This window comes from Mesocricetus auratus, unplaced genomic scaffold (assembly GCF_017639785.1).
Source record: "Mesocricetus auratus isolate SY011 unplaced genomic scaffold, BCM_Maur_2.0 Super-Scaffold_100029, whole genome shotgun sequence".
Lineage (NCBI taxonomy): Eukaryota > Metazoa > Chordata > Mammalia > Rodentia > Cricetidae > Mesocricetus > Mesocricetus auratus.
The window spans coordinates 11,163,375-11,307,553 of record NW_024429210.1 but is presented as its reverse complement, the minus strand read 5'-3'; the positions used below and the strand labels follow the sequence as shown (position 1 = coordinate 11,307,553).

Sequence of the window (144,179 nt, the reverse complement as noted above, 5' to 3'; positions counted from 1 at the left end):
TATCATCCATCTGTTATCTATCTGTAAATCATTTACCTATCTATATCTATTATTTATCTTCTCCCTATTATCTATCATTTATCTATCTGTCCATCTACCATCTGTCATCTAGCTAGCATCTGTCTATATCTGTTTATTATCTATCATCTGCCTGTCTATCCCTCTGTCATCTGTCTATTCATCTATCTGTCTATCTATCTATCTATCTATCTATCTATCTATCATCTATCTATCTATCTATCCATCCATCCATCCATCCACAGTTTCTCCCTTGTGTTACTATCAGAATATTAAGAGCCACCAGGTCTTGTAAGATAGTTTTTTCATTATCTTGGTTTTTGTGTTTAGGTGTGAGATCTCTCAGGCTGTTTGCGAACAGTTTATTTAGAAGAAAGGACAATTTTATTGGAGCTTAAAAGAAAAAAAAACTCAGGGCAAACAAACTGTAAATCTCAGCAGCTTCTTGGAGAAGGGAAGGTAAAAAGCTCCACTGCTTGAGTTAAGCAAGCATGGAGGCCATGCATAGGACAGACAAACAACCAGAGGGAGGGTTTTAGAAAAACAATGGCCTCTCAGAGAGGATGTGGTTGATAGATTCAGTATGGTTCTGTTGCCCAAAACAGATTGTGTGTGATCTCAGAGTCTTACTGTAAGTGATTATGTCTTGTAAGCATTCTGGTTGTCTTGTCATAGAGTCTAACTAGGACTTTCATGTGAGGTCCTGCCTTGTTTTTTTTTAAACATAAGACAAAGGGGTGTTTGTTTTTGTTGTTGTTGTTTTGTTTTTTTGTTTTTTGTTTTTTTCCAGACAGGGTTTCTCTGTATTGTTTTGGAGGCTGTCCTGGAACTCAATCTGTAGACCAGGCTGGCCTCGAACTCACAGAGATCCGCCTGCCTCTGCCTCCCGAGTGCTGGGATTAAAGGTGTGCACCACCAACGCCCGGCCTTCAGCCTGCTTTCTTATAGAACCCAGGACCAACATCCCTGGGATGACACCACCTACCATGGACTGGGACCTTCCCCTTTGATCACTAACTGAGAAAATGCCTTACAGCTCAATCTTATGGAGGCATTTCCTCAACTCAGGATCCTTCCTCTCTGATGACTCTGGCTTGTGTCAAGTTGATGTACAAAACCAACCAATACTGTCAAGTTGACACAGAAAACCAACCAGTATGCCTTGCTAGCAAGTCCATTCCCTCACTGGCATTAGTGCCTACTTTTTTGGGATTTTGACATATACTGAAGACTAGTTGAGACATCCAGCCTCACGGACTGAACACCTACTGGATTCTTAGACCTTCCATTCATAGACAGCCATTGTTGGATTAGCTGGACCACAGTCTTTAAGACATACTAATAAATTCCCTTTGTATATATGTAAAGAGATCCATTCCACAAGCTCTGTTACTCTAGAGAATTAGGGAATGGGTAACTGAAGTGGGTTTCTATTTTGGATGCTAGTGGCACTCATTAAACACTACATAGTTCTCTGGCAAAATAAAGAAACCAAGGTAACATGCAAGCTTAAAGCAGAACAGGATGGCTAGGTGACGGGAAGACTTACCTGTAGAGGCAACCAGGTGCTTGTACTCAAAGATAAACATTGGAGAAACCAAGAATGTCAATCACATGGGACTGTCTCCTCAAAGGAGGAAATAAATACCCGTCTTCCACCTAAAAATCTGGAAGAGGGTGTTGTTAATGACCTGGTGACCCTTGCTATCTGTAGAGTCAGACTTCCCTCAAATCCCTCAGAATGCTTACTCAGATTCCCCTTCCCTAGACCTTTATCTTAATAGAACCCATCCTTAGGAGGATGGAGCAGGTACTTTATAGCATGCTGACCTCTATGCTATCTTGGTCAGAGACCACACAGGATCCTAGGCCCCAAAATTATGGAACCCATCTTCATGGTCACATGCAGTTAGTTTTATTTTTATTTTTAACTCTTTAGCTCTTTTGGTCTTTGGGGGACCCACCACCCAGCTCCCAAATAATCACACACAGAGACTTAATTCTTTCTTATAAATTTCTGGCCTTAAATTAGCTTGTTTCTTGCCAACTTTTCTTAAATTATCCTATCTATCTTTCGCCTCTGGGCTTTTCCCTCTCTCTATTTCTGCAGACCTTTCTTTTCTTCTTACTCCATGTCTTTCTGTGTAGCTGGTCCCTTGAGTCTTCCTCTCCTTCTCCTTCTTGCCCCCCAATCTTTTCTTCTCAAATGTCTCCTCTTACTTATTCTCTCTGCCTGCCAGCCCCACCTGTCCCTCACCTGCCTACCTATTGGCCATTCAGATTTTTTTAGATCAATCAGGTGTTTTAGGCAGGCAAAGCCACAGGGCTTCACGGAGTTAAACAAATTATACCCATCTTTGCATCATTAAATAAATATTCCACAGCATAAACAAATATAGCACATCTTTAAATACTATTCCACATGTGCTGTGTAAAGGCATTTTGATGCAGTTATACCTAGAATTGGAATGATTGTTGTATGGAAACTTTCCCCCAAATTGTACTGTGTTTAAATGTGCTTACACTGAACAGCCTGGCATCAGACTCCAGAAGGTTGAAGCAGCACTAAGTTGGGTTGAACTGAGTTTTCCTTCTTCTTTCTTTGTGGTTTGTTTCCCTGCTGCTGTGATATTTGCAGGGACCCCCCCTTCCACTACCAATAATACTTCAGATGGATCCTGGATGAGCCTCCAAACAAGATGTCAGTGGTGGCCCAGCTGAGGACAGTTTTGTTCATTACCCTCAGCAGCCAGAGGACTCTCCTTAATCTTCTAGGGACCTCAAGTCAGGTATAGTCAGGTTAGGTACTTTATAGTGTGCTGACCTCTAAGCTGTCTTTGTCAGAGACCACACAGGATCCTAGGCCCAAAAACTATGGAACCCATAAGCTCTGTTACTCTAGAGAATCAGGGAATGGGTAACTGAAGTGGGTTTCTATTTTGGATGCAAGTGGCACTCATTAAACACTACTACAGAGAAATAAAAATTCTGGACTAGCTTATTCAAGATATTCAATATGGATTTTAAGCTTGAAAGTAAAAAGAAGTACTTCAGAGGAAAGTAAGATACACCAAGAATGTGAGTGTGGACTTCTCTAAGGCAGAGTGGCACAGGTAAGGCAAACACTGTGTGGGTATGGGCTTGCCAAGCAAGAAACAGCCACAGCAATATGCCTCGGTAGACAAATATACCATTTTGAAAGCTCTTGAATTACAATTACTCTTTAAAAGGCAGGTCTTACATAGCCCTGGCTGTCCTGGAACTCACTATGTAGGCTAGGCTGGCCTTGAACTCATAGAGATCTGCCTGCCTTTGCCTGAGTTCTGGAATTAAAAGCGTGTGCCACACACCCGGTGTTCATCACCACATTTGTCTGTCTTGATAAGTGAGGTTAAGAAGGTGGCTCTGAGGCTGCCTTTGATGGGTTATAATTTTCTAGAGTTGTATAAGGGGGTACATCCTTCAGTAAAAAGGGTTTCTGTTGAGATTCCTATAGATTTACAAGTGGGAAGTACATCAGGCTTAAAAGATCATAATTGTGTTGCAGTTGTTGGTTACCAGTTGACTCCTGGGTAGTGGATCACCTTCCTTCCCTGTGTCTCCATCATTTTCCTGTTGGGTTCCATCAGGTGGCTTCCCAGGCCACACGCAGTCTCTTTCTCTCTCATCCCTAGAGCTGACTCTTGTTCTCACTGCCACACAGAAAAGCCTTGCGCCTTTCTCTGAGTCCTCCTGCAAACTCTGCGATTCTCACGACCCCAGAGAAAGTTTACCAAGACTCTAAGCAACCAGGGCCCCTGGTGGCAGATCCTCGTGATGGACACACATCACCTGAAGGACAAGCCTTTGCTACCCAGGAATTAAAGACAACCAGCCAGTAAGTATGTACTGTGGGCTAGGCATCAACTCCATGGCACGGGACCTCCCTGCCTCTCTGAAACCTGTAAGGTGGGAGGACCCTATTTTACCTTGTGAGCCTGATGTAGTCTCAGAGCCTCTGGCAAGACGTCTTTCCTTAGTGTTAATAAGTCTCCCAATAAATCTCTTACTCAAAGACAATTTGGGGGCTGGAGTGTCGGCTCAGGGTAGAATTTGTGTTGCTGTAGTAGAAGACCAGGGTTTGGTGCCCAACACCCATCTAGTGGCTTACAAGCACCCACAACTCCAGTTCTGGGGATCCAATGTCTTCCTCCAACCTCTATAGACACCAGACACCTACATGGTGTTCACACTCACATGCAGGCAAAATGCTCATATTGATTAAATAAATGCTTTTTAAAGATACAATCTGCCTCCGTGTTGTCTTTGACTCTCACTATTGAGAGAGACACTTACACTGTCTTGCCACACTTTGAGACCTAAGTGGTCAGAATCCTAGTCATTGCGAAACTGAATCCGACTCTGTCACTGTGGGAAGGGGTGCATACGATGCCACCAAAGTCAAGTCCTAACTAAGCAAGGAAACAGGAGACGGCACAGCAGATGATGCGCTTTTCTGCAGAATCGTCCTAAGTGTTTCCCACAGCCGATCGCCCCACTCACCAATGTTTACCGGCTTAGTTTTAACCTCCGATTGCCTAGCGAGCAAGCATCGGGGCCTCCGACGCCACTTTATCTCCTGCTTCTCGACTTTGTGCCTCTGCACTTTTTAAGTAGCTGAGAAGATGTGGCAAATGCTGGATCCTTCCTGTTGAGTTCTCCAGCTACTCCTGGGTCTCTGTTGCTGTGATAAAAACACCATGACTAACAGCAACTTTCAGGGGAAAGGGTTTGTTTCATCTTAGGCTTCCAGTCACAATCTGTCACTGAGGGAGGAACCATGAAGGAAGGACACTTGGTGGCTTGCTCCTCTTTGACAGGCTTATCTTCCTTACACACCACAGGTCCACCTGTTTGGGGGGTGGTTCCTCTGCCTATGGTGGCCTGGGCCCGCCCACAGCAATCATCAGTCAAGACAATTCCCCCCAGACCTGCACATAGGCCAATTTGATGGAAGCAATTCCTCAATTAATGGTCTCTCTTCTCAGGTGACTCTAGTTTTTAATCAAGTCGACAAGAGAAAGAATACAGTATACCTTTGATATTTCAAATTACCCTCCCAACGATTTTACATGAACACACTTCCACCCACAATGGAGGGGAATGGGCGTGTCCTAAAACTACAACGGAAGTAGGTGTTGGATATGGGATTAAAGGCGTGAGCCACCACCACCTACTGTTACTTTTTTTTTTAACAGTCTAGCAGATGAAAGATGGAGACGCTTCATTGTTTTCCTTGCTTGTTTGTTTGTACGTGGGCCAGGCTGGCACTAATTGAGTAGAGCAGACTGGGCTACCTGCCTTAGCCTTCTGGGTGTGTGAGCCGCTATGTCCAGGTAGTTGTATTTTGATTTATTGCTTACTTATGTAGGCAGAACCACATTTCTCAGTGTGAGGCTGTATACACTAGTTCAAGTAAATAAAAGTGTGTTGAAAAGGGAGATGGCAGCCAGGCACCAGTGGCTTCAAACCACGTTCTGCTAACCACATGAATCAGGGCTGCTTCTGGGGGCAGGTCCAGCAATGCCAGCTTTTCAGTTCTCGGAAGGCAGGGAGAAGGTGGCTGGGGTGGACTCTCAACCATCCTTGTGGTTTCGCTTGTGACTTTGGAGTATTTGTATCCTTTACACTAACTCAAAGTCTACCCGAAGTTTTAAAATTTTTTTATTGTAAAATGACGGGGACATCAAAGACAGCAGTAAACTGCCATGCGCTTATCACATAAGCTCAAAATGATGAAGTCTGCTTTCCTTTTCATCCCTTCCCTCCCCAGTCATTTTCCTTGGGCTTTCAAAGAAAATCTCATGTGTCATGCCACTTTGCTTATTAATATTTCAGTATGTTTTTCTAATGGATAAGAAAAACTTGTTATTGGGAAATACATTAAAAACTTTGAGTCCTTGGTAACTCAAAAATTGAATGCACGAAAACCATCTGGCCAATAAATGGACAAAGGAATTAATAATTTATTTTATTTATTTTTAAGATTTATTTTTATTTTATGTGCATTGGTGTCATGTCTGATTGTGTGTCTGAGACGTCATATCACCCAGCTGAGGTTACATAGTGAGACCCTGCCTTTAAAGAAGAAAAAGTAAAGAAAAAAAGAAAGCAAACGAATAGAAGAGGGTGGTGAGATGGCCCAGTGGGTAAAGGCTCTCGTACACTACAGGGAACCTAAAGTCTCTCCTACACTACAGGGAACCTAAAGGCTTTCCTACACTACAGGGACCCTAAAGGCTCTCGTACACTACAAGAGAATCCTAAAGGCTCTCCTATACTACAGGGAACCTAAAGGCTCTCCTACACTACAAGGGACCCTAAAGGCTCTCGTAACCCTAAAGGCTCTCGTACACTACAAGGGAATCCTAAAGGCTCTTGTACACTACAGGGAACCACAAAGGCTCTTGTACACTACAAGGGAATCCTAAAGGCTCTCGTATACTACAGGGAACCCTAAAGTCTCTCCTACACTACAGGGAACCTAAAGGCTCTCATACACTACAAGGGACCCTAAAGGCTCTAGTAACCCTAAAGGCTCTCGTACACTACAAGGGAATCCTAAAGGCTCTTGTACACTACAGGGAACCCTAAAGGCTCTCGTACACTACAAGGGAATCCTAAAGGCTCTCATACACTACAAAGGGATCCTTTCAACCTGAGTGTAACCCCGTGACCCATAAAGGCATAAGGAGAGAAGGGGCTCTGCAAAGTGTCGTCCGACCCCAACACGTACTGTAGCATGTGAGTCTACACACACACACACACACACACACACACACACACACACACACACTAATAATGATGATATTTTAAAAATACAAATGAGGGGCTGGGGAGGTGGTTCAGTGGGTAAAATCCTTGCTGTATATTTGTGAGGACTGGAATTTAGATCTCTGGGCCTACATACACAAATGCTCAGTGGGCTCTGTGGGCCGCCTGTAATTACAGAGCCCAGAAAGCAGAAACAGGAACCCCAGAGCAAGCTGACTAATGAGGCCAGGCATCAGCAAGCTCTGGGTTCAATTGAGAGAGCCTGCATGCCTCAAAGAGTAAGCTAGGGAGTGATCCAGGCAGATTCTGGGGTCAGTGTGGGGCCTTTGCACACACACACAGACATACCACACACACACATACTACACACACACACACACACACACACACTGAGGAAAAAAAGAAAACAAATGCTGGCGAGGTTATGGAAATAAGGGAACCCTTTCCTACTCCTGGTGAGAATGTAAAGTAATGCACTCACTATGGAAATCAATTTGGAGCTTCCTTAAAAAAATCTACAAATGGAATCACCAGATGGTCTAGCCTTACTATTCCTGGGTATTTATCTGACAGAATCTAAGTCATCAATCATATTACAGATACCTACATATTCACATCTACTGCTGCCCTGCTCAAATGGCCATGATACATACCCTCTGCCCCCTACAAGAAATGCTTGTCAGCAGACGAATGGATAAAGACAACATGGTATATATACACAGTGGATCTCTGTTCACACAAAGATTAAACTATGTCATTTGCAGGAAAATAGCAACCCAGATAAGCCAGACTTGGACAAATATGAAAATACTATGCTTTCTTTCGTATATGGAACTTAGACTTTATATAAATATATATGCTATATTATATATAATTTTATATATGTGGTGTGAAAGTAGGATGTAAGAGTTGAGGGAAGGATACCTGGAGTGGGAAAGATAAATATTGTATGTTTTTTACTATGTATAGAACAGATATTTAATGTGTGTGAGAGACAGAGACGGAGAGAGAGGGAGAGTACTTTTCTGGGCAGCGGTGGTTATTCATATAGACTATTGGGTGTTTTCTTTTGCTCTAACATATGGAATATCTGCACACTGTGCACGTGTGTGGGGCAGGAAAGCAGAAGAGTAGTTTGTGGGGGAGAGAGGAGCGGCAGATGGGGCAGGAAAGGGGGGTAGGGGCAAATATAGGCCCAGTACAGTGACAGACACTCGGAAATGTCAAAGACCTTTTGTGTGTTTGCTAAAACTTCATCTAAAATGGCTCAGTTTTCACAAAATGAAAATACTAAGGTAGCTACCACATATCAAAATTCTCTTTGAGCCTGACATTGGGGGCGACACCTTTAGTTCCAGCACTCGGGAGGCAGAGGCAGGAAGATCTCAGAGTCTGAGGCCAGCCTGGTCTACACAGCGAATTCCAGGGACACATTTTGGGTTGATGATGTGACCAGTGACAAAGGGCTTTCCTGGCACGTGCTACCCCCTGGGTTCAATCCCTGGCACTGACAAACAGAATCTAGAGCAGTGGTGCTCAACTCTCCCAATGCCTCGAAAAGTCAAGACTTGAGTGGCAACTGATCTCAAGTTAGAACGAGGACTTAGAGAAATGAAAAATTACACAGGAGTCGAGTGTAGACTTTGAAAACAACTGAAAACGTGACCCAGACCCCAGGCTTTCCGTGACCTCTCATTCCTACCACACAGCCACATCTTCAGCTCTTGTTAATTAACACGATGTAAAACCATATTACCAGGCCGGGCGGTGGTGGCGCACGCCTTTAATCCCAGCACTCGGGAGGCAGAGGCAGGCGAATCTCTGTGAGATTGAGGCCAGGCTGGACCGACAGCCTCCAAAACAATACAGAGAAACCCTGTCTCGTAAAACCAAAAAACACAAAACAAAACAAAACTAAAAACCACGTTACCACTGGAAAAGACGTTATCCGACGCTGTGTGTAAGCAAAATTCCCTTCGAATGCTATTTAGTAGTCTGCATCACGGAGACAGCTTGCTTATACCACACTTGTTTTAATGTCTAACCTAGATTGTCGTTCTTGATAACCGATTATAAATAAGTTAGTTGTTTTGTATAATATTTGTTGGAAGTAGCCATGGGCTCCTCACTATAAAGGATAATAAATTACTGAAGGTGCTTTCTAAAAAAATGTCTATTAACCAAAATGAGCAGCTAAGAAATTAAATCTTTACCAGAAGGGTAAGTTTTTACATAATAAAAACATAGTTGAAGGCATTAAGAAAGCTGAGTGGATTATGACATTGTGTGTAAAACAAACACGGTGGAAAACCACAGAGGCAGAAAATGAGATAGAAGATGGAATTTTAAATGTTCAGTGTTACTACATAATATTTTGACCAATAAAATGTTGATGCATAGGCATGGTGGCACATGTCTGAGATCCTAACATCAAGAGGACTGAAGGCAGGAGGAGTTGGAGGTTGAGGTTAGCCTGAACTACACAATCAGACTGTGTCTCAAAAGCAAACAACTGAAAAAACTCACACACACACACACACACACACACACACACACACACACACACACACACACACAGACCCTCTGACGGCTCACTCTGTTTCTTTGCTATAGAGGATACTCTCAAAAGCCTTCCTTACCCAAGCCCTTCTTGTCCCCGGCTGCCTGTGTGACTTGTTGTACTTCCTGTCGCTGCACCTGCAAGTGGAGAATGGTGGCAGCAATCTAGAGCTGCTTTCAGAAATGAAACTAACAGTTTCCTCCAGAGGCAGCCAAATACCACACTCGGAATAAAAGTGTCAGCCATGTTATTGCCCCAAACTCAGAAAGATTAAAACCAGGCATCAGGGTGTTTAAAATATATGTTTTGGGGGGGTGGAGAGATGGCTCAGTGATTAAGAGCATTGGCTGCTCTCCCAAAGGACCTAGGTTCGATTCCCAGCACCCACGTGGCAGCTCACAGCTGTCTGTAACTCTAGTTCCAGGGGATCTTGTACCCTCACACAGACATACATGCAGGCAAAACACCAATGCTCATAAAATAAAATAAAAAATCTTAAAAGAAAAGAAAACAACAAAAACCTTTTCTTTAATTTTTGAGAATATAATTTAATCACATTTTCTCCTTCCTATTACTCCTCCAAACCCTCCCATGTACCCCTCTTGTTCTCTTTCAAATTCATGGCCTCCTTTTCATTACTTGTTATTGAATGCATATTGTTGTTTTCGTTTGTTTGGTTGGGTTTTTTGTTTGTTTTGAGACAGGATCTCTCTATATATAGTCCTAGCTATCCCAGAACTCACTCTGTAGACCAGGCTGCCCTTGAACTGACAGAGATCCACCTGCCTCTGCCTCCCAAGTGCTGGGATTAAAGGCGTGCACCACCACACCAAGCTACATACATATCCCTAAATACAGCCCTCTCGGTCTGTATCATGTTACCTGTATGTATGTTTTCAGGGCTGACCATTTGGACCATTTCCCCCACCGTAACACTTTCTTTTTAAAGCTGTCTTTTGTTTTGAAGTTGTTGGTATTTGTTCCTACTCTTTTTTTAAATATTTTATTTATTTATTATGTATACATTCTTCTGCATGTGTGCCAGCAGAAGGCACCAGATCTCATTCAAGGTGGTTATGAGCCACCATGTGGTTGCTGGGAATTGAACTCAGGACCTCTGGAAGAACAGTCAGTGCTCTTAACCTCTGAGCCATCTCTCCAGCCCCTTTGTTCCTACTCTTTAATTGTAAAGTTATTTGGAAGTTTGGTGTTTCTTTGTAAACACCACTTCATTAATATTTGAGTCTACTCAACACTGAAATCACTAAATAATTCCTCAGTTTTCCAAGTTCCTAGAACTGTTCCTAAGAGGGAAGGGGGTTGGAGTGAGAAATGACCTGGACAAGGACCCGGTGAGACACACCTGCTCTGTGTGGCAGGGGGCCAGGACGATAGCTGGTGATGGACTGACCTGGGGTGGAGATGGAGAGACGGTGAGGGGGAGGGATTCTAGAGACCACGGCGATGGATGCCAGCACCCTGTTCTGACCTCTGTAAGGACACGTTCCCTCTTTTTAAGCAACAACAAAATGCCCTGCTGCCTGTCTTTAGTCTGAGTTTGGTGCAGCAACATGGATGATCCTTTTATCAAATACCCACATAGTATCTGGCAGCCTCTGGAGGTGACTGTGTTAGTGTCTTCTCTGAAGACAGCTAGGTCTGTGTAGGACTGTAGGTGGAGAACAGGAGAAAAGCCATTCAAGTGTATTGTGTGCATACAACTGCCAGATCAAAAGACGGACCAGTGGACAGCCAATGAAAGGAGGTGGCGTTTATAGTCCTTCGTCACGAGGAAGACCGGAGGAAGATGCACAGGTTAGCAGAGAGTGAGAGATTTGGGGGAAACATGAAGAGATGCTTAGGAGAGCAGAGGAGAATTACAGTGGCCTGTGACAACCTTTGTGTAGGTGTGCATACATGTCTTGCTTCCTTTCTGACAAGAGTCAGTCTTTCCAAGTAGCTGAGACTCCATGATGGACCTACTACCCCTGAATTCCTTTTAGAAGACTGCCTTAGGGCAGATATGGAACTCCAAAGAAAGTCTTTCCCTGAATTTGCTGATTTGGAGATGATTTCACCTTAAGATCACTAACATGTCCAAACTGCATATTGGGGGGTGGCATGTTCCTAACTCCTTCGCTTTTGCTCTTCTCAACCATGCAAACTTCCTTTTTTTTGGACACCCTGACCCCAGAAAGAACACTGGCTACAAAGTATTTACATAATGAGGTAGGCACTGTGCTAGGTCCGGCCTCCGAGGGGCAGCCTGGCACTTCCGTGGGAAGTCGGCATCAGGGCTTAGAGATGCCCTTCCCCCTAGTCATCAGCCTTCAGCACCTTTCAGTCTTCTCAAAACCTTGCTGGGGCTGTGAAGAAAGAGTAAGGACACACAGAACCAGAACAGCTGAGGAAGAGAGCCGGCGAGCATTTGTCTAGATGACGATGCTCTAATGTGAGCTACACTGTAAAGCAGGGATGGGTGTTCTCGATTCGGTGTTCTGGAGATGCCGATTTCTCCTGGTACCATTCATACGGGTGCTTTTCATTTAACGCTACTCAGTGCCTCCTAGCTTGCATTCTCGTTTCCACTTCTGGCCCAGGGACTGGAAGGTGGTGAGGCTGTGCATACATTAATTTTGAAAGGAGGAAGTGGATGTTCCGGGATCTTGCTGGGAAAAGTGAATGGTAACGTGTTACAGCAGGGGGCAGCCTTTCCCCGAGAGACGGGAAGAGCGAAGACAAGGTTGGCTTCAGTTTTAATACTTTAGCTGTGTGCTTTTCCTTTGATACAAGCATCCAGACTTGAAGTGATGGATTTATAACAGGAGGAAGGGGAGCAGAGACCTGGACCCTGGCATGGTGGGTGTGGGCTTCTTCCAGTGATGGCCCCAGAGCTGCTGCTGTTTCTAAGGAGTTCGTGGCTACCATGGTAGGAGAGTCAGGTTCAGACACTACCAAGAATGCTGGGACAAGTGTCAGCGTGAGGTTCAGAATGGGACTCTGAGCAGGAGTTCACAGGACAGCACAGAATTGCCCCCGAGACACCAGTAGAACCTGAATCACTGGCTGGAGAGGCATTTGAGGAGTGACAGAACCCCCAGATCTGCAATGGCCTTTAAGCTAATCTCAAGTTACATCAGGTTACTTGGGCACAAATCTGCAAAGTTCTTAGTGGAGAGACAGACTTGGTGGGGAGTCTTGACAGCAGAAACCTATCTGCTGTTTTCCTACTGTACGAACATTTGTGACAGTTGCTGTTGTCAATGTGACAGGGTCTCTAACCCCTAGGAGAGAAACTTCTGGGCATATCTGTGCCGGACTTTCTAGTGTGGTTTACCTTGAGCGGGAAGACCCTCCAACCCTTCCCATGGCAGCACCATGACATGAGTTTATATCCAAGATGGAATAAGCAGGAGAAAGTAAGCTGATCACCAGTGGTTCTCTCTCCTGTTACCAGCTGTGGATAAAACGTGAGTAGCTGCCCTGAGACCTCTCTGCTATGATGGACTGTATCTTCAACCAAGAGCCCAAATGAACCCTCCCTCCCTCCCTCAAGCTGCTTGTGTCATGAATTTTGCTGCAACAATAGGAAAAGTAATATGTAGCTGAAAGCTTTTCTGTTATCCCGCCTGGTCCCCCAGCTGCTTATAAGATAATCACTCAGAGGCTTAATATTAATTATAATGGTTTGGCCAATGGCACAGGCTTATTATTGCCTAGTTTATAAATTTAAATTAACCTGTTTCTATTAATCTGTGTATTACCACATGGCCATGGCATTACCTCATTTTCTGCATGTCTTGCTTTCTGGCATCTCCCCTGGCTTCGCCCTTCTCCTCCCTGTATCTCTGCTTGGATTTCCTGCCTGGCTCTATTCTGCCTAGCTATTGGCCAAATCAGCTTCTTTATTAACCAATGGTAATGTTCTGTATTCACGGCATACAAAAAGGCATCTCACATCAGTAATGAGTTTTCTATTTATATATAAAAAAAGTGCCAGGCGTGGTGGTACATGCCTTTTGTCACAGCTCTCTTGAGTCAGAAGCATGGGATCTCTGTGAGATTAAGGCCAACCTGGTCTACAGAGCGAGTGCCGGGACAGCCAGGGCTACACAGAGAAACCCTGTGTCAGGAAACAAAAACAAAAGGTAATGTGGTGACTAGATTAGACAAGGAACTGAGCCGGGGGCTGGTGCAGATGAGTGAGATTCGTATGAATTAAAGGAATTAAAACTAAAACTTCAGTTCCTCAGCTATGACAGCCACCTTTCCAAAGCCCAGTAGTCACATGTGCCTGTCACACAGCATGGATGACCATTTCTGTCGTCAAAGACAGTTCTACTGAATAGCCTAGGATGGAGGACCATGAAGCGTTGCCGAGTTAGTGAAAAGACAAAGCTGTTTAGAACAGCCCTTCTGTGCAGTACTGATTATTGCAGTAAAAGTTCCCGAGCATGGCTGAAGAGTCAAACAGGGGCTCACACCACAGCAGCCCCACCACAGTAACGCTGCAGACACAGAGAAAGCCTTCTGCTCCGGGCCAGGCAGAAGCTCTACTGCCACAGCTCACTGTTACTATTTCCTCTCCATTAGTTGAAGAAACCGAGGCAGAGAAGGGCTTTGGTGATATAGCCACTGTTACTTGGTTTACAAGAACAGCTGCAACACAAACCCACATTGTTCTGGGCTACAATAGAAAGAAGGTCCAGCTTGTAGCATGGGAGAGAATTTTTGCTTTTAAGCCCCTTTCCCTAAGGCAGGCCCAGCTCTTAGGTTTTCTGACATCTGCCGCGTTTCGGCCTGGAGGCTTCTTACCAATGCTGTAGGGTAACCTCGATTTCCTCCTAGCCAGTTGGGAGCCACTTCCTGCCCCACAGCAGACTGTTCACTGCACTGCTCGGGGAAGCTGGCTTTTCAGAAGCTTAGCTTTGGAGAAACAAGTCTATCGCGGTGAAAATTCCAAAGTCAAATATTCTTAAGGGGAAAATGAAGACAAAGTATATGTGAAGAATGCCCTTTCTCTAGGAAGTAAAATTAGGAGAACTATTTTCCTGTTAGTCTTTGCTTTAAAAGTTTTGTAAGGATAAAAAAAAAATCTCAAAGTCAGACATTGTATCATCATAAAAATTGTGCATTGGCCAGGTGGTGGTGGTGCACGCCTTTAATCCCAGGACTCAGGAGGCAGAGACAGGCGGATCTCTGTGAGTTCGAGGTCGGGCTGGACCGATAGCCTCCAAAACAATACAGAGAAACCCTGTCTCGTAAAAACAAAACAAAAAAATTGTGCATTGTTTTTTATCATTGGACTTTCAACAATAGAGTAAATGCTTTAATACTAACCTCAAAAATTGCTCTGGGTACTAAATACTTTAGCCCACATAAGGAGCCACAGAATTTAGTTACAAGGTTTCAAGGGGACCTCTATGTGGGGAGCAGATGGAGGCTGAAGCGCTCACTACACAGTGTGAGGACCTAAGTTCTGATCCCCAACACCCCACAGACAACCCCCAGAGTGGGTGTGGTGGTGCACACCTAGAAGACATCCTGACATCAGTCAACACACACACACACATACACACACACACACACACACACACACACACACACACACACACACACACACACACACAGGGCAGGGCACCAAGCAACATCTAGGAACTCAGATGTGAACTCTGCTGTTCTGTGCCCATGGCTCTGTGCTATCTCATTACTTCAAAGACAAAACAGGAGAAAGTCTGTGAATCGCCCTATTATCATCGGTTAACATGGTACAGTCTCCAACATAAATAAACCTGGCATGGAGATAAAGGAGGGTGCCTTTGGAAATATGACATGCCTATTCTTTCAAGATAAGACTCCTTAGACGGATCCACTTGATGCTCTTGAGGATGCTTGCACGCTTGAATGGCATGGAGAATGCTCACACTCAGCTGCACACCTGAACGGCATGGAGAATGCTCACACTAAAATTTCCTGGTCTTTTTCTCCTAAGATTTTTCAAAATCCAAAAGTCAAAAGTCTAAGATAATCAAAAACTGGTCCTGCTTCAACCTCTAGAGTTCTGGGATTACAGGTATACACTGCCAGGCCTGGCTTTTTTGAAGTTCATAGACGTTTAAAGTTAGTTTTTTCCATAGTTAAATCTGGTGTACTTTTAAAGAATTTCTTGATATTTTTCTGGTTAAGTCCTTAGGTGACTTCACTCCTGCCAAACATCCTCAAATATTTAAGGACTCTGAGTACCATTTATAGAACCAGTCACTTTAAAGTCGTAGAAAGGGATTTTAAACACAAAAGGCAGCTCAAAGGAAGCAGCAAAGATAAGAGAACTCCCAAGAGCAGGCTCCACCCCTCACTCCCCAACCCCGCCTCTTGCCTCTTAGACTTCCTTTTAAAACCACTGCTTCCTGTTTGGAGTCCCTGAGGTGAGGCTACTACAGTCTTACAGCTGAAAAAACAACTGGCAGCCTGGAGGTGAGGAAGATCGAACTACATCGGAGCAGCACCCAGGGATACCGCTGTGAGACTGGCCAAACAGGCCTTCCGAGAAGCAAGCCAGCGGCTTTGCTCACACCCTCTGCTGCAAAAGGCCTTGCAGCCTCCAAAAGGAAGAGCCCTGTAATCAAACCGGACCCTTCTGCTTCTTGTTTGGCTGAGAGCAACTTGAAATGAGCAAATCCTAGATCAGTTCACTAAAAAAAAAAAAAAAAAAAAAAGAAACAAACCTTGAGACCATACATGCTCTGACAGGCGTTGTCTGCTGCCTTACAATACCAAGTAACACACCTGTGCCAACTAATGACTTTTGCCTATGCCTTGGAGCGACCCATTTGTCTTTTTTTTTTTTTTTTTCGAGACAGGGTTTTTTTTTAGATTAGGCTGGCCTCGAATTTACAGAGATCTGCCTGCCTCTGCCTCCCGAGTGTTGGGATTAAAGGTGTGCACCACCAACGCCCAGCCCATTTGTCTTCTGTATCTATTTTTTTTCATAATAAGTAGTATTTTAAATGACTTGTGTAAGTATTTTGACAGATAGGATGGGATGGACAGGGATAGATTCTGGCACTCGGGAGTCAAAGAATACTGAGTGTTACAGCTCAGATGGAAAGGGATTCTGGCACTCGGGCTCGGGAGCCAAGGAATACACAGGTCACAGTAAGCATGACAGCTCACAGCCCTGCTACAAGGAAAGGCTTCCCCAGTGTATCAGCTCTGCTCTAGCAAGAGAGAGTTTCCCCTGGGGAAGCTGTTACAGTGCAGCTCCATTTCCCCCAGAGAGTGTAACAACTTCAGTTCTCCAGGAGAAGACTTCCCCATCGAAAAGTATTTCAGTCCTGCAAAAGGAGGTCTCACTCAAAACCTCATTCAAGAGATTTATTGGGAGGAAAGAATCCAGGAGAGTGGCTGCCCTTGGGCAGCACTTACAGTCACAAGTTGAACAGACACAGGGTTTATACAGGGCTTCTTAGGGGGTGGAGTTTCTCCAGGGAGATTTCCAGGGTAGGGATTGGTCAGATTTCAATCCCTGAGCCTAGGATGGCTAGAGCTCCTGCTCACAGATTGGTTGGTTTTCTGTACAGGTTTAGGGTCAGATTTAGCTCTGGTTTCAGGGCCAAAGTGTGTTTCTTTCTCTGGTCCTTTTTAGCCTTTTGGCTCCAATTTTAGGGCCAGGGTGCATTTCTTTCACTGGCTCTGATTCCAGGGACAAAGTGTGTTTCTTTGGCACTGGTTTCAGGGTCAGGGTGCATTTCTTTGGTTCTGGTTGCAGGGCCAAAGTGTGTTTCTTTGACTCTGCTCAGGATATATTTCTTTATCTAGCCCTTTTTCCTTATATTCCCCCCTTTTTTGTTTCTTTAATAAAACAACTGGGGGTTGGAAAAATGGCGGTGTTATCACTTAGACTGCTTCCTGCTTAATTGGGGTCAAGGTTCATGGAACAGTCTTCATCTTCATCGTCCAGATGTGTCCAGGTATTGCAGACCTCTGGTTCCTTAGCAACTGGTTGAAAGTCTGGTCAGAAATCCTTTGAACTCAGTTGTTGAAGGAATCTAGACAAGAAGTTTATAAGGCAGGGTGCCACTAGTAGGATTAAGAAAAGAGAGAGAAGAGGGCTTCAGAAAGGTAGCATCCAGTTCTATATTGGACTATCAGTGATGTACTGGCCAGAGGCATCAAGCTGTTCCTTATGCTTTTGAAGGTCTCTCCGAGGTTGCTGAATCTTATCTTTTATTACACCTGATTGATTAACATAGAAGCAATATTCTGGATGGGCTGAAGGGTGAGGGTAGTCTGAGCTACCTTTTGGAGTCCTGGATGAATCGGGAGGAAAGCCCATGGTACATATTTAGGGAAGCAGTCAGTTCTGTTGCTCCAGTGGCTAGCCCTGCAGTTATGCCCAGGGCTGCCAGAAGGGGTATGACCTGATTACTTGTTTGTCATGCTGTGTTGCTGTAAATTCAGTGAGGAGAATTGACAAGGGCTCTTCAACATGTACTACCCCTTCTTTAGGGGAAAGGAACACCAGGACATAGGTCCCTGACCATTCAGCAAGTGGGCATGGTATACTTGTGTGCCATAGAGAATTAAAAAGTGTTGTGAATGTTCGAATATAGTGACTGTGTGGTAGTACTAAGTGTTACAGTATTATTGCAGTCTGCAGAATCCAGAGTGCCCACAAGGTATGTTCCTGAGGAGTTAAAGCAGTCTTTGATACTGAAGAGAGAGATGTGGGAGAGATAAAGGCTGGTAGTGATGTTTGGCTCAGAGCAGTTTACTAATAGCAAGGTAGGAGAGTCTAATAAGACAATGGTAAGGCTACAAATGGTGGTTGTGAGTTTGGCCCGGGGAAGGACACATAACCAGCATTTTTCAAAGCCGTTAGGCAAGGCATTATTCAATAGCTGATATGCAGAGATTAATGTTTGAAATAAGAAATGGTATGACAGGGAGGTGGAATCAGCATCATCAAAAAGGGGTGACATTAGGGAAGTAAGAACCTTTGAGGAGCTTTGGACCACTTCTCCTGCTATGTCTATACCTAGGGTTTGAGAGAGAGGGATGTGTACCCTCTGTATTTTGAGAATGCCTGATGGGCGGCTGTAATACTTGCTATAATAAAGTCTACCAATGACCCCTGTCTTCCATGGGGGTGCCATGGGTCTATAATCAGAATGTAAAAAATTCCCCATTCTGCATAAAAGGTAGAGTACATTCCTGAATATGCATTGTGTCTCTTACAGGACAGTTAAGGGCAACCTCCATAAATTTTTGGCCAGCGTTAACAATGGTCTCTAGTCCGGTCATAGAGAAAACAAGCATAGGGGACAGATGTTTCAGAAATAGATTTAGGTATAGGGATAAGTACCTCCTTTTTGCAACCAGCTAGTGGGCAGCCTCCAGTCAGTTTGGACTGCTGGGTATAGGTTTCCTGAACCTCATATCTCCATATCTAGAGTTCGCTACTGATGGGGGTGAGCAAAGGGAGTAGAAGAAAAGGCATGACCCAATAGGGTCCTTGGGTCTTGGCAGATGTATAAGGCCTAGTTCTTCTGAGACAGGAGGCAGGCTAATCAGTGTTGGTATCTTCTGAAACTTAAGAGAACAAGGTCCTGTTGGGGTTGAAATGTAAGAAGGATTGTCTTGGGCTGTTGTAAAAGGTTTGAGATGAGAAAAATGAATCCAGTGAGGGAATCCTTTGAGCTTATCAGCAGTTGGGGTGGTAAGGATTACCCTAGGAGGTCCTGTCCATTTGGAGAAAGAGGAGGGGGATATGACCTGGAGGAGAGAGGAGAACTAAGAGTCCTGTGTTGATTGGAGGGGGACAGGGATTAGGATGGGGCTGGGGCAAGTGATGGTGAGTGAAGTTCCAAAGAAGAGTGGGGGCTGGAGAGATGGCTCAGCCGTTAAAGGCTAGGCTCACAACCAAAAATATAAGAAGAGTGCGGAGACAGTGTAACAAAGGAGTAAGAAGGTGATGGGGAGAGGTGACGGCTGAGACATGAGGCCAGGAGGCATAATCGGCCGCCCATATGTGAGCTCCAAAGGGAAATAAGGAGGGGTTTCTTTGGAAGGGATCTTAGTTGCAGGAGAGCCAATGGCAGGAGTTTTATCCAATCTGTATCAAGTTCTTGGGAGAGTTTGGTAAGAATATTTTTGAGAGAACGATTACTTCATTCAATTTTGCCTGAAGACTGGAAATGGTAGGGGATATGGAAATGACTCATTAAAGTTTTCAGAATTTGAAAGGTAAGTTCAGAGTCATTATCTGATTGGAGGGAGGTTGGAACTCTGAACAAGGAGATGATCTTCCTAAAAAGCAGACCAGAAACCATCTGTGATCTTTTATTAGTGGTGAGAAAAGCTCCTACCCATCCTGAGAAGGTGTCCACTAGGAAAAAGGTATCTGAAGCGTTAAAATGTAGGCATGTGGGAGGAGTTGAGTTGAGCTGCCAGTCTGATCCAGGGAGGGATCCCCGGGCCTGAAGAATGGGGAAAGGAAGATTCCAATGCCTGGAGGTAGGCTTAGAAGTTTGACAAACTTTACAAGAAATAGTGATAGTCTTTAGATAGGCTAGATCCTCACAGGTAGACTGTAAATAGGTTTTAACAAAGTGGGACAAAGCCTGACCATTAGGGATAGGCTAAAACTTGTTGAGATATCTGGAGATGGTGATGGAGGCATGGATTATAAAATAGAGTGCCTTGTGGCATGTGATGGGGACCCAGACCCCTGAGAGTCACAGCTCTAGCTGCCTCATCAGCTCGGTTATTTCCCTCGGAAACAGGACTGTCCAGGTGAGCTGGGTAGAAATGTGTGGTCTGGGTCAGTCCAAGTAAAGGCAAGGATATTCTGTGACTGGGGGTCCAGAGGAATAGAAAAGAAGGCATCCTTGAGGTCACTGACAGAGTAAGAGAAAGGTTTCTGAGGGGATGGTGGAGAGCAGAGTTTAAGGATGAAGGACAACTAATGCTGAGTTGATAAGTCGGAGCTCCTGAACCAAGCGGTAGGCTCCATTGGTTTTTTAACTGCAAGTATTGGGATATTAAATGGGGAAGAGTTGGGGTACAGAACATTGTTTCTTAGGAAGTCAGAGCAGAGAGGTTTAAGTCCCCTGAGACGTGGGAGTGAAAATAGACATTGAACCTTGGTTATATATTTGGCGGGGTGTTGTAGTCAAATAATGAGAGGGGTTTGGGGTGTTCCATAGCTGAGGATCCACCTGACAGTTTGGGAAGGGTAGAAGTGTGTCAGATCGTGTGGTTTAGAGAAGGAAAAGAGGAACGGTTGGCAAGCCTGGGGTCAAGCAGATGGGGGGAGCAAAATAAATAAAGGCTCCCATATTGGCTATAAAGTCCCTTCCCAGCAATGGGATGGGACAGGTTGGTATCTCTAGGAATTAATGGGCCAGGGGCATTCCCTTAAAGATATAGCTAAGTGATGGGGTTTGGTGAGCCTGATAAGGCTGTCCCCCTAATCTGACAATAGAGGAACAAGGAGTGGTGTGTCCCCAGAAATTCATCAGGACTGAAAAAGTGGCTCTGATGTCCAGAAGGAAGGAGATGAGTCGCTCCGATACTGTGATAACTACCCGAGGCCCTGTCAGAGATGGTGGTGATCAGGCCTAGGGAGTCCGGGCCCCCTCACTCATTCATGGCCAGACCAAGGGCAGATGTAAAGTGATCTGAGGTTGATGTCCTTATGCCACAAGGGACATGGGGGCAATCAACACTCCAGTGTCCTTCTTGATGGCACCTTGGACCTGGTCTGGGTGGTTTATGAGGGTTCTGGCAGGCCTGGGCCCAGTGATCCTCCTGACCACATTGGAAGCAAGGACACAGAGGTTCTTGGGCTTTAGGAGACCAGGGAGCCTGGGCTTTTGCTTTAGCCACTGAGAGGCCTTAGCCATCATCAGGTATTTTTGATTTGGGGCTTTTCCATCTCTCCCATAGTATACCATAGAAGGCCACAGTTAAGACTTCTGCCTGTGGATTCAGGGGGCTCTTTTCTAGACATTTAAGTTTGGCACTAATATCAGGGAAACTTTTGGAAAAAAGTAAGTCATAAAGAGTTATTGTAAGAGAGTCTTTGTAGGGTGGTCTAGGAGTTGAGATGGGTTTTTGTACTTTTCCTGGATGACCCCTGGGACTTTTTCATAATTTATCACCTTAAGGGCAGTCTTGCAGAGACAAGCCAGGAGGCAAGTAAAAAATCGCTTCCTAGCTGGGATGCCCCCTGGGGTATTATATCCCATTCAGGGTCCTTGTCAGGGACTGCCTTAGCCCCAACTGGCAGGTGTTGTCAGTTTGGTGGAATTTATATAGCTTGCTTCCAGACTCATCTGCATTCCTCTGAGAGGAGACTGCTGGCAAGAATCATATAAACATCTGGAAGGTGAAGTTATACAGTTGGGTAACAGTGGATACCTCATTGGTATTCATAGAGCAAGGTCTTATAGGTGGTAATGGAGTATTCTGCTTTAATGTCATAGACTCAGCCCTGACTGAGTGGGAGAAAGGGAAACCAGAGAGGCTGGAGAGAAAGAGAAGGGACTGCTGGTTGAGGCTCATGGGGGGCGGGGTCCCCTAGTGTGATAGAAAATAGTGGAGGAATCGTCTGGTTTGGGCTTCATAGCTAAGAGTTGTTTCGTCCTTGGTAGGTTCATGTAAAAATGACATACCTCGTGGTTTCTTTAAGATACCTTAGCAAAAGATTTAGGGAACAAAACCAAAAGCATGTGAGATGAGTAGCAGTAGTCCCCATTGGGAACATTCTGTCCCTTTACTTTGTTTTGCTCTCCTTTCTGTCACATAGCAGGTGGCTCGCCTGATACGGGACAGAGATTTTTGGAGGAAACCTTTTAAATAAGCATGCCTGGGTCTAGAGGAGGGGGAGCCATACCAACTCCAGAGCCAGCTTTTATTTGAACTGAGACAGCATAAAACAATGGTCCAATGCCACTCATACCTAGAGGAAACCTGAATTCCAGTAAAACTGAATCCAGTAAGCTTAACAAAGAAGGCTGAAGAGAGGAATTTCTGAACCCGAGACAGAGACAGAGGACACTGCAGGAAGGAGCTGAGAGATGCAGCAGTCATGGAGGAGTGTACGCCACAGCTGGCCTGAGGAGTGTACGCCACAGCTGGCTTGAGGAGTGTACGCCACAGCTGGCCTGAGGAGTGTACGCCACAGCTGGCCTGAGGAATGTACGCCACAGCTGGCCTGAGGAATGTACGCCACAGCTGGCCTGAGGAATGTACGCCACAGCTGGCTACTCCTCTGCTTTCCTCCCCTACCAGATCCGGCTTCTAGCTCCCACTTTGCAAAAACGCTTAAAGATCCATCAATAGTTACTTGAAAGACAGGACATTTATATGGTGTGTGTGTGTGGGGGGGCAAAGACCAGAGAAAGTGACCATTGATTGTTCTGCACTCCTCTGGTACTCTCAGAGGCTCAGGTTCCCCCTGCCACAGTCCTTAAGGCTATGGTTGGTCCTCTTCACCTGACCTCATCCCACCACTCTTGGGAATTGCAATCCTGTAGTTTCATTAGGCCCAACTGGGTCACTGCGCCCCCTCCTAACCCTCTTTCCCATCTCCCCCCTGGGGCTGGCTATAATCCCAAGCTCCTCTAGGCCCCTTGTGGCCCTTTTTCCGGTCAACTTGTCTGTTTGTTTGAGGGAAATAACCAAGCTGGGCTTGCTGATGACATGAACCTGCGCGCTCCCCTCCACACATCCTTCCGGGTTCCACTGTGCTTCTACTTTGAAAATGCAGTTAGTTGCGTGTGAACTTTGGTTTACAAGGGTGCCCATTTGATCATGCATTCCCACTGCCTGGCATCCCATGGACGTGTGTTTTGCCTGTGACTCTTAATCTTAGAAGACTAGCCTTGGATGAGCCTCGTTCCCACTTGATGGGAGATGGCATTCTGTAAATCTGTCTCTCTTATTGGTTGTTGAATAAAGCACTGTTGGCCAATAGGAAAGCAAGATAGGTGGGACTAGGAGTTGAGGAGGATTCTGGGAAAGGGAGGCACAGATTGTCATGATGTAGAAAGCCAGAGGAGTAAGAGGTCCGGACCCTGTTCTCTGGTAAGCGAAGACCACATGGAAATACTATTCGCAATTATGGGTTAACAATGAAGTCAGAGCTAGCTAGTAAGAAACCAAGCAAACGGCCAACAGTTTAATAATTAATATAGCGTCCTGTGTGTTATTTGGGGGTTCAGACAGCTCAGCAGGGCCCAGGCAGCTGGCGGGTAGACTTCACGTTACACCCACTCTTACAGCTAGTTACATGGATTGCCTCAAAACGTAGCCACCACATCTCACCCAGGGGATACATAAACATCAAGAGAGGTAGGTGGGGCTAACTCTCTATCCCTCCAGCTCTTTTGGACCCTTGGGGGCAAAGACAACTTGATTCTCTTCTGGGATCACTGCACGTGACCTTCCCTGCCTGGGCCTTTCCTATCCCGTTTCACTTTATTGCCCTCTTCTATCACCAGCGTTGGTGAATGGAATGTCAATGGCTGACTCCCTTCCAGCATTCTAATGTTTCAATATGCTTAACTACAGAATGCTTCCCCGAATTTGTGTGTGTGTGTGTGTGTGTGTGTGTGTGTGTTAGGTGTGCACATAAGTATGTATATACATGTGGAGTCTGGAGGACAATTTAAGGGGGCCTTCTCCTTGTTTTGGGGACAGGATCTCTCACCTATAGACTAAACTAGCTGTTGAGTTCTGAGAACTATCTGTTTGCTACCCACCCAGTGTTGGAATTTTAAGTGTGCACCACTCTGCCCAGCTTTTAGCATGTGTTCTGGGGAATGAACTCAGGTCCTCCGTCCTGATGGTTGCATGTGGAATACTTTACTTACTAAACTATTGCCCTAGTACTCTCTCAGAGTCCATTTTTTAATGTATAATGTTTTACGAATGTAGCTATTAAAATTCGATTGTCCCTTCAATGGCTCCCATTTTATTTATTTATTTGAGATTATATTATAATGAAATTACTCTGAGGCCAGGTTGGTTTGAAACTAAGAAGTCCATGCTGACCTTGAATTTATAGTGATTTCCCCTGCCTCAGCCTCCTGAGTGTTGAGATTCTAGATGTAAGCCACCAGACCTGGCCTGGCCCTGTTTTGTGTGCGTGCGTGCGTGCGTGCGTGCTTGTGTGTGTGTGTGTGTGTGTGTGTTCGGGGTCCATGTTATGCATGGCATTAGTGAGAGACTGCTCAGAAAACTTTGCTTCAGCCTGGGTTTGATTTAGATCAGCTGACTGTCTTTGGACATTTTGTGTCGGCATGGTCCCACCAGCCCCATGCTGACCACAAACCTCCGTCTGAGATGCTGTAGCTTAGCGTGATTTCCACACACCCTATGGAGTGTCCTGGAATTTTTATAAAATTGACTCCCTGATTTTAACGTAATTTCAGTGATAATTTTTCTTCTTGTTGAGGAAGTTAAGTATCCTGTTTTTGTCCAGGTTGAGCCAGAAGATAGCAACAGAGACCCAGGGTGTAGTTCCACAGTAGACACACCCCCAGACCAATCCCATGGAGGCGATTCTGAGCCAAGGTTTCCTCATTGCAAGCATGTCAAGTTGACAACCGAGATCTGCCATTGCAGATCCTGTTTCAAACTAACTTAACAAACTGATAAAAAGTCCTTGTTGCCATCTTGTCCATCATTTAGGATTTTCAGTGTACCTGCCAGTCATTGAAGATGTTAAATGAGATACCAAGGAGAGCTCAGTTTCCTGACTTGAGAAAGCAAGAGACACCCAGAGTTGCCAGTCACTGTTAGGAAGTATCTAGACATCACTAAGTGCCCACCTCTTGTCTCTCGTCAGCTTTGCCTCCTCAGCATTGCTCAAATGAAAGAAATCAAGCAAAAACTTTCGGCACCAAGGAAGCTTAAAACCTTGTTTAGTCCACACAGAAACCACTCAGATTTTACCCTCCCAAAGAGCGTTGACAGCTACGATGGCCAATGTCTACTTGATCTGTTCTGGTTATTTTTAAAAAGATGCCTTATAGACTACTAGCTGTCTCCCAGCTAAGACTCTTTCTAGAAGGAGCACATCATCCCCACAACCCCTTTACACAAAGATTAGTGTATATGAACATAGAAATAAAACACTGTGGTGCACGCCTTTGATCCCAGTACTTGGGAGGCAGAGACAGGCAGATCTCTGTGAGTTCAAGGCTAGTGCGGTCTAAAGAACTGGTTTCGTTACACAGAGAAATCCTGCTTTGAAAAACTAAAAAATAATCAATCAATCAATCAGTCGCTGACCATTTGTCTGATGGGATTAAAAACATTGTCTTCTGGTAGAGATATTACCCGGAGGTGGAGTTTTGGCTTATACTAGCCCTGGGTTCAGTTCCCAGCACAATAGATAAGTCTTTACCTGTTGTCACCTTTCTCCACTGCTCGTAATTAGTTTCCGTCCAAAGCATCTGCTGAGTGTTTACCATGTCCCAGGCTAGGAATTCAACACGGGAAAGACGGAGCCAAGGCCCCAAGAAGTGACAGCCAACAAAAGTCTAAACAGATAAAGCAACACGGTTGCAGTAACTCAGGGTTACCGAGGAGATAGATAGCACGGGACCACACAGCAGATGGTACCTCTGGTACGGTGTGGCTGACCAGCGGCTTTGGAGTTGAGACCTGAAGACTGACAAGGATATGGCAGGGTGACAATCTGAGGACATGCTCCGTCAGTGAGGACACTGTGTGTGCAAAGGGCTTGCGGTAGAAACAAGTCCTGTGTTTGACAGGCTGCGTGCCTGGCTGCAGCAGAGGGGAAAAGCTTGGCGGGTGACAGGGAGATGAGGAATTGAGGCTGCAGGCAATGAGAGGCAGAGCCACTCCAAAGGAAGATGAGGCGGCTGGGACCGCAGGAAGAGCAGGGAAACGTCACAGTGACAGCCACGGTTTTACAGTGGGAACTGTGGTGCTCCGTAGATTGGGGGAGGTCACAGAAGTAGAAGGTCAGAGAGGCAGTCGGGGCAGAAGTCCAGGTGACAGGTAGTCTGGCCTAGGGTTGCAGCAGCAAGGTTAGCGCTGGCCCGGATGGTGGCTTTGTGAAACTAGAAAGGGCCAGTTAGCGGCACTGACAGCTAATAGGTGGACGTGAAGGCAAGCGGCACGCGGCCTGACCAGCCTGTACCAGAGTAGCTGGGTTCATCAGGCTCACATGGAGTCCACTCTGCCCTTGTAGTCAGTGTGGATCTGTCCCTGAAAACTGAGCAGCAGTTACCGTACTGATGCTGGCTTCCCCTCTGCGGGCGCTGGAAATCTGCAGATGCATGGAGATAGCATGTATGACATATTAAGCCAATGTGTTTACTTTCCCAGTAAACCTTGTCCCCATGGTTCCCGACTCACCGAGCCAGTGGTGTGTGCTGAGAAAAAAAACCAGCCAAGCGGTAAGTCATCACTTAACTGGATTTCAAACTAGGACTTTTTTTTCTTTCCTTTTTTAAATTTAGGGGAAGAAAATAGCTTGAACTCCAGTGATTTTGGTCAACAAAAACCAGGCTGTTGAAACAAAGTGGTTTTCTATGCCCCAGCAAGGCAGAGCTTGGAGGATTGTCCCTGTATCACAGGTGGGGGGGGCCATGCCAGACACCAGCTATGATGCTGGTTCCAACCCCCCACCCCCACCTCCGTTGGAAAGAGGTGAAGTTTGAGCGACAGGCAGGAAGTCAGGAGATTAAGAATGAGCAGAGTAACCCCCAGAGGAGATGCCCTTGATCAGAGGACTGTGGAGCCCCCTCCCCAGAAGAAGGGAACTGTGGAGCAACGGAAATTTGTGAGTTTGCAGCCAAGGCCCTGCATCGTGTTTCCAGGTCCTGGGGCCCTGTTCTTAGACTGCGAAGGCCCAGAGGGTGAAGCAGGGAGGCAGACAGGACACACGGGCGGGTGGAGAGTAAGCAAGGCTCACACAGAAGTCAGTAACTGCGGTGGCTGCAGCTGGAAGGAGCTGAACTCATAAAGGTCAAAAGCAAAGAGAGAACCATTTTCTCTATAAGGTCAGCGAGAGAAAGATCAGCAGATTTTTACTGAGCCTGTATGACATTTTGGAAAAGAGAAGAGGAATGCTTTCCTAAAGGAAAAATTCCCCCAGCTTCTTAAGAACCTAAGATCTTTAACTGGGCAGATCAAGCATTTCCAACTGCTTTCCAGAAGGAAGTCTTATAACAATAAGTCAGTCATCTACCTATCATCTGTCTGTCTGTCTGTCTATCATCTACCTACCTATCACTTATGTTCTTTTTTCAAAGAGATTATTTATTAATTATTTAACATATATGCTCTATCTGCATGTACACCTTAATGCCAGTAGAGGGCACCAGATCTCATTACAGATGGCTGTGAGCCACCATGTGATGGCTGGGAATTGAACTCAGGACCTCTGGAACAGCAAGCATTCAGTGCTCTTAACCTCTGAGCCATCTCTCCAGCCCCTCACCTATCTTCTATCTGTGATTTTTAGCGTGTCTATTTCAATCCTGCTGTATCAGGAAGGCCTGCATTATTGCTAGGCAAAGAGAGTTCAGCCTGAACTCCCTCTGCCTGTAGAGGGTAAGGGCAGAGGGATAGATTTTGTCAACGGGTAACTGGGGGACAGCATGGGGGACAGACTTGTCACCGTATGCCTTGTGTGTCTTCTATCCCACAGGCACGCACGAACTATCCAGGAAGCTAAAGCGGGAAAGGTGAATTTCCACAATAAATAGGCACACACGTGGAAACTGGCATCTGCCGCTTGACAAGGAACACTGCGTTCTTTCCAGCTCACCAGAATCTCTGTCACTTTTCTGCGGTGTACCATTTGGCCATTGCTTTCTCCTGTGCCGATGATCTGTACGCCGTGTCCCCCCCCCACCACCAGCTGACTGTGACCCATCTGTGCCGGGTATTCTAACACAACTCCATCCATCCTTCTCCCAGGGAAAACCGTCCTGCTGGCCCTTGCCTGCTGCAGTGGAAGGAGGTGTGGGAGGGGCTGGTCAGGTGCATGTCCGGACCCTGGTCACGCACACCCCTTTGCTATCACAGAGTAATGGGGAGCAGAGGAAAGAACTTGGGCCCGGGAGCCAAACTCAACAGGGCTTATGTCTGCCAACTGCTCACCGTAGGACCGGAGCTTCCGGTCGATTCTTCTGCACACGGAACTAATATCAGCTTCACCGAGCTATCCCAGCACAATGCTAGAGCTGTTCTGACTGCCCAGGCCCAGTCCAGAAGAACAGAGACTACTTTTTGTGAAGCGTTACGTCTGCCCGACTCAGCACACTTCTCCCTGTTTTCATCGGAGACTCATCGCCTTCTGGCACCAGTCAGACCCCTTCCTCCCACTTCCACACTTCCCTGCATGCATTTCACTCCTGTGGTTCAACTGTGCTTCTTATAGTAAATAGCTATTAAATTCAAGTCCAACTGCTTTAAATATTAAGGTGGCTTATCAGCTTAAGTAACTAACCCTTTCGTGGCAGTTTGGTATCTCATAAGGACTCCCTTGATAAAAGGGTCCAAAAACTTAACTGGGCACATGGACGTCTGTAACAAAGACTAGATTTGCTGACTCCTGTAGTAGCATCTCCTTGTCAGTGAATTTGTGTTAGTGGCCACACCCCTTTGGGTGTGGCTTCAGGTGCGGATGGAACCGGAGAGAGAGAAGAGTGTGTCGGTGGGCTCTTGCTTGATGCTCTCTCTGTCTCTGTCTCTGTCTCTCTCTGTCTGTCTCTGTCTCTCTGTCTCTCTGTCTCTGTCTCTCTCTCTCTCAGGTTGCCGAGCAGATCGGAAAGGTAGAGACTGCATCTTCTGGAGCAGGAGGGTTGTGTCAGTTCCTTACTAGTATCTGTGTGAGTTGTTCCCCAATAAAACACCCGTTTATCATTTATCTTGGGTCCAGTGAACTCATTACTACCCCGCCTTCAGACTTCCCTTGTAGCTAGCTGTGGCACAGGGCTAAGCTATGGCCAGTGGATTCTAGAACCAGCCAAACCTCTTCTCTCGACACTTCATTCTGCTTGCTAGAATGCAAACGAAATGGATGGGGCTAAAAAACCACACTGAGGTAAACCAAATCACGAACACGGTTTAAAAAACAACAAAAAGAGCTACAAAGAACTTGGATTCCTGACACCATGGAACTCTGTTCTGGCCTTATTGTCTACATAGACTTTGACAGAAGAGGGAAATTAACTTCTTTCATGTTTTTCAGGCAAAAATACCTGATGTAATAATATTAGACTAATCTACTTCCTGTTGAGGTCGAAGCACCTGATAAAATGTCAGTACCAATACCCAGTTCTCTCTCCGACCTCAGCGGCCTCGCTCCTGCCCAACAGTCTCTCACAGCCTCTCCAGTAGTGACACTGAGCTTCCCCATGTCACTAACCCATCACCCCCTTCTCTCTCAGCAGGTGGACCTCTGTTTATCCCAGAAACCCTTGGACTCCCAACTCCACATCCCCAAGATTACCTGCTGTCATCAGCTCTCTCCTCTGCAGCAGGGCTAGCGGACATAGCCTAAGGCTAATTCCTTCTCTTGCTTCTCATCCTGGGTCCTATTCAGGGGCTGTCCTGTATCCCGTTCCCAACTCCTCCTTTCAGCCTTTGCTTTTCCTTAAATAGGTCTAATCTGAAAATGCATGGCCAACATCGCCTCTACCCCCCAACCTGGTATCTGCCCCCTCCAACCTTGCACCTGCCCCCAACCTTGCACCTACCCCCAACCTTGCACCTGCCCCCAACCTTGCACCTGCCCCCAACCTTGCACCTGCCCCCAACCTTGCATCTGCCCCCAACCTTGCATCTGTCCCCAACCTTGCATCTGTCCCCAACCTTGCATCTGCCCCCAACCTTGCATCTGTCCCCAACCTTGCATCTGCCCCCAACCTTGCATCTTCCCCCAACCTTGCATCTGCCTCCCAACCTTGCATCTGCCCCCCAACCTTGCATCTGTCCCCAACCTTGCATCTGCCTCCCAACCTTGCACCTGCCCCCAACCTTGCATCTGTCCCCAACCTTGCATCTGCCCCCAACCTTGCACCTGCCCCCAACCTTGCACCTGCCCCCAACCTTGCATCTGTCCCCAACCTTGCATCTGTCTCCCAACCTTGCACCTGCCCCCAACCTTGCATCTGTCCCCAACCTTGCATCTGCCCCCAACCTTGCATCTGCCCCCAACCTTGTGTTCTCTTTCAGCTCTTTCACCCCTCTCTCTGTTTTTCCTCTATCCCCCCCTTTTCTTTTCACCACATTTCTTGTTTGCTGAGTCTGCTTTCCCTCCCTAAAGGTCTTCTCAGCACCTCTGGGAAATGTGTTCTGCTTATCATCGTCACAACTCTTCAGCTAAACCCAGTGCACATTTCTCAACCCCCACTCTGTCTGCTCCATAGTAGTGTATGGTCATAGACCACGCCCCCCACTATAGTAGTGTATGGTCGTAGACCACACCCCTCACCGTAGTAGTGTATGGTCGTAGACCACACCCCTCACTATAGTAGTGTATGGTCGTAGACCACACCCCCCACTATAGTAGTGTAAGGTTGTAGACCACACCCCCACTATAGTAGTGTAAGGTTGTAGACCACACCCCTCACTATAGTAGAGTATGGTCGTAGACCACACCCCCCACTATAGTAGAGTATGGTTGTAGACCACACCCCCCACTATAGTAGTGTATGGTCGTAGACCACACCCCTCACTATAGTAGAGTATAGTTGTAGACCACACCCCTCACTATAGTAGAGTATGGTTGTAGACCACACCCCCCACTGTCTTCTCTTGGCCCCCATGCCACTGAGCTTGCCTAGTTTTGTTTTTACCCTGATTTTTCCTTCAGTATTTATTGGGGGGCTCTTTCCCCACCCACCACCCTACAAATGCCAATGTTCTCAGTCCATTTAGAAGATGGCTGCCAGGGGCGTTTCCTTGTTTGCAGGCCCTTAGGCTGGTGAACCCTTGTCCTAGATAGTTTTAACTGTCATCTGAACACAGCCTGGAGTCACCCAGGAATTGAAGGATTGCTCAAGTCAGATGGGCCTGTGGGCATGCTTGTGGGGATTGCCTTAATTGATGCAGGAGGGCCCAGCTGCTGTGGGCAGCACCACAGCACAGGCAGGTGGTCTTGGATGTGTAAGAAACCTAGTTAAGCATGAGCTTGTGAGCCAGCCAGAAAATAGTGTTCCTTCCTGGGTTCAGTCCTCAGTTCCTGCTCTGCCCTCCCTCGAGGGTGGACTATGGAAGTCTAGCCAAATAAATCCTTTCCTCCCCTAAGTTCATTTTTGGTCAGAGTGTTTTATCGCAGCAACAGAAAGGAAACCAGAACACCCCAAATCCATATCTCTAAGGTGGGTTCTCTTTTGGGGGGACTCCAGTCTTGGGTATCAAGTACCAGGATGGTCCTGTTCACACTCTTCTCTCTTCCTGTGAAAGTCCCACCGCTGTCCACGCCAGCCGTAGCTTCTTTACCAGTCACTCACAAACCCCACCTTCAAGCTGTTAAAATGAGCTTCAGATGCCCCACCCCTCGAGCCACTCAGACCAGACTACAACCTGCCATCTCTGCCTTCAGTCTGACATAGTGATTGATTTCCCACATTGCAGCCAAAGGGAGCTTCCAAAAGCAGCAAGCTGATTGTTCTAGGGCCATTGAGACCAGACTCAGATCCCTGCACGTAGTAAGAACTGGTGCCTGGTGGGTCATAAACTCAGCCCTCAGCTCCTAACCACTTCCCTGATTGGATGAGTAAAACCTCTTTACTGGGCACGTGGGCCCTCACTGGTTCAGGAGCTATGTTCAAAAGGGCTGATTCCAGTAAGATTCACCTTCATCTCCATATGGTTCTTGCCAGAATCCCCCTTTAAGGCCCCTGACATTCTTGAGACCTTTGTTTTTGTTTGCTTGTTTTTGATTTGGCATTAAAAAATGATTTATTTTTATGTGTGCTGGTGCTTTCTTCTGCATTCATGTCTGCGTGAGGGTGTTGGATCCCATGGAACTGTAATTACAGACATCTGTGAGCTGCCATGTGGGTGCTGGGAACTGAACCCAGGTCCTCTGGAAGAACAGCCAGTGCTCTTAACCATTAGTACTGTTTTTTGAGACAGGGTGTAACTACGCAGACTAGGCTGCCCTTGAATTCATAGAGATCCACCTGTCTCTGTCTTCCAAGTGTTGGGATTACCCTGTGGCATCATCATGCCCCAATCCTTTCTCAATCTAGCTCTCTCTGCTTGCCCTTAGCACACATTTTCTTATTCTTCTGCGGATGTGAGACAATATGAGCCACTGAATTCGGAAGCCGTGGCTTAGGTGGCATTAGTAACTAGCAATGATCAGGCACCCCAGCTCCCTGAATTTAGCTCACTAAGGGCTAAGAAAGGTTCTGCCACTCTCAAGAACCCACATCCTTTAGGACAAGTCAGCATTTTGCATGTGGCTACCAAAAGCCCCATCTGACATCTTTTGCTTATATTTCTGGAATCATCTCCTGCCACGCCTTACTTTTATTCTTTGCTTAACCTCATTCGATTTGTTTCCCAAACACGCAGGGCTGTTGAGGCTCGAAGCCTCTGCAGGGCTTTGCTGGTGCTTCAGTTGGGATGCTCTCAGCTCCCTCTTGGCCACCTCTCCCTCCGGGTCCCTGACTCCTGCCACTTCTGCCAGTGTCTTCTCTGACCTCCACAGTCTGACCCAGGTATGTGCTCCCAGAGTATGTCTACTTCTGTGTGTATCTGCTAACCGACCCCTCCTATGCTGTCAGCACTATGAGGGTGTGGGCAATTCTATCTGACTAACTTTCCCATCTCCGGTGCCTTTCACTAGCTGTATGCTGTTTTTATTGAATCTGTTTCTCAGGGCTCAACATGTCTGACCAGTCAGGCAATTAGGGATGTTCAGTGAGCAGCACTTCCGGGTGGATGAAAGACAAGAGACCCTCTCTAGACACCTTAGCCTTTAAAGTCAGTAATCTCCACAGAGCACTCTAAATTGTCATACTCATGAAATGAAAATGAACTCTTGCTCCCTGGGTTAAGTTGAAAAAACAAAACAAAACAAAAATCCTCCTTGCTTGAGGTCTGCCCAAGTCAAGGAGAGAGAACAACTCCTCCCGAGTGTCCGTGGAGACATGGCTTCCTTCTTTTCTACTCTCCTCTCCTCACCTCAAGGCTGCTAGGAATTAAAACACTTCAGCACATGAAGGATGAAAGGTCCACTTCTTTTCTTTTCTGCTCAACTATTTGATGAATATTTAACTGCAGGCTAATAAGCAAGATACCCTCTTTCCATTATCCCCGTGTGTGTGTGTGTGTGTGTGTGTGTGTGTGTGTGTGTGATGCTCACGTGGAGGTCAGAGGTCATTCTTGGAGGTTGTTACTCACTTCCGCTCTTAGACAGGCCTCTGTCACTGCAGACGCTGGGCTAGCGGGCCTGCAGGCCCCTGGCAGTTTTCCTGTGTCTGCCTCCCATGGCATCCCAGGAGCATGGGTTACAGCTGACTGTCAGGGCTCTGGGGATTGAAACTCAGGTCCTCACCCTGTGTCCTAACCCCATACCCACTGATCCATCTCCCTAGACTGCATCTTATTTCCTGCAGACCTGTCCTTGAGACAGGAAACCTTTACTCTCTTGCTAAAGGCTCAGAGCTCTTCAAGAGTCATAATAAAGTCAGAACGTTTCAGCTCTAGGGATGCAGGACCCATCCCATTCCTAAGGGATTTGCTCTGAGCTGTCAAGACTGTCCACTACTGGCAGACAAGCAGCACACATTCCCACTCTCTTCCCCTTACCATGTGTCCGCGTCCCCAAACACGCCTGTGACACTGCAGGTCACAGAGAAATAGTTGGCCAAGGGACAGCATCAGGTCTTCATGTTATGATACACTGACGAAATGACTTTCAACTCTACTTGATTTATCATCTAGATGTTTAAAAAAACCCATGAGATCACATCATAGGCATCCAGGATGATGTTTGCTTGGATACAACAGCTGGGAACAAGAAGGAAAAACTGGTATTTCAGAAACGCTGTCTTAGCTAGAAATAAACCAGCCAGAGGAGCACACAATCAGGCCTTCAGGGACTAGGAGCACACAATCAGGCCTTTACAGACTGACTTGCCCTCTACAGTCAGGAGGATGCTGATGCTGCTTCGTAAAAGCCCCCAATTACATTTCTCAAAAGCTTCTATCACTAGTCCACAGAAAGAGAAGCTTTTAATTTATTTTACTTGGGGACAAGATCTCACTCTATAGTTCAGCCTGGCTTAAAAATTGTTGTTGGTTGCTTGTTTTTTGTTTTTGTTTTTTTACTCTTTTGGGGCCCACCACCCAGCTCCCAAATAAATCACACACGGAGACCTTTTCTTCCTTGTAAACGCCTGACCTTAGCTTGGCTTGTTTCTAGCCAGCTTCTCTTAAATTATCCCGTCCATCTTTTGACTGTGGGCTTTCATCTTTCTGTTTCTGTACACCTTCCTTTACCTTACTCCACGGCTTGCATTAGCTGGGTGGCTGCCCCTCCTCCCTCAATCGTTTCTTCCCAGATTCATCCACCTAGTTATTGGGTCTGCCTGCCAGTCCTGCCTATCCTTTCTCCTGCCTTGCTATTGGCTGTTCAGCGCTTATTAGACCAATCAGGTGTTTTAGATAGGCAAAGTAACACAGCTTCAGAGTTAAACAAATACAATGTAAAACAATGAGACACGTCTTTGCATCATTAAACAAATGTTCCACAGCATAAACAAATGTAACACATCTTCACTAATATTCCACAACACAGAACTCATGGCAGTCTTCCTGCCTGCTGGGATTACAGGTGTGAACCACTATAAACAGAAAAAAAATTAGAGAAACAAAATGGGTTTCTGGCTTGTTCTTGCCCTGTTGTCACTCAGAGGTGGGAACTTCTTGTCTATGTGCAAATGTTCCCTTGGAGATATTAACTAACTCAGGCTCCAGGTATTTGGGAATCCAGGTTAACCGGAGGCTTCAAATGCTGGTGATAGTGACATATGATAATGACCAAGGTCAGTTTACTAATATTCTCAAGTGCAAAAACACTCGGCATTTATATCTTATTTTACTCATGTCTCTTCCATTTCATGGTGTGTCTGCTTGGTATGTAAGCTTAACTCTCCACAACAAAGTCATTCATAGAAAGGTGAGGAACAATTTTGCTTAAGTAAAAGTACCTGCCACAAAGGCATAAGGCTCCACATAAGGGCTGAGCAGGCCGGGCAGCCATCTCAGCACTGGGAATCAGAGACGATTCTCAGGGCAAGCTGGCTGGCTACGTTAGCCAGACTATCTTTCCCTCTCCTCCCTCTCCCTCTCCTACCCCCCCTCCCCTCTCAGAGATACTCAGTGTCAATCTATGCCCCCCCTTTCTCTTTCTAGGCTGAGAAAATACTCAGCATCAGTCTCTGGTTTGCACACACACACACACACACACACACGTGTGAACACACATATACATGCATGTACATCTCACACACAAAGATGTTCAAACCGGCACAATACAAGCTACTGGGGTGGGTACTTGACTTAGGTACTGAGGGGGTGGCTGTTCTGTGCTGTCCCCCCCAAACCTTCTTGTACTCCTTCAGTACCCTTTTCCATTAACCCTTAAATGATTAAAAGGTTCAACAGAATAAGGACCCAGCTGTGATACACTTAAAAGACTCTGACTTTGCTGTATCAAAGAGATGCCTGAGCACCTGAAATAAAAGCTGTAAGGGGTTAGCTGGGGACCATCTGCTGCACAATCTAACCCTATACAAGATCAGCTCCAAAGACCTAGGAAACCACAAACAAACATCAAGGGAGGCAGGAAACCTAATGCCAGGTATCCACCAGTGGATGGCTGCCTTACCGGGCAACACTTGGTTTCCTCATCTGCAACTTGCTCGCTGGGACCTTTAGTTCATATACACTTTGAATGATCACTAATTGTACAGTGATGTAAGCTTAGGCACATCTAAAATGATACAATCTTAATTTTTCCTACAAGTATTGGCTGCTATCTGTGCGCTTCCTCATCTGGGCACCAAACATCTTAGTGACATTTCCGGTTTGTTCTCAGGTTGCTGTTGTAAAACCTTAGGTAGGAATGTGCAGTTAGTTCAGTTTACTGGTTACAGCCCACCACCGAGGGAAGCCAGGGCAGGAGAGCTCAAGGCGGGAACCTGGAGACGGGAAGTAAAGCGGAGACCCCGAGGAACACTACTCACAGACTCACTCTCCCTGGCTCGCTCATCAGCCTAGGGATGGCATCACCTGCAGCGGACTGGGTCTGCCTACATCAACTAGCAATTAAGAAAATGCTTCACAGCCATGGCCACAGGCCGACATTATCTGGTTAAATCTTCACGAGGTTCCCCTTTCCCAGGTGACTCCAGGCTTATGTGGAGTTGACCGCTGAGGCTGAGCATCCACGACACTTGGTGCGGTTTCCCCAGGCTGTAGTTCTCTTGAAGCACTCCTCATGGGTTTTCTCTACTTATCCCGCCAAACTTCAAGTCAGTGCCATGCCATGTAGGTAGCCTGTTCAGCCAAGGTAAACAGGTTTTCTGATAGACTCAATAGCTTCTGTAGCCTTCCGTGATTTTGACTATTTTTATTAGTGTTTCTTACTCATAAGTGTGTGGCGATAGCTCGAGGTATCAGTTTTCTCTGATTATTGAGATAGTTTTTGAACATTTACCTTGTGTCTTAAATGTGCTGTGGCCATAATTACTTAGTTCATCAACTTGTATCGACAAATAAAGAATCCTTCAATGTGTTCTCACTAAAATGGGGAAACACTTGCAAACTGAGAAGTTCAAGTTGTGAGTCCTTCAGTTAAACCATCTGAACCTTGGGCAAATTACATTGCTGTGATGAGTTTCCAAATAATAGTTCCTACCATGTCTGGTGGATTTGAACAGCACTAATATTTTCTCAATATTGTGCCTGTGACGATGATTGGCATGCAGCAAACACTCCGTAGTTTGCCTCGGACTCACACAGCTGGGTTTACAAACTGGCACAGGAACCTGCTTTCCCCATCACAGCGTCTAAACCCAGGTCCCATGCTGTGCTCTGTGACCGTTACTGGGAAAGCTCTTTTGATTTTACTTACTGACTTCCTGTGGACAATTACGAGAGAGACATACTTCCTTCGGGGAAGCAGGTTTTATAATCTAGATTCATGAAACAAGCTTCAGGGCTCTGCTCTTCGAATGTGTCACTTGAGCGGTTTTTTAAGCTTTATGGAAAATGAAATGATAGGAAACCGACAATTCTTGCTAACATGTAAGAGAACGGCATTTTTTAAATTTAAAAGTACATTTTACTTACTGTGTCCTTGCGTGTTGGGAGTGCGTGTGCTATGTTACATGATGTGGAGGTCAGAGGACAACTTACGGGAGTTGGTTACGTTTCTAACCTCCCACCCCAAGTATCTGGCTTTGTTCTCTTACCAACTGCTCTCCCTTTCTCATTCCCTGCAGCCATGCTGACGTCCTTTCCTTTCACAGATGACGCAGGCACACTCCCAGCCCAGGCGCGTATCTGACACCCCGCCTCTTCTCCGCTGCTTTGTCCTGTCAGGGTGGCTCGCCGTCCACACTGCTGCAACTTTTCTCGCTCACATCCGCCTCTCCTACTAGATGACAAATCCCGCCACGGTAGGGATGTGTTCCCTCGCTACACCACTCAACTAGAATAGCTTACGCTCACGGGCATTCAAGTATATGCTCTGTTAGAATGAACGATGGGAGGGGAAAGAGGCTTAGCGCATGCGCTCTCCAGTGACCCTGGAAGGGAGTGTGAGACGCAGTGATGCAGTGTGGACAGAGTCCGCCAATCTGATTTCTTACAGGGCCGATGCCTCCAGCATAAAGAAAAAGCATCAGGAAGTGACCAGTGGTCTCTAAAGTTGGCAGCACAAGATGTACCAGGGTGAAGTGACACACTTCTAAATGTCGCTTATAAATTTAAAGGGAAGTTGAACAGAATACCTACTGGTGCTGTCTGTGTCAGAAAGTCATTATCACTCATGGGTCCCAAGATATCCTAAGGGGAACACTCAAATGCTAGATATAATAATAGTAATAATAATTACTATTATTATTTAGATTTTGTTCTGTCTGCATGTATGCCTGCAGGCCAGAAGAGGGCACCAGATCTCATTACAGATGGTTGTGAGCCACCATGTGGTTGCTGGGAATTGAACTCAGGACCTTTGAAAGATCAGTCAGTGCTCTTAACCTCTTAGCCATCTATCTAGCCCTAGATATAATTACTTATTTGCATAATTATTTAGTTTTTACCCTGTTCCAAAAGATTTTTCTAAGAGCAAAGCAAGTAATTGTAGCTTCAAAAGGAGTTGGTAGGATACAGTTCTGATAGAATGCTTGCCAGGCACATGTAACCCTTAACTTCTGATCTCCAGGACCACGCAGCATGTGGGGGGCGGGGTAACCTGGAATGTAGGGGGCGGGGTAACCTGGAATGTGGAGGACAGAGTAACCTGGTATGGAGAGGATGGGGTAACCTGGTCTGGGGAGGACGGGGTAACCTGGTACTGGTAGGGTGAGGTAACCAGGAACAGGTAGTACAGGGTAACCTGGCATAGATTCTTAAACTATCTGACTGCCCTTCATGATTCAGAGCGTGTGGCATGAACAGGAATGGATCCTTCCAGACCAAGGGCCTTCTAAATATTAAGATCACTCTGATGCAAGAAGACTTACGGATTACCTTCCTTGAGAGTTCATTTAGGAAAAGTACATATAGCTGTTTTTCCCTTGCCCAAAATATGGACATTTCTTTACAGGTTTATTTATTATTATCATTACTATTATTATTATTTGAGACAGGGTTTCTCTGTGTAGCACTGGCTGTCCTGGAACTCACTTGTAGATCAGGCTGGCCTTGAACTCAGAGAACAGCATGTCTCTGACTCCTGAGTGCTGGCCAGATTTATTTTTATGTGCATGTGTCTGCACATATATAGGGCAGGCACAGAGGTCAGAAGAGGGCACTGGATTCCCTGGAGGCAGTCAAAGGCGCTATAAGCCACCTGCCTAGGTGCTGGATGAAACTCCCGCCCTCTGCAAGAGCAATAAGTGCTCTTAACCACTGAGCCACCTGAAATTCCTTTAATGCAGACGAGTAAGTATAAAACAGAACTACCTCTTAACGTGCTTACACAAAACACTTGACTAATGATTTTCATCTCTTGAATTTTAAAAACAAGTTTCATAGAGCTGATAGGAGAGAAAATTGAGGGCTTCTGGGGAAAAGATGGAACCTCTATCATCATAAGCACGATTCACGTAGCTCAGTTGCCAGCCCTCTCTCTAACCTAGAGGACCAGAGACTTTAGTGTTCCATTAAATGCAAACTCTTGTGCATTTAACACGATGACTATGTCAGCAGAGTGAGGCAGATCTGGTTAGTCTTGGGTAGAATTATCACTTCTGGCTTTCCATTCTCAATTGTGCAAAAAGGAACCCACAGAGACAAATTCAAGTATCTATTTTGAAAAGTATTTACTTAGTTTGAATAAATTAATTGCAAATAAAAATTAAGCTACAATATATAGCCTCAACAGAAATGACAGGAACAAACAACACAGGACTTGATTTCCTTGCATTAGTCACAAAGCATGTGACCAGAAAACTTCAAAATCAACTAAATCTCTTTGAAAAAAGGGTAATAACCAGCAGTTACTGATACATCACAGCTAACTTATAATACAAATTTCTTGACATGCATTTCCTGAGTGAACCCAAATGATCATTTTCAAAACAAAGAATTTGACAATCAAGTAAAATAAAATAGTTCATGGCTTCTAAGTGACTTTTTTGTTTACTTAAAAAAAAACAACAAAACACTGATGTAGTAAGATAAAGTAAAGCTATACTACCACATATAAAAATTTGACAATAGTCGATTAAGTATTATACAGTTTTTCAAACGAAAGGAAAAGAAATCAAAGACTGAAAGATGGCTGTCTAATCTAAATGTATGCTGATTTCTATAAGTGTTAAAAGGGTTTGGTGTAGTGCAACTGTTTGTATGTCTGGTGCATTTTAAAAAAGGCTAGGGTGAGAAGAAACTGTCTTGCAAAGCACATACTGGATTTAGAGAACTAAGAGACCCTGGGGTGTGTCCTCCTTTGCTGCCACGCCCCTTCATCCGCCAACCAGACATTTCCGGAGTCACACTGAGGCCACTGTCCTTAGGAGTCAAGCCCGCAGTTAAGGCTGGTCTGCTGGGTTACAAGGGAGGTACTGCTGTCGTTCAACCCTTCGTAGCTCTACATTTCTACTGCTTGGAATAACCCAATACAGAATAATTTACAAAACACTTTATTTCTTTTTCCTAAAAGCAAATCAAGTAATTTTCTTCTCTTGTTAATTTCTTGTTAATTTATGCGTTTCTCATAGGATTTTTTCTTTTTTCTTTTTCTTTTTCTTTTTTTTAGAAACAGTGAACAGATGAACCACAGTTTATATCCAAAAAAATAAACTTGCCAAATGTCGCTGGCACTAAAAACAGATCAGTTACCATGGGAGAAAAATAGATCATCTAGATTAGATTGCATATTCAAAGGAGCATATAAAATGTCTCTTAGCATTAGCTTTTGTTATAGTACTACACTTGAGAGAAACATTAAGGAAAAAAAGTTTTTTGATTAACTTCAATGTGGTTAAAAACAAACACCTTTGAGACAATGGTAATTCTGTGAATCTGGTTTTATGGAATACTCTAATCCATCAGATTCCCTACCTACACTGGCCCGGGGGAGGGAAGCTCTTGTCTTTCTCCTTAGCTTTGCAAATCCTTGAGCTATGTGCTCACTATGCTACCATTCACACCAAATGTGTGTGACACCGTCGTTACCATGCTACTCTATCACGACATTCTAAGGTATTTTCTATGATAAAGATAAATAGAAAAAATTAATATACACATTGCTATATTTTACAATGTTTGCAACAAATTGTAAACTAATGTAGTTTGAACCAAGACCCTCAGTTATACAGAAGAACTCAACACTGAGTATGGGTGGTGATTCAAAACACTAAAATGAAGGCATCAAATTAGACTATGTCTTTTTCTCCTCAAAATATATTTTCAAAACTCAGAATTCAGAAGTCTGGAACTTTCAAAAATTCCTTTGCTTGAGTTTCCCAGATTTTTCTCAGAAATCACTATTATAAATATTTAAAAAATTCTTCATCTTAATGCAAATGACCAGAGCTGAGAAACTTACTTGGACAACTGGTTGGAAAACCCAACTCGCTTAGCTTATAAACTTATAATGCAGTCCTAGAGACAGCTGTTAGTCTAGAGGTCCTTGGAAAATAAGTCTGATATAGCCTTGTTCACCAGCCAACTGATGTGCACAAAAGGGACAGGCTGCGTGGAAAGTGTGAGTACCATGAGGAAGTGGGATCTGGGACCAGTAGGCCGTTGTCTTTTCTGAACACACGTGCCCACAAGGGCTGAAGGCATGGGTGGGAGGGCCGGCGTCCACATAAAACCCAGCTTCACATCCAAGCCACAGAGGGACATAGGGACCGACAGACCTACACATAGGACATTCACGATCCTTTCCGTCCCGTTCTTCTTTGTTTCCCCAGTTATGATAACCATGAACATGGCCACAGTTTAGGTATACCCACGGTTGTTTTTCATCTACAACGTCCTTCCTCTTCATACTGGGAAAGGCTAGTGTGTTGAACCCTACGGGGCACTGAGGCCGTGCTGCGTTGATTTCCTGTCTCAAAGCTTCTAAGTGCTTCACAGTAGGAGTGTGGGAAAGGCCTTCTGCAGTACGCCATAACAAGGTTGCACCACAAAGGTCAATTAAGGAGCCATCTTGTAGCTGATTGGTTTCGATTTCCACCTGAAGGAGAAGAGAATCAAAACCACATTTACCGTTGTGTTTACACTAGGTCTTCAGTAAGTCCTAATAAGACACAGAACCTTCAGGATTACCTGCTAGACTTAAGGAAGTTTCTATTTGGGTGGAATGTGGAAACAGAAATTTTAGAAGTTATGAAAAATGCTAAATTTGAAGATGAACAATACCACATTGAACAGTAACTTCCTTCATTCAAGCTAAAAGATAGCTTATGATTTAATTATCTGGCTAATCAATAAATTTAGTTATTTTTAATTCGTTAAGTATAGTCAAAGACATGCACAAAAAATAGACGCTTAACATTTTCTAACTGAAACAAAACATCATCCTCTAGAATTAGTGTCTGGGGGTCAGGGTTTGATGGTCTTAGTTTTTGCGTGTCAAGAATAAGTCTAAAAGTTGAAAAAAACCAATCAACTCTCTCTCTCTCTGTCTCTCTCTCTCTCCCAGTTCAACTCACCTTATATTTACTTATGTTTACTGTTGTAAGAAGAGGCTACACAGAAGTACTTACCATCTTTCCTCTCTGTTGGGCTGATCTGGTTTCTCGAAGACTGAATACATTCCCACAAACTGATATTTCTCTCCATATTCCAGGCTTGGAGTCTTCTGTGAACCCATTTCGTGGATGCATCACAAGAACACCATTAGTGGTCAAGCCATCCATCTGCCCATCAGACGTCTTCCATTTGGCAGCCTTTTCCTGTAAAAAGAGTGACTTTCTACTTATGTGCAATTTGGAAATAGAAACTTCTATAAAAAATGCATTAGGAAAAAAAAAGCTTTTTACCCCAAGAAAGATGTTTTTTGATGAGTCGAACCCTGCAGCATAAATCCGAGCTGTAAAGGGGGGATTGCGCTCGCATATGATCCTACAGGCAAATCTGGAGATAGTGCTTTGTACTGACTGCGTGTCAGAGTTACTCTGACTTCCAGGAACTGTGTCAGTTACTACAAAATCAATAGGACTTTCAGTTGACCGACCAATCTAAAGGGGAAAAAAAAGAACATATGACTTCATTCAAAGACCACAGTAGAATCCATTAAGAGATACAGTAAAAGCATTAGGCATCTGCAATTTCTAAATTTCAGACTTAGCAGTACTATCCCCACCTACACCTTTGAAAGCCAATCTGTCACACTCTCCGATACAGCAGTCACTTGGAGTGCAGAACTAAGTGGGAGCACACAATGAATTCCCAAGACCCTCAGGGAATCCAATGTGGGGGAGGTTCTTAGATGGCCTTGGGGTCTAACCCTTTTAAGCATATACTATCCCACCTTATATACATGGAAGGTGAGTAAATCTTTTATGACAGCTCTAGAACATCACTGAAATAAACCTAACCTGCTGCTGTGTTCAGGAGCTGTCCACAAACCCTGCTCCTCCCACTAAAGGCCATGGATACAGCCTTGCTCAGAGTCTCTGGAACAGCTCTCCACCAGTTTGCACCAGGTTATTAAATAGCAGCTGTCAGTTTCTGCTTTGGGTTGTGCTTGTTTTTAGCAACAAAAGCTTCTCTTCCAACCTCTCACTCTGATAAGGATTGAGACATCAAATAACTAAACTTCAAAGAACAGTACTTCAAAAGGTACCTTTGTTTCAGGGTCCCCAAGGAAGCACAGAAAAAAAGAATTCTCTATGTAGCCTGTAGGATTTGTCATATACCTTGGTATTTTTCATTTCTGAGCAATAGGTTTCTAACTGGAGTCCTCGGTGAGGCAGGTGTCAGGGTAAAACTACCTTTAAAGTACTCACTAGTAAGAATGTTTTTTGCATCTTGAAAGGGGAAAAAAGGAATGAAACAGATGACAAAAGTGACTCATGTCTCGGTTTTAGTGGAAATGTTTAGAAGTCATAGGCTCTTTAACGTATTAATGATGGCACATAGAAAATACCAACTCTCTACAAACAGGATTTCTGTGTGTGTGTGTGTGTGTGTTGGGGGGGGGGGGGAGTCTAGCTCTATAGTCCAGGATGGCCTCCTTCTGCTTCAGTTTCCCAAGGAGCTGGAATCACAACTGTGTGCATCAGTGTATGGTTTTTACTTTTCCAGAGGAGACAGAAGTGAACCCAAGGGCTGCCTTAAAAAGTCAACCAATTTCATGTTACTTCTATGTACCATGCTCTAGCTGTAAGTAGAATTGTCAATTTTCTACCATATTTTATACTATTTCTCTGACATCCTTTTTTTTTTTTTTAAGAATCCCTTCTATGGTTATTATCAGAGGTCCTATTAAATCCAGTTAGAAGGTATAGATTTGTTTTGTGTTTCTCTGAGACAGGGATTCTCTGTGCAGCCTTGCTTGTTCGGGAACTGGCTCTGTAGACCAGGCTGGCCTCAAACTCACAGAGATCTGCCTGCCTCTGCCTCCAAAGTGCTGGGATTAAAGGCCTGAAAGTACAGATTTTAAAAAAGACTATGAAGTCTTTTACCTGTCCTTCCTCCCCATCAGAAGTCTGCACTTCACACTGAGACACTGGGACCCCTCCACATATAACTGAACTGGAATCTGAATTTCTACCCAATAGACTCAGCATGAATGTTCTTAGTTTGGAAGGCAGATAATTCATCCCTCAATAATGAAGTAATTTACTTGACTGGTTTCTGATTTTTCTTAAACTTTACAGTGCAGATATCTTTAATTTTCCATAGGGATGATGCACATAGAAAATTAACTTAGGAAAACAAAGAGGCAACTACAAAGGATAAGATAAACATATAAATACATGGTTACTTTTTGAAGTTAAATTTCAAATATGTGAGCAAACAGCTACCTGTCATCTTGATTTTTTAAAAAACTAATCACATTCGTTTTAAATACTGATTGTTGATAAGGATATGGAAAAACACTGTTACTATTATGTTGTATTGTGATCCAATCTTTTATCACTAAGGATGTTGTTAGTAAAAAACAAGAGAAACAAACATCTATATTCTAATAGTAACTGTAAAGATACTGTTCTTAAATAATAAACCTACATCTCATCTACAGAGCTAGATGAGAGATCAGCCTCAAACGTATTTTGCTAACGATCAAAACTAAATACATCTCTAGGTCCTTTCATTTAGCATTATAAAGAAAAATGAAAAAAACTAATTGGGACAACAATTTTAATTGACTGGTAATAGTCAATTCTAGTTAAGTTTCTTTAGAAAACCTAACAGTAAGAGAGAAAATACCAAGAATTTTATGTCTCTGGGCTTCACTGCTCTATGATCTATCAGCATATAAAAACAAGCATCAACATCAGATTGCTGCAGAGGACGGGAGCCAGAGGAAGAGATTTTTATTACGCCAGTAGCCTTGACCAGTTGAGTGCTGAAAACCAAATTCCTCTAGTTGATGTAAAGAGTTAGAAATTGCCTGTTTCTTTGTTGCTTAGAAAGGAAGCTGGGAGGTGGGCAACAAGAAGTCTAAATTATGTGCATCTGGGTTTCTTGTTTGGAACAGTAACAACTATTATTTACTATGAGCTACTCACAGCTGGCCCAGATCTGCATCTGCTCCATGCACACACCCCCTTCAGCCTCTAACCATCCTGAGGGAGAGAGAGGCTGTTCTCTGCACTTTACAGAGGAGGAGAAGGCACAGAGTAGCTAAGACATGTTTACCAGGCCAGAAGAGACACTAGATCCCCTGGAACTGGAGTTATAGGCTGTTAAGAGCCACTTTAAGGTGGTGCTACGAACCAAACCTGGGTTCTCTGCAAGAGTAGCAAGTGCTCTTAACCCTTAAACCAACTCTCTAGCTTCAGAGCCCAATTTCAAACAATACTATGATGACTTTTAGATACGGAATTTCAAAACTCAATACATATTTTAAACAGATACAACATGAAAGTATATTTAATCTGATCATAGCAGAGTCATTGACAATAGATTTTTTAACTTTTTCATTTTTAAAGAAAAATTTTATGTTATAGTACCTGAAACATATCAGTGTTGCTGTCATGAGTATACTCAACCACCACAGTCTGGGCTCGAGATAATGTGTATGATATGCTATGCTGGTCCTTGTTGCTTATTGCCTATGAATGAAAAGGTTAACAGCAAAAATTAGCAGTCAATCAAATCAGAAAAATCTCTTCAACTAAAGGAAGGTAAAATATTTGTCACATTCATGTATTTCCCTCCTGGAATTTAGGGCAGAGGCTAGAGACTCTATATAACTTCAATTGTGATTGTGGCTTCTCAGGTTCAATGGTAATAGGATACTTAATAGACAAGAACAAAAACATAAATTTTAAACTCTTAAAAAAAGCCGTGTTTCATTTAAAAGTACTTTAAATTACAAGGGGATTAAAATCAAATACCAAGTGGAAATTGAAACCAACACCTAGCATTTCTTTGAAAAATACAAAAATCTTGCAAGGAACAAAAAACTCATTTTTAAAGTGATATAAAGACATATATAGTTAAACCAGAATTATCAGCTCATTTTATAACCCTACAGATGGCAAGTGTTTATGATACACTGAACCAGACACGGAAAAATTTACAGATGATTAAACATTACAAGAAAAAATAGAGGCAATGATGACGGCCACGGCTTTTTTTTTTTTGTTTTTTTACGAGACAGGGTTTCTCTGTATTGTTTCGGAGGCTATCGGTCCAGCCCGGCCTCGAACTCACAGAGATCCGCCTGCCTCTGCCTCCCGAGTGCTGGGATTAAAGGCGTGCGCCACCACCGCCCGGCCGACGGCCACGGTTTTTACTTATCCTAAATGGAAATACACTTTTCTATTTTCAGGCTGCCTATGGCAATGAGCTGAAGATAATACTGGAAGAGAAAACGTAGTTACTGCACAAAAGGCGTAGAAACAGCTGTATAAAAGGAAAATAGGTAAGAAGACACAAGAGTAAACATAGCAAAAGGAGGGGAAATGTTTCCATTTTTAGTTTATCTGTAATAGGTAAGGCCTCCTGAAGTTTTAATATTAAAGAAATTAATTTTCAAATATCTAAAGATAATACCTAAGTACCAACTACCAGGTTTTAACAAAGCTTTAAAAAATGCTATTTTAGCTGGGCGTTGGTGGCACACGCCTTTAATCCCAGCACTTGGGAGGCAGAGGCAGGTGGATCTCTGTGAGTTCGAGGCCAGCCTGGTCTACAAGAGCTAGTTCCAGCACAGCCTCCAAAGCCACAGAGAAACCCTGTCTCGAAAAACCAAAAAAAAAAAAAAAAAAAAAAAAAAAAAGCTATTTTACCATCTCACTTGTTTGAGACAGGATCTCTGGATGTCCTGGTACTTGCTGTGTAAACCTGGCTGGCCTCTTAATTTACAGAGAACCACCTGCCTTAGCTTCCTGAGTGCTGGCATTAAAGGCATGCACTACCATACTAGGTTTCTGTGTTTTTGTTTGTTTTGAAAGAAAGAGTTGGAATATATATCTATCTCCCAGGCTGGTCTTAAACTTGAACTCCTTCTGTCTTAGTTTCTATGGAGTGCAGAGATTACAGGTACATGCTACCATACTGGCTTTATGTAGCTCAGGATAACCTAGACCTCACTATGCAATGGAGACTGGCTTTGAACTCTAGAAACTCCTTGGTTTTCCACGTGCTGGGGTTATATGGGTGTGGGCAATCAATCAGACTCTCTCTCGATCACAAACATTATCTATCTATCTATCTATCTATCTATCTATCTATCTATCTATCTATCCATCCACCCACCCATCCAATCTATCTGGCTTAGTACAAAATGCATTAGCCCACTGAGCCATCTTGGTGGCCCTCCTCTGCGTTTCTTTTAATTCTTAAAATAAACCTTGAGATATAACTGTGGCTACCCACATGCCCTTTTCTATGTTCCTCATGAATGCAGTATGGATAAATCACAAGTATGGTGCTAATTTTACTACATATTTATGTAGTCATAAATATAATTGTTCACATGTTTTAAAATCTACAGAAATTCTATATTAAGAGAATTTAAGTAATTGCTAACTTCTGGATTTTTTTTTTTTTTTAGGGGAGCAAGGGCAGGGGACAAGGCTTCAAGGTGTTGCCCATGTTGAGCTTCAACTCTCCATCCTTCTTTAGCCTCTGGAGCACCGAGATGACAGGTACGTGACACATGCCAAGGCTAAAAGTTTTGTTGCAGCTAATGTGTTGGGATCGAACACAAGGCATCACACAAGCCAGGAAATAGTCTATGACTAAGCTACATCTTTAGTTCTGAAAGTTAATAATTTCTAAAGAGTTTATGAGTACTAGGCTATAATCGTTTTTCAGCTGTTACACCTTTTCTTAAATTAGGAGTAAGAACTGTAACAGGGTATGCCTGAGTCCCACTGAAAGTCAGGGACTTTCATCCTAGATGACTGCCAGACATTTATAAAAGTTAAATTTTCTTCATGATATATCAGAAATTTTAAAAATTGACACTCATCAATTTTCAATCCCTGAGATTTTTGTTGTTTAAAAAGGAGATAACAATGAAAACAAGAAAGGCAAGATAATATAAAAAATTGAGAAAGTAGGGCTGGGAGATATCTCAGTGCTAGGGGCAGAGACAGGAGGACACCTCAAGCTCACTGGCCAGCCAGCCCATTGATTAAAGGCCTCCAGGTTCAGTGAGACACTGACTCAAAAACCAAAATGGGGAATGACTGAGGAAGCCACCAGATGTTGACCTCTGGCCTTCACAGGCACGCAGACATGTTTGCAAATTCACACATGTGTGCACATACACAAAATGAGAAAGTAGATTATATGCATTTCTCTTGACACTGGTCCCTCAACCAGAGGTATTATACAGCTAAGAGGCATCTGAAAATATTTAAATGCTTTTGGCTGTCACAATGATGTTAGTGATTAAATGACTTTCAGTGCACATGGAACCAAGGACTTAAATATCTTGTAACACGTGAACAGTCCTCAAAATGAAGAACTGGTATATTCCAAATTCTGATATACTTCCATGGGCAAGCATCACAAGGAGTAGCTCAGAACGAGCTGCCACCATCTACTCTCCACACTCCTTCTCTACAAAAGAGCAAGAGGGAAAGAACCCCGTGGGCAGACAGCCCTCCCACACATTCATCAGCTCTCACACAGTGAGCAAGGAGAGGCCAGATGAAGGAGTGATATTCAAGCTGGATATAAAACAAGGCTGAAATATAGATAACTTCAGGGACCAGACACCTAAAACAAGCAGCATATCCCAACTGTAATGCATCTCATTTATTTAACCACACTTTAAAGCACAGATTCTCTAACGCTCATGCGCACCCTAGGGCTACTTAGTTCCTGATACCTCTACAAGTCAAGGAACTCTGTAATGGTTTTTATCCGGATACCACATTACTGAATTCAGTTTGTTTTATAAACTGGAAAGAGAGGAATTCCAAGGCAAAAAGAAGACTCAAATCTTTCTCCACTTTCATCAGTCTAAAAAGGCACAAGAGTCTTAACTCTAAAACTCTTGGTGAGGAAATAAAAGGGCTGGGAGGATGAACAAGGCCTGGAGGGTGGGAACGTTAGGTCTGGCTGAGAACACGCCTTCCACTGTTTTCATTCTGTCAGTGGCTGCTTGGGTCCACTGTGAGCAAGGGCCTGGGCAGAATCTATGAAGGGCATAGGCCAAAAACCAAATCAAAACCAGAGGACCCATGGAGCTTAGACTGGAAACAGTTTCTTCTAATTTCTACCTGCCCCTGTCACAAGGGGCAGTTGGGGTGGGGGGTTCCATTCGACAGACTTTCAAATGGCATGTTTCCAAAGTCTCTTCCTCAATCTAAACAAAAGGAGAAATATGAAACAGAAATGCAAAGCACTAGAGAATACAGACCACACATAAGAATAGTTCAATTTTCCAATTAACTTCTTTAGAAATTTATCTTACCTTGGCAGCCTGAGGGGTACATGCAATATGCACAGTGCTGGGCTTCACCCCATTTGCCTTAGGTCTTTTAAACAAAGCAAACCTACTTTTCCTCCTTCCTCTATCGCCGTTTGGGAGAGACCCATTATACCTGGCAGGAAAGAAAAGCAGTTTAGTTGATCTCTTTTAAGGATTACACAACCATAAAACAAAGGTTATAGTTTGTCTTACATGTGTGTTTAATTTTCAATTAATTACCTCAAATTCCCTTCTAGCAACTGCTGATCTTCAGTCTACCTGCTTGGGTGTGAAACAAAATGAGACTCTTTCTGGCTATGTTTTGAGCCACAGAGAAGTATCATACATCACTCTGAGTTACCCATAAAAGCAAGAACTGAGTAATGGGTATCAGATTCCTTATGACTATACTTTTTAAGGTAAACATTTTACAGCATTAATTGAAACAGAAACTCTAATTGTGAACCCAACACTTTGAAAGCCGAACTTTTGCAGTAAGGAAGTGTCTTAAGTCCTAGCTACCCGAATAGAACAGTAATGTGTTGCCATCTCCTGTTCAACTGAGTTTTCCCAATTAGTGCTTAAGCCTACTTCTGCTGCTTCAATCTTCCAATCATTTCTCTATAACACATGTAAACCTCAAGAGCAAGCAAGTAAGAAACATAAATAAAACAACTTGGAAAAAATGAAAAATAAACATATCTGGGTATGTACCACAATCAGGCACTACTGAATTCATTTTAATACTATACTAAAAAACAAACAAACAAATCTGGTATATTAAACAGCCCTAAAGCAATCCATTTTCTAAAAGTCTAGCCAAAGTTGTAATGCTGTGGTTACTATAATGAAATTTATGCTGGGTGACTGGCATGTGCCAGCACATCCCACATAAGTTTGCTTTGGGTTTGGCCAGTGCAGCTGACTTGTTCTGGGCAATCTCACTAGCACTGTTGGAAGAAACAATGGACCTCCAGTCAGAAGCTATAGACAGGAGTTGTGAGGTTGTTGGGCAGTTAAGAGCACTGGTTACTTTCCCGGAGAGCCCAGGTTCAAATCACATCACTCACACAGTGCTCACAACTTTCTGTAACTCCAGTCCCAGGGAACCAAAGCTGCCTCTGTGACATCGGGCATGCGTATGGTGCACAGACACACATGCAGGCAAAGCACCTACAGATGCTAAGTTTAAAAAGTCATAGATAAACAAGAAGCTATACCAGTCTGACTCTCAAAGACAGTACAAAGTGTAGAGCACCAGATATTTAGGGAAAAAAATAAGTACCAGGTGGGCAGGAAATTTCATAATTTTCAGTTTCTCAACTTCTTAGTTAACACACTGTACTTGCATTTTGCAGTCATTCCAAGTTTAGATTAAAATAACTGAAATAATAGAATCACCTATTCTCTCTTCAGATTGCCTTTCTGGGAGATAAATGAATAAGATAACTGTGATGCAAATGGATACTTATATGCTGTGCTTGAGTTATTTGATTGCTCCCGTAGGTCTATAAACCTGGTCCTTATGCACAAGCTTACACTACCCAGAAGGCAAAAGGACAAACAAATACGTACTAAGGTACACAAATGACCTCAAGCAGGGAAGGATAGGACAGAAAATGCAAATTCCTTCTCTAGGGTAGGACAAGGTAAAGTTTACTCGGTACTTGAATGACAGATGTTATTTATTGTGTGGCAGCTTGCAGGCCAGGAGAGGGTGCTGGATCCTTTGGGTCTGTAGTCGCAGCCACCATGAGCTTCCTGGAGGGGCTGCTGGGAACTGAGCTCAGACTCACTGGGAGTTAAGAGCAGCAAGCACTGTGACCGTTAGTCTCTGAGCCATCTCCCTAGCCTCTTATTCATAACTCAACTTACAAAAGCGGCATAAACATGGGCATTAGGAATTTCTTACACTGCTATCAAACAGTATTAGCTCTATATTCTTCTGCAAGTGTTAAGGCATGAATTCTTACACACAAATTAACAACAGTTCTAACCTAGAGACCACATCATGTTGTTTTATGTCTCTTACCCTAAGACAATGAGTTCACCATATTTCACTGGGGCTTTGGAAGGATGGTTTTCTTGATCAGGAGAAAACATGAGCTTGGCTGTCTTTCTCAAATCTTTGTTCACTGGTCAGGAGCCTTGAGACACCTTTTGCATTATTTCCTAAAGAGAAATAGCTTTTGTTAATAACAAGAACAATGATTCCAGTTTAAATAAAGACATTATTTCCAGCAGTCTTTGTGAGACCATTACGCAAATCATATGAAATACACAGCATGTAATGTTTCCCCTGATAATGGTTCTCTATTTGACACAGACAGATCAAATGTACATCTGGCTGCCCACCACTTTACAGAAAGTACTTGCACATTTCCCTGTTATTTCTACAAAGTATAATTAAAGACCCTGGATATAATAACATTTAAGGGAGGGGATCGTGTGAGGCTCTGCTTAGAGGTGCTTGCCAGAAAGGCTGAAGGACCTGAGTTTGATCTGGGACCCCATATGGTGAAGGGAAAGAAGCAACTGCTGCAAAATGTCCTTTGACCTCCACACGCACACCATGGCAATGCAGGCACATGATTAAAAAAATCTACCATCTGTCTGTCTGTCTGTCTGTCATCTATCTATCTATCTATCTATCTATCTATCTATCTATCTATCTATCTATCATCTATCATCTGTCTAAGAAGATTTGAGAAGCTGAGAAAGGCAGAACAACAGGGACTTGGGGATCCAAGCAGCAATACAATAGTGAATTCCCTGTGCTCTCTTTGGGTAATCTATGCCAGATGTGGGACCGATGAAGTCAGCAGCCTGGAAATATGAACTAGTATAGACAAAACAAGTAAAAGTGTTTCCTGTTTAAAGGCACAATAAAGTGGCAGCTTAGTAAGATAGAAAGCTTTGACCATAGCTGGTCTACTGCAGCCAAACACTACTGAAACTGCCCCATTCTCACCAGCCAGTGCTCAGTGTAGAGCCTTGACAACCACTGTAACCACAGAAAGACACAGAAAGTCCTGGAGGACAGTGTTAATGCAGGCTTAGGAAGACAACACTTACTATAGTGGACAAGCACACTCTCACTCACTCCCAGCGACAGCGGTGGAGACTACATGAAGCTCAGAAGCACTCAGAAGTAAGAAGGGTCCTTCCCTCACCTGCCAACAGAGGCTGAGTAAGGAACCTAGACTATATCTGCTGTCAGTAACAGGAAGGCACCCACCACCCTGACAAAGCAGTGCCAGGAAAGGGCGGTACAAACAGAAGGTTTAGATGATATACAGTTTCAAAACACCATTTGAAAATAGCCAGGTTTCAATACATCACTCCAACATATCAAGAACCAGAAGATTTAAAAATTAGAAGAGGTTGCCAACAGATGACAAAACTGAGATGACAAACCCAAGACTTACAAGAGTTACAGGCAGCCATGATAAAATGCTCCAATAAGCAGTTACAGGCACATCTGGGACAGTGGGGATAAAGTACTAACTCTCAGCGAACAGACAGAAGGTACAAAGTGGAACTCTTTGAGCCAAGAAACACATTAAATCACAATAGAGAAGCTTATTAGGCAGGCTGGACAAGAGCAGGACAGTGCCTTCTGGGTCTGCGGACTACAGCAAAAGGTCTGACATTTGTGTCACTGGAGCTCAAGAAGAAAAAGTACAGACCTAACCCAAAACTCAAAGATGCATTCATTGTCTGAAGACACAACAGATTTGGGCCAGAAATAAAACTATGGATTCCAGATACTAAACAATCCTGTCTCAAGATAACCCACATACCCACACCAAGGTAAAAGTTCTAAAGCCTGAAGTCAAGAAAAAAACCCTTAAAACAAACAAAAAGAAACTATTTTATCTACAGTGAAGAAGCTTATTAGAATGACAGTGTGCGGGTCACCAGAAACCACACGATCCATAACAAGTGGCTTAATATATTTTAAAAAATTATTTATTTAAAGCAGCCTGTTTAGCCTATAAAATGCTGTTTGTAGGTATAGTAAGAAATATCAACAGAAAAATCTGTATCCAATAGAATCAGAGGGAAATAATCAAGACATTCTCAGTGAGAAAAACTGAAGAAGAATCTGCCAGTGCCACATCATAAAGGAATGACTAGAGGGAGTTCTTTCAACAGAAAGAACAGCTAACACAGTAGCAAAACTACAGGTAAGTTAAAAAATAAAACCACCTCTCCTTTTATATTTTCCAAGTTATGGTATTAGTAAAGCATGGCTACTCCTGAAGTCTGAAACCATTATTTGAATGCCCATATTTGACTGACATTAGTGTGTCACAGAGCTAGCAAGTGTTAGCCTGTGTTCTAGTTGCAGCTCTTTAAACAAAGCAATCTGTTTTCTCTATCTCTAAAAATGAAAGGACTAAAGTGGAATGAAGGGAATTTTGGAGCTGGAACAATTATAAGCAGCCATCTGGTCTGAGAATTTACAAGTAACGTATATGCACTATATTATTCAGGAAAAGTCTATAGCAGTGGTTCTCAACCTTCCTAATGCTGTTGTGACCTTTTAATACAGTTTCTTATGCTGTGGTGACACCCGACCATGACATTATTTTTGTTTCTACTTCATAACTGTTATGTTTGCTACTGTTATGAATTGTAATATAAACATCTGATATGCAAGGGGTCAAGATCCACAGGTTGAGAACCACTGGTCTTACAGTCTATACAGCAAATCAACACGTTTTAGCTTAGACAAGGAATTCAGGAATAAAAGCAAGTTTAGCATATGTCTCCCACTTTATATATTTTTTAGGATCATTGGACAAATTATCTGGGAAAACAAGATTATTTTCCTCAATCAGAGATATTCTTAATCTGCTTTTGACCCATTAGAAGTCCTGATTTTGAAATTTTTTTTTTTTACCAGTGACAGTAAAGCTGCAGTCACAGGAATAAGCTCAAACTCAACTTCTATTCCTATCTCTAATGTTCCAAAGCCCAAAACAATTCAGTACCATCAGCTATTTACATACTTAAATGATCCAAGATTAAGTTTTCTGAAATATAGCCAATTGACATGGCATTAGCATTATTAAGCCACAAATAAAACATGGCACTGCAGCTATTTCTCTTTCCCTGCATTCTCACATATTGAGCGATGGTTGTAATAGAAGTTGCTGTAATCTTTACATGAAGGCCATTGTCTATGTAATGGGTCAGCATTTTTTAACACAAGCCCAGTTGCTAGACAGTATTTTTGTATCCACTTCCTTCAAATATTCTCTATGTATTCTTAAACCTGAGTAAGTCCTGAGCTATATATACATTTGAGGATCTGAAATGGATACACATACAAAAATGTCTGAATGTCTCAGTTATAGGTTCTACTTGTTACCATTATGTTAGCAGAGCTGACACCATGTATGCAGTCCTATCCCAATATAATCTAGCACTAAGATTTTGAAACAGCATCATTAATTCCAAGTCAGGAAAACAATGTTAGGAATCTTGCTAAGATAATAAAGCTCTTTGCTGCTGTACTGAGCTCTGCTTAACTGTTGGAAATTATGCATGTTGCTCTCAATGTGAGGAACTAACCTTCCCGAGAAAATTACCCCACCCCCAAGCCTCATTTTCTAGCATGGTATCATTTTTTGGGTGTGGTTGGGAGAAAATGAAAATAAAGCCATAAAATATATTATAGTTTGACTGCTAAAAGTCTGTAGCCATTTGTTCTATAAAATGCAATAAAGGACATTTGCTTTCCTATTAAGTCTTCCCAAAGACAGACTTTTTTTTCCTAAAGAAGGGAAACTGGAAAAAAGATCTTTGTCCTTTAATATTACAGTTCTTTCCCCCCATTTACATTGGGTACAACCCTTTGCTTATCACCTACTAAACAGCTACAAATCCCTGTTCTGAAAGAGAAGTAGGACAAATACTAAGCCAGGAACAAAACAAGCGTGGCTGTTTTCAGTTTTTTTGATCACTTCTATTTCAGCAGGCAAATAGGTAGGCAGTAAAGTGGTGCTGAGACAAAGAAAGCTTTAAAACATGAAAACATGGCAATTCTTTATAATGAAAGATTGTGGGTTGAATATATTGCCTCTGATGGGGCAGATTTCTATTCTTCACTAGTGCTCCACTGCGTGAACCCAGCAAGATGGCTCACAAGGAACACTTAGGGAGACGTGTGGTGGAGCGTCTAAGGAAACGAGTGTAGCTGATGGAGAAAGGTGCACCTTCAATCACTGCTCTTGTGTCAGGGTCAGCAAGCAGCTTTTACACGAGAGGAAGTTGGCACCTCTGCCTTTTCAGCTTATTTTAGCAATAGAGGGAAAGAAAGTCCACAGTCCCTTCCCAAAACAAAGGGCACCACCATGCACCCTTCTAGATCAGCCAACCGACATGCTGAGACTCTTCTCATCACAAGGCTCACTTACTGCATCCTGACAGGAAAGCAACTAACATTTTAAAGATGTCATTTATTTCCTCTCAACTAGGGTTTTTCAGCCTCGGTACCACCAACACATTGATACTGTAGTTGCCAGGCCCTAGAGGTCAGTAATGAACATAATTATGATAATCAAAAAATCTGTATGATTCTGGGCATGGTGGTGAAGGGTAGAGGGATGACTAGTTGGGAGCTAGACTGGGTTGCATGAGTGCCAAAACACAGAAAACAAACACCAACCAAATCCCACATTCCACTTCATCCACATGAGGATTCCTCTCAAATCTTGAACTGGGAATAAGAGAATTTATCCTAACAAGGGAAATCTCCCTATTTTGGTGTATTATTTAGAGCACAGAAAGGTATTAGAGATACCTGCTTATTAACACAGAGATAACCACCATTCTTAAAGTTTTTATATTAAGTCTTGTGCTAACAAAGGGAATGGTTTTGAAGGTAGCTGTGTTTCGATGTTTGACTAGAGCTGATGGCTGAGTGAGAATGGGAAAATCTTTTGTCTTGACAGGAGTTAATCATCACTCCTATGCATTTAGAACATTTTGACAATGCCTCTTCAAGGGTCTGAAGCAAAGGAAGTGGAGTTCAGTGACCACAAAATGAGTTCAAGGAAAATGTTTCAGGCAGATGAGGAGGAGCGCTCTGGACTAGATTCACATTTGTAAAAATTAGAAGCAAACTCTGTTAAAAACAAGAAAATCCTTTTAAGTAAAAAGAATATCAATTTGAGTCAGCTATGAGTTAAGGTCTATCTTGCATCTGCACAGAGTACTAATGAACAAAATGCTTTCACATAACATCATTTCATTTGTGCCCTTAAAACAGCTCTCTGAAAAGAATATGAAAATCTTACTAATTTCTATTTTCTAGGAAAGAAACTGAGAAGGTCAGCAAGGCGATGGGTCATCTATGTTCAAACAGCTCTGGAAGAGACGGACTAAAATCTACACATAACTCAGGATACATCCACTTGGCTAATTTCTACCACAACTATACAAGAGCAGTCATTCCCATTTTATAAGTTGAGATGCGGGTGGGGAGTTCCCAGAGGGAAGGCTATGAGGTAAGATTGGATGAGCTAGTTCTCACCTGAGAACCAAGACACCCCATTATGGTGTCACTAGAATACACACTGTATAAAACAACGCAAACACTTACAATTCAGTGTGAACTTATGATAGACATACAACCGTACTAGTGCTTTTTGAGTCCATCTGAACCTCTGTCACTTCCTCAATGTTCAGTGTATTTGTCAACCCTATTTCCTGGTAGTGACCACCAGTAAGAACTTTAGTAAATGAAATGGGCTTTGTATTTTTTAAACAATGGAGGGAAGAAAGGAATCCAAGGGAGAAGCAGGGTATCACACAAAAGCAATTTTTTTGGTAGCATGAGAAAGAAAAAACATGTATTAGAAAACGAGTCCAGACAGCTCAAGAAGAAAGTTCAAGTCAAGAAGAAACTGCAAGACAGTCTTCCTGACTTGGGGGAGCAGGGTCTGTTTAAATGCTCACCACACTGACCCCAAACCAGTTTTCCTTGTTACTGGAATAAGTATTTTTCAAACTCGCAACTCAAATATGTTTATTGTCCTCTGTCCATTTTTAGCCTGTATTCAACAATTTTAGATTACCTAAACTGCTGAAGTGAGTTTATGTTTCTAAAAAGCAAGTTGGAAATTCCCCTAATAACTATTAAAGTAACAAAATTTTATAGAAAGCAGCAAGTTCGGTGGGACTTAGCAGCTATTCAGAACACAAGCATAGGAAAAGTACAGGGAATTCTAGCTCCTAAGTCAACATACAACACCACTAGCTCTCCACCGCCACCCTTCATAATGGCTGATAGTGGGTTCTGTCTCTGTGCCAACAACTGTTCTAAGTGTTTTACATGTATGAGATTTAGACTTCACAGTAGCTATTACGACGCTCAATTTATAGGTAAGAACAACGAGTGACTGCTCACATTTCATCACTGTCAACTGCTGAAATATGATGTACTGAAGGACACGAGGGGGTTATGCTTGGAAAGTAATTTAAGCATTAAGCCAGAAACATCCCAACTCTACACTACAAGAGCACACACAAGAGCCCATGTAACTGGTTCCATTGTCCTACCAGGCACAATCTAAAGAATAAATTTCTACAAGAAATCATCGTTTGAATTTTCTCAGTAAAGTGATCAATTGCTTAAAGTTGAGTTTTACTGTACCAGTAATAAAATTCCAACTTGGGGAAAAGGAGTAAAATGGATTTCTTCCCAACTACTTCAACCCATTATCAACTTAAGAAATTTAAAAAGCGGAATACCAAGTAATGGTCATTGCTGTACTTCTAGGAGTAAGGAATATTAATTTTAAATGGGCCATGATAGAAAGTACTACTAAATGATAATGCTGAGCAGTTAAATTACTCCTAGAAATAGAATATAGTCTTATTAAAACACTGAACAAAATTACATACATTTGCTTAGAAAAGCAACAACATCCAAATTATGTAAGTGAACAGAGAAATAAGGAAAATATTACATAGGCACAATGCAGTTTCTCTCAGTTATAATGAAGAATGAAGTGATATCATCTACAGGATAATGGATGACTCTGGAGAGCATGTTACATGAAATAAGCCTCCCTCTCTCTCATTTATGGAACCTAGATTAAAAACATACAAATGTGAAAGTAGAAGGGAGGACTAGAGAGATGGCTCAGAGGTTAAGAGCACTGTCGCTCTTCCAGAGGTCCTGAGCTTGATTCCCAGCAGCCACATGGTGGCTCACAACCATCTGTAATGAGATCTGGTGCCCTCTTCTGGGCCTGCAGGAATACATGCAGGAAGAACACTGTATGCATAATAAGTAAATCTTTACAAAAAAAGTAGAAGGGGTACTATTGGGGAAAAGATGGAGAAGAGGATATGGGAAGGCGTAGATATGAGCACAGAACATGATTATACATGTATGAAATGCCATAACAAAACCCATTGTTTTGCACAAAGATATGCTAACAATAAGAAAGTTAGGGTTGGTGAGATGACTCAGCAGATAAAGGTGCTTATGGCGCAGGCCTGGCAACCAGAGTTCAATCCCTGAAACCTACTTAAATGTATAAGGAGAGAATCGACTTACAAATTATCCTTTACAAACATGCCCCCATCATACATAAAAGAGTAGACAAATGTAAAATGCATCTTCTGTTCTAATTCCTCAATAAAAATTCCCTATGATATGCTTAATTGCTCTCCATCTTCAGCAACAGTGCTGATGAATCAATTGTCTTCTCAACTAGACTGTGAAACCTTAAAGGATACTGTGAAGTACATAAAATATTTATCAGGCACTCTCAATGTATGTATGTAAGCTGCTCAACAAAGCAAGCATGCCACATAATAAAAAAAAAAAGGCAACAGCAGAGTCAAAATGTGACATCCTTTACTAATTACACAGGGGAAAGTACTAAGTACAAGGAGGGAGAAACCAGTAGTTATTCCATGAACCAAATGACCAAGTTTGACACTGCCCATAAAAAGACATTTTGTCATCACTCATCATGATGATGCAATGAGGTATGTTGTAAAGAACCTCAATCCAACTACAAGAAACCAACAAGGAAACCCGAGCTGACAAACCTACAAAATAACCGAAAGTCACAAAACGAAAGAAAGAAGTGTCAGGGATTGGAGACTATTAAGATGCCACAAGAATATGCACCATGGGATCATGAGTTGAATCCTGTGCCAGGAGAGACGTGCTGTGGAAAGACTGGTGAAACAGTGCTGTTTAGCTGAGCAAATAGTACTGCACCAACATCAAGTTCCTGGTTTTGACACATACATCTGGTTGTAGGAGTTGCTAACATTAGAGGTTTTGGAAGGGTATACGAATGAGTCTATTATTTTCTAAACTATTTTGAAATAGAAAACAAAAAAGTAAGTTTCTTAAATACAAGGCATTTAAAAAATGAATTCAAGGGCCAGTGAAACTTTGCAGTAAGATTTCATCAACGCTTGGCCATGTGCTGGACTCACTCATCAAATACACTTTCCTCTTCTCACAAGGCAACTTTATACAGGACCTGATTCAAATTTGAGCCTCAGTAAAATTACCAATAACTAAAAGCCATAGAGTTTGGATTATCATAAAATTATTCCAACTGGAATATTATTCAGCTGTTAAGAAAAATGAAATTCACAGATAAATGGGTGGAGCTAAAAAACATTCTGATCCCAAAAGACAAATATTGCATGTTTTTTCTTATATGTAGATGTCAGCTTTTTAAATCTTAGATGTGTGGCTATAATTAGAAAAACCACAGAGGAGCCGAGAGTTGATGGTTCCTACCTTTAATCCTAGCACTGGGGAGCCAGAGGCAGGCGGATCACTGTGAATTCCAGGCCAGCCTGGTCTACAAAGCTACACAGAGAAACCCTGTCTTGAAAAAACAAAAACAAAACCACAGAGATTAGGTACCTAGCATAAGACAGGAGGAAAGGGCATTCCAGGGAAGGGGAAATAGAATACAGTGTTATGGAGCGATAAAGGGGAAAACAGAATAGGAGCATTAAACAGGGGTGGAGATGGGAAAGCAGGGAAAAGGAGAGTATATGGGGAGGGACAACTAACACTAAAAACCTTTGGAAAAACCATACAGTAGAAGCTTCCTAAAATATATACATGTATGAAAGGAATCTAAATAGAGTCACCATAACATGGGAGACAACACCCCAACTAGACATCTTATGCCACCAGGTAAAACCACCAGTGCCAAAAATGGGTTACATCTTGAGTCATTATCCAAAAGGACTCTCTCAAACATCACAGGCTATTGCCAAGGCCACTGGTTGCTCCCCACAACCTGAGGTGAGGCCCTATTGCTAAAGACAACACTAATTTATGTCACTGAACACGGAGGTTGAGCCTAATGAGAAGCTTCATCCCTACTGATGACTAGCATTTGGTGTTAGAAGGTACTCTGAAAGCTACCAGAGGAGAAAGGCAATCTACCCATTACCCAGCTACAAACCTGTAGCCTACAACAGAGATCTGTCTGCAAGATAAACTGATACAATGGTGTTATGGGAGTAACCAATCACTTTTTGATTGGATTTAAGACCCAATGCTGAGATGGAACCCATGCCTGACACTGCTGAAGTACCCAAATACCTGAGACTCGATCGGTCATAAGCCAAGCAGAAACCTACTACTACTATTCTGTTAAAAGAAGATAGCAATAAAATGACTTTTAATGACATATTGCTGTATCCATAGATCAGTGCCTTGCTCAGCTCTCACCAGAGAAGCTGCTTCTTGCAGTAGATGGGAAATAACACAGGCACCCATAACCAGACAATGTGTAGAGAGTGGGACACTCTGGAACTCTTAGACCTAAATGGGATGTCTTCATTAACCCCCCCCCCCCAGGTTCAGGGATCTGTGTGGAGGAGACAGAAAGAGTGTAAGAACCAGGGCCAAAAGATGAGTCCAAGGAAACTGTCTTCAAGACACAATAGGAACAAACGAATTCACAGGGACTATGGCAGCATACACAGGGTCTGTATAGGTTCAAGCCAGACAGGGCCTCAGCTGTGAGAGGGAAAGTAGACATGGGGTCCCAACCCTAACCAAGAAGCTATCTGCAACCGATACCTGCTAGCAAAGGGAAAAATCATTTTCTCCAATGGACTGTCATTGGCTACATCAATCACACTCCAGGGCAGGCCTTGTGGGTAGGAGTAGTTGGCCAATAAATTCTCTGATTTTTTGTTTGTCTATGGGCTTTTTGTTTGGGCATTATTTTTTTTTTCTTACTGGCTTTTGGTTTGTTTTGATTTTCAATTTGTGGTATTTATTTAAAGAGAGTGCACACGCACAAAGTTGGATGGGTAAGGAGGTGGGAAGGATATGGGAGGAAAAACATGATCAAAATGTATTGGATGAAAAATACAGTAAACTTTTTTCAACTATAAGAGTTCAAACAGTGATTTACAATGACAATGAAAGGTAAAAAACAAATACTTATTAAAGCCTACTAAATATTTAATGATGAATACTGAGTAGGGCTTAATAAATACTTGGTTGACTTATGATGGTACTGCCCCATCACTTAAGATCTAACCATTTTCTCAGATTTAGCTGTGTACCTAAGCTAATGTTTATAATTAACTCTTTGTAGATAACTTTGATACCATATAAAAGTTCTAGTTTTCTAATACTCTTAATATGTAATGATTAAAACCATAATGTATAGACAAAAATTTTAAATCTCAAAATCTTCTACAATTAGTTTTAAGATTTAATGATACACACATACACACACACACGTTTGATTTTTTTCAATAGAGGAAAATCAGTTGAATGTGCACATTGTTTTACTATTCTTATAGAAGTTAACTTTTTAGGCATTTGTTTTTTTCAAAATGTCTTAGTAAGCTTCATTCAAAAAGGATAAGAAAATTTTAGTTGAATTTCTAACTACAAATGAAATAACTTTTTTTCAGAGAAGGTAGTGCTCAATACAAAGAAGCCATTACTAATACAATTATTGCTACTCTCAACAATGACAGTTTAATCCTATAGCTTCATTTCCCTCTTGGTTCTTGCAAAGTGCTCAGGAGTAGCAGGTGATCTTTCTCTAGCAAATCATGCTGTGTCCTCCAGAAACTTTTAACGGCAATTTAGAGACACTGTGTGGGATGTTAAGAACATTTTTTTAAGCAAAGTGAATATTTTAAATTACTTAGTGTAATATTCCTATTTAACCTTCTTCATTAGGAAAATAAATACATATATCTAGGTGATTTAGGTGAATTTCCTTTTTTCTTTCACCTGGTTATTGTTACATTATCACCTTACGAAGATCCCAAATAACTAAATTATGATCAATTTTCCAATTTCTGTCAAGGTCATTTTTTAATGCACAAGAGATTACTTCTTCACATGCTAGAAAACTGGAAAAAATTATCATATATACCAATATCTACATCAGATCTAATTTCTTTTGATTATAAAACCCTTTTTCAATTCTTTTTTCTTTGGGTAAAAACAGAACACTGCTGGGAAATGATGAATGCTACTTTTTAGTGGAAAGATTCCATACAATTAATAATCAATCTCTTCTCACCCTAATCATAAGAACAATTAAAATATTCTAGTAGAAACACTACTTACAATCCCTGTAAAGCGCAGCTAACCAATGTACAATGACAGCAGCGCCTTTCTAGCTACGACATTTTCTTCAGAAAGCAACATAGTCCTCAAACTCAAAAGGAAAACATATTAATAACATTAGGTTCTACAACATGTAAAAACCGAAGAACGTAGCTTTGCATATTCTGTTGGTGTAAAATCAACAGGCCATAAACACCTGTTGTTAGGAGTTTAACAGTTAAATCCTAAGAACACAGAAACTTTGGATTTAAGATTTATCCAATCTTTGCCTAAGACAGAAGGAAATCTAATCATATACAACACAATTCTAAAGCTAAATATGAAAAAATGCAAAATGAAAGCAGTCTGATTACACCTCCGATTATTAACTTTTGCAGGGTTACCCTTCCCCAAAGTCACAGAGCACCCACCTTTGTATGCCGTCGCTATCAGCACACACCAGCCCACCTTGTCACCAGAGGGTCAATCAAGACAGTATGAAGTATGTGCGATGCTCCGCGGCGCTGGGAGCCTCAGGCTGCAGGCCTGCCGTCTGCTCCATGTTCTTTCATTGAAACGCCCCAGAATGTGTGTGGGCGGGCCTGCCTCACGCAAAGTAAGTAAACATTCTACACAAGCTGAGCTTCCATTGGCTAAGTTGAGAACTCTCTTCTCCTCTACCTCCTCTCTAAGACAGTATGTGTCCCAAAAGAGAAGAATCGGAAGAGGAAGCAGGGAAGAATTTTTAACACAGGCTTAACAGCAAATCCTAGAATAAGGCCCTTCAAAAGAAAAGTATCCCCCGTCTTAAAAAGCCGCTCAAATCACCTGCTCCATAAATGGTAAAACTATAACTAAGGTATCCAATTATTAGTTCACGATAGTAAAACAGACTATTTTAATAGATTTAATATAATTCATATATATTATATATTTATATAAAGACTCCATAAAAAAACAAAATAAAATTCATACATATAAAGTATCCATTAAGTACTATGAAGCTGATCCCCACACCCCAAAATCTGATCACATAGTATATTACCCTGGACTTAAAGTTCATTTAATCATATGAAACATTTAATCATATTCTCAACTGATAATAACTCAGTTCCAGGGTATTTAATACCCTGCTCTGACTTCTGAGGACACCAGGCATGCATGTGGTGCAGTCATACATGCAGACAAAACACTCGCACGCATAAAAGAAAAAAAATAAAGTTGTTTAGTGGTAGCCAAATGTCCAGTCCTACTAATTCTACCAAGGCCCCCACATTGATGCTGGTACTCATGTTAAAATCCATTAATTTAACAACTTAAGACGTAAATTATGCTATAATGAATAGCAGTACCATTACTAATGATACATGATTCTGAAGTCAGTTAAGTGCCCTTATTGGTATTAATTAGAATCAAAATCCTGCCTACGGATACTTTATCTTTCTTGAAAACTCATGTAAATAATTTTGACGACCCTATGTTTATCTGAGAAGCCTTTCCTCACCATGTACTCACAGGATACAGCTCTGATGCCCAGCATATCTCAGACTGTACTGCTAGAGTCACTAGTACCTTGGCACACAATGAGCCACCCTTCTCTTAGAGCTGACAAGTTTCTATCTATTCTTCCCAGCATTCCATTAACTGTGTCAACATGTCCCGAAACTGCTCTTCAGTAAATCTTCTTAACATTTCTTCTGCTGGCAGTAGGACCACTTAGGACACAGTGACATAAATCTACTCAGGCCCCAAAACTCACTGCAAACAATCTGAACACATTCTAGGATCTTGGTAGCTGAGGACCCTATCTTGTCATGTTATTCTAGGCTAAGGATTGCTCAAGAAACCGGACATGACAGGTTTAACACTCATACCGAACAGAATGTAGTTGTAGCTGTCTATGCCTAATGCCATAACAAAACCTAAGGACCTGCCTGTCACTCTTTGGACCAACATATCAACTCTCTTAATGTTTGGAAGTATATTTCTTGTTCATTCCTAGGGCAACCAACTTATCAAACAGCCTATATAGTATGTCATCATTTCTACTTATGAATAGAAACAAAAGTATAAAAATTTCTTACATATTTCAGGCTACATTTATACCAAATGATCTCAGGAAATACATTTTCTTAAAGAGCTCTGAGAAGACACTAAAGACAAAATATCCATGTTCTAAGTGATTACAACAAGCTGTTTTTAGAATAGGCCAAAGACACATATCCATAACAGAGAGAATGGCTAGAATTAAATTTCTAGACTTTTCTTTCATAGTCTAAGTTCTGACTGCTTAAACAAAACATTTTTGTTTTTGGCATGTGCTTTTATTTATAATGATGTTTGATTAATAATGTTATGAAAGCCAGCCAAACACAAAAACAAAACATAACCAAACCTGTAAGTAGCCTTCTTGGTTGGTGGAAATTGGTTACTAAGCGTTGGCAAATGGACCTGAATCCCAACAACCTTTCTTCTGTGCTTAAATATCTGGCTCAGATTAGGATTATGGGAACTTCCATTTTCTTGTCTCATTCCTCACTGTGACTACAATTATTTTAGTTGGGCTCAAGGACCAGTGATAAACTTTTAAGCCCCTAAAGCCTTTAAAATCATGTTCCTTCACAAGTTAACCAAAACAAGGTACACTTACCTCACAATTTCTAGGTCAGTTTCAGGTGTTTCTTTCCTTAACTGTTCTTTTTCTTGTGCTGTAGCCTTGGCTTTGGACACAGGTGTCCTTTGAGAACTTGCTTCTCTAATGACCTATGCATACTTGCAAGGCTATAGTCAAGGGCTCATTCCTTATAGTCCCTGTACCTCGAGCCACACCCTAAGCAGGTGTGTAAATTATTTCTTCCTTTAGTCTCACCTTCTTGGTGATGCTTTGTCATGTTCCTCAACTAGTCACAATACAATTCATTTAGATGGCATCTGTCATTCTACAGCAAGGCATTTTTGTTTGTTAACATGGATATGAACAGGTTTTTACTTGCCAAATCAATGCAACTCCAGTCTGAAAAAATAGATTCAAATTGTTAACAAAGCATAATTCTTCCTGATTAAGAATAATAATAAAAAAAATCACTAGTGAAATTGTATTTTGAAGCTGAAAAGAACTTTAATGAACATACTGTTCCATTTGTTCCTTTCAACTCTGCTCATTTATGGATGAGACAAGTCTGTGTGCATATGCACAAGCTCAAGTTAATCTGGTGAAGGCTGGAGAGTTAAGAACTGAATCTAACCAACAGAACTCTTGATTCTCATATCAGAACTTATTTGGAGGCAATATCCCAAACAATAAAGAACAAAGCCATCAGCGAACAAGCAGCTATAATGTACAGGACAGTGAAATCTTCACTACTACTCTTTACTATATTTGTTACATTTTTTTAAAAGATTTAGTTTTTATTGTATATGTTTGTATGTGTACTATTTGCATGCCTGGTGCCCAAAGAGGCCAGAAGAGGGTGTCAGATTCTCAGGAAGTAGAGTGAGCTACCATGACTAGTGGGAAACAAACGCAGGTTCTCTGCAAGAGAGTATTCTTAGCTGACAAGCTACCTTTCCAGCCTAATTTGTTTTAATTTTATATCATAAAGGGAAAATGGAAAATTAGACAAAACCTTGATGACAGGCACCATGGAGACTTGTTTTTTTCTTTATGTGGACATGGAGGGGTTAGGGGTGGGTGTGTGCTTGCAAAGGTCAATGATGGGGACGTCCTTCTGTGTATATGTTTCTCTTATTGTTTGATGAATGAAACACTATGGTCAAGAGAGGTAGGGAGATAGGTGAGACTAGGAGATGAGGAGAATTCTGGGAAACGTGGGCAGAGGAGTTGCCATATGAGTCGCCAAAAGAGTTAGAGGTCTGGACTCTTCTCCGGTAAGATAAGACCATGTGGAAATACTTAGGATTAATAGAAATGAGTTAATAATTAAGACAGAGTTAGCCAATAAGAATCCCAAGTCACCGGCCAACAGTTTTATAATTAATATAGTGTTTGTGTGTTTATTTGGGGCTCAAGGGCTACAGGATCAGTCAAGAGAAAAAGAATCTGCCTCCCTCTGCCCCAACCTCCCCCACACTGGAGTTACAAGTATGTGTTGCCATGCCCAGCTTTGATGTGCATCTAGGGTCGACACTTCAGTTATATGTGTGTGCAGCAAGCACTTTACCCTCTGAGCCACCTCCTCAGCCCTGGGACTTTTTGTTTGTTCTGTACAGCAGAGGGCATGTTCCTCTAAACTAGCAGTTCAGACAACTACTTTGTGGGCTCTGCTTACTTGCAAGTCTTCTCAAACAAACACAAGAAATTTAGGTACAGCTAAGCCACAGAATAGGAAAAAGGAATTCTTAAATCATGTATCTGATAAAAGGCTTATACTCTGAATGCATAAAGTACTTTAAAACTGAAGAATACTACAATAACCCAGATTTATAAATTGTAAAGTGAAAACATTTGTTTCTTCGGAGTATACAGAAAAATGCAGAAATAGAAATCAAATCCATGAGATGTCATTTCCCATATATATTATAGGGCAGCAATAATCATAGCAACAGTGATAATAAAAGCCAGGTAAGGCTACTGAAAGTGAAAACTGCTAGTTGGAAAATAAATGGGACAGTCACTTTGGGAAAATACTTTCATATTTCCTCAAGATTAACTGTAATCATATGAATAAACAATTCAATTTCTAAGTATAAACACAAGAGAAATAAAAACCTAAGTCTATACAAATTGCATTAATGTTTACAGGATTGCCCCAAGTTGGAAATATTCAAAATGGTCCCAAAGTGAAAACAACCCAAGTGTCTATCAATTTATGAATAAATAAAATGTATGCACTCATATAATGGAGCATTAGTAGCCAGTGAAAAGAGATAAAGTACTGGATATGCTACAACACAGATGAACAATTAGCTAAGTGAGAGGAGTCAGTCACAAAAAGCACAGATTTTCTGTATGATTGTACTTACATGAAATGTCCAGAACTGGGGAGTCAAGAGGGGTTGGTAAGTAGATTGTCTGAATGTGTGTGTATCTCCCTCTCTGTATGTAATGCAAATAGAAGCTTGCAAATAGAAATGATGGTTAAAGGGTTGTTTCGCATAATGCAAATGTTCTAAAATTTCAATGATAGTTTACACTAAGACTATACTCTAAGTAGGTAAATTGAAAGGTATGTAAATTATACCTCAATACAGCTGTGAGAATGAATAGGTTAACAAATAAAGCACTAGAATAAAAGATGCTGGCAGCGCTCACCTGGAATTTAAAACTTGATCTTACACAACTTTAGATCTTACATAAACTTAAATTCTAGATACTGTACACCTACTTGAGTCAGTAGAATGGAGGGAAACTAGTCATATGAACACCAACATAGGTTTAAGTTTTCACAGATGAAGCTGAATTTCCCCATTCTACTTCTTTTTTTTTTTTCCCCACCCCTCTAAGACAGGGTTTCTCTGTGTAGCCCTGGCTGGCCTCAAACTCAGAGACTCATCTGCCTCTGCCTCCCTGAGTGCTGGGATTATAGGTGTGCACCATCACGTCCTGGTTTCAATTCTACTTTTTATGTAAAAAAATATCATGAAATTCATAATTTGGCTTGGAATTTTAAATCTTACATCTTTTTCCATGTAGCTTTCATTGCAGAGATGAGTTTGTATTACATGTTTTGCTGACATCTTATATAACCTTTAATTTTGTTTGACATCAACCAATTCCTGATAATAACTGGGTATTCAACAAATTTAAGTGAATTTTAATACTATGTATACCCAACAAAGCACAAGTTAAAGACCTCAGTCTCGTAATACTATTCCCAATTCTGTCATCTAGACATTATAATACAAACTGTAGCCTCAACATGGAAGAAAGCTGGGGCAGCAGAATTACAAGCTCTAGGTCTGTCTTCCCTATACAGTGATACTGTAACAAACAGGCAAATTGTAGTTCTGACCTATGGATATAAAGAGAGGGGCTTTTACCCCTTTCTTGGGTTCCATAATTTATTAGAAGTTTACCGAAGAACTCACAAGGCAAAACAAAAGTATTTCATGTATGTTTTCTAGTCTACTATAAAGGATATGAGTCAGGGACAGCTACTAGGGGGCCTGAAGTAGGAAGATGACTTGAACTCAGAAGCCTATCTCAAAAAAAAAAGGGGGGGGATGAAAAAAAAATAGTATCACTTACATACAGTCAAATAGAAGGGCAAGACATTTAAAGTAAGAGTACGCAGGGGAGCTTTCATGCCCTCTCCAGGCATGCCACTTGTGGTTTGAATAAGAATGGCCCCCATGGATTCATGTATTTGAATGCTTGGCCTATAGTAAGTGGCACTATTGGGTGTGGCCTTGTTGGAGGAAGTGTGACATTGTGGGGGCGGGCTTTGAGGCCTCATACTCAAGCCGTATCCAACTTGGGACTCAGTTCATTTCCTGTTGCCTGAGGATCAAGATGTAGAACTCTCAGCTACCTCTCTAGTATCGAGTCTGCCTGCATGCTATCTTGCTTCCTGCCATGATGATAATGGATTAAACCTCTGAAACTGTAAGCTGTCCTCAATTAAATGTTTTCCTGTATAAGTACTGCTGTGGAGCAATAGAAACCCTAACTAAAACAGTCCTCCCAATGCCCAGATGTATTCGCTAATCAAAAACCCTACCATGTCCCGCTCTTCTCATGGGGGTCAGTAGTGAGACAATATTCTACTTAATAGTCACTTAGTGACCAGTCCCATCCTGAGGCTATTCTGAGATAAGTCAAGTGCATACACTCAAGAATGATCTAAAAGAGACTCGCGACTATCAGGAAGTCCAGGGGTTTTAGCTTATTCCTGCGTGGCATAAGCATTATACATAATTCTGAAGCAATCTATATTAATAGTATCAAATTAGGTTTAATATTCAAATAAATAGCTCAATATAAAACCATGATCAATATTATTTGACTTAATCCCCACCCCTCTTTTAAAGTAGGTTTATTAAGGGAAAGTGAGGCAAACTCCTGCGTTTGGAAGAATTGCCAAGGAAGGGATATCAAACCATAGATCTCGTATTAAATCCAAAGAACAAACAACAGATCTATCAACTACTTACCCACCTATCTACCTTACAAATAATCTTATTTGGCTAAATCACTAAAAGTTAAAGTCCTCTGATAACTAGTATTTCTAGGACACTAGATGACCATTCACCACTGGAAGAAAGAAAACAGTCTTCTAATAATCCAGGTTAGCACTTTCCAAAAAACTCTATTAACAATTCTGGCTTCTCTGTACACTTTAATTAGCCTGGGTGTTACAGCAATGTCCAAATTACAAAATGTAGCACCTAGAGTTTCCATTAATGCATTTATTAACCCAAAAAATACTATTTACTGTAAGACTAGAAGCTGCAAGAATATTCAAATGAAAGCAAAAAAGTTGACATGGTTATGAAAGAGTATATATCAATCAGGCCAAGCCAACTCAGTACAAGCATACAGTATTTAAACAATTTATTATGTAATTTATTTATTGTGTAGAGCATACATGGAGGTCAAAGAACAACTTGGAAGAGTCAATTCTTTCCTTCCAGCATGTGGGTTGTGGGGATAGACCTCAAGTCTGAGGCTTAGTAGAAAGCACTTTAATCCATGGAGCCATTTTGCCCAGCCACAGATCAACATTCCTTAATAGTAAATGCGATATGATACCAAAGAAAGTGTTAGGATTTAGCTGTACGAAATTTCAGGGAAAGCTTCATTTTTTAAGAGGGATATTTGAGTTGAACCTTAGGAGACAGACTAGATTCTTGTAAGTGGGGAAAAGCACTTTGAAGTAGAAGAAACAACTGCATCAAGACAGGAAAGACACAGGGAAAGAAAAACCATTTTTGTGTGTTCCGGCAAGGGTAAATCATTAAGTTCCCTGGAGTGAAGACTTGGTTAGACCAACGAAAGTCAAGTAGAAATCAGGGGCCATGTTTCTGTATGCCTGGAGATGATCAGAAAGCACACACGGAAAAGTATCAGTAAGATGCATCTGGGCCACAACAACAGCTACTATTGTGAGCAAAGAATGCCACCCAATCAAAAGCCTTTAGCTAAGGTTTTAGAAAGAAAGCATGCATACATAGCAGGTACTATGTTAAAATTAATCTTTACAGATAAGGAAATTAGGCTAATACTCTAGCTAATTTAGAAAGTAGGTGGCAAAAGTTGAAGACTAGATTCAAGCATATTCTACGCTACATGAATTAACAAACCTATCATGCTACCAAGACCAAAAGAAATGATGTAAAGTAACAATATCTCAAAAAAAAAAAACACCGATAAATTGAAACTTTTAGTCTGTTCATTATTGATTGTGGCAAACTGGTTTTTGGCTTTTGCCAGTTTTGAGAGCAGCTTTCTGAAAAATCTGCCTTTAGAGTGGGTTAAACAGATTAAGAGAATCTTCTGATGAAAAGCATGCTCTATGTGCAGTCAGACAGAATGGATGATAGAAGCTGTATGGATGACAGAAGCTGTAAGCTAAGTCACAAAAGGCAGTTCATAATTCTAGGTACTAAGAACCAGGAAAAATTGATCAATGAGCTAACTTACAGAGATGGGAAGGAGGAAGCAGTTTGGAACAAAACTAAATTAACATCAACAATTAATTTTAAAATCTTCAAAACAAAATATAAAACCTTACATGAAAAAGTTCAAGCACAAGCAACACGCAAAACAATTACTGATTCACCTTTATATCCTGACAACGAAGACCTAAAAATATATATACCCTTAAAAGTATATTCGTTCCTGAAAGCATGCTTAGTAGTTTTGCTGTTGTTTATTAAATAACAAAAGGAGAATGGGAAGAAAGCATCAAATTCATCAAATTCTAAGCCATTAAAACCTTACTTGAAAACTTTTCAGAGGCATGGTTCTATACAAAGCTTGGGCCGCTGTACTGCAGAGAAGATCACAGCAGTGTTTATAACAACTATGACTTAAAATGGAATGTCTTCTGGGAAATACTGTTGCATTACAAATTATATTCATTAAGTTGGGTGTGATGGTACCTGCCTTTAATCTTAGCACTTAACAAGGTTCAGAGGCAGAGGTAGGTAGGTGGATCTTTGTGTTCAAGGCCAATCTCGTGTACAAAGTGAATTTCAGGACTACACAGAAAAATCCTGCTTTACTAGCCCCCACAGGAAAAAAAAAACAAAACAAAAAACCAAACCAAAACAAAAAATTTAAACCATACCTACCTACCTACCTGTCTACTCCTCCTAATACTTCTCTGATTCTGTCAATGCAATTTTGCTTCTAAAGGCTCTTTTTCTTGTAATGGGGTTATTATACTTGAAAATATCATTAACCTGGGAGACCTAGACTTGCTTCAGGTAACATCTAAAAGGTGAAATTCAGTTTTAGCTGTACAGTTAGGAATAACCACTTAAGAGCAATATTTATTTCTTGTTTATAAACAAGTTTTCTACCTTACCTTATAATTTGGGCATGAATTACATGAATTTCATTCATACAACTTACAATTACTATTTATAGTCTAGATATCTGAAAAGGGTACATTCTAAATTAAGTTTCCTCTTAGTAATTTTTGCTCAAACCAAGATTTGATAAATAATATCAATCAGCTTTCTTCACTCCCAAATCAAAGAATATACTTATATCAAAACTGAGATACAAGGGCATAGACAGAGTGTTATTTAAAGCCCAGAAAAACCATGCTAGCTATTGTAAGATTCAGGCTAGCTCTGTAAATATTCCCACAGTGCCTACCATGGTTTCAGTACTTTTGACAGATGAATGTGAAATGCTCTTATCGTCTATGAGCTACCAAAATTAGGTAACAGTTTTGTCATAGAATTTTTCTGTGACTTCCTGTTTTAAGCTATATAATAATGGCCTTAAAAGTGAACAGTCTTTAAGCAATCAGATTTGAAAACATAATGGTTTATTTGTTTCTCCTATCATTCCAGCACCAGAGTCAATTCTTTTTTCTTACTGGCTCTCAAATTCTTTCCTAACCTAATTCAGGTTATATTTTAACCTGAATTAAAGATTTAGTTGAGCTACTGTGATGCCTAGAATGAGTTTTTAAATGCATACTTTGATCTATGTTTACCTACTTTTTGAATTAATTATGTATTCTTGGCATTTTTTACTAGAATTTTACTGCAAAATATATAATAGTATGTTTAAAATTTAAATTTCAGGCATCTTACTATCTTCAGCAGTCTTTTAATATTGTCGAAACTCTTCAAACTATTGAGTTTAAATAAGTTTGCCTGATTACTTTCTAAACAGAATACAAGATCCTAATTATCACATTGCCCTCCTTCTCTGAAGGAAAGAAACAAAGACACAAAATTGCACAGAACCGATGAATTTGCATCCATGAGTTTGGATCTTTTAACTTCACATCACAGATTAGTTGATCTCGCACTATTGTATGCTTACTGAACCAATAATCTACAAGGACAAATAGCAAAGCTTCCTATTTAATTCCACTGAAATCAATTAGGCTATTCACATATTTAGTGAGCACTTGTGAAAGCCTTCCCTTTTTTTGTATCAATAAAAAGCAGTCGTATTTTTTTTTTAAGTTAATTTGTTTTGAAAAAAAGCCAGGATTCTCAAATTCAGTGTCACTTCTCAACTCTTGCTTCACTTTATGTGGGTGGAGGAAAGAAACCAAGACATCTAGAACAAAATGTGAAGTCAAGGGAAATTTTTAGACAGCAATAAATTGTAAAAATCATTAACTTACAGTCAGAACAACATTCTGCAAAGAAATAAAAATGGAAAACTTTTATATGTTCTGCCAATGCAAAAATACTAGGTGCAGAATGCCATAAACATAGAGGTATCTTATTTGTTTAAATCAATTTGGCTCTTTCCAACTCAGTAAGTTACAACAGTTTTTATCTAACTGTTCTTAATGACTATAAAAAATGGTTGTATCTGGAGACTTGAATTTTTAACACTTGATGAAATATATTTTTCTTTTATGGTAGTAGTAAAAGTGTTCTTCATCAATGTCTATAAAATTTCCAACACTAAGCATTTAAGTATCTATAAGGACTATCTCAGAAAGCCTACTTCCAAGAAATCATCCAAACTTTGGGAGTAACCCTATGCCTGGCTCATGAGGCAGGCTTTAAATCCCATCAGAAGGTGGTTGGTTGCTCCCAATAACGACTCTGACACTACCGCAAATCAGAAAGTGGCTGGTTGCTCCCAATAATGACTATGGCACTATTGCATCTATCTTGCCAGGTCAGTCACTACTGTAGCTCGCAGAAGACTTTTCTCCCTTAGTAGCATGCACGGAAACCTTAAAACCATGAAAGCTAGCCAGTGGGGAATGAAGCTACCAGGTTGGTACTACCTTGTTTCTGCATGCCTGGACTCATTTCTTCAGCAATAGGGTCTTCACATCAACTTCTGGAGAGTAACAGAACAACAGCAACAGCCTGTTATGTCTGAGGGCAGTATGAGACCCCCTGGGTTTTTTATTTGACAGCCTATAGTGTCGGCAGATGCATTTTCTTTTTGCAGTAGATGGCAATTAACACAGAAACCCTCAACCAGTTAATATGCAGAGGATGGGAAGCTGGAGTGCTCAGCTCTATATGGGACATTTATATCACACCCTTTCTTGCCAAGGTACATGGAAGAGGGAGCAGAAAGAATTTAAGAGCTGTATCTGTAGGGAAACAGTATTTTCCAGACATGATAGGACCATTGTAAGCATGAACTTACTGTGCCTATGACTCATGTATAAGGCCTGCCAAGATCAAGCCAGCCAAAATCCCACACAGATTGGGAGGGGCTCATGAATTCCCACCCCTGTCTGAGGAGCTACTGACAATGGATGGCTGCTAGGGGGAGGGAGTCAGTTTTTTTCAGGGATTCAGGAATGCTCCTATAAATGGTCTCAGTGGATATTTTAGAGACAGACAGACAGACAGACAGACAGACAGACAGAGACGGAGAGAGGCAGAGACATACATACATGTGAAGTTGGTAGGGAAAAGTAGTGGGGGGTAAGGGTAGATTTTAGTCAAACACATTATCTAAAAAAATTTTAATTAATAGAAACAGTGTTGGTAACCTTATTTGAGCCTTGGGTAGAGCAGAATGATGCTATTCCAATTTATACAAATCAATGCGCTTCTGGTTCCCTTGATTCTGTTGTAAGCTGAGTTTTCTATTACAATGGTCTTAACTAATACAAAAACTATTTCAAGTATGTTTATTTTCCTTAGAGTAAATATATTAGGTCATAGAATTCAGTTCCAAGAAAGATGAAAACATTTTCCTCACAGATGATTCTGGGTTTTCCATGTCTGTCCTCCTTTCAAAGCCATGGGGCTTCGTATTTTATGCCTCATATTATCAATAAAAAGGGTTGGTTTTTTTCCTACAAAGGGATAAAAACTGACAATGAAAAAAGAAAGTAACAAGTAATAATAGAAGATGGGATAAACCATCTAACTATGTTGTAAACAGTAAATAGATATGTTTTTACTTATGGTTTAAACAAAAGCCAGTGACTAAAGCTTATAAAATTAAGTAAATTCAATACTATACAAAGTCAGCAAAGTTATATTTAAAAAGCAGCTGGTAAAAACTGGGATTCACAAAAAAAACTACTCAAAAATTAAAATGTCTTAGACAAAAAAAAGGCAATCACTACATAACTTCAAGCAATAACAGATAATCATGAAATAAAATCATTGGTTAAATGCACACTGTGATTATGACTTGTTACTGAGTGGCCAAGATGCTCTGAAAATGGACAGCAAAAAGCTCAACAAAGTAAATCTCAACTGAAGTCACTGTGGTGATACTGTGAGACCATGCAATTTTCTGGGCCTTTGGTGATTTAAACTAAGAAGAGGAAAAGCAAACAATGCACATAGAATAAGATGGGATTGTGGATCTGCTTCCCAGATCACACCAAAGTGAGATTTCACATGTCCATTTTAGAGCTGCTACAGCTTAAAGCACCAGGTATGCACTCCTGAGCCAATCACAGCACTTCTCAACAGTGAGGCCATTAATATGGAAGCTGATGAGATAAGTTATTACTTGAGATGAAAACAAAAATAAAGTGATATTAAAGGAGCCCTGGAGCCAGACTGTCTGCCTGACTGCTGACACCAACATCTAGTCTCTGTAAGACTTGGACTAGCATCCACTGAGGACCAAGTTCCCCACTTGTAAACTTGAGATAATAATAACTGGCATATTTGCAGCCTATATCATAAATGCCAAGTATCAGAATTTTATATGGTAATTCTTTCGTTCTTTTTTTTTTTTTTTGGTTTTTACGACAGGGTTTCTCTGTATTGTTTTGGAGGCTATCAGTCCAACCCAGCCTCGAACTCACAGAGATCCACCTGCCTCTGCCTCCTGAGTGCTGGGATTAAAGGCGAGCGCCACCACCACCCGGCAATTCTTTCGTTCTTAATAATGTTCTTAGCATATGGATAATAAAAGTAGTACTATTGGTTATTTTGTAGAAGAAATCAAGGCCCATATCAGCTCATTTAATTGCCTGAGATCACAAAACTAAAAAGTGAGATTTAGGAAAGTCAGGAGATAGAGTTCACTGGTTGCTCTTCCAGAGTACCCAGGTTCTTTCTTCCCTAGTACCCAGATGGCAGCTACACCTGTCTCCAATTCTGTCTCCTGCTTTCTGTGGGTACTGCATGCACATGGTACACAGACACACATGCAGGCGAAACACACATACACATACATTTTTAAGTGACATTTAGGACTAAATCACAAGAAATTTTGGCTGGGAACCTCTATATGCAACCACTGCATACAACATTACTTTTCAATGTATTGTTATAAGATATTAAACACCCAGAATACAGTAGTAACACAACAGAGCTTAATGATTAGTGTCTTGACAGCTTACTAGAATATTTATACTGCCAGTTTAAAAAAATAATTAATATGGAAAGTATTTTCTGCTGAAAAAAATTAAAGAGGGAGAAATGTGGAAATTCTTATGGATCATAAGCATGGGAACTTAAGATGCTTTTGAATACCCATGGCAGGAGTCAGAAACAAATACATTTGTAACTCTGGAAACTAGAGGAGAGAGATGGGCTAGAACATAAAACCAAAATTCTTCACAATAAGCCAGGCAGTGGTGGCACTCCCCCCTTTTAATTCTAGCACTTGGGAGGCAGAGGCAGACAGATACTGTGAGTTCCAGGCTAGCCTGGTGTACAGAGCTTCAGAGTTCTGTGACAGGCTCCAAAGTTATAGAGAAACCCTATCTTGAAAAACCAAGAAACACAAACACACACACACACACACACACACACACACACACACACACACACACACAAACCAAAACAGATTACATTTAGAATATTACCTTAACTAGGGAAAGAGAATAAACAGGAGAACCTAAAACTAAGGTGGTTGAAGGTCATAGACAATGAAACATTGTTAATATTTAACAACACAGAAGTGATGAAGTATGACCTTCACAGCTATTTCAAAGGATTACTGAGATTTCTTTGGTGACATACTATTTATGATTTATTAAAGTTTGCCGCAGGATTCAGAAAGCAAAGTCAGCCACAAGCCATAGTAGCCAGGCACTAACCTTTAATCCTAGGACTCAGGATTAAGAGGTAGACAGATCTCTGTGAGTCCAAGGCCACCCAGATCTACACAAGACTGATCCAGTCCTACAGAGAAACAGCTCACACAAAGATGACCTCAGCACCTGGGATCACACGCCTTTAACCCCAGCACTAGGGAGGTATACAAGACAGGAGCAGGGTCTCAGAGCAGGCATTCATTCCCCAGCACAGTGAGGACAGGAAGACATTCAGTCTCAGGATTCTTCAGCCACGCTGAGCAGAGGCAGCTCTGAGATCAGCCCATTCAGCCTGGGGTAGAGGTAAGAGTTAGTGGCCAGCTACTTTGCTTTTCTGATTTTCAGCTTGAAGTTTGAACCCCAATATCAGTCTCTGGGTCTTTTATTTTTCATGTTACAGATTTCAGTTATTATTAGCATAATTATATGCCTTGTAACCAATTTTAGAAAGCAAGTGATTGAAGAGAAGGCTCTATGGACAAGAGAGCTTGTTGCTGGGGGTCAGTTCCTCGAACCTACATGGAGGCTCACAACACGGGATTCTGGCTTCTACAGGAAGTAGGCACATATGTGGTGCCTATACATGCAAGCAGATAAAACACTTATACATGTGAAATACGACAAGGAAATAAATCTTGCAAACATTTGAGACTGTTGATAATTACATTTAAACTTTGTCCCCCAGCTAGCCACCACCACTACCTATCTACTGATGACATTGTGGCTAAGCTATGATGTTTAATGTAATTAGAAACTATGATCTAATGCAATTTTCCCAATTGAAGTTAAGCACCTATGTGCAATGTGCTTATAATTCTGGTATTCTGAATTCAGGAGACTGGCGCAGGAGGATTGCAAATGTAAGGCCAGATTGGGTTACATAGGTACATCCTGTCAAAACACACACACCTACTCACATGCACACTCACGCACATATCCTCCACAAGACAACAAAACCAAGTAAACAAACAAATAAACAAAAACTTGAAAAATGTATTGGGCACTAGAGAAACAGAAAACTAAGACTGGATTCCTGCCCTTATAAAGCTACGAAAGATAATTTAAGGTCGACATAACCTGGTAAAATAGTGTGTGGGGAGAACATGCGTGAACCAACATCAGTTCTACAACAACAGTGCTTTGTCTCATGTGAGCAAAAACACTCATCTAAGTTTAGAGTGTAGGGGTTTAGGCTTGCCTGATATAACAACAACAACAAGATCACCCACTCACTTAATTTTCTGAGTTCTTCCCATAATTTGTAGACCCGAGGAACAAAACACAGTAAATTTAAATCTCTATACACACTGCTCATGGCCTACTCAAGTAAATCTAGTTGTATCAAAAGAGAAATCCCAGGGCTGGATACAGCTCAGCTGGTGAGCGCTTGCCTGGTTCCCATCAAGTCCTGGGTTAGTGGTGCTACCTGTAGTTATAGCGCTGGGGAAATGAATGATCCAAGATCAAAAACTCAAGATCAGCCTGGGCAACAAAGCTCAGGAGGCCAGCCTGGGCTACACAAGAAAAAGAGGACAGGAGAAGGAAGAAGAGAGAGGTGGGGAAGAACAAAGGGAGAGAGATTTTACATAAATCACAAGGACATTAATCAAACAATAAAGAGGCCTGAACCCTACACGTGAAGAAGATTCTCTGTATAATAAATACCCCAAATGCTCCGACTAATGGAAAGGCCTCAGGCAAATGCATTTATTCCGAGCAAAGGGACTAACCTATGCAGAGACTGGAAACTACTTTGCAAAGAATAAGAATGTCTCTGTGGTTTAAGCACTGTGGCAGTGTGAATGAAAAATGTCCCCCATAGGTTCACATATTTGAACAATTGGTCCCCAGGTGATGGCACTGTTTGAGGTGGTTAGGAAATCTTCAGGAGGTAGAGTTTTGCTAGAAGAAATCTATCAGTGGGGACAGGCTTTGAGAGTTTGCAGTTCACCCTACTGTCTGTTCTTTCTGTTTCCTATGAGCTGACAAAATGTGACCAGACAGCTTTCTGCTCCTGCTAATGTGCCATGCTGTTCCCCACATGAAGGACTCTATTCCTCTGGAACAATAAACCAAAATAAACCCTTTCTTCTGTAAGCTGTTATTGATGAGTGTTTTACCATGGCAACTGTAAAGCAACTAGTATAAGCATGATAGTGAAGGAGAGACGACAGCAGAGTTAGAAAGTCAGGTTAGAGTTGACTTTACAAGCCAAGAAAGAGAACACATTTGGGCAGACACGACAGGAAATGGGAACACAGTGCAGGGGACTGACAGAACTTAAATTTACTTGGTTAGATTCTCAACCTGACAAGCTCAAGGGGTTCCATCCCCTGGCCCCACCTGTCCCACCCCAGTCTTCAGCTCCGTAAATGGTACCACTATCCTACTAACCTAGTAAGAGCTCACACCAGAAAACCAGAGTCTTCAATGTTTCCTTCTTCATAATCCTTTAGATACCATCCCACCACTATGCCATCATTCATCTCTAAAGGAGCCTGGCACACACTACCAGGTCCTTGCTCATGCTGTACTCTATCCTGGACAATACTGCTCTAGCTCTTTAACTAACCGGTGTCTTCCTGGTTCCTGGCAGCTTACAGATTAAATCCCGCAGAAAGCTCTCCTATAATCCAATAGAACAAGGTCCCTTCTGCTGCTCTCATAGCACCTTGTTCTCCACTGACTTACACGTTAATTGCTTTTAATATCTCCCTCCCTACTGTGTGATTTTCATTCTTACAGGAGTGCCTCAGTTTGTTTTTTCACTTAAGAATTCTCTATTTGCATGAGACTTCTTATAGGCAAACAATTTGAAGTCATGGAATCTTGAAGCTGGAAGAGACTTTCAGGCTGAGATGACAAATAGATGTCATCTAAAATGTCAACTATATATTAAATGCTGTATCAAGAAAGGAGTCGGGTTGAGTGCTGCAGGCTGCGGTGAGCATCTATAATGCCAGCACAGCACAGCAACCCAGGAAGCTGAGGCAGGATAGGATAATCATGAAGCCAGTGCAGCTAACACAAAGATCCAGATTCAAAAGGCCAGAAGTCACCCGAAGCTGGTCTGTGATCAACATGTAGTCGTAACTTCCATGAGGAGTTCTGAAGAGAACATAGGTACTATACAGCATGTGACTTTGTAAAGATGAGGGTCACATGAAATACACACAGCCACAAAATAAACAAATCAGAACTCTAGGTCCCTCAACTTTAGGGATTAGGATTTTTATCCTGTATGTAATGCCTCTTCTCTTTGGTGTATTTATACTACAATAAAAATGTTCTTTTATGTAACAGATAATAAAGGTCAAACCAATTAAAATTTAACAGGGAGGGAATATACACCTTTGAAGATTTTACTAGGCTATTACAGCGCTTGCAATCTTATAATAAAGACATGTTCATGTAAGTACATTCAAAGATTTAAATGAAGCCCACAACCTTTTAGGTTCTATCACTGTAATCAATGAATCTCTGGCCCAACCTGTTTCCTGACAATTTCACTTTATGGTAAATTTTTCCATATAACAATTCTTGAGTTTAGCCGTTATGACTCAGGGCACCTCGATGCTATGAAGGAGGAGGATGAGGGGGCCTACTGAATCATTAACAGCCTACACAGTTATGAAACCCGGCAAATCCTTTTTGGAAACCATTTTCAAAGCAGCTTTATGAGACAAATTCTGGTGAAAGCCTATTAAAAGACTGGCCTTTAAGAGGTGGTCTTATATACAAAAAAAAAAATCAACCTCTTATTAAAGACACACAACTAGGAAACCTCAGCAGAAGCATTTTCTTCTTGAATGTCAGTGGTACATAGTTTTTGTGTGCCCTGTGATCTACAGTTTAAGAGCCTCCTCAACATCGTCACAGCTCTCCGGTAAACTGTGAGAACTAGCTCAGAGACTGAATCATCCACTTTATGTGAAAATTACAGTAAGGCAGGGAGTGCATGGAAAGAGTGCTCTGATGCAGTAAGTCTACATATAGACAAGGTTGTGGTTTCTATTTAAAACCAGCTACTACCTTACAAAGGCATAGCTCAACACATTTTCTCATGAATAACAATCTTAATTAGGTCTGTAATTTGGATGTTCTTGTCCTTCCATGGTAAATGTACAGAATGGTAATGAGACCAATCTGAAGAAAATTCATCACGCTAACCATAGTCTTCCAGTACTTACAGTTCATTAAATCTGGCATAAACCCAGAGGAACTGAAGTACTAAGGATAGTTATCTACCAGGAATCAGGAACACAGCATTGAGGTTTGGAACAACCAATAAAGCACCTCCTAATGTTTCCACTTCCATTAAAAAAATAAAACTAAACTTAACTGAGCCTTTAAAAAGTTAGTCCCACTTTTATGTTGAAAACTATAATAAACAACTAGGAAAAAATAAGACCAAGCACTTTGTATTTCATCCTTGTGGAAGAAAGGTACAAACTTATCATCACGCTACCCATCTTCTCCTATCTTCTGCTTAAAATGGGGAAAAATTCAACAGAAATCAGGATAATTCTCTCCTAAGGTCATGTGCAACTATATTATTATAGTGCTAATTAAGGCTCCAATTGTTTCACATTTTTGGAAAAGACAACAAACACTAAGAGCAGAAAATACGCTTTGAAATTCCCCTCAGCTATTAATTCTGCTACCAAATGATGCTCTAACAGCTTACAGTTCCATCTGAATGTAGTATTAATGTATGAAGCTTTCAATTCAGTATGCTTATTTCTACTTCTTATATTGATCTAAAATATATATCCCACAGGCCAAATAGTGGTATTCCTGTCTAGCTGACAGAATACACCACCATCACCAGATACACATTTTAAAAAATTAAAACAAGACAAAGATAAGGAGTTAGGAAGAAGCAGGTAATGTAGAAACAGGAAATCACTACATGGTTACCCTTCAGCTCTTCCCTCATTCCAAGTTCGTTTTATCAGTACAAAAATGGTAGATTGGATGGAAAGTTCTACACAACAATGGGCCCAAATCAAGTCAGCAAAGGAGCAAAAAGAAAGCAAGACGAGGGGTTAAGAGTTCTGGCTGCTTAAGGACCTGAGTTCAACTCCCAGCACTCACATGATGGCTTCCACTGTCTACAACTCCAGAGGATTTGACACCCCTCTTCTGGTTTCCATGAGCACCGGGCATACACCTGGTACACATACATATATGCAGGCAAACATATACATAAAATAAAATAAATCCTAAGAAAGACAAGAAAGCCGGAGGCAGAATAATGGCAAAATGAAAGCGAAACAGGCAGGACTGTGAAATTAGGAGTACTTTGCAGGCTGAGAATAACAACCTGGAATCTATTTCTGCAAAAATTTACAGAGTGTAAGTAACAGACTGACTTTTTAAAAATGTATTATTATCGTGTTTGTATGTATGCATGGTGCATTGTGGGAGAGCACATGTGTGGGGGGGTCAGAGAACAGAACTGAGGAGTCCGTCCTCTCCTTTCACCTGTACTTGAAGAACAAATTCGGGGTTCCAGGTTTGCACAGCAAGCATCTTCACCAGATGAGCCATCTTGTCATCTATAGACTGAATTTTCAAACATCCTTAATTGTTGCTGATCACTATTTCAAAAATTAAGTACAGGTTTTACTATGATTACGGTGTTAAAGTGATATATTTTCTGCACAGCAATTGTTTTCTTTGAATGGAAACTCTATGTTTTATCTATCACTTAGTTTATACATTTCTGTCTTAGGTCACTAGGTCATGACAGTTACACAGTGCCGAGTACAAGAGCTTTTCCTGGCCATGTTGTCCCATGGTAACCACTCCTTTTTCCTTCTTGCCCTCTTCTGCTCTCTAGCCATTCAATTTCTTCTGTACATTATGTATTCCACAAAAATGAGAATGAGGATTCATAATCTTGTCACCATATCAATGCGCAAAACATTATTTCCTTCTCTCTTAAAAAGGATATTTCTATACACATGTTTGGCTATCATGTTTTTTCTTAAACTGCTATTTTTTATAGGTGAATCAAAGACAGCTTTTACCACTGTCAGGGTTAGCATAAAAGCTCAAGTACTAAACAGGCTTCTCTGTATTTCATGTTAGCAGAGTAGTATTTAAAACATATTTAGTAATCCATTTCAGTGCCTCCAACCTGATAGTATGTTTACACAAGGACTGAGTCTGTATGTTTGTACACACATATATACACATGAATATATATTTAAAAAACCCTACATTTCTAACAACAGCTCGGCATGGTGGCACATGTCTTTAGCACCAGCATTGCAGAGGCAGAGGCAGAGGCAGGCAGATATGTGAGTTTAAGACCAGTCTGGTCTATATAGTGAGTTCCAGGCCAGGGTTAGAGAGATCCTATTTCAATCAATCCAACCAATCAACCAACCAATCAACCAACCAACCAACCAACCAACCATAACCAATAACACATTCTTTTATTTTTGACAGGTAGTATTTTATTCAGATAGCAGTCTCAATACACATGGTTCAAGAATATTCAAGTAAGAACTCAAATGTTAAAGATCAGTCTTCAAACATCATAGCTAACGATGCCACATTTGCTTATGATCGCTCTGATATAAAACCATGTCCACATCTTAGTGGCCACCAAACCATTGTTCATAGTTTCCTTACCTGTATGCTGTTTGAAGCTACCAGTTTTAGCACTTTGAATTACTTTTTTCACACTCTGAATAGTTGTAAGGAGTTCAGCAGAGGTTGGAGGAACCAGCTCAATCTTGGCATAGTGCCAAAATATGACCAATCAAGGCTTTGAGGAAATCATGGCAGTGTTTGCCAGCACCAGAGCCTTGTCCAAGAAGTTACTGATGAACTTGGCCATGGTCTAAGATGGAAGGTCCATCTCCCTGTGCCCATAAAGCATTCTTAATACAGAATAGTCTTTATGGCCATAATTGAATTCACAAATTCTATTACTGCATTACATTCTAAAACTACGAATGAGAAAGTTGTACTTCCTTCATCACTAGACATAACCAGAAAAAGTGTGGTCTTTATTAATAATCATCTAAATACCTTTCCTTTCTCAGGTTGGAAACATTGAGTGTGGGAAGTACAAAGTAACATCAATTTTTCAAAATTAATGTCTACATATACATTGTCTTATAGACAAATTTCTAAAAATCTCTAATCAAGCGTCTCTGGGTGTTTATAAATATTTGGGTCAGATTAATTTTTTTCAACCCATGGTTGGAATGAAAGTCCAGGGCAAATCCAATACTATTAGTCTGCTAAAATGGCACAGGATCAAATGGCCCTCTAAATTCAACTCTACACCAAAAGATTCGGGTGACTCTCAGATCTCATTGGAGAAGTTTTTTGTTTTTGTTTTTTTGTGTAGTTAATACAGAAATTTACAACTTGTTCAAGTGCAAAGAATAAATGTCAGTGGGGTACTCAGCCACAAATGGAACACATGTATCACTTGTCTCCTCCAGGCTCAAGGGAACACTGCAGAAGAGGGGTCAGAAAGACTATAAGAGCCAGAGGTCAGAAGGACTTGACAGGTCAGGTGCACTCAACTCACAACAGCTATACCTGTCTGCAGAAGATCAAACCAGTCAGCATTCTAACATGGAAGGAGGTTGGGCTCATGAACCCTTCAAGTCTAGACTTCTAAGAAAGAGTTTTAAGAGTGTGGCCCCTAGTTTGTCAACAAGGCTCCAGTGAATGGCCCCTCACCTAAGAATGTAAGGGCAAGCTGGACTGGATTTTCTTTTTTTTTTTAAAGACAAGTTGGGGAGAAGTAGATGTGGGAGGCATGAGAGTGAATAATTGTCGCACCTGCTGTGCGGCCTGCATCCGAGAATGTAGCGAGGTGGTCGGGATAGATGACACAGAGACCGGTCAGTTGCCTTAAGAAAAACTTTATGCTTCCCAAGTCAGCTTTAGGAGGAGATTCCAAGTCCGCTTAGGAGAGAGAAGTCTCTCAGGAGAAGTCTCTCCAAGAAAAAAGAGCTTCCCTTTTTAAGGACTTCTGTCATCCATCTACATACAATTCTTTCCAGACTTCTCACCCTGCTGGCTGGTGGTTTAATCTCCGGCCCCAGAATCGGGGAGACACAGCAGGGGAACAGGAAGAGGCCTCTAGCCGTAGGGGGTGTGGAAGTCATGGTATCTCAGTGAGCCCTTATCTGAGCCCTATCAAGAGCTTTACAGCACTGAATTGTTTTCAGTAAACATTACACAGCTGCCTGCTCCCAGGCCGAAGAGGAAGTGGGTTTCTGCTCAAGGTCTGGTGTCCCCACAAATAATGGTCAAAATGCATTGTAGGCATCTTCCTCAGTTGCTCTCCTTTTCATTTTGAGGCACAGTCTCTTCGAGAGCCTGGAGCTCACCGTCCCAGCAAACCGGCTAGCCAGAGAGCTACGGAGGACGCCCTGCTTCAACTCCTGCAGTGCCAGGTCACAGGTACAGCCACCGGGCACACGGTTGTGTTGCATGGATGCAGCAATCCACTCTTAGGTCTTCATGCTACGTCTGACTGAACCACTGCCCAAGTCCTACATCGTCTTGACATCATTACACTTGTTAGTCTTCTAGTTCCCCAGCTGTATGCCACAGCAGCGAGATGGTTCCACAATTCTGCTGCACTTCCAAATCCAGTCTTCTGTTAACAAATGTATTTTATTTTGCGTTTCACCAACTAGTCACCATTAAAAGTACTGCTTAGCCCTAAATACATGATATGTATGAAACTTACCTGCAACAACTGTGTTTGAGTACTTAAGCATTAAGAAATGGACATAGTCATGTGTGTCTATGTTTTAATATTTAGAACATAAATATCCAAATAAGTTCATTGCCATTTACACAGTCACATTCAGAGTTATACCTCATTCCAAATGCTGTAACTGTTCAAAACATTACTAAAACTCCTCAGATCATGGGTAGATCTAATTTTTAGAAATAGTATCTGCCTTTTCAGTGTGGATATGATTTTTAGAAATAGCCTCATGTTACTTCCTATTTTTCTCCTGTCAAAATCCATATCTGAAAACTTAAGATGAAGTAACCTGTAGCTAATAGCCTCCTTTCCTCAAAAACAAGGAGTCAAAGTATCAATACAACATAATGAACTATTTTTATGTGCAGCTGTTAGATTGACTTTTAAGGCAATTAAAAAAAAACTTCACACACAATCAAAACAAGGATGGACAGCCAGTTGTATACTCTTTACCATTCTGACATTATTTCCGGATACTGTGTTTGGTGTGCATGTGTGTGTATAGCCATATTCACACACGTGCAGGCACATGTGGAGGCCAGAGACTGACATCAGACATTTCCCTTAATTACTCTCTTCCACCTTATACACTCAGAAAGGGTCTTTGACTTGGGCCCAGAGCTTGTTGACTCAACTAATCTAACTAACCAGCTCACTCCAGGGATCCAGTCTCTACCTCACAAGTGCTAAGATTAAAGATAGGCCAACATGTTTGTCCAGCACTGACATGGGTACTAGAGATCCTAACTCCCGTCTTCTTGCTTACACAGTAAGCACCAAAATCACTGAGCCCACTCCAGGCCTACTTTCATACTCACAGTCTCTCAACAGTCGAGGGTCATTGCACCGCAGGGTCAATATCTACTTCCTCCCCTTATCAGACATCTTACAAGATTAACTACAAGGCTTGTGCTCTTACATACATCCCACAGGCCTTCACTCAAATAGGTATGGTCTTATCAAGTCTTTCCTTTTCTTACATTACTTATTCTTTCATAATTCCGTCCATTCCGTGAGTACAGATACATATTTATGCATGTATTATGTATCTAACTACTTTGATCATCTTCCTCTTCTCCCCACTGAACCCCTTGTTGCAAACAAGTACCTCTCCTACTTTGTCTTTTGTTTTGGTATGGGGGAGTCCACTGTATTCAGTTAAATTACATGGATAAACACTTCTAAGAGCAATGTACCATGGCTACACCATTGAGAAACGATTCTTCCCTCCCCCAGGAATCATTCACTGTCTATATAGTTCCTTGGGGAGGGTGAGACCTTACAAGTCCCATCCCCATCCATGATGGAACACTGATGGGCTCAACTTTATGCAGAGAGATATTGTTGCTATGAGTTCATGGTGCAACAGCATGCTAGAAGACAGTTTTTTAAAATTTATTTACTTGTGTTTTATGTACATTGGTGTTTTGCCTGCAGTATGTTTGTGTGAGGGTGTCCAGATCTCCTGGAACAAGAGTTACAGACAGTTGTGAGCTGCCATGTGGGCACTAGGAATTGAACCCAGATCCTCTGGAAGAGCAGGCAGTGCTCTTAACCACAAAACCATCTCTCCAGCCCCTAGAAGGCAGCTTTAAATAGCACTGCTTTCCATTTTCCAGCACTCACATTCTTTGCACCCCTGTTTAATGATGTTCCCTAAGTCTTATTGGGAGTAATACAGTTGTCGTACTTAGGGCTGAACATTTAAAAATCATTTATTTTCAAGCATTTTCATCAGTTATGAGTATCTACATTAACTGCAAATAAATACTTTGGCCAAGGCTGACAGCAACACTAATCTATAAGTATAAACAATTTAGAAGACAATTTGACAGTACGCCCATTTAACAATAGTATCGTTTCCACCTAGGGTCTATAGCTTCCTTATCCAGGGCTTTTGACCAGGTTCAGAGTACCTGGCATGAACTCTTTCTGTGCAATGGGCTTATAGAACAACCTGAAAGTGTTTGGTTACCACTGTAACAGTCATGTCAATATTGTTCCAGTGGGCATATCTTAGCTAGCAGGTTGGAATTGTAGATCACATAGTTCACAGCTGCTTTAAGACCACTAGGGACTTTTCTTCACTAGAAGCCTACATAGCATTTTCTAGCCTATAAAAGCAGGTCAGTTCCAGCATGACTTCTCCATGTCCTGCAACCAAGGTGTGGGGTTAATCCCAGTAATAGGGTCTTATCTAGTTTTGGTGGGCAACCAAGAGCAACAGACCATAGCCTATATTGTGTTGAGGTCCTTTGGGACCTCCATGACCAATAGCTCATAAGGTGATGTCCCACACCTGGCACTTGGATTTTTATTTAATAATGTCAGTCCTCTGGGAGGAGGAGCATTAACCACCTATGCAGAATAACTCCCTAAATGAAGTCTTTCCTAATAATGATCCTTTATCTTCCTCTCTCTGCACAGTAACTCTACTACTTCCCTGATAAATTTCCATGTGTATACAAAAGTATTACACAAAAGTAGAAGCAATATATGAAGTTCCTTCTATTTACCTGTATGACATCTATACCCAACCATTTTCAATCTAAGCAAATTATATACCAGCAATGTTTTCCCCTTTTCAAATAATTTAGAGCCAAAAAATGCCACACACCCTATGTCTGGTATGTGCACATTTGTACACAGGTGTGTGCACCTATGCTAGGAGACCAGAGGTTGACACAATAGGGGCTTCCTTAAAGGCACTCCACCTCATCTTCCTGTGGTTTTGTTTCTGGGTTCCACCTAATCTTTTTAGGTACTCTCCCACTACATCTTTGATTTAGCTAGACTGGCTGGTGAGGAAGCCCCAGGAACCATTGTTTATACTACCCAGGGTTTATAGGCATTGACACCACACCAGACTTTTTACATGAATGCAAGGACCAAACTCAGGTTCTCCTACACAATAAGAAGTACTTTACTGACTATGCCATTTCAACAGCCTCTAGAAACTATATTTTACTATCTATCCCTACAAAGTAAAGATTTATATTATCACACCTTAAACAAACTGACAATTCCTCTTCACTAAATACCCAGAGTCTAAACTGTCCATATTTTCCAGATATCGTTTTACAGTTAACCTGCTCAAAGCACCATTCAACTAACGTCCATTTATTACATTTCACAGAGATCCCTCATGAGGCAATTTTAAATCTTACAGTTTCTTCTTCCTCTCTTACTTTCTGCCATTTATTTATGTTTGAAAGAAACATGGTCATGTCTCTCGAAATGTGAAATTATTTAAATTTTTAATTTTGATGGTGCTGGCGTTTGAACCCATGGTCTCCCTGATACTACCAACTGCTAATCAAGACTCTTGGTGTGTTCATTCATTTTATTGTTTGGGTCCTGCGATTAGAATGTAAAACAGCAGTGGGCACTTAGTGTGATGTCAACAATGAGACAGAACCCAACACAGCAAAAATACCCAGTATATACTGAATAAATTATTTGGCATTCGTTCAAAGTCTAGTAGCAGTAAGTGGAACCTAGAACCACTGTTTTCTAAACACAGCGGTATATCAAGCAGTCACTATTGAGCAATCAGAGTTTTGTAGACAGCATGGTATTTATTTGCTATTGCTTGCTTTAATGCCCTCAGAAGTATACTTCTACTTCCAAAATAAGAGTTGAGCATACTTTGTATGTTGAAACTCACCTGGAATTTAGTATAATAGAGTCTTTAAGAGTATTTAAATATTTCTCTGTTTATTCTAGATAGTTGGGCAGGGGAGAACAAACTAGCAAAAAAAAAAAAAAAAGGAGGATGAGGAGACAGAAAATCATGGGAAACGAGGGATAAGACAGATGTTTACGGTTAGCCACATCCCAAGAGGTTCATTATAAAACAAAAGCAACAACAAATGCTTTGAAAAGGAAGTTCCATGTGTACTGAATTAATTTTTAACCACACAAATGGTCACAATTAACTGGCAGACGTCAGGATTTTCTCATTTACAGACATTAGTAACATTCTATTTTTCTACAAATGGTATTGTGAGGTGAATTTTACAAGATACAAGAGGTACAAGGGGCCCAGCCAGGCCTAATGATCTTAATTTGATCTCTGGACCCACACAGTGGAAGGAAGAGAACCAATTTCCACAGCTGTCCCCTGGCATCTACCTGTATGGAAAAGCTTCTGTAGAAGGAACACAGCAAACATGCACCTTCCACACACACACAAATAAGTGAAATGCAAAACCCTGTTTGTCTAAAGTAGAGTTTAGTGTGGCAAAATCGTCATCATCATCTAAAACATCCTATGCTTAACATTCTGGGTAAAAAATACATGTTCTGAGAATCATGCGTAATTCATTTCTTGTAAATCATCCAATGGAGCTCTTTCTCTCTAAACTACTTTTTCCATCAAAAGATTCCAAACTTCCAGGCATGGAGCATTCCTAGAGAGGCTAAGAAAGGATTTTCAGTTCAAGGATAGGGTGGACTACGAGGCAAAATTTTATCTGGGGGGCGGGAGGGAGAGAACCTCTTAAAAACAAACAAACAAACCTGTAAATTCCCTGATATTCACTCAAGAAATTTCATGCTTTCTTTTTCTTTACCATAAATTCATTTCTCCAGAAAAAATTACCTAGAATTTACTAATTATAATGTTAGCCAGTATTTCCAATCATTGATCTATTTAAAATACAGAAAGATAACTTGAAATCACATCCAGATCTTTGAATGACCCGTATTTCTTGTTTTAAGGTCCTACACATTAGTGTCGACTGAGAGAAACTTTGTCTAGCAGAGGTCAAAGAAAAACTACAAAGTGTAAAAACTCTACCACAAAGTCTAATAAACTCTAGAACAACCCAAATCATTTTAAAGAAAGCTTTTATTTACTTTTCTGTAATATATGTAGAGGGATTCTGAGAAAGATGACTACAAATCTATAAACTGAAAGTACTATGTGTAATTAATTCACTGCCTGGGAAATGTTTCCAGGAATCTTTAATAATGTACTTCTTATGTCAGTTTTCCTTATCTATTAATTTTCCTTCTTTCAATGGGTTTTTTAATATGCTTTATATTTCTCAGTTGAAATTAATAACTGCAATAAAACATTTTTTTCTAAAATAAATCCCCAAACCACCTCAAAAGCCATCATATATTGTCCATTACATTTTAACACTGTGTGTGTGAGATCTCTGTAAGTCTGACTGAAGTGATAGGCCTACATTATTGTTCCACAGGGAGATGTACACACATGCTGGCCAGTTTCCAATTCCAAGTCTTGGCTTAAAACATCTCCCACCTACAGAAAGAAGCTTCATCTGAAAGCTGTTCACAAAGCAGAGCTCCACGGCCCTTCCACCCATGCACTGTGCAACCACGATGGAGCGCATTCTAAATCAAGGGACTCGAAATCCAACCGACATTCTGAAGGGAAAAGGCAGCCGGACTAAGGTAAATGGAAACATTCCGAGGCTTCCCCCTGAAACTTGCCTCAGCAGCACCCTTTCCTGCCCAATTTCTCGGCCATTTGTTTTAAAAGGTCCCAAAGAGCTCAGGAAACCTGCAAAGCTGAAATTCACTTACTTCCTCCTCCGGACTCCTGGCATCGATCGGAGCAAAGGCACTGTTAATAGTTTCCTTAAAAGTACAAATGGCCCTGGTAAATCTGGTTGGTAAGTACGGAAGAAGTCCAGCATAAGGTTCCTTAAATGCCAATTTTAAGGAGCACATAAATAACCCCAAATACGCAACTGAGGCAGATTTCCAGTTTAGTTTTCAAGCCAAGAAACAGAACTACACTTCTATTACACTAAAAACCTAGGTGCTAAGTTTCCTCTTTAAAATTTATTAGATGAGGCACAGAACATGCAATCCTCCATACACTTAACCATCCCATTTTCAAATTGTTAAACGTATAATCTGTCAACAAACTTCAGAAAAGGGATAGGTTGGAGAACAGAGAAGAAAATAAAGTCTCACTTTCATTTTCTGGCACACCCACCAGATGTAAAACCCGGGGCAGCCATACATTACAAAATTATTTAAGTGAAAATATTGCTATTACAGTTCTGAATCTCATACAACCTAGGAAAAGAACTTGTAGAAATAACACTTGATTTAAACTTTTCACACCTTCCATTTAGTACCGAAAAATTTAAAAAGTACCGGGATTAACTACCCTCTGCGTTATTTATTACAGGTGTGAAAAGAAAACAAGCAAAGAAAAAAAAACTGATATGCTGTATTCAGACAACCAGGTGTCGAGCACGCGTATCTGAGTACTCTGAGAAAGTATTTTCGGTTACCTGCAGAAACGTATCATAAACCGAAACCGAAATTGAGGAACTGCACCCCTTCCATAATTCAAAAACTTGATAAATTCACACTACTTGGCAAACTTCAGTCCATGTGGAGAAAAGACAATGTCCTGTCTAACACAAAAGATCACCTGTTTCCAAGACAAAGTCACATCCCACTGAGCAAGAGAAAGTACAGGGCCTCTGCACCAGAGTAGACAACCAAGTGACCCAAAAGCCCCCAGTCTCAGTCCCGTCGAGCGTCCCGTGGATGAGGTGCCGGGGATGGGAAGTGCCGGGGCTCGAACCACAGGAGCAAATCGTTGTGTAGTGACTAAACATCTTAAATGTAGGTTAAGTAGAAACTATCCCTTCCCCTCACCGTTGCTGTCTGACTTCGTTAAGAGACTTGCGCATAGAAACATAGTAGATGGCGAAGTGAGTTGGTGTACACTGTCTTCACCACTCGGAACACTTTCCGGAGAGTCCTCTGAGGTTTTAAGCTCAAACCGTATTTTAAAAGAATGATTGTCTCAACTACCTAACAATTACCCAGGCTTCTCTCAGACTCCATTTAACCTGTAAGTAAAATGAGCATCCTTGACTTTTCCACAGGGCATTTTGGAGAATGAGTTATTACTCATAAACGCTTTCCGGGCCTCGGACACCAGGGGCGGTACATCAAGCCGTATCCATCAATTTGAGGGCTCTCTGGACCTCAGTTTACCCACTTAGGGGAACGGGCTGGGCGAGGGCCCGGGAGGTGAAATTAAATTAATGAGTGTTTTCAAAATGCTCTTGAGAGCCGAAGATGAAAGGAAATGTGAGAGGCACGCAGAGACGACGACAGTAATCGTCACAATAAAAAAAGAGGGACTAAACTTGGAAGTCTGCGTTACGTAAGGAGGCAGCGAACTTACCGGAGTCTCACAAACAAAAGGGAAGCCCACCGAACCCTTTGTTCCCCCTTCCCCTCGGGCGGTCTGCAGCCCGGCCGCGGGCCCGAGAGCCGGGCAGCGGGCCGGGCCGGGCCGGGGCTCGCCGCCGCCTCCTCCGCCGCCGCCGCGCGCCCGCCCGCTGCAGCCGTGGGGGGAGGGCGTTCCGGGCAGCTCCTCACAAAGAAGCTTCCTCCCACAGCGCGGGATGCGGCGCCGCAAACTCCGCTCCCCGCCGCCTCCCCGCGGGCGGGCAGGCGCGCGCGCGGCCGCGGGGGAAGTTCCGCGCCGCCGCCGGCCCCCGCGTCCCCTTCCCGGCGCCGCACTCACCGCCGCACGACTGCTGGGGGCCGGATCGCCAGCTCGGCCCGCCGCGAGGGCCCGAGGCGCGGACGGACACCCGCGGAGCCCGCCGCCGAGCCCCGCGAGGCCGAGCGGAGCGCGGAGCCGAGCGCCGAGGAGCGCGGAGCGGAGACAGGCGCGGGCCCGCTTTGTGGTGAGCCTCCCCCGGCGGCAGGCAGATCCGGTGGCGCCGCACGGCCGCTGCCGGTGCTCCTGCTCCTGCTGCCGCTGCCGCCGCTGCTGGTGCTCCTGCCCGTACAGCTCCTGCCCCTGCTGCTGGCGCTGGCGAGGAGGCGGCGGCGGCGCCCCCGACCGTCCCTCCGCCTCGAACCGCCTTTGGGTCACTGACACACACTGGGAGGGAGGGGAGGAGACTAGCGGGAGGGCGGGGCCTACGGAGACGGGGCAGGGCCACATCAGAGGGCGGTGCCGAGGGGCCTCTTGGGAGCTGTAGTTCTTTGACTGAGAGAGGGAAAAAGCATCTATTGTGGAGGCGCCAGCCGGTCGCTCTGCGTTGCGCATGCGCAGCGCGATTGGGGGCGGGACTGTTGCTATGGTCACTGATTCACTGAGCCTGAAGGTTGAGTTCTGTAGTTGACTAAACAAGGCTGGTCTTGTGTCTTTCTTTGAAAGTGCCTTTGGGTTCCGGCCCATAGCCAGTCTCTCCTGCCTCACCCCACCCCCGACAACTAGCCTCACCACTTTCAAGTGTCCAGTGAAATCTCACTTCCTGCCTGGCTGCTCAGATTCCTCCTACAAATCATAAATACTCCTTTCCTTTGCCTCCTTCAAATGAATTACCCAGACACTAAATCTAGTTGCCCTTAACATTTTAACAATTAAGTTATAAAACTGTCAGGAGCATGACCATTAACAGAATCCCACAATTTCTTTGCTCAGTAACATTTAACTTTAGTACAGGCAAAGTTCAGCATTAACAACATGGTTTGATCACTGTAATACAATTTGCACATCTTAAAAATCTGTATTCTTCAGACGTCTAAATCCCATAAATACAAGTTTAAGGGATAAGTAGACAATTCAAAACTGTTCAGCGTATATATTAGGCAATTGTCATTTGGTAATGAGAAACCTGAATGAGTACCCATGGTTTGGGTACGTTGTTGGGCTGCTCAGCTATGTATATGTGGTGGCCCGGGTATGTATATGTGGTGGCGGCGGCAAGTGTGGAGATAGCCAGGGCAGCGTCTGGCTCTCCAGAAGGCTTAGAGTCACCTGCCTCAATTTCTCTCAATAGGCTACCTAGAGCCCTACAATCTAGAGGGAAAAGATTAATGCCCAAGAATCAGATGTATATTTTAAGAAGGAAAACTCGAGGTTTTCAAATGGTCTCAGAATCAGAGAGCCCTGGTGTCCACAGACCGCATAATCTTTGCTCATCGGAGACACAAGTGCAGAGGGCCTGGAGAGTGGCTCAGCTGTTAACAGCACTCAAGCTACTCTTCCAGAGGAGCTGGGTTCCGTTCCCAGCACCCACGTGGTGACTGACAGTCATCTGTACTTTACAAGGCCATCTCCTGGCCTCATCAGCACATAGACATATATTCAAAATATTTAAAAATATATAATGCATATATTTAACTAAAATATTAAGAAAAAACAAGTGAATATATTTACTATGTGCCAGGCACTTCATTGAGCCTCAAAAATAGAGCTATAAAAATATAAAAGAAGCATACTGACCCTGCCAAGGAAGAGAGATAATGGACTCGGTGTGAGCTATGCTGTCCTAGGAAAATGCATACTACCTCAGACTTGGGCAGGGTCAGGGAATGCTTTCACAGATCGTTTGAATGTGGGTATGACTCACAGGTTTGTGTATTTTAGTGGCAAAGAGGAAAGAGAGAAGTAAGGGAGAACATAAAATGCTAAGATACGAAGGCTGGTGAACATTTTGGCTGGCATTGAGGAGAGAGAGACAAGAGGAAACTTCAAAAAACTGAAGGAGACAACTAAGTCCTTGGAGGTCTCGGGTAATATGTTAAAGAATGCTATATTTTTTTCTTATGGAAACAGATTATAAACATGAAATTTCTAAAAGATATATGCTTTAGAAAAATCAGTCTGTGAGATATAGTATGTATGAAGTTGTCTTAGTTAGGGTTACTATTGTTGTGAAGAGACACCATGACCACAGCCTCTTTTTTTTTTTTTTTTTTTTTTTTTTTTTTTTTTGGGTTTTACAAGGCAGGGTTTCTCTGTATTGTTTTGGAGGCTGTCGGTCCAGCCCAGCCTCAAACTCACAGAGATCCGCCTGCCCCTGCCTCCCGAGTGCTGGGATTAAAGGCGTGCGCCGCCAGCGACCACAGCCACTCTTATGAAGGAAAACATTTAACTGTGGCTGACTTACAGTTTCAGAGGTTTAGTTCATTATTGTCATGGCAGTGCCTAGGCAGACGTGGTACTGGATGGAGAGGAGGCAAAAAGTTCCACATCTGAATCTGGATCTGCAGAGGGGGGGGATACTGGGCTTAGCTTGAACATCTGAAACCTCAAAGCCCACCCCCCCCATGACACACTTCCTCCAGGAAAGCCACACCTCTCAATAGTGCTGCTTCCTGATGACCAAGCATTCAAATCTATGAGTCTGTGGGGGCCTTTGTTATTCAAACTGCCACACAAGTCTATTGCAGTATTATTGAGGGGTAGCTAGAGACTGAACTGAGGCACAGGCAGTACCACTGAGACAAAACTGAGTATAATTAGACCCTACTTAGATAATAGAATTGTCTGGTGCTAAATTACCTATGTTGTGGGGTAAATGGTGACAGGAGGTTATGGGTAGGGGTGCTTTGGTTGCAAGCAGCAGAAATCAAACTCCAACTGATTTAGGAAATAAAGGAGAAATTTCGACCCACTTACATAAAACAAATCCAGGCAAGGGATGGCTACAGGAGTGATTGATTCTGAAACCCAGTGAGTCATTAAAGACCTGTTTCTTTCTCATTTTCATGGTTTTTCTTTCTTTAGTATTACTTTTCTGGTCAAGTGACAATTGCCAACAACCCCTGTTTTATCATCTGTGTCTAGAAAGATATAAGGAGAAAGTCTCTTTTGGAAGCTCTATTTAGAAGGGACTGCAAACTTTCTTTAGAACCTCAAGCAATTGATCCCATGCCTTTACATAAATTAAAAATGGTGGCCTGGAAATTGCACAAGGTTATCTCACGATGAAGACACATGATTACTAGAGCAAAAGGTAGTCAGTTTCCCAAAGTTGTGGTGAACAGGTGTAGTTGTCCCAAAATATTGTGGTGGTTGCCCAAATAAGCAAATAGAGGCTGAGAAGGACATCACGATATCTACTACAAGAGAGAAGCCAAGGATGGCTCCCATACTTCCAGGTTTACAAGCTAGGGATGCCATTCCCTAAGTGAGGGAATAAGGAGAGTCAATTGCTTTTGAGGTGGGTTTGGTGTAGTATCCTTTGGATACATTGTGTTTGAGACGCCGCTGGAACATCTAGATGGAGAGGTGGGTGCAGTGAGGAGTCACTCGGGCTCTGGAAAGGGGTGAGGGCAACGAAGACACAAGCGGGATGGCCATCATAATTTATGGGGACGGATAATAAATTATTGTGGTGTGGTGTGTGGAGCCCGGGAGAACACTGGTGCTGAAGAAGCAGCACACAGCGATGTGGAGAAGATTCCCGGGAAATAACAAGAAAACTGGGATACGGGGGGTGGGAGGGCGGGAGACCCGAATCTATTACCAGGCATGAAGTCAGTCTATAAGAGAACACAAGAACTCACATGAGAGGATTAGTCAATGGTAAAGCGCCTATGATAAGCTTCTTCCATATACTGAGAGAGAAATTAGAGGTTAAAAAAAAAAGGAACCAAAGACTAAATTTACAGGTTCTCAAATACAAGTGGATAGAATGAGAATTGGAGGACAATTAGCCATTGAGCAAATTAAATTAGTTAAAAGAAAATAAAAATGGTTGCTTGAAAAAGTCCCCAAACACTAAAGAGAAAGTCCCTCACATGCAGTGCGGCTTGTGAGATAATATCAAATATCCCAGTATTTGTGAGATTGCAGGCTCTGGTAAGAGAAGGGCCAGCAGCAGATGACAAGAAAGTCATTTGAAGTAACATGTCTGAAAATATTTTAATATGTGGTAGAAATTATAAACCCTAACCAGGGTAAATGCACCCACATATGAAAACCACCACAGGACTTGTAAGATGGTTCAGTGGAGTAAATGTGCTTGCTCCCAAGACTAGCGACCTGAGTGCCAAAAACTAACTATATGACTAAATACAAGAGTCCCCTCATTAAAAACAGTTTAAAGATAACTTAAAGCAAAACAGCACTGTATGATAAGACCATAGCATATGCAGAAGTAAAATGGTTTTCAACAAGTTAACTCAACTGGTTGAAGGAGAAATCGGAATTATACTGTTTAGATTGGATTGTGGTAAATTGGAAGAGCATATTCTGAAATATGGAAGAGCTGACCCAACACAAATACACAGTAGTGAGGAGAAAATGAAATCCTAATCCTAAAACAAGCAAGCCCTGGATGGAGGAAACAGAAATGCGGGAGAAAGTTATGTGGTCCTTAATGACTATGGAGCTGGCACACCTGCTCTGGACACCACCTTCTAATTTGTTTTACGCTTCAGAGGAAAACAAATTTCTACCCAGCTTAAAGGCAGCCCGAGTTCTGCGCTGCTCAGTCTACGCAGAGCAAGCCTACAGCAGTTTCACGAACTAGGATATGTTCCTCAGACTCAGGCGCACAGAGTCTGAGAGTCTGGCCGCTTTGCCAACAACCTCATCCCGTCTGTTTTTCCTTTCCCTTCCTTTCTTATTATCGTTCCGTGTGTGCACAGGTGCGGATGCTAGAGGGTGGCTTTGTGAAACTGGTTCTCCCCTTGGCGCTGTCCCGCTGCCTTCACGTGGGTTCCAGGACTCAGACTCCAGTCACCAGATTTCCAGGGCTAGCTCCTGTCCTTGCCTATCCAGCTCTCTGGTTCCTTTAGATTTTTTCTTTGGTTCAGACAGTTTGGACACAGTGTCTTCCTGTGTGTCTCAGACTTGCCTTAAACTTGCTGTTTAATCCAGGCTGACCTCAAACTTGCTATCCTCCTGAATACTGGGATTGCAGGCATGTGATACCATGCCCAACTCGAGTTCGTCTTGGAGGATAAAAAAAAATGCAAATGCTTAGTATAGTCCTTAGGATACATACATAGCACACAATCAGCACTTTACAGTACTTTGGTCTGAGTCACAGTAATAAACTAGATAAAACATTATTTAGATAAGGGTTATAAACACAGGTGTAGAAATCAAGGTGATGTTCATACATCATATACCAAGATCTGTGAAGCTGTTTGAAGCTATGCCTTTACCTTCACAACGTAGTTCTATTTTCTTTTTTTCTTTTCTTTTCTTTTTTTTTTTTTTTTTTTTTTTGAGAAAGGGTTTCTCTGTGGCTTTGAAGGCTGTCTTGGAACTAGCTCTTGTAGACCATGCTGGTCTCAACTCACAGAGATATGACTGCCTCTGCCTCCCGAGTGCTGGGATTAAAGGCGTGTGCCACCAATGCCCGGCCACAACATAGTTCTGTAAGGCTCTTCAAAACTGATAAGCCTATGAAATCAGGACAGTTCTGTCAAGGAAAATGAGTGCACTTCCAAGTCCCATCCATTCACTCTCCAAATGTAGTTTAATGTCTGCGTTTCCTCTTAGCAGGTCTGCTTTTGCTGTGCTGTCTGACTCTGCAGGAATCAATTAAAATTTCGCGCCTACTCTGTCTTCAAACAAACACACAAGCAATGTTAAGGATAGGAACGGAAGTTCTTTTGAAAATTACAATGCGGATAAAGCGTCCTCAGCTTTCCATGAAGTAGAACAAATGCCCGGGATCGACACCTGAAGAGGAAAACCAAGCACGTCTGAGCTCATGGTCTCGGTGTTTCGGTCAGCGATCCACTGGCCTTGTTGCTTCTCAGCCTGGGTGCAGGGTAAACTGTCTAGGGTAACATACCAATCTTCTCTTGCAACTTGAGAAAATAATTGTGAACCTTCCTTCTCTGGGGACAATGTTTCATTTGCCCAAATCAACACATCTTTGTATATTCTCAGGTTTACAATTTTAAAGAACTCCCAGTGGATGTCTTCCTTCTGGGACCAGGAAGATCGGAGACTACATACTGCATTGTGCTGAATTTGTTGGATTTCTGAGTGATGATTTTGTGTTCATTTGGTGTTCAAACCACAAGTAGTTTATCTCTCAGAACTCCAACCTTACAGCACTGCTTCTCAAAATAAAACTGTTCTCTCCTAATATTCTCAAAGTCTCCAAATAGTTCATAGTCAGCATAGGGCATGCTCCTATTTTAAACCTGTGAATGGCACACAATTTGAAAGGCCTGGGCTTTTACTCAAAAGATCTGTAGGCCCCAAATGCTGACTATGACATTTTAGATATAGTTGGAAAATGTCAAAGACAAGCTAGTTAAGATGTTAATGTTTTAAAGGAATATTCTTGTACAAGAAATACAGCCTAGTCTCACTCAGTATTAGAGAAAGTAACACATGAAAGAGCAATTGTTTTAGAACATCAAAAGCTAGTATGAAGCTGGACCTGATGGCACACATCCATAATCCTAACGCTTGGGAAGCAAAGGCAAGAGCATTACAAACTTGAGGCAGGCTTGACTATGTAGTTAGACCCTGTCTCAAAGAACAAAACCAGCCAAAATAGGAAATGAGAAACGGAATACTCATGAAGAAAATATTAGATATTTCCTCATCCTTAAAGCTGACTCTTTTTGCCAATGAACTGATTGATTTTTTTTCTTTTTTTGAGACATTGCCTCATGTAGCCTAGGCTGTCCTTGTGGACCTGAAGATAATCTTGGACTTCTGATCCTCTAGCTCCTACTTCCAAAGCAATAGCATCAATTACCACCACATCCGTTTTGTTTTGTTTTAATTGTATGGACTATGAGTACAAACATTGGTTTATTATCAGCTCCCCACATCCCACCCCACTCCCCGCCACCAAAAATCCCTTAATCAAGAAAATAAAGTTTTATGGGCACCTTAAAAGAAATATGCCTAGGGAATAGCAGGGATGTGGGAAGGAAGTAACTCATTTTACCTGAGCACTAAGTCAGAGCACTAAGTCAGAGAGAAGGCTCACCCCTGGGCCCGAGAAAGCAGAACAGGTGCTAACCAGATGGGTGACTAGCGAGAAGGTTAGCACAGCCTGGAATGCCAGAAAGCTCAGAAGGAAGAAAGAGCTAGGCCGTTCGGGGTGTGGATGGCAAGACACAGAAGGCCTTGCATGTCTTCTTATCCCAAGACGTCTAGTGAAAGGGTCCAGTGAAAGATTTCTGACAGAGGAGAGATAGCAAGTCACATTTGTGTGTGAGTAGTGTGACTAGCTAAGAATATACAACAGAAGCCTCTTGTGGTGATGCGCATACCTTTAACCCCAGCACTCAGGAGGCAGAGGCAGGAGGATCTCTGTGAGTCTGAGTCCAGCCTGGTCTACAGAGCGAGTTCCAGAGCTGTATAGAGAAACCCTGTCAGTGTGAGTGTGTGTGTGTGAGTGTATGAGTGTGTGTGAGTGTGTGTGTATGAGAGTGTGTGAATGTGTGTGAGTGTGTGTATGAGTGTGTGTGAGTGTATGTATGTGTGTGAGTGTGTGTGTCAGTGCACAGGGTATGTCTGTCCATACCCTCACCAATCTTCGTTATTTACCATTGCTTTCATTTTCCTATCCCAGTGAAAATCCATCATCCTATTACAATTGTAACTTACACATTGTTTATGACTGAGGAAACCAAACAGCTTCAGAAAGAATAGTGGCCATTTGGAAATCCTTTGAAGGGTCCAAGTTAAAGTTTTGTCTATTTTGTTGTCTTTTTTTCTTACTAATGGGTGTTCTCTATATAGTTTGGTTATTTTTCTAATTGTAGATTTCTCTCTCTCTGTGTGTGTGTGTGTGTGTGTGTGTGTGTGTGTGTGTGTGTGATACAATGCACTGAGATATATTTTATTCTAGTTCAGTTTTCTTGGACCAGAAAGGTAGTATAAATGCAATCTCTACAGGCAATTATGGAACTTTGTGTTTTGGGCTCTTAGGGAATTTTTTCTCTACCCACAGTTCAGGACAGAAAACAAATTATTTGCTGCTGGTTCAGTCTGATGTCTGACTCTTTTCTAGCTCCTTTCACAGACTGCACAGCTATTTGGAAGTCCAGGTTTTAGCACAAATCCCAACCTAAGCTCCAAACTGCAGGTGTAAGGCACATTTTTCTTTCCCCACAGGATCATTAAAACCCCTGGGCCCTGTATTGCAGGCTGCAGACTTTAGTGTCCCTCACACATCACAGCCCCCAAGCAGGATGTCTCTTTCTTGATTTCACTCTTGTTCTGTTGTCCCATGTACCATTGTGTGTTTATGTCAGGTTAGTTTTCCCTGACTGTCATGCTGTAGGACCCTCTCTACCCCAGGGCTGGAGAGTGAGCCCAACCCCCAAGGGATGGCAGACATCCACTGTGCCAGTGTGTCACACCTGTGGCCCATGCAAATGTCTATTTGTCATTCATTTTTAAAAAGTATGTCACACATTTTGTTACAACTCCCTATTTTATTCTTCCCAAATAGCTTGCTAACACTTCCAAGCAGACACCTGACTTTGTAAAGTGCAATTTCATAGTGCTTGGGCAAAAAAGAAATATATGGTCTGCTATCTATTAGCACCTCTGGAGTGAAACAATGGAGAGCCAGTACATTGTTGGGAAACTGTGGTGGCTGCTTTTCTGTCACCTTGACGCATGTTAGCATCATCTGAGAGGGGGAACCCCAGTTGCCTCCCTAAGATTGGGCTGTAGATGAGCCTGTAGAGCAGTGGTTCTCACCCCTTCCGCTGGTATATCAGATATCCTGCATAGCAGGTATTTACCTTATGATTCATAGCAGTGGCAAAATTACAGTGAAGTAGCAACGAAATAATCTTACGACTGGTTGGCATGCAACATAGGGACTGCATTAGAGGATTGCGGCATTAGGAAGATTGAGAACCACGGCTCTGAGGCATTTTCTTAGTTAGCGATCCATGGGGAGGGGCAGTCCATTGTGGGCGGGGCCACCCCGGGCTGGTGGTCCTGGGTTCTATAAAAAAGCAAGCTGAGCAAGTCAGTAAGCAGCATCCCTCTGTGGCCTCTGCATCAGCTCCTGCCCCAGAGTTCTGCCGTTTGAGTTCCTGCCCAGGCTTCCTTCAGTGATAGACGACAATGTGAAAGTGTAAGCCAAATAAACCTTTTCCTCCCCGACCTGTTTTTGGTCATGGTGTTTCACCATGGCAATAATAACCCAAACTACGCCAGGAATGCTACATGGGGAAGCTGGGGAGAGTTTAGGGTGGCATCCTTACTTCAATTTGATGAGTTAAAGGAATATGAGTCCGTGACACCCAGTTTGGTTCTGCTTCATTCCTTCAGCTAAGTGGCGATCCAAATAACCTGCTTCTTCCTGCTAATTTCCTCTAGCTCCCTGTTCCTTTAGTAATTCAAGTAGCGAGCTATTCCTTCACCGCTTCCTTTATTTCTTTTTTATCTCTTCGTAGACCCGTAGACCCGAGGAGCAACTCGCAGGCGAGCCCCTGGGTGTGAGCTGCGCCTCTCCGGCAGTGTCTTTGCCCCAGCGTTCTGGAACTCCAGCTTCGCTGCTGGGAGGCACCAGGCAGCATCCTTTCACTTCCTGCCTTACTCATCGGCCTCTCTCACCAGTGCTGGCATGGGATGCTGCACAACTCCACCCACCACGCCACGCAGAAAGCTCCCAGCCTCCCCACCGACCTGAGTCACCACACGCCCCCTCTGCTGTCGTAGGCCTATCTCTAATTCGGATAAAAATCAGTATCTAGATGAGCACGCAGGCAGTGCCACCTGAGCCTGAACAACCGGTGGGAGGCTTTCTTTAAAACAAACAAAACCAAAGTGTTCTTGTAAAGCCTTTTCATTATTGAAGATTTCAACATATTCAGTAAGAGCGAGCATCGACCAACGAACGACCCACGAGAACTCCTCACCTCCAACAGTTCCCAATAGTGGTCAGTCCTGTTTTGTTTCTGCGTTTACCACACCCACTGGTTATGGAAGAACAAACTTCAAACACTATAATTTCTTTTCTATCCATATATGCCACTCTTAAAAAGGAAACAACCTTTTAAAGTATAATATCATTATCACACCTAAAAGTAAAAGCCCTAATTCCCTAACATTCTCAAATATCCAGGGTTTTTAATTGGTCTAAGTGAGAATATACACATAAATATAAAAGAATATATGCATACATTACATCACACTTTTCTTCGTAACAAACAAGACTAATGGTGCAGGTGTGTAATCCTAGCTAGCTATGAGGGGGCTGAGGCAAGAGGATTACAAATTCAGGTCCCCCTCCCAGGCTACAGAGTGAGTTCAAAGGCGACTTGTCGACTTACTGAGACCTTATCTCACATATCTCACATTAAAAGCTATGCAGAGGGAGAGGATGTAGCTTGTGGGAGAGTGCTGGCCTGGTGTGTATGAGGCCCTAACCCTCAGTACCTCAAAAAAGACACACACAGAAACCTTCAGTCACAATAAACGTGATGCATAAGACAAATTCCATGATCTCTGTGCATCAGTGGAACAATTATTGTTGCTTGCATCTCACTCCCATTATTACCTCTTAGTGTGTGTGATTCCTACAAAATGATATCAAAAACGAACATCTGGCTGGATTTGACTCACAGGCTGTAGTTTACTTGAAAACTACTTGTAGATTATTTTTAAAATTACATTTTATTTTTTGTGTTCATATGTGTGTGTGTGTGTGTGTGTGTGTTCTCCCTTATTACCATGATATGTGTGTAGAAGTCAGAGGACAATTTACTGGAGTCCATATTCTCCTACTGTATGGGTCCTGGGGAACTAAACTCAGGACATCGGGTTTGGTAGTGGTTTCTCTTACCTACTGAGCTGTCTTGCCAGATGTTATTACTATTAAAAATAAAAACCAAGGTCTGAAGATATAACCCAGTTGGTAAAGTGCTTTCTTTGCAAGCATAAGGGCCTGAACTTGATCTCCAGACACATTTTTTTGTGGGGGGAGACCAGTTGTGGTGGCATAGCCTCATAATCTCAGTGCTGAAAAGGCTGAATTCTAGGGCTGCCTGGTCAGCTAATCTAGCCTACTTGGCAAATTCCAGTCCAATAAGAGCTCCTGTTACACATAAAAAAATAGCTGACCCCTGAAGAAAAACACCTGAAGTTGTCCTCTGGCACCACACACACACACCCCACATACACACACACACACACACACACACACACACACACTACATACACACACACACTACATACACATACACACAGCACATACACACACATACATACACAGAATACACACATACATACACACATATATACACATACACACATACATACACATGCACACATACACATATACACATGCACACACATACATACACACAATACACATACATACATACACACATGCACACACACATATACGCACAATAGATATACACACATGCACACATATACACACATGCACACATACATACACATACACACATGCACACACATGCACACATGCACATACATACATACACACATATGCACGCGCATACACACACACACACACACACACCGGCACATACCATTTGTACATACTTATTGAGTATGGAGCAATCGTTTGAGTATATATGCAATGTACAATGATGAGGTCAGAACAATTAGCAGTTTCATCTTCTCCCATGCTCATCATCTCTCTGTATTAGATCTACTACTGTTATTTTGGGCAATGATGGCAACAGCCAATACATCAATAGACTTTTGTTTCAGTTTCACCCTTAAGCTTTCCTTCAGATCAGATAAGTACCCTCAGACTTGTTGGAGTGAAAATATCTTAGCGGAAGCTTGAGATCTTTATTCAGACCACCTGTACCCCATGCTGAGCTTCGGCCAGGATGCCCCTGAAAGCCCACTAGATTTCCCGCCTACAGTGCTGACTGTTCGATGGAAACCTTAGCAGCACACCAGAAACCGTAGCCTGGGTCACACCTTTTTCCTGGATGTCTTCCTTGTACTCACTGTGTTTATGTTTGTTTTCTATTTGTGAGAATTTCAAAGACTGTGTAGAGACAGTGACAAAAGTTAGTAATAAAGAGATGGTGTCAGGGAGGTAGTGGCTCACATCTTTAATCCCAACACTTGGAAGGCAGGGGGGGAAGAGTTTAAGTCCAGCATGGTCTACAGAAAGAGTTCCAGGACAGCCAGGATTATACAGACAAACCCTGTCTCTGAAAGTCAGAGAGAGACAGAGAGACAGACAGACAGAGACAGACAGACAGAGAGAGAAAGACAGAGAGAGAGAGAGAGAGAGAGAGAGAGAGAGAGAGAGAGAGAGAGAGAGAGAGAGAGAGAGAGAGATGGGAGAGGTGCTGAAAAGCATACTCTCCAAAAGAAGGCACTTATCTAAGGTGATCATTGTAAACAGACCCCGACATTTTTATTTCTGACTGCTGTATTTAACAATAAATAAGAAACTGTGAGAAGCAATGCCTACCTCCCAGAAAATAAAATCTAAGAAAGCCCTGTCAATCACAAATGGTTTTACTAATCAGTAAGAGTAAAACAGAATTAAATGTAAACCTCGTTCTGTTGAAAGAGGCAGGTTGCAAGCAAACATAATTTCAGAACTTTCATTTATGCAGTTTTGCATTTCATTGTCCTAATTGTTTGGTACACAACTTTTGAGACCATTTCTGGCTATTGTAAGCAACTGGTGGTTGCTGTTCAGTAATCAACCATACCTATCTATTTACTCTGTTACTCCCCAGTTCCAGATTCCAACAGACCATTCCACTGTGGGATTAGACAGGGCGAGGGGTTATGGATAAGCAGATGGTACGTAAGTAGTCAAATCAGAACATGTCTAGTTATTCTGAGGACAGATCCTGTGTATACCTTCTAGAGGTAACAAAGGGCTGGATGAGTGATTTGTGTAATGTTAAATTTAGAATCAGATCTGAGCCTTGGGAATGGTCCTCATCTGGCAGTCACTGTTGCAGCTCAACCCTTGAAAAAAATCTGCTGTGTCGTAATAGCTGAGCAAATGCCAAATGCCTCCTGGGATGCTCTGATCTTGGCAACTCTACCCTCTTCTCAAACCTCTTATCTCCTCTGTGGGAAAGTGTTTGCATTTCCAAGTCTCTAGTAGGCCACACCTAAATCCTGGCCATCCAACCCTGACAAATGTCTGTGCCTCAAACAGCCTCTTAGGTTGCTTGGGGGAAATGCCAAAGGGAAGGAGTTGGTTAGAAGAGATGGTTTGTGTGCCTATCTTTTATAACAGAAGTTACTGTTAGAATTCTATCGTCATGAGAGTCAATAGGCATAGTAGGTCTTGATAAATATGTGTTAAGTACAACACAGCAAGAATCTTGTTCTGTGGCTATTGAGCAACGAGACTGATACGACATAAAATAAGCTCTTTCATAACTTGTAGCTCAGTCAGACTTTTGTTTATGCAATTTCTAGACTTAATTGTTCAATAGAGCCACAAATAAGTGCTGGGTAATGAGATTATTCCACTGTCTCAAGCCATTTGTTGCTACTCATTCTTCAGCCATAACTATCCACTCTCATTTTTCCCTCTTCACTTCTAAATTCCAATAAGTTATTCAACTGCAGGATTAGGCTTGTGCTAATGGCTAAAGACAAATAGATGATATTTGAACACAAAGAAATGGAATGTACAACGCAAATACTTTATAATATTACCCAAGGATGAAATGAGTAAGGTGTTAAGCTTTATAAACATAACCACTGGGAACTTTCACTGATAACATGGTGAGGCTGGGACTTAGCTGTTGACATATTGGCCACTCGTGAATAAAAGGCAAACATTTGTACACGATAACACTGGCAAACTGGTTGGCTTAGAGAAAAACCTTTAAATCTATCTTTGTAGATGGAACAGGGAAAATGGAGCCAAATCACATAATAAGAAAAACAGAAAGGGAAAGACAGGTTATTTCCAGTTCTACAAAGTAAAAACATTAAATGTCTTGAGACCATCTACCCAGCAGTCGAGCAGGATCCCACAAATCAGAGTAAATTGGAGTTGTCAACAATGAGTGAGGAGGAGGGAGGGGAGGACAAAGAGGGAAAGGGGGAGGAGGAGTTGAAGCAGCAAAGGGTATGACAAGTGATGTGACCAAGCTCACAGACTTCACTGACAGTTTTAGTTTCCCACTTACTTCAGCAGATACAATTCTGTCGTTCCCCTAGGAGCAACAGAAATGCTTTCCCATCTTCCTCATAGACCCTGACTTTGTGCGTTAGCTGTGTGAAAGGGATTGTTTTGTGCATTGGTACCTTAAATCTCTGAGGTAAATATCATGGCCCACCTCATTTTCTAGGCGAGAAAACGAAGACTGAGAAGTTGAATAATTTGCCCCAGGTCACACAGTTAAAGGTGTTAGGAACTGAGTCAAATGCAAATATTTCACCAGAACCCACACTTGTAGTGAAGAATAGTGTACTCCAAGGCACAGCACACTTCAAGGCGATGGAGAGATGGGGTCCATGGAGTAGGAATGGATTGGTGGGGAAGACGGGGTGGGTGAAGAGGGAGGGGAAACCGGCACAGATGTAAAATTATTAATTAATTAAAAAAAGTTGACTAACTTTGCATGTATGTATGTACAGTTAGTAAACAGTGGCTCTGGAGTTGGATTCCAAGTCTGTCTGTCTGGCTTACTTCTTTCTCCTGGAGCTCTGTAACAGCCCCCCCACCCTACACACATACAAACACAGTCCCTTAGCGTTTTCCTCACAGAAGGCAGCAGCCCTGAATACACGACACTAGAACCCCCTGGGGCCTTTGTGGTTGAACACAGGGAAAGCAGAGCAATAGTGAATGTATGAAATGAATGCCCCCATCAGTTTAAGAAAGCAGGGGAATGTATAAGTATGTTTTTAAAAGTTAAAACCAGTTTAGGTTTAAAAGAATGAGTTTAACATCATAGAGATTCTCCTGTGTGGAATCCCTCTTTTCTAAAGTCTTAGATAAAGATTCCTATGCTGGAAAATCACACAAATAGACATGCTAATTACAGGTTACCATTGTTTTGTGTCACAGAAACCAACAAAAAGTCCTCACACTTTAATAACAACTTGGATTATGTGTTAGCTCTGAATAAAGCAACATATCTAAGTAATTTAAAATTGTTTAAAATATAATTTATCATGAACCCAACCTGTTAGAAAAATAGTAATTTGTTTTTCCCTGATTATAATTTTGTGACAAATAACAAATATTCTTTAAAGAACCCCTTTGAACTGAAAGTTCACATGGTCACACTAAGTAAGCAAAGGATGTTCTGAAAAGAGCAATGTATTTAGTATGTCTTGGTGTTTGTTTTTGAGACAAGGTCTCAGTAAATAGCTTTGGCAGTTTTGAAACTCTCTATGTAGAACACTCTCACAGAGACCTGCCTGATTCTGCCTCACAAGTGCTGGGATTAAACGTATGCACCATCACACCTGACCTCAAACTGTATTTTGGATAGTTTTTCCTTCTATGACGGCCAATCTCACAGCGGTCATCATGATCCACAATCTGAGATTTGGAAAGAGAAAAGGGTAAGCTGTGTCCAGTGCAACTTGAGAGTGATGTGTTTGATTTCTATCCTTTAAAATCTGATCAACAATATTTGGTAATTTTCAGATGACGTTGCTATATGAATTAGAAAACATCTTTCAACCTATTCATGTGGACTTCTGAAGAAATTCAGAGCTATGTAAGACAGCACATTTTCATCTGTTGTGTATTACTTTTATAGATGTTGAATGTCTCCTGCCATGCTTAGAAATTTGATATATATATATATATTTTTTTTTTGGTTTTTTACGAGACAGGGTTTCTCTGTATTGTTTTGGAGGCTGTCGGTCCAGCCTGGCCTCGAACTCACAGAGATCCGCCTACCTCTGCCTCCCAAGTGTTGGGATTAAAGGCATGCGCCACCACCGCCCGGCTTTGATATACTTTTAATGAAAATTTTTAATAATTTAAAAGCAGCAATAATTTCTCAAGTGCTTAAATGACTCTAGACAGACAACATTCAAACAAACATAATTAATTCTAGCATTTTGCTTATACTGAAGGAACTTTATGGAGATAGTAATTGATTTAGACCTATAGATGTGTGCCTCTGGAAGTGGTAATAATTTAGGCACAAACCTTGGTAAAGGGTTTTGGCAAAGGCATTTTGCTAACTGTAGAAGCTGTTGTAAACCCATGCTGGGTGAGGTAACAGGCACTTCAGAGCTCAGCATTCAGGAGGCTGAGACCTTTTTAAGATTATGGGTTCAAGGCTGACAATGATATCCATTTTTTAAAACAAAGAAAACACAAAGGCCCAGGAACCAAGAAGGGAATGTAGCATAAGGACAAGAAAAACAACCCATGAAAAAAACAAACAACACCATTGTTTTCTTCTTAAGCATGTACAACATGGGTGATATATGGCTGCAACTATCTTTTCCACATTTTCCAAGAGAGTTCCAGCTTTATTTAGGTGTGTATGTGTGCCTGCATGAATCTATGTGCACCATGTGTGTGCAGGTGCCCCCGAAGGCCAGAAGAGGGCATGGGCTCTCTGGAACTGGAGTTATTAGCAGTTGAGAGCCACCACATAGGTACTTGAAATGGAAATGAGATCCTCTAGAAGAGTGGAAAGTCCTTTCAATCACTGATCCATTTCTCCATCTCCAAGAGTTCTTCTTTTTAATGTTTCGTTTAACACTATGTTAAAGCATTAATTTGACATTAATGTTTTAAAATTAGTTCAGAGGGTAATAATCTGACCTTTTAGGAAAATCTTTTTTTTTCTCTCATTCTAAAAGGTTTCAACATTACCAGAGAATTTCCAGAAGTGAGATCCATCTTCACTGAAGACCTAGAGTGGCGATTGGGGAGGTGACTCATCAAAGGACACAACAATCTCGGGGACCCAAGCTTGGACACCAAGGCCACATAAAAATCTAAGCATAATGGCACGCACCTGTAATCTCATGCTGGGACAGTGGAGATGAGTGGATGCCTGGGTCTTTCTGGACCTGTGGGATTGCCTAATTAAAAATCAGGTGGAAAGCTGAGAAATGACATCCGAGGTTGACCTCTAACCTCTATGTGCACACATGAGACATTTGTGCATGCACGATCTAGAGCATTTCATTAGTATGGAGCAGTTGATTCTTTTTCTTTTTTTGAGTAGTTCATTCTTGAATAGGTCTTCTAATTGTTTTCAGAAATATTCTGAGCCAGGTGGTGGTGGCACATGCCTTTAATTCCAGCCCTTGGAGAAGGAGAGGCTGTCAGATCTCTGAGTTTAAGTTTAGCCTGGTCTACAGAGTGAGTTCTAGGACAGCCAGGACTACACAGAGAAAACTTGTCTCAGAAAAACAAAAACAAAAAACCCCTAAAATATGGTCTAGGATCCCAGCTTAGGCTGCCATCTAGCAAGCTGAGTAGTATATTCAAGTTAGGGAGAAGTCTGTCATCAATGAGGATAGAATTTCTGTGATGTAAAAGAATGTTCCTCTTCTTTTGAAAACTTGGACTCTAATTATATTTTCTAAAGAATTATTTAAATATTGAATCAGTATGATAGACTTTGTCAAAGCAACAATTGCGTTATTAGCCTACAATAGTGCCTTGTACATCTAAGATGAACTGTAGAGAATAAAAGCACATAACGGCCTGTCTCCTTCCTCAGCAGAGGAAGTGCTTTTAGTGTGACAGTGTAAGGGCAGAACACGGTGTCTTCCTGCTTGTCTATAAAATGTTGGCAAGTGATTTCATTTGCTTTCCTTCTTCTCAAAAAAAGATCAGTCTTTTGGTTTCTTCTCTTTTTCCTCCTTATGACTTTTAGTTGATTCATGTAACACAGACCTCAGAAAATAACACCATCTTTCCCTTCCTAGGATATATCACAATACCTATATTATTCTAGAACCCTGACTTTTCTTTTACATTTCTTATTAATTTATTTTTCACATTCCAATCTCAGCTCTCCCTCCTTCCTTCCCCTCACACTTCCCCCCTCACCCCTCCCATCTACTCCTGGGTGAGGGTGAGGCCTCCCCTAAGAAGTCTACTAAGTCTGTCCCATCATCTCATTGAGGCATGACTAAGGCATCTCTCCACCCCCACTGCCCTGTGTCTAGACTGGACAAGGTATCTCTCCTTATAGAATGGGCTCCACTAAGTTCATGCATTAGTGTTAGATCTTGACCCACTGCCAGTGGCCTCATACATTGTCCCAGTCACACCATTGTCTCCTATATTAAGGGAGTCTAGTTCGGTCTTATGCAGGTTCCACATTTGTCAGACCTGAGTCAGTGATCTCTCACTGGCTCAGGTCAGCTGATTCCGTGGGTTTCCCCATCATGGTCTTGACTCCTTTGTTCATATTATTGCTCCTCCCTCACTTTGATTGTACTCCAGGAGCTCGGCCCATTGGTTAGTTGTGGATTTCTGCATCTGCTTCCATCTGTTTCTAGAAGAGGGCTCTAGCTTCTCTGGGGTTGTGGATTGTAGGCCGGGTGGGTGTCTTTTGCTTTATATTTGGTATCCACTTATGAGTGAGTACATACTATATTTGTCTTTCCAGTTTTGGGTTACCTCTCTTAGGATAGAATCCTGATTTTTGTAATGATGAGTTCTGTCTTAGTTACTGTTCTATTCTCTAAAGAGACACCATGATCAAGGCAACTTATAAAATGAGGCATATATTTTGTGACTTGCTAACAGTTTCAGAGTCCATGACCATCTAAACAGGGAACATGGAGACAGACACATGTGGTGTTGGAGCAGTAGCTAAGAGCTTACATTTGACCCACAAGCAGGAGGCAGAGAGAAGACTGGGTCTGGCATGGGCTTTTGAAACCTCGAAGCCCCCCTCCCCATAAGACTCCTTCAACAATGTCACACCTCCTAACCCTTTATAAACAGTTCCACCAACTGGGAACCAAATATTCAAATACGTGAGCCCATGGGGACCATCCTCATTCTAACAACCCCAAAGAAGGCCTTTTGTGATCATCTATGTGTATATAGATTGGTTTTTGTCCTAGTGTGGTTTCTTTGCTGTGGTAGCACCATAATGAAAAGCAACTTGTGAAAGAAAGAGTTTATTTCATCTTACAGGTCAGTCTGTCTTTGAAGAAAAGGAATTCAAAGTTGGAGCCTGGAGGCAAGAACTATAGAAGAATGATGCTTATTGGCTCTCTCTCTGGCTCATTATGCAGCCTAGACTCACCCACCTAGGAATGGTACCACCCATCATGAACGAGGCCCTCCTACATCAATTAGCTATTAAGAAAATATGCCATAAATATGCCCATGATAGAGGCAATTTTTCAGTTGAGGTTCCCTCTTTCCAAGTATATAAAATTGACAACCAAGATGAACCATCAGTGATTTAGAGCTTGTTATAGAAAGCTCTAAATACAATCCATGTCAAGGTCTCAGAACTTAGATATTTAGTGTTTGTGTTTATGTCTTATACTTTCATAAAACTAATTGTGGTAGTTTGAATGTAATTGACTCCCATATTCTCATAGGGAGGGTTACTATTAGGAGGTGTGGCTTTGTTGGAGTACGTATGGCCTTGCTGGAAGAAGTGTGTCACTGTGGGGGCAGGCTTTGAAGTTGCCTACGCTCATGATACTGCCCAGTGTCTCAACTGACTTCCTGTTGCTGTAGGACTCTCAGCTACTCCTCCAGTACCACGTCTGCCTGCACACCACCATGCTCCCAGTCGTGATGATAACAGACTAACTCTCTGAACTATAAGCCACCCCAATTAAATGTTTTCTTTATAAGAGTTGCCATTGCCATGGTGTCTCTTCACAGCAATAGAAACCTTAACTAAGACACTAAGAAATGATGCAAACTCACATAATCAGGGCCAACAGCCAAAGCTTCCTCAAAGACTAGTGAGCGTATGTTGTGTATTTATAAGCACATCTATCACAGATCTTTGTAGTTTATAAACTTTAATGTCTAGACAGGAAAAAAATACAGTGCAATGTTTGAACACTCTGATAATTTGCAGTGACCGTTTAGGTAGATCTAGAATACAAACTTAGATGCAGTGTTTCTAAAGAGAAATCACTCTTCCCCACACCTTTCTTTGCTTCTTGAAAAGCAAACTTTACTTAACTATTTTTCCCTATGACCCCAATACATTTTTGTGAGGTCTTTTAATAATGTATCATAAAAAATTATCTATAGTAAATTTAAACTTAACTAGAGAAATATCCAAGATTATAAATTTTATTTTATTTTATTTTGGTTTTTTGAGACAGGGTTTTACTGTGTAGCCCTGACTGTCCTGGAACTCATTCTGTAGATCAGGCTGGTCTTGAACTCACAGAGATCCACCTGACTCTGTCTGTCTCCTGAGTGCCGGGATTAAAGGCTTGCACAACCACTGCCTGGCAAGAATACAAAGTTTAGACAATAGTCTTTTCCTGAAACTTGGTAGTAATCTTTAAAGTTCACAAATATTAAAAAATATTTTATTACTTCTTTGAGAATTTCATGTACTGTTTTGATCAAATTTATTCTCCAATCCTCCTCCAAATCTTCCCAGATGCTCTCCTTCATACTTCCCCAACTTGGAATTTTGTTTTTATTTTTAGTAACTCATTTGAATCAAATTTGTGCTACCCATGTACTCCTGGGCACAGGGCCATCTACTGGAGTATAGTTGACCATACTATACCTTTAAAAAAATAAAAGAAAACTGGAGAGCAGTCATCAACTGTCCATAGTGCCTCAGTTAGGGGTGGGAACCTGTAAACCCCTTCCCCATCCATGCTAAAATGTTGACTGACTTGATCTTCACAAATTATTTCCCTTCCTTACATAAAAACTACCTAACAGGGGCCTGGTGGGGAGTGGGGGAGAGGAGGGAAGGGAGAGGAAGCTGGGATTGACATGTGAAACAAGCTTGTTCTAACTTAAAAAAAAAAAGGGAAAAGAGAAAAAGAAATAAACATAAAAAACTACCTAAGATAAAAATTTACATATCAAAATATTATCATTGCATCTACTCAGTGTGCCTGTACTAATTTTGCACAGTTGACTCTGTGGGCAATTGTGCAGACCACAGCTGTCTGTCCTAAATGGCCACAATGAACCAGAGGCAGGCAGGGCGAGACCCTCTGCCATCCACATGCTCACCATTCATGCTTCTGTTCTGTCATCCTGCCTCTCTCGGTCTTCGCTGCAATGAAGCGGCCCTCAGAGTGTCCGTTTCACCGTCATTTCCTGTACTCAGCTAACTGTGTCTCCCTTTGCTCTGTCATTGACCCCGCCCCCTCCACCGTCTGCCCTAAAAAGATGTACTCTACATGCAGCTTCCTTCTTTGGCTATTACTCTCGCTCTCTCCTCTCATCAGAGCTTCTTGAAGGAGGGATACATTGTCCTTCCATTTCCATACTATCCTTTTGCTCCCTCCCTCTCTTTTGTTAAAGTAAAATACAGATACGTGTATGTTACGCAAAACTTGCCGTTTAAGTAGATTTTAAACAGTTAGTTCTGTGTTTTAAGTACATTCACACGACTCTGCAACAATCACTTCCGTCCACCTCCAGAACACTTTCAGCTTCCCAGGTGAAAGTGGCATCCATTAAACGCTAGCTAATTCTCTCCTCCTGGTCCTTGACCACTCCCGCCTTACATTTTGTCTCTATGGATCTGACAATCCTACTTCCTTCCGTAGCAGAATCACGAAATGTCTGTCCTTCCTCCTAGCTTATTTGAAGACATCTGCAGAGCTCATTTGTGTCTCCTTCTTCTCTGCACTATTTTTTGCTGATATTATCCACTCCCTTGGCTTAGTTCTTCTACCTTGGGGTTGAGTCTGACTCCATGTCCAACCCAAATTTATTTTCTGAGCTCTGGGAAATGATTAACATCTGTAACTAGAGATCTCTACATGAATATTCCAAAGGCCATATGTTAAAGACAAGACTTAACCTCTTTCCCTCCAGAATTGCCATACCTATAACATTTAGTAGATTTTCTTTAGTGTTCCCAGTCTTTTTTACTTACTGCATCATGGTGCTACTTGTCAGTTTGAGTATGGGACTAATTCTTCATTACATGATCACTGTCCGGGTCTCCTACCCAGTCTGCATCTTTTCCCTCAGAGTCATCCTCATCTTATAGTCCCTGCCTGTTTCCCTTCTTTCCTCAGCTGCTGAGCATGTTGGTACCTGACTTCAGCTACACTTCAATCTGGAAATTGCCCTTGCTGAAGAGAGCGGAAGGTCATGATTGCTCAAGGTCATGCTTTCCTGGAGCAGCCCAATATAATGACCAGCTGCTGAAGAGCCTGATCCCGTTGCCCCATCCACGACAGGTCCACGGACTCTCCTAGCTCTGTAATTCTCCCACGAAGGGCTGAGGTGTTTATCATATCTGGCTACATCAAGGCCGCTACAACCCAGCTTGTCCTTCTGCCCTATCTCTGCTTCCCTTCTTCACCCTACAGGTGTAGACCCTGAAAGCGAGCCTCATGCACACAGGTTTGCAGCTGAGTTTGCACTCCGGGACACTGCATAGCAACATGTGCTCTCAATACCACGTGTTTATTTCCATCGCATCTCTATGCTGCTATCCCATAATTACCTGTTTACCAAAGCATCTGTGCCTAAATATAGTCAGCAACTCGAGAACAGGATTTCAGTCTCATCTTTTATCTTCGTTTGCTTTTTATCCTAATTAAGTCCTTCTGGGTAAATGAGTGTATAAATAAAAGCAAGAGAGATCGCCGTCTTTGAGAGCCATGGTGGGGTGGGTGGGGACAGTCCTGAAACCAGTTCAACCCTTCCTGAACCACGTTTCTTTTTGGAATAGCCCCATAAAATCCGGGTTACCTTTCCTCAGATATATTTTAGGTTTGTGGCTTTTCATGCTTCGTGAAATTGTAAGAAGTATGGATTCGAAGGTCTGGACTTAGAAGATTTGATTAAATTCTCACAGCATTTTATACTAACTAGTTGTGTGATTTGGGAAAATAACTCTTCATGGCTCAGTTCACAGGATAATGTAGCCCATAGGTATTGCTAGGTAGTTAATAAATGAGGTAATACTGTATAAAGTGATGGTGCACAGTAGATATTTAGCCAATTTTCATCGCCCTTCCCTTCTGTTTCTCTTTAGATTGAATTCACCCTTCATAAGAACTTGTAAGTAAACAAATGATAGTAGTTCAGTCATGCTGAGGCCATCTCATTAGCTCTTGTTATCTTTTGTCCTCCTCACATGCCCAAATCCATCATTCTCTGCCACTCTGCTTATTTTAGAAGGGAAAACTGAAGGCATCTAGCCAACCAAGCAAGCCCTTGCTTGCTACAGGCTTTGTTATTCATTTGTGAGGCATCAAATATGCCAGTGGCAAGGGGTGTGGCTAGGTGTGTCTAAGAGTGAATCAATGGTGAGTGTATGAAATGAATGTAATATTGCCTGATGGGTTTCAGTGAGGTGGGGAGGAGGGGCTAAAACAATTAACATGGGCCCCAGTGATAGCAAGGTAACTTCAAATCTGAATACCTTTTCATCCATATTCTGGTTTTCTCCCTCTCAGTATTTGAAAAGAAATCCTCTCTCTCTCTCTCTCTCTCTCTCTCTCTCTCTCTCTCTCTCTAGCCTTGGCTGTGGTGGAACTTGCCCTGTAGACAAGGCTGGCTTTGAACTCGCAGACATCTACCTTCCTCTGCCTTCCAAGTGCTGGGAATTATAGTGTGGGCTGCCATGTGGGTGCTGGGAACTGACCCTAGATTCTCTGCAAGAACTTTTGAACCATCTCTGCAGCCCACATTACTCTCTTGAGGTTAAGTGGGCCATGCCATGACCTCTGTTAAAGTAGGAGGAAGTGTTTAAAGTGTAAGTTCTTAAAAGCAGTCTGAAATGCCCTGCACATCTCCCAGGCCTGGAACAGATTAAGAGAGAAATAGAGAGGGAGAAAGACAATGGGTGTGGGGAGAGACACATGAAGAAACAAGAAGGAAGGAAGGAAGGAAAAAAAGAAGAAATTTTTTGTTGTTTTAAACTGTAAAGTTTAGCCTTTTCTGGCTAATAGCATCGTAGCTGAGGAAACCCAAGTAAATAAGAGTTTCAGAGAAGGCAGGACTAGTTGGCTGTCTCAGGAAGCAGAGCTGGAAGGTTCTTCAGATCCCTCATTGTCCATCAGTCCATCTCTATTGCTCCATGCTGGACAGACTTAGCTCCTCTCTCCCAGTCTCTCAGCTGGGTTTGCCCACATCAGCTCTACTTCCAGTTGCTAGGTGACTGTCACTACAATTCTGTATCCCTACACGCCCACATCCTTGTAAAGAGATAGAACCTAATTAGCCCATTTTGAACACCCACTAAAAAAATACTCTTGACCCAGGTTGCTTCGAATGCTTAAAAGAACTTTAAATTTACTTTTGGGGGTCAGGAATACCCTCTCCACAGACTCATTAATAGTAACAATGAGATTGGGCATGAAATATAAAACATGGCACTGATTCTTAATGAAATTAGGAGCCTCTTCCCCCTGACAGGAGCTTTAGGCTGGAGTCCTGTGAGGCAGGGTCTGTCCATGTGCCATGCACCACATCGGCTTGCCCGGTAAACTACGGTGCAGACTCTCTAGATCAGTAAGAGACTATGTTCCTCTGTGTCCTGATGGGAAAAGTAATCAGTGGCTTCTGAGTTGAGTCATATTTTTTTTGTTTTGTTGAGCTAAATAAAACAGGAAAACTGGACACTGTGACCCATGGTCAAAATCATAGCTTAATCTGTTAGATTCAGCTTTGACAGGAACCACTCAACTGTGAGAACACTTGTGGGTGACAATAGTCACAAAGATAACAATTGCTTTACAGCAGTGGAATAATCAGTAAGTCAAGACTGTTTTGGTGTTAAAGTATAAATTGCAAACCGCTTCCCTTGGTCATTGGCTAACTGTAAATGTGAAGTAAGAATGTGGGAGTTTGTGTGCAATTGGACCCTATAGTCTTATAGAGAGTGGCACTATTAGGAGGTATGACTTTATTGGAGTGGGTATGGCCTTGTTGGAGGAAGTATGTAACTATGAGGGTGGCCTTTGAGGATTTCCATGTTCAGGATACAGTGTATCAGTCGACTTCCTGTTGCCTGTAAGATGTAGCTCTCTTAGCTCCAGCATGCCACCAAGCTCGCACCATGATGACAATGGACTGAACTTCTGAACTGGAAGCCAGCCCCAATTAAATGTTTTCTTTTATGATAGTTGCTGTGAGAAACACGGGAGACCTGAAGACTGCACACAGCAGATCCAGATCCCAGACCAATGGGATTCAGCCCGCCCAGAGACTGCCAGTGTCCAAGTCCCAGTCTCTACCCACGGGACAGGTGAGGTGAAGGGTCCAGCCTACCCAGAATTTGCTAAGGTCCTGATACTGGGACGGCCTCCATCCATGCAAGAGGAAAGCCACCAGGGTATTGGACCTGCTCCCACACACTGGAAAGGGGTCACATACCCACCAGGGGATGAAGAGACTCCTTCTGTACCCACAGAAAGAAATGATGGGAAGGAGACAATATAAAAACACACCCACCAACAGAAAAACCAATGTGACACTGCCAGAAACTAGAGAATCTACACCAGCAAGACCTGAACAGTCCATTGCAGAAGAAGCAGATGAGAAAGACCTTAAAATCAACTTCATGAAAATGATAGAGGCCCTCAAAGAAGATATGAGAAAATCCCGTAGAGACATGGAAGAAAAAACAAACCAAAAAATACAAGAATTGCAAGAAATGGAGAAAAAAACAATCCAAAAAATGCAAAAAATGCAAAAAATGGAAGAAACGACAAACCAAAAACTTCAACAAATGCAAGAAAGAAAGGAAAAGACAAAACAAAAATTACAAGAAACAATTCAAAAAGTACAAGAGTTGAAAGCTGAAATAAAGACAATAAAACACCCACAATCTGAAGGAATGCTGGAAATAGAAAAGCTGGGCAAACGGTCAGTACTACAGCTTAACCAACAGAATACAAGATATGGAAGACAGAATCTCAGGTGTTGAAGATACTCTAGGGGAAATAGATTCATCAACCAAAGAAAATCTTAAGTCCAACAAACCCCTAACACAAGATATCCAGGAAATATGGGACACCATGAAAAGACCAAACCTAAGAATAATAGTATAGAAGAAGGTGAAGAAATCCACCTCAAAGGGGCAGAAAACACATTCAACAAAATCATAGAAGAAAACTTTCCAAACTTAAAGAAAGACATGCCAATGAAAGTACAAGAAGCCTACAGAAAACCAAATAGAGTGGACCACAAAAGGAAATCCCCTTGCCACATAATAGTAAAAACCCCGAACATACAGAATAAAGAAAGAATATTAGGAGCAGCAAAGGAAAAAGGCCAAGTAACATACAAAGGCAAACCTATCAGAATCACACCTGACTTCTCCATGGAAACTCTGAAAGCCAGAAGGTCCTGGATAGATATTCTACCAACACTAAGAGACCATAGATGCTAGACTAGACTGCTATACCCAACAAAGCTTTCAATCACTATAGATGGAGAAAACAAGATATTCCATGACAAAACCAGATTTAAACAATACGTATCCACTAACCCAACCCTACAGAAAGTTCTGGAAGGAAAACTCCAACCCAAGGGAGTTAACTACAACAAGAAAAACATAGGCAATAGATAATCCCACCTATACAACAGACAAAAGAAAAGAGGTGGAAATCCACATATATTATAATTCCACCACCATCAACTATTCCAAAACAAACAAGAATGAACAATCAATGGTCATTAATATCCCTCAATATTAATGGTCTTAACTCTCCCATAAAGAGACACAGGCTAACAGAATGGATTCGAAGACAGAACCCATCCTTCTGCTGCATACAAGAAACACACCTCAGCCTCAAAGATAGACATTACCTCAGAGTTAAGGTTTGGGAAAAGATTTTCCAATCAAATGGACCCAAGAAACAACTGGAGGTAGCAATCCTAATATCTAACAAACTAGACTATGAACTGAAATCAATTAAAAGAGATGAAGGAGGTCATTTCATAGTCATCACAGGAGAAATCCACCAAGATGAAGTCTCAATTCTGAACATCTATGTCCCAAACACAAAGGCACCCACATTCATAAAAGAAACATTACTAAAACTCAAATCCCATATAAAGCCCCACACACTTATAGTGGGAGACTTAAACACCCCACTCTCACCTCTAGACAGGACTATCAGACAGACAGAAACTTAACAAAGAAGCAAAGGAACTAATAGAAGTTATGACCCAATTGGGATTAACAGACATCTATAGAATATACCTTCTTCTAAGCGCCACATGGAACCTTCTCAAAAATCCACCACATACTTGGCAAAATATCAAATCTCAACAGGTACAAAAAAATTGGAATAACTCCATGCACCTTATCAGACCACCATGCATTAAAATTAGAATTCAACAACAACACAAATTGCAGAAACCCTACAAAATCATGGAAGTTGAATAATGCCCAATTGCACCATTCCTGGGTCAAGGAAGAAATAAAAAAGAAATTAAAGACTTCCTAGAATTCAATGCGAATGATAACACAACATACCCAAATTTATGGAACATTTTGAAAGCAGTGCTACAAGGGAAGTTCATAGTACTAAGTGCCCACATGAAGAAACTGGAGGATAGTTACATTAGAGAATTAACAGCACAACTGAAAGCTCTAGAACACAAAGTAGCAAATTCACCGAGGAGGAGTAGACTCCAGGAAATAATCAAATTGAGGGCTGAAATCAATAAAACAGAGACTAGAAAAACAATACAAAAAATCAATGTAACGAAGAGCTGGTTCTTTGAGAAAATCAACAAGATAGACAAATGTTTATCCAAACTTACCAAACAACAGAGTGTGAACATGCAAATTAACAAAATCAGAAACAAAAAGGGGGACATAACAACAGACACTGAGGGAATCCACAGAATCATCAGGTCATAATTTGAAAGCCTGTACTCCACACAATTTGAAAATCTAAAGGAAATGGACAATTTTCTGGATAGATATCACTTGCCAAAATTAAATCAAGAACAGATAAGCAATTTAAATAGACCTATAACCCCTAAGGAAATAGAAGCAGTCATCAAAAGTCTCCCAACCAAAAAAAGCCCAGGGCCAGAATTCTACCAGAAATTCAAAGAACAGCTTATACCAATTCTTCTCAAAGTATTCAACACAATAGAAGCAGAAGGATCTTTGCCAAACTCTTTCCATGAGGCTTCAATAACCTTGATACCCAAGCCACACAAAGACACAACTAAGAAAGAGAACTTCAAGCCAACATCCCTCATGAACATTGATGTAAAAATACTCAATAAAATACTGGCAAATCAGATCCAAGAACACATCAGAAAACTCATCCACCATGATCAAGTAGGCTTCATCCCAGGCATGCAGGGTTGATTTAACATATGAAAATCCATCAGTGTAATCCACCATATAAACAAGCTGAGAAACAAAAAGCACATGATCATCTTACTGGATGCTGAAAAAGCCTTTGACAAAATCCAACACCCCTTCATGATAAAGGTCTTGGAGAAATCTGGGATAACAGGAACTTACCTCAATATAGTAAAAGCTATATACAGCAAACCAACAGCCAACATCAAACTAAATGGACAGAAATTCAACGCAATTCCTCTAATATCAGGAACAAGATAAAGCTGTCCACTCTCTCCATACTTCTTCAATATTTTACTTGAAGTTCTACCTAGAGCAATACGACAACAAAAGGAGATCAAGGGGATACAAATTGGAAAGGAAGAGGTCAAACTTTCACTAGAAGATGATATGATAATTTACATAAGTGACCCAAAAAACTCCACCAGGGAACTCCTGCAGCTGATAAATACTTTCATCAAAGTATTTATGTGTCAGGATACAAGATCAACTCAAGAAAATCAGTAGCCCTACTATATAATGACGGTGAAAGGGCTGAGAAAGAAATCAGAGAAATATCGCCCTTTACAATAGCCATAAACAACATAAAATACATTGGGATAATGCTAACTAAACAAGCGAAAGACCTGTATAGCAAGAACTTTGAGTCTTTAAAGAAAGAAATTAAAGAAGACACCAAATGGTGGAAAGATCTCCCCTGCTCTTGGATAGGTAGGATCAACATAGTAAAAATGGCAAACTTACCGAAAGCAATATACAGATTTAATGCAATCCCCATTAAAATCCCAGCACAATTCTTCACAGACCTTGAAAGAACAATAATCAACTTTGTATGAAAAAAAAAAAAACAAAAGACCCAGGATAGTCAAAACACCCTTATTCAACAAAGCAACATCTGGAGTTATCACCATCCCTGACTTCAAGCTCTATTATAGAGCTGTTGTCCTGAAAACAGCTTGGTATTGGCACAAAAATAGACAGGTAGACCAATGGAATCGAATTGAACACCCTGATATTAATCTGTACATGTATGAACATCTGATTTTCAACAAAGAAGCTAAAAGTATACAATGGAAAAAAGAAAGCATCTTCAACAAATGGTGCTGGCATGACTGGATGCTGGCATGTAGAAGAATGTGGATAGACCCATGTCTATTGCCATGCACAAAAATTAAGTACAAATGGATTAAAGACCTCAACATAAATCCAGCGACACTGAACCTCTTAGAAGAGAAAGTGGGTGGTACCCTTGAACGAGTTGGTACAGGAGACAGCTTCCTGAACATAACTCCAGTAGCACAGACACTAAGATCAACAATTAATAAATGGGACCTCCTGAAACTGAGAAGCTTCTGTAAGTTAAAGGACACAGTAAGCAAGACAAAAAGGCACCCCACAGATTGGGAAAAGATATTCACTAACCCCATATCTGACAGAGGGCTGATCTCCAAAATTTACAAAGAACTCAAGAAGCAAGTCTCCAAAACACCAAAGGATCCTATCAAAAAATGGGGTACAGAACTAAATAAAGAATTCTCAATAGAGGAGACTAAAATGGCTGAGAGACACTTGAGAAAGTGCTCAATATCCTTAGCCATCCGGGAAATGCAAATCAAAACAACTCTGAGATACCATCGTACTCCTGTCAGAATGGCTAAAATTAAAAACTCCAACAACAGTGTATGCTGGAGAGGATGTGGAGAAAAGGGAACACTTCTACACTGCTGGTGGGAGTGCTGACTTGTTCAGCCACTTTGGAAATCTGTATGGAGATTCCTCAGGAAAATGGGAATCAGTCTACCACAAGACCCAGCAACTCCACTCTTAGGCATATACCCAAAAGATGCCCATTCATACAACAAGGACGTCTGTTCCACTACGTTCATAGCAGCACTATATGTAATAGCTAGAACCTGGAAGCAACCTAGATGCCCCTCAACTGAAGAGTGGATAGAGAAAATATGGTACATTTACACAATGGAGTACTATTAAGTGGGGGGAAAAACAATGGAATCTGGAAATTCGCAGGCAAATGGATGGCACTAGAAGAAACCATCCTGAGTGAGGTTACCCAGTCACAAAAAGAGAAACATGGTATGTACTCAGTCATTTATGGATTTTAGACATGAATCAGGGGAGTGCCAGCATACAATCCCACGGCCAAAGAGACTAGGAAACAGAACCTTCATCCAGCAACTGATGAAAGCAGAGGCAGATACCCACAGAAAACACTGAACTGAACTCCTGGAATCCAGTGTTAGAAAGAGAGAACTGATGGGCAAAGGAGTTAAGAGTGGGCTGGTTTAACCCACGGAAACAGTTGACCTGAACAAGGGGAAGCTCTTGGACCCTAGATTGATGGCTGTGGGGAAAGCATGGGATTCGCCCAGACCCCCTGAATGTGGGTGTCAGTGAGGAGGCCTAGGTAATCTATGGGGCCTTGGTTAGTATTTATCCCTGGCATACAAATAGACTTTGAGTGCCACAATATGGGAGGCTCTCTCAGACAGGACTCTTGGGGGACAGTTACTGGAGATCCACCATGGAGTGCCTCACCCTCCTTGGGGATCGGAGTGGAGACTGGGTGGGGGACTGGAGGACATGGTGGGGAGGGCAGGGGGGAGGGGAGGGAGAGGGAGCTGGGATTGACATGTGACACAAGATTGTTTCTAACCTAAATAAAAAAGTAATTAAAAAAAAAAGAGTTGCTATGGTCATGGTGTTTCTTCACAACAATAGAAACCCTAACTAAGACAAAGAGTTTCATTTGGGTTTTAGGATCACCGTTCTGCTAGCAATGGTCCCAGGAATAATCTTTTAATGTATGGTCATCTGCTTGGGGTATGCTAATTTACTTTCCTCCTATAATGTTTATTCCCACGTTAAACTCTTCTCTGTAACACTGTGCCTTCTTGTTTTGCCTTTCTCAGAAACACGTTTGAATTCTCCCCTGAGTACCCCACTGCCTTCTCAAGAGGCTTCAGCTCCTCAGTTGTTACCCATCAGAACCTCTACTTTGTTTCTGTTATCTCAGTATGAGATTAAGAAGAAATAATCTAACTAAATTACTATAAATTAAGCTATCAATCAGAGTAAGCTAAAGAAAATACAAAATTCTGAAAATCAGATATTTTCATACTCTTCTTTAAATGTCTCATGTTGCCTAAGATTCTGCTGACACGATCCTCGGAGTGGAAGGTTCCACATTGGTTCCTGACCAGAGGTGATGACATCTAGAACAGGGACGCTGACTCTAATATCTGTTTGAGGAAACCATTACCAATTCTGTGTAATTTAAGATTCTCGTTTGTAAAATGCTGTCCCTGTTTCCGGGGAGTTAAAAATGGTGCATCCTGGATTCTCCTGGAACACGGCCCACTATCGGGTGGTGGACTGTGCAGAGGGAGGGTGACAGAGAGGAACGAGTGTTGGTGACACCAAACTTAGCTTCAGCTGCGGGAGCTTGGGGCTGACATGGCAAGCTGGGGGTGGCAGAATCTTCTGCTTCCTGGGAAGAATTTGAGTCTTTGAGGGTGCGGCCCTCTGGAGGGAGTGGCATCATCTTTTTACGTGAGTACGGATGGTTACAGTGTACGACCGCCCACTCTCTTGCCCTCTTCTTCACCCGCCTGCTTCCTCTCTTGCTTCTCCAGTGTGTGACGACTTTGACCCAAAGGCGTCCTCAACAGAAGATAATCTTGGACTTTTGTTTCCCAAAACAGTAGGCTCATATTACTTTATAAATGACCCCACTGAAGAATTTTGTTACAGCAAATATAAATACACCAAGATGGCTCCCAATCTCGTCACTTGTGGCTATAGAACTTGGATCTATTTTATGTAAGTGAGGAGAACACTATGTCTTATATAAGATTTTGTACAAATGCCTGACACATAGTAAGGGCTCAGGGGCTGCTTGCCAAATTTGAATCTACTTTCTTTAAAGCATCATTATAGGGAGAAGACTCCTGTACTATTAAAGAAATTGATTACAGAGAAAAAACCAGGCACTCAGGAGACTGAGGCAGGAGGATCATCAGTTTGGGCCAACCTGGGTCAGGTATTGAGGACTTGTCACCAACCAACTGTACACATAAAAAATCTAAAAAAATCTGGACTGGACTGGACTGGCACCTGTCCTTCCCTTCACTACCGATGTGGTTGGCCTTTGTTTCTCCTCGGGCTCTTCTTGTAAATTATTTTATTGTTAGTCTTCAACTCTTTGTCAAGCACTGGCAATGGAAAATTAAATCAGGCATGGCAGCATCCATGGATTGCAGCTAAATAGCGAGGAAAGAAATGCAAGCAGTCATTGTGGGGGCCGGCTTTTCTAAAGGTGGATTCCTGATGTCTTCTGCAATTTGTAAAGTGCTGTGGATGTGTGAGTGACGTAAAACAACCATACCAGGAATAACATTCCCCCCTTTAATGTCTCCTCCCTGCTCAAGTTAATCTTGACTCGGCATCAAGGCACATTTTGTCTTTCTTCCCCTCTTGCTCTCTGCATCTGTTTCATTCTTTGTTAGGCATGCAGAGAAAGTGGATCATTAAGCAAGAAACAGTACGTGTGCATGTAGCATCTGAGTCAAAATTAGCAGGCATAATTTTAGATCTACCTGTTTTTGTGGCGCCTTTGCCTGTGAAATACTTACCTATCTATAGAAGGCTCGGTGTTCTGTGTGAAGCAACATCGTAACGCAGGGGACACACAGCCTGAGAGATCAGAATAAGCTTCAATCTTGGCTTTACTGGTTTTCAAGGTGAGTCACTTAACCACACTGAGCTTCAGTTTCCAATAAGGATGAGATTAATGGATATATATGGCTACATGTGGTGAACCTTTAATAAATGTTACTGTTTTTTAAACTTAACTCTTGGATAACTGTACGAATGTCTCAGTATAAGGTGAAGAGCATATATTAGGGGCAGAACTGATCTGACCATATTAAGCAAGAAAATAGCTATTAAAATTAGCTTGCCCCAGGTTACCTATTGGATACAAGTAGTGGATACAGGCAGTTCTAGGCTGTTATTATTCAGATGGTACAGTCGACTCCGAGAACCTGAGGTTTGAGCCTCATGAGTGCAGAATGTTGAAACCTGCTTTACAGTGTGCAAGTGAAGTTTGCAATTCTGTGGGATCAGGTGCTGTGCCAAAGTAGGAGATTTCATATCTGATTAGAGTGACATAGTGGCTTTTGATTTTAGTATCAATATCTGAACACTTTTTGGTTTGGGAAAAACTCCATTAATCGATGGATGTGGGACCCACTTCCTACCAATGAAATGCAAGGCCAGTTTCCATGTTCCTAGGAATAAGGGGGTGTTCCTGTGCTCTACTGTAGATGCAAAGCCAAGAAACAACTTATTTTGAAAGAGGGATTATGGCAGCAGCACTCAGGTTAGTGACATCAGCGACCAGTGTTGTGGGATATTTATTTACACTGCAGGAAGATGTGTCTATATTTTGCCTCACCTGCCTAAGGCACCTGATAGGTTTAAAGAGCTGAATGGCCAATAGCTAGGCGGGAGAGAATAGGCAGGACTTCTGGATAGAAAGAGGAACTCAGGGTTAGAACCTGGAGATACCAGCAAGACACAGAGGGAGTCGAACAAACATAATGGAGGAGAGGTAAAGAGCCACATGGCAGAACATAGATTACTAGAAATAAATTTAAGTCTTAAGAGCTCGTTGGGAACAAGCTTAAGCTAAAGGCCAAGCTTTCATAATTAATAAGAAGTTTCCATGTCATTAGTGGGGAGCTGGCAGTTCCAAAAGAAAGTCTAACTACAGCCAGGGGTTCCCAGAAGTGGTGCTTACGTCCTGTGAAATACAGAAAATATTAACGATAGTGATCCAGAAAAAGCAGTCATGTTTGGCTGTTCCAATCTCTTGGCCTTCCTTGGTTCTGGTTTATTTCTCTATTTTTCTTTTCCTTGCTCTTTTCTCCTTCCTTCCTTTGTTGCTTCCCTTCTTCCTTCTATTCCTATCCCTTGTTTCTATTCCACACATGCTCCACCCCCATCTGTGTCTGTCTCTTTTAGATAGGGTCTCACTTTGTAGCCCAGCCTGACTTCATATTCACAGTTCTTCCTCCCAAGTGCTAGGATTATAGTTGTGCATGCTCAGCTCTCTGGCTCATTTCTTTCTTTTAGTTTAAAAAAAAAGTATTGTTTTATGCGTATGGATGTTTTGCCTTTGTGTGTATCTATCTGTGCATCATATGCATTTCTGGTGCCCAGGGAGATCAGAAGTGGAATAACAGAGCTGCCCTGTGGATGCTGGGAAACAAACCCAGACCCCCTTGCCAGAGCAGCAAGTGCTCCGGAGCCCGTCTGGCTCAACTTCTTGAGCCTGGTTCTTTGGACTTCTCATCAACCTGTTAGTATACCGGCACACCTGTTGTCTGTTGAAGAGAAAACCCTCTCAATCGTTTTGCCTCCAACTCTTGACTACACTGGGACAATGGAAGAATCACAGTGTTTGGGCAGAGCGGAGGCTAAAGCTACCACTTTACAAGGAGGCAGAGGAAGGGAGCTCAGAGACAATGTTGGTGGTCCAGACTGGAAGGGATAACAGTGATTTGCTAGTGGGGTCCTCCTACATGAATACACTCCTTAACCAGAGCCTCTCTTGAGAACCAAGCTCTAGGCTGGTAATGAGAAGGCAGATTCTGCTAAGGAATGCTTCCTTAGGGAATAATCCAAGGCAGCAAAAAATGCCCAGACTCCAGATATGGAGGGCAGACCCGAACCAACATAATAATTTCAGGTCACTCCCACCTCTAGATTCCTTTCAAGGACAGAGTCAGCCAGAGAAGCAGCGAAAGGCGCCATGTTTCGAGTCTGCTGTGTAGTATCTGGGATTTGCCCTCAGCTTGAGCAGTATTCTCTCCTGAGGATAGGACGTAGGATCCTCATTGGGTTCATGAGGAGTCTTGACTGACTACAGCCGTTACTAGTAAGACACTGCTCCCCAGAAGAAGACAGTGGGAGACAGGAGCTCTGGAGCTGGTAACCAGGTCCTGATCGAGGCTATGCAGAGAACAATGACAAGGAGGTCAGACTCTGGAGGACAGAAGGCAGGTAGGGGAGGGAACATGAGATGCGTATGCAAAGAGGTGTGAGACAAAGGCCAAATGCTCTGTTAGTCACATGTGCTCCTTGCGGGTGCTCATTATGTGTGCTCAAATGTTACATATGCTCATTGCATGTACTCAGCTACATGTGCTTAGTTGCTATATGTGCTGGTTGCTGTGTACTCAATCACATGTGCTCAATTGTTTCATGTACTCTGCTGTGACACGTGCTCAGTTACATGTGGTGATGGCCGCAATGGGATGGGCTGCTTCCAAAGAAGTCTCCAGAACCTAACATTGTCTCTTCTTAGTCACAGTGATGATAAATAACTATCAATTATTTATTATAATAAAGCTACAGTATAATTAGTAACTGTGTGTGTTATTTATAGTAATAATAACATACAGTTTTGCCTTCAGATGCCATGCCTTTAGGAGGGAAAACCCACTGCAATCTAGGGAGATGCATCTATATGAGAAGTCGCCTTTCCAAATAACTGCAAATGAGACAATGTGTTGAAACAAGCATTCTTCTCAGCTCTGTCTTGAGACAGAGGAAGGTGATCATCTGGACATGGAGCTGGAGAATCAGAACGTAGGGGGACCAGCCCTTTGGGGCGGACACGTGGTTCGGGGCTTGTTGATCACATCAGTCGCGGTCTCCTCACAAACCTGCTCTCCCGGCACACTTGCCGAAAGCACCCTGACCTGCTCTTACGTGGAGCAGGGCGCAGTGCAAGGACAGCCAATGGGGGCTGATGGCGTGGGTGGCGCTTCGTCCTGAGAGTCCTGCAGCCTCCGTGCACACTAGAACAATCGAAGAGCACTTTCTGTACCCAGCGTGGGATATTTTTAGAGCCTTAGCCGCCTCAAAGTAGAAAATAAAACTCAACAGGAATTTTAGCTTGTTTTTCGTTTCTGTGTTTCCTTGGCAGCCGTAATATTATACATAGTAAATATCTAGGGTAAGCCAAGCAGTCACATGGAGAAATGATATTTCACACCTCTATTTCAGAATTGTGTGCAAAATTTGCCACATCCCTCATGTTGAACATCACATAGTTAAATTGCTAATTGGTTCAGCGTGGTGAACTACAATTAGATTATTAGTCATTGTTCTATTGCATAGAAATGCTTGATTTCTCAACTGAGGTAAAATACCTAGAAAAGGTTGTCGCTGTACAAGCATTTTATCACGGACATGTGCAAAGCTGTGAAAACCAGATTAACAATGGCTTCAAACAGAGCGAGTAACTAGAAAAATTAGATCCCCTGTCTGAATCCACAAAACCAAACTTATGAAAATTAAGTTTCTAATGGAAGAATAAAACTAAAAGGGTCCTGCTTCTCAGTGACTGGGCGCTAGAATTCTGGAGGCTTGGCAAATATCAGCAATGCCTAAAATTTCCCCTTGGGGCTAAAGGCAGCACTGACTGGACCAGGGGCGTGGGGGCGGGGCACCCCACCTCCCTTTGGCTTTGGCTTCTCCTTAGTTTTCTTCTCTCCCCATTGCTTATTATCCATGCTTCTCCCTGCTTCCTTCTCACTCCCCTTGGCTTTTTGTCTCCTGTTTCCTCCATCTTTTGTTGCAGTCTTCAAGCCTGATCGCCTTTCTTCCCTCCCTATCTCAGTCTTCCTCATTCCTCATAGTGGTTATTAACAGCAGAACCTCGGAAAAGTAGATTAAGGCTTCCAATTCTGGCTTTCCAAGTGCTAACTAAGCTACTTACCGTTACCTGATGCCATTACTGTGTGTTTAGATCAAAGTTCGGATGGGGAAATGGAACACTCTTTGTGGGAGACCCTGGGAATGAAAGCCTAAAGAGACGTGATGGGCCGAGGCACCCATTAGTCCAGTCCCCCGAGAAGGCAGACGTGTCCAACCAGTGAAATGGGATTGTGGTCAGGGAACTGGTGGAGAATCAGAGGATTTCACATTCAAGCATTAAGAGATGCTGTTTTTGAGCAATGGGGCTGGAGATCTCAAAAACATACCGCAACTTGAAACAAGGGAAGCAGACAGCCAGAACCTGATGGCCCCTCTCTCTGACCAATGCTGTATTTGACCCGATGATCTTCAGAAAAGCAATGACTGAGCTTTCCCTCTGCCTTCCATATATCATGCAAATTCCACTTTGGGTTAAATCAAAACCAGAATCATACAAGAAGACGACTCTGGAGACCCTTATTCTGCCTGGGTCAACATTTTCGTTAGAGTAAATTTACCAGTTTAGGTAGAGTAAAGCAAAAGTCACCACATGAGTAATTTTCAAAATACAGTTACCAGTGTTTCATAAATGATGCTGTGAAAATTTAAATGAGGTTTGATACCTGTGAAGAAAGCACTTTACAGTGACACACAAAGAGCCCACAGCAGATGTCATTCACGGTTTCCTCTCTGCCTCACCCCTTCCTGGGAACTCTGGCTGAGCACCATCACCAAGTTTCTCAGCATCGTTACTGTGTGGCCAGGGTGCAGGATGGTTGGGAAAGTGGGACAGAGAGCTATTACATATTGTTTCCTAGGCGTTTGTACTGAATCTCTTTAGTCGTCAACAGTTTGATGCTTTGTAACAGCCTATGAGCCAGGTAGCATCACCACTCACATTAAAGGATGATGGGGTTGAAGCCGAGAGAATACACAACCCTGACTACATTCAAACTGTCTCCGAAAGCGAAACCCCACACTTTCAGCTCCAAAGGCTGTACTCAGTGGGCTGTGCAGTTCAACGCTTTCGAAAGCAGCAAACGGCTTCAGATGGCGCCTACCACAGTACCACAGTCTCCGTTCATCTTTCCGTGGTATCTGTCTCCCAGCCTTGCTCCGTTCATCGTTATCTGCAACATCCTAGAAGGCAGAAGGGTTTCTAACGCCTGGTCTCTAGCAGGACAAGTTAAAAAGAGGTGGGCTGGTCCTGATACCCACATGAGAACCAGTGGACAAGGAGCACGGACTTGCAGTTCTCCCGCTTTTCCTCATCAGGCTTCTGCTCTCCCAGCCCTCACCTGAAGTCTCCCACAGTCACACTTGCTCCTGGCTTTAGCCTCTGTGAAGAAAGACCTAAAGTGTTCCCAAGGCCAAGTGGGCAAACAGCAATCTTATCGTTATCAGATGTGACACCTATTTTGCAAAAGAAAACCCCTGAGACATAAAGGATGATCGCACACAGGAAAATTCAAGACCAGGCTGTCCCTCCGTAGGCGCAGGCGCAATGACTGCCTAGGGGTAACTGTGCTTCTCAGTCTGCAGACCTCAAGGTTGCAAAGTGTGCTCTTAGGGAAACACTTGCTTTCCCACAGTTCGGGAGAGGTGTGATACCAAGGGTTGCAGATGCCAGAAAAGGATTAGATGTGGTGGGAATCGCTTTTAGTTTGTGGAGTTACTTGCCAACAATAAGGCAGGCAGAGCTGGGTATGATGGTTTACCTGCAGCCCCAGCCTCAGGAGACCAAGACAAGACGGGGAATCCAAGGCCAGCGTAGGTGCCAGAACAACACTAATCTCAGTGTAAATAATTAACTTAAAGTAATGCTGTGTTCAATGTTTAACTTAACCGAAACCAGAAAGTGCAGTAAAACGATCTGTTCGAAAGCTGGATTTGGTATTTTATAATAAAACTGGCAAGATTTGCAGCATATTATTTAAAATGGATATATTTGCTAGGACCTTCCCTTTTCTGTGGTGTTATGGAGATAAATGGGATTAGGTTCATACCTGCTGAAAAGTGGCATGGAATTGTGGGATGGGCTCTTACAGGTGTTTCCTGGTGTGCTGTTCCTGGATTGTGTACCAATACAAAGTCTTTATATCTTCACTGTTCTGTTTCTCTGAATGGTTATAGCACTGAAGAATTTTTGCTAGGGACCAGGGATGATTGACGATTGAGCAAATGGCTAGCATGCACAAAGACCTAGGTTGAATCCCCAGCACAAAGGGCTGGGTGGGGGGAGGTTGCTTGCTTGATATTTCAATAAAATGGTCACTTTTAGTTAAGCATAAATTTACAATTTTATTTTCTTAATCTTTGGAACTTTTTCCTCAAAAAAACCAAAATATCTGTTTATAATTTGAAGAATAAATTTAACTAAAATTATTGTTTTAATTTTTTACATGTATTTATTTGTGTGGGGGGGCGTTGTACACATACCACTGTATATGAAGTCAGAGGACAATTTTGCGGGACCAAACCTGAGCTGAATCTGGTCATTTTGGGGTTTTAGCTGTACCCATTTGTAAAGATCAGACACATTAAACTTGCTAACCTCTTATATCTCCTCACAGAAGGGTGGATAGGGTCATGAGACCCTCACATGAGTACCCAACTCCTCCCTGCCACCTGTTATATATGACTGAACCTTAAGTGATTGTGACCTGGGGGAGGGGCTGGAGTATATTGGCCCTGGAAGACTAGGGAAGGGGTCCTCTCAATCTCAAGAATTCTGAGTGCTCGGGGAAGTATATAGACTAATAGGCCTTTAGACCTTTATAAACCAAAGTAGCCAAATGATTGATGGACATTTTAGAGAAATAAGAAGTTTTTGGACCAAATTCAATCAATGAGTGGGAAATATTTTTGTGAAAATGTCTAAGTCACACAGTTAACACTTAAAATGAAAGCAACAATAATGATAGGATTAATCATATAAAAATAATATCCTCTTGGGGTAGAATTTTAGACTGACTTGAGCTGCTCTGTCCGGTAGAAATGTCTACAATGATAGAAATGCTCTCTAATCTGCAGTATCGGGTATGGCTAAGCCATATGTGACTACTAAGCATCTCAAATGTGGGTAGTGCAACTGAAAGAGCTAAAGTTTCATTTTCACTAGCTTAAAGCCAAGTTTCAACAGCTGTCTGAGGCAGGAGCTGCTGTACTGAGCCATGCAGTCCTACAGTGTTATTGCTGAAACCTCTTGGAGAAATGTCTTTATATTACTCATTTCTCCATACATGAAAATGTTTGCCTCAATTTACTGTTTCTACAAATATTTGCTGAATGTCTTCTCTGTTCCAATCACTGAGAATACAGTGTTAGAAGCAAAGCCTGGGACCCCAACTTCATGGAAGTTACTTATATAGTCGCCTGGATTAGATAAGTGCCGATCAAGCAATCACACAGCCAGTGGGAATTAGATCTGAATGCAGTATGATTAGACCTCGTGGCTGATTTCTTTGAAGAAAGCCAGGCTTTACAACCTCTTTAATGTCTTTTGATTTCTCCCATGGAAATGGCCCGTGACCTAGGATCTGAAAGATGTTTGACCCTAGGAAAGGATGGACTTTATCAAATGACACTACAGAGATGAAGCAGGGGCCGCACACATAAGATCTGACGTTTTTCATACTGACTACAGATGTAAACAAAACCACTTTCTCTTCAGAATGACGGTCACCAGAAGCATTAAAGCTGTCAGAACTGAGGATAGAAGAGTGAGCTCCAGTGTACCCAGGAACTTCCCAAGTCGTTTTGACTCACTGTGTAAAGCAGAGGTCTCTTTGAGAGTAAAGTATGGAAAAAACACGCACTAGTTATAATCAGGAGGTCAGAAGTTGGGTGAGTTATATTTCTCTAAAGAAATATTTTTGAGATGTTCCTGGAAAAACACATCCCTACTGAATACTAGCTAGAGTTTGGATATAGACAAATTGTGTCTCTTGACAACGTGCCATGTAAAACAATAGTGATCTCTTCTGTTTAAATTTTCCCACTGCCCTAAGAGGATAATCTGGGAAACAGTTGATCCCAGGGTCCAGGAAACAAAAGTATCTGAGAGGTTAATAAGTAGGAATTAAAATCTTGTTTTCATGTAGAATCCCAATCTCCCTGGAAGTTTTAACTCGTAATCAAGCTTAACTGTGAAATGATATATGATAATTTGAAAATAATTATGCACTCTCAAATGAGACGCCACTAAAATATGGTAGCACTGAATTAAAGTAGCATGCGACACTCTAATTTTACCTCCTGTAACTTTAATTTGGGTTTTATCTTAGGATGGTACTGCCTCCTCAAAGCATCCTGAGCCCGACAAAAAATCCAAGCAGAATTTCTGGGAGACTCACTTCCTCCTTCAAAGGTACAAAAGTGTGTGCTGCAGTCCTCCTGGGCAGCTCTTGTGAATCTGCCCAGACTGATGGGATGTTGCCAGTTGCCCGGTCTTTCTCCTTCCCTCTAAGTGCCTTGGAAGCTCTGAATTAAGCAACACACACAAATATAGGGCCTTATTGCTCTGCCATCACCTACCATACTCTTTTCAAGTCTCTTGCTGAGTAGGTGTCTGTGAATGGAAAGGCTGAGGGGAGAATTTCAGTTCATCTGGCTGGTCACTGATGGCCTCTCTATCTACTCACGTTATGGGAGGCACACTATATCTTGCAGGTAGTTTAACATGTATGCAAATTGTCTTGTAGAATATCTTAAACATTTGCAACGTTAAATTTTAAAGAGGACCTGAAGTATGTCAGTTCTAGTGTCCTACAGACTTCCACCTTTCAGTTCCAAGGCCAGCAGCTTTCTCTGACTCTACCACCTCCATGGCCCGTGTAGTGTTCCTTTAAGAAGGCAGAGGAGTAGGTTGCAGCTGGGTGGAGCATAGACGAGGCCACACCCCCTGGCGCTTTCCTGACCCTGGCTCTCCAGTAGGAAGAAACTGCTGTTTTGGGGACTCCCTAGATTTGCACCTTTGCTTTTCTTGGACTTTTCGTGTGTTTCCCTTTCATACTAAACCTTTGAAGGTAGGATCCATGAGCAATGCACCCAGAATTCAATATATGTTTGTTGAATGAATGAGAGGATATATAAAGATAGGTTATAGTGACTAAAGTCAAATCAAATTTAGATGAAAATAGACCCACACCTGGATTCCAAACACCGGGAATGAACCTCTCTCTCTCTCCCTCTCTCTCTCTCTCACACACACACCCCTATCTGCACTTATGTGTATGTAGACCTGACTAGAACGCACTGTGCACCCCAGGATGGATTGAACTTATGATCCTCTTACTGATGTAGGTAGGACTACAGACATGCAATGCCTTGCCTGTTTCCACATATCTGTATTTTCACTCTGTGATTTTTATCTGGTTCTGTTCATAGATCTTCCAAGTGCCAAGATAAGCTTAGGAAAGAATTGATATGCCTTGTGCAGGATGATGAATGTATTAGCCACTTTGTGTCACTGTGACCAAAACACTTGGCAGAAACAACTTAAGGGAGATGTGCGTTTGGTTCATGGTCTAGAGGGTACAGTTCACCGTGGAGAGGGGAGCATGCAGAGCAGAGCAGAGGGTACCACGGTGGACGAGAAGCAGAGTAAAATGAGAAGCAGAGTGAGCTGGGTGTCTGCATTCTGCTGGATTTCTCCTTCCCTCCCTTTTATTCCACACAGCTCCCAGGTAATTCTCCCTGGAAATGCACACACACACACACACATACACACACACACACACATGCATGCACACACACACACACATGTGTGGGTGGGTGGGGAGCCATTCCTCATTATCTCCTAACTGATTCTAAATCTAGTCCAAGCTGGTTTACATGAGTGTGTGTCCTACCTGTCATGTGATCGGCACTCCCATGCATCAATAATTCAGTAATTCTACAACCGCTTATTGAGAGTTTACTCTGTGTTGACACTGGACTAAACAGGATACAAGTTGTGGTCATCTTTCTTCTCCCCAGCTGTGATAGTAGAATGTCCAGGACTAAGGAAAAGAGATTCATTTGGGTTCCTGTTTCTGGAAATCCAAGCACATGGTGCTGATCACATTCTGCATTGTAATATGATGGGAAAACAGGAAGGCAAATGGGCATTTAGAGATGAGAAGAGAGGTGGCCAACACCCCTGCAGTTGCTAACTAATCCACTTCCATCAACTCTCAACCCAGTTACCTTAGGGACCAAGTGTCCATGTGAGATTTGTGAGTGACAGACTCTGTTCAATCCATGTTGCAAACATTATTTTAATTAATCCTCACTGTAGTTGAAGATGATCTAGAAAATGTATTCAAGGTCACAAAGCCAGTAAGAGGTGGAGTTGGAATTTGGGATTTGAAGATTTGTTTTTATCTTAAATTTCACAGTGATAGACTACACCAGTAGGAAATTAGTAGCTCCCAGGAATACAGAATGCACAGAAACTTTTTGTAACACTAATTTTAGTGGTGTTCTGGGAAATATTCCTAAATGCACAACTTCTGTAAGACACCTACAGAAATAGCAGCATCCAAAAGATATACAATTCAAGCCAGGCATGATGTGAATGCCTGTGTTCCCCCCATTAGGGGCAGAAATGAGGGAATGATGAAACGAGAGGACTATAAGTTGAGAAACAGCCAGGGGTACATCAGTGCCTTCAAGACTATCCCATGCCCTAACTCAAGAAGTGATATAAAATTTATAAATTTTTTGGAAGAAACTTTTGGAGAAGGCCAAGACTGATAGCGTTTTTCAGGACAGAGTGGTGCTTGCTGGGAAGCAAGAGATGTAGCATGAAATACCTCGTCCATGAAGTCACTCAGAATGTGGGACAGTGTCTAACTCTTGCTTAAGCTTTAGGAAAACACTCTAGCCAAACCTCTAAATGAATACATATTTTCTTTTTTTCTTTCTCTCCTTATTAGGAGTTCTGGCATTTTTCTAAACCTATTAGTCACTATTGGAAAACTCCCACTAAAATACTCAAGTTGACTATTAAAGTTGGTTGCTTAGTGTTCTCATCAAATAAAAGTGTTTAGATTTGACCTTCAAGAAAACGCAACACAGCCTGGCAAGCCGACTTAAAGTTGGGCTAGCTTGGCTAGTGCCTTTGAGCTTCCGGTCCCAGATACAGACTTCCTGTTGCGAAGTGAAATCTGAACCAAGTACTTGAAGAACATGTGTGATTTAGCAACATTGCCAGTTCTATCACAGCCTGTTTGGAGAAGTTGCCCCCGGACCAGCTGTCATGGGTTTTCTTAAGTGTTATCTCCCAATATAAGCTATTGCGAGGTCTCATGAGGACAGGGTCTTTGTCTGTGGCTCTCACCTCTGGCTCAGAACGCTCAGAACAGACACCGTAAACCCTCACTGACTGGAAGGAGGATACACAGTTTATGCTATAGTTTGGTTTTTCTATGAGTCCAGCTGTGTCATTATCATCACAGTTAAAACTGCCCCTAAACAAATTTCTAGACACCTGGACGATGCATGAAACACTTTTCAATTCAGTCGGGGCTAACCACCTTGATGGTTGTTATTCAAGCTGCGTGTGGTGACTATAAGTCTGCTCCAGTTTTGTACCAAACTAAATCCCTATGGTTATGTCCCCTGGTGGAGATAAGCAAACCCCTAGGGGACAAATGTGGATCAGAACAATTACTCCCTCCAGTTGCTCCTGACACAAATGTTTGTTTGGGTGGAGAGGACCATGTGTTTGCTGCTCACAGACCGGCTCTCTTCTCTTTGCACATTGTAGACTTTATTGCTCAGCTAATCATAATTGACCAATAGTGTGGAGTCTTCAAGGCTGAGCATGTGGGTGCCTGGACTTCCAACAACCTCTGAGCAGAGGACAGAGGAGAAGCTGGATTGTTGCTTGGTGCTCTGACAGGCTTTCTGGTTTGGATATGTGTGTTGTGGGGAGGGGGGCACACTTTCACAGAAGGCCTTAGAGAGAGGGACAGTATGGCCGGCAACCCACCATGTGGAGGCACCAGCTCCAAGTATATCCATCCCTGGCCTCTTCTCCAAAGGCAAGCAGCTGAAGAATGAAATTACTTCTCCAGGGTTTAAAGTGCCTCAGTTTCCCAAAGTTTAGCCAGGGGCTGAAAGTGTACTTACATTTTGGGACCATGCCTGCAGCAGGAAATAGTGCTGCTGTGGGCACCCCATGTGCACAGTGTGTAATTGTCCCCAGGAAGAAGAGGCACGGCCAAGGGGCTTCAGATGTTGGGACCTTTGTGACTGCGGCCAGAGCTGGCTAGCTGGAAGACAGATAGATGGTGCTGGGCAAACAAAGGAGATGAGGGCAACCGAGTTAGTTACCAGCCTAACCATCTGCGCGAGCAAAATGCATGGGAAGTGTTGTGTGTGGGATACAGTGAGATAAATAAATGCGGATAGGAGAGCTCTTCCTATGGCATGTAAGATCCCCAGCTAACTGCCTGGATACTCACCAGCACTTTTTCTGGGCCTCAAGTTCCCCATTTGCAAAATGAAAACAAGATTACCTGTGCCCTAAGGTTGCTATGAGGTCCAAATGGTAAGTACAAGCAAAACGTGTGGAACTCATTATCCTTAGACCTTACCACGTGCAGCTCAGGCTGCCATTCATGATGCAACGGGATTGGCTTGTCTGCAGCCTGTCTGAAGGGGGCCTACTTTGAAGCATGGATTTCTGCTGGAGAGCACATCATAGAAATGCACACATGTGCAGGGAAGGCTTGGGGTTCTTTCAGAAATGTTCTGAAGAAGTCATATCCGTCACCAAGTAGGAGTTATTTGGGAAATTTAGAATCACAAATAACAAATAGAATTAGATTTTCTTATCTGCCCTTACTTGGCAATAAGACTTTAATTAATATGTCCCACCCTTGCCTATTCACATATTAGTCAATTTAAAAACTTCATGCAACTGTGCATTAAAAAACAAAAAACCTAGACCATCTGAAGACCAGCTCCTTTCTTGTCTTTAAATCTCAGGGTGGTCTGTATGGGGTGGGTGGGAGAGAGGCAGTTCTCTGTATAATCTACAAAGAGACCTGACTTAAAAGTCCGTAGGCTGAAGGATTTCTTGAACTTTCAACCAACCTCCTGATCCAGAACTCAAAGGACCTGAACCTGACATGTCACCAAGGCCAGCAAATATTGTGAGAAAAGGGTGATGTTAGAGTAAATAATCAGCTTGTCTAGCTAGAAAGGGAGGCGATAATGAACATAGATTTCTTCTATTTGGTTATTGGGCAAGAACTCAACAATCTTCCAGTTCAGTGGTTCTCAACCTGTGGGGTCATGACCCTTTAGGGTTAAAAGACCCTTTCATAGGGGTCACCAAAGACCACTGGAAAACACAGATATTTACATTATAATTCATAATAGTTATGAAGTAGAAAAAATAATGTTATGGGCTCTTTCCCACTGTTCTCCTGTGGCAGACAGGATTCTTCCTGTCTCCCTCTTTTCGTCTGTCCTCTCTCTGTCTCTGTCTTTGTACCTTATTTACTTACCTCCCCCTCAATAAGACTTTCAATATTAAAAAAATAATGCTATGGTCTGGGGTTACCACAACATGAAGAACTGTACTAAAGGGTCACAGCATTAGGAAGGGTGAGAACCACTGCTCTAGACAGTCAATGTCAAAATACCTAATGTAAACTCATTTAGAAGGTAGACGGGAGTGGTGGCACACACCTTTAATCCTATCACTAAGGAGGCAAAGGCATGTGGATCTCTAAGTTTGAGGCCAGCCTGGTCTACAGAGTGAGTTCCAGGACATTCAGGGTTACACAAAGAAACCCTGTCTCAAAAAAAGCAAAAAAAAAAAAAAACACCCAAAACACACACACACACACACACACACACACACACACACACACACACACACACACACACACACACAGAGAGAGAATGAAGAGGAAGAAGAGGAAGAAGAGGAAGAGGAGGAGGAGGAGGAGGAGGAAATCTAGAAATACCAAGACAAGCGTTTTCTATTTTCAGCACATAAATCTCAGTTAACAAGTGTTTTCTAGAGAGTTGGTTGGTTTAGGTCAGGAAAGAAACTATTGCTGTATTTTCACTGAAGTCTAGATTTATGTTTTACCCAGGAGCTAGAATTCCCCCACCTCATCCCTCTCCATGAAAAGTTCCTGGAAGCCACTGTGACAGTTTCTTTTGTAATTGGTTTATGATAATAGGTCTCAGAAAAGCACGCTGGGAAGTCTATGCTCATCTTTTCGGGGGTGAGGGAGGTAGATGTAAGGAATCAGAGTCCCACTATATAGCCCAGGCTAGCCAGTTTCCCAAGTGCTGTACCTCACTGGAAAGCTGACCTTGATCTAGGGTTTGCCCCTCATATCCTTGGCCCTTGGAGAAGGTGGGAACTCCAGTGAGGTTTTAGCACTCTGTTTGCTGCCTATCTGATTTCTTCTTACTTGAAAGGGAAACTATTTCAGTGCAAATCATTGTGGATAGTTTATAAACAGAAAAGAGTACGTCCTAAATAAAAATATCATAGTTCATAAGGAAGAAAAAAATTAAGAGGAAAAAATTGAACTTGATAACGGGAAAGAAGCTTGGTGTTTGGGCCTTGATTTTCAGCCACAGAGGGATCCTCAGTTTAACTTGCTTTCCTTGGTTAGGGGGGTGGATAAATCTAATCTTTTAGGTCTGCTAGGAAAACCTTACAGACATTTGGCTCGATTGTTTGGCAGTCCACTCTCTCACCAACAACGTGCTTCTCCCTGGCTCGCCTGCTCCAATCGCTCTCATGGCCAGCTCAAGGCCAGCTTCCCTTTTCTTTGTGCCTAGTACCTTTGATTGTTTTCTTCCCCTGTGAAAACAGCAATGTAGAGATTACTGAGGTCTCGAAGAAAATTTCAAAGACGTTTTAAAAGTAGAGAATAGTCAAACATTTTCTGTATTGAGCCTCCACTTCCAAAGCTTGGCTCCCTGTACCCTTGGGTCATCTGTCTCTTAACCAGAGGCACTGAAACCTGAAGGGGTGACTTCAACGGGGTGAAGTTTCTGATTCAGCAGGTCTGGGGTAGGACCTGAGAATTTGTATTTCTCCCAAGTTCAGGGTGGTGTTGACTCACCAGACCACAGTTTAAGGAGCTGCAATGGAAACCAACCTCTGGTCAGTTTTGCTCCCTGGTAGAGAGTGGATTTGTCCTGTTCCCCATCAACTCCCCCAAGCCGGTCCCCAGCCCCAGAGAGGTCCTCTTGCTGCTTTCTAGAGCTATATGGAAGCCCGACTTCCCCACACCCTACCTAACATAAAAAGTTGGTTACAAAAGAGAACTGGAAACAGGCTAGTAATGGGTAAATGAAACTGAACCTGATTATTTTGGTATAGTGTCCTTCAACTTGGATATTTTGTTTTTGTTTATTTCTTTTTCCTCATTACCTTCTTTAATGAAATTGTTTAAAACATTGTTTTTCTTAACTGTGCCTGACCTCAAACCCCCCTCCTGTCTAAGGAATTTAAACACCACAGACAGATTGTGTTTGTTAATTTACTGTGTCTTTTGAAGAGTCAAGAGACATTATAATATTCTGCCACCTACCAAGAACTATGTTTTATCCCTTTGAGGCTAATATTGCCCCCACTGAAGAGTTTATATATCAGGGCCATTAAGATGATTCAGACTGTGTCTGGTGGTCCTGTGTGGTCACCCTTCTCTTCTAACCTTGTCAAATGTTTCCAAAACTGCCCTGCTCTCCCTGGGAGAGGCCTTCAGTGTCAATGCTCACATGGTGCTCCCCCTCCTTCCTTTCATTTCTTCCCTCCCTCCTCTCTTCTATTTCTCCAGCCACTCCTCCACCCCAAGTCCTCGGATCACACCTTTGTCTAGGAGATAAGAGAGGAATATGAGCGACCCATCCATCGAGGAAACGCAGGGCGCTCTGCTTTCCCCTTAGCTCTCTACCAAGGGAGATCCTGCTGGGATCAGGGCTAGATGCTTCCTTCTGTTGGACTTCAAAGTCTAACAACACCACAGCTCCATTTGCCAAAGTCCCAGTTATCCAATAAAGAATAGTTCTTG

The 144,179-nt window shown here is 42.2% G+C and overlaps 1 protein-coding gene and 1 pseudogene across 3 annotated transcripts; both read right to left on the bottom strand.

The window, feature by feature from the left end:
- Positions 1-39,940: 39,940 nt before the first annotated feature.
- On the bottom strand, positions 39,941-94,862 carry Peli1 (pellino E3 ubiquitin protein ligase 1). 3 transcript variants are annotated; one of them, XM_040733189.1, is made up of 7 exons: positions 94,730-94,862; positions 52,228-52,367; positions 50,199-50,328; positions 46,273-46,374; positions 43,132-43,329; positions 42,856-43,044; positions 39,941-42,323 (listed from the first exon to the last, which is right to left on the bottom strand). In XM_040733189.1, exons 2-7 carry the CDS (start codon positions 52,296-52,298, stop codon positions 41,757-41,759), a joined length of 1,257 nt encoding a protein of 418 aa, XP_040589123.1. In that variant the 5' UTR covers positions 52,299-52,367; positions 94,730-94,862; the 3' UTR covers positions 39,941-41,756. The 3 variants fall into 3 exon arrangements, with proteins under 3 accessions (XP_040589123.1, XP_040589125.1, XP_040589124.1); XM_040733191.1 differs by lacking the exon at positions 94,730-94,862 and adding an exon at positions 94,385-94,485; XM_040733190.1 differs by lacking the exon at positions 94,730-94,862 and adding an exon at positions 66,443-66,553.
- On the bottom strand, positions 78,584-86,317 carry LOC121134648 (annotated as a pseudogene).
- Positions 94,863-144,179: the final 49,317 nt, after the last annotated feature.

Coding starts and splice junctions, on each gene's coding strand:
- Peli1 (XM_040733189.1), bottom strand. CDS start 52,298: ATGTTTTCTCCTGATCAAGAAAACCATCCTTCCAAAGCCCCAGTGAAA. Junction 50,329..52,227: donor GGTGAACTCATTGTCTTAGG/GTAAGAGACATA, acceptor CTTTCCTGCCAG/GTATAATGGGTCTCTCCCAA. Junction 43,045..43,131: donor CAAAAAACATCTTTCTTGGG/GTAAAAAGCTTT, acceptor CTCTTTTTACAG/GAAAAGGCTGCCAAATGGAA.